The 144179-nt window shown below is 29.8% G+C and overlaps 11 protein-coding genes, 2 long non-coding RNA genes and 2 other non-coding genes across 35 annotated transcripts; 13 read left to right on the top strand and 2 right to left on the bottom strand.

The window, feature by feature from the left end:
* The first annotated feature begins 12150 nt into the window (after nt 1–12150).
* LOC108325563 (transcription factor bHLH111) lies at nt 12151–15429 on the top strand. 4 transcript variants are annotated; one of them, XR_008247848.1, is made up of 7 exons: nt 12151–12562; nt 13123–13861; nt 13956–14084; nt 14196–14261; nt 14396–14457; nt 15004–15042; nt 15134–15229. XR_008247848.1 is itself a non-coding variant. In XM_017558659.2 (7 exons), the coding sequence occupies exons 1-7, from the start codon at nt 12255–12257 to the stop codon at nt 15296–15298; spliced, it is 1512 nt and encodes a 503-aa protein (XP_017414148.1). In that variant the 5' UTR covers nt 12151–12254; the 3' UTR covers nt 15299–15429. The 4 variants fall into 4 exon arrangements, 2 of the variants coding, with proteins under 2 accessions (XP_017414148.1, XP_017414146.1); XR_008247847.1 differs by having other exon boundaries at nt 14190–14261; XM_017558659.2 differs by having other exon boundaries at nt 14392–14457; nt 15134–15429.
* A 12121-nt stretch (nt 15430–27550) lies between these two features.
* On the top strand, nt 27551–29029 carry LOC108325754 (transcription factor MYB1-like). The gene is made up of 3 exons (XM_052874980.1): nt 27551–27735; nt 27874–28003; nt 28129–29029. Exons 1-3 carry the CDS (start codon nt 27600–27602, stop codon nt 28646–28648), a joined length of 786 nt encoding a protein of 261 aa, XP_052730940.1. The 5' UTR covers nt 27551–27599; the 3' UTR covers nt 28649–29029.
* A 13967-nt stretch (nt 29030–42996) lies between these two features.
* On the top strand, nt 42997–44330 carry LOC108325687 (transcription factor MYB1). Its single transcript, XM_017558784.2, has 3 exons — nt 42997–43173; nt 43262–43391; nt 43489–44330. The coding sequence occupies exons 1-3, from the start codon at nt 43038–43040 to the stop codon at nt 44063–44065; spliced, it is 843 nt and encodes a 280-aa protein (XP_017414273.1). The 5' UTR covers nt 42997–43037; the 3' UTR covers nt 44066–44330.
* An 8012-nt stretch (nt 44331–52342) lies between these two features.
* LOC108326216 (protein indeterminate-domain 5, chloroplastic) lies at nt 52343–56778 on the top strand. 3 transcript variants are annotated; one of them, XM_017559577.2, is made up of 5 exons: nt 52343–52794; nt 52912–52947; nt 53095–53261; nt 53670–54066; nt 55504–56778. In XM_017559577.2, the coding sequence occupies exons 3-5, from the start codon at nt 53123–53125 to the stop codon at nt 56570–56572; spliced, it is 1605 nt and encodes a 534-aa protein (XP_017415066.2). In that variant the 5' UTR covers nt 52343–52794; nt 52912–52947; nt 53095–53122; the 3' UTR covers nt 56573–56778. The 3 variants fall into 3 exon arrangements, with proteins under 3 accessions (XP_017415066.2, XP_017415067.2, XP_052730939.1); XM_017559578.2 differs by having other exon boundaries at nt 52894–52947; XM_052874979.1 differs by having other exon boundaries at nt 52343–52947.
* A 14223-nt stretch (nt 56779–71001) lies between these two features.
* Nucleotides 71002–72067, top strand: LOC128195928 (uncharacterized). Its single transcript, XR_008247844.1, has 2 exons — nt 71002–71516; nt 71801–72067. It is a non-coding gene; the product is annotated as an uncharacterized LOC128195928 (long non-coding RNA).
* A 7326-nt stretch (nt 72068–79393) lies between these two features.
* On the top strand, nt 79394–80663 carry LOC108325371 (extensin-3). Its single transcript, XM_017558436.2, has 2 exons — nt 79394–80298; nt 80412–80663. Exon 1 carries the CDS (start codon nt 79577–79579, stop codon nt 80279–80281), a length of 705 nt encoding a protein of 234 aa, XP_017413925.1. The 5' UTR covers nt 79394–79576; the 3' UTR covers nt 80282–80298; nt 80412–80663.
* Nucleotides 80664–82005: 1342 nt separating this feature from the next.
* LOC108325138 (probable cysteine protease RD19D) lies at nt 82006–84125 on the top strand. Its single transcript, XM_017558152.2, has 4 exons — nt 82006–82606; nt 83045–83164; nt 83339–83582; nt 83667–84125. The coding sequence occupies exons 1-4, from the start codon at nt 82139–82141 to the stop codon at nt 83966–83968; spliced, it is 1134 nt and encodes a 377-aa protein (XP_017413641.1). The 5' UTR covers nt 82006–82138; the 3' UTR covers nt 83969–84125.
* Nucleotides 84126–84237: 112 nt separating this feature from the next.
* On the bottom strand, nt 84238–84310 carry TRNAE-CUC (transfer RNA glutamic acid (anticodon CUC)). Its single transcript has one exon. It is a non-coding gene; the product is annotated as a tRNA-Glu (tRNA).
* Nucleotides 84311–85111: 801 nt separating this feature from the next.
* On the top strand, nt 85112–86410 carry LOC128195927 (uncharacterized). Its single transcript, XR_008247843.1, has 2 exons — nt 85112–85748; nt 85876–86410. It is a non-coding gene; the product is annotated as an uncharacterized LOC128195927 (long non-coding RNA).
* On the top strand, nt 85140–85212 carry TRNAE-CUC (transfer RNA glutamic acid (anticodon CUC)). Its single transcript has one exon. It is a non-coding gene; the product is annotated as a tRNA-Glu (tRNA).
* Nucleotides 86411–88449: 2039 nt separating the features above from the next.
* On the top strand, nt 88450–95551 carry LOC108326437 (uncharacterized). 9 transcript variants are annotated; one of them, XM_052874978.1, is made up of 7 exons: nt 88450–88690; nt 88891–88976; nt 90106–90209; nt 90331–90423; nt 90917–91004; nt 94392–94458; nt 95265–95551. In XM_052874978.1, exons 3-7 carry the CDS (start codon nt 90149–90151, stop codon nt 95358–95360), a joined length of 405 nt encoding a protein of 134 aa, XP_052730938.1. In that variant the 5' UTR covers nt 88450–88690; nt 88891–88976; nt 90106–90148; the 3' UTR covers nt 95361–95551. The 9 variants fall into 9 exon arrangements, with proteins under 9 accessions (XP_052730938.1, XP_052730937.1, XP_052730936.1 ...); XM_052874977.1 differs by lacking the exon at nt 88891–88976 and having other exon boundaries at nt 88451–88690; nt 89344–90209; XM_052874976.1 differs by lacking the exon at nt 88891–88976 and having other exon boundaries at nt 88452–88690.
* A 3916-nt stretch (nt 95552–99467) lies between these two features.
* On the top strand, nt 99468–103280 carry LOC108326487 (serine carboxypeptidase-like). Its single transcript, XM_017560017.2, has 9 exons — nt 99468–99824; nt 100378–100546; nt 100646–100765; nt 101026–101169; nt 101266–101419; nt 102041–102129; nt 102397–102655; nt 102748–102881; nt 102953–103280. Exons 1-9 carry the CDS (start codon nt 99532–99534, stop codon nt 103079–103081), a joined length of 1491 nt encoding a protein of 496 aa, XP_017415506.1. The 5' UTR covers nt 99468–99531; the 3' UTR covers nt 103082–103280.
* A 511-nt stretch (nt 103281–103791) lies between these two features.
* On the top strand, nt 103792–106922 carry LOC108325370 (uncharacterized). The gene is made up of 8 exons (XM_017558435.2): nt 103792–103994; nt 104244–104317; nt 104627–104668; nt 105024–105065; nt 105700–105783; nt 106198–106285; nt 106412–106509; nt 106592–106922. Exons 1-8 carry the CDS (start codon nt 103838–103840, stop codon nt 106607–106609), a joined length of 603 nt encoding a protein of 200 aa, XP_017413924.1. The 5' UTR covers nt 103792–103837; the 3' UTR covers nt 106610–106922.
* Nucleotides 106923–107790: 868 nt separating this feature from the next.
* LOC108325907 (protein MOR1) lies at nt 107791–127253 on the bottom strand. Of its 5 annotated transcripts, none has more exons than XM_052874971.1 (54): nt 126850–127253; nt 126570–126675; nt 126334–126457; nt 124967–125046; nt 124702–124879; nt 124543–124607; nt 123756–123838; nt 123554–123639; nt 123324–123437; nt 122529–122648; nt 121968–122070; nt 121315–121451; nt 120952–121017; nt 120740–120857; nt 120524–120564; nt 120082–120153; nt 119873–119983; nt 119662–119767; nt 119042–119154; nt 118844–118931; nt 118658–118758; nt 117799–117906; nt 117606–117711; nt 117456–117535; nt 117227–117376; nt 117029–117104; nt 116809–116933; nt 116605–116715; nt 116383–116532; nt 116201–116275; nt 116033–116114; nt 115848–115957; nt 115674–115772; nt 115502–115576; nt 115320–115415; nt 115128–115229; nt 114920–115021; nt 114563–114745; nt 114378–114489; nt 114034–114110; nt 113878–113957; nt 112281–112340; nt 112037–112094; nt 111785–111907; nt 111625–111702; nt 111376–111534; nt 111113–111271; nt 110381–110478; nt 110138–110294; nt 109940–110056; nt 109116–109211; nt 108857–108928; nt 108467–108749; nt 107791–108363 (listed from the first exon to the last, which is right to left on the bottom strand). In XM_052874971.1, exons 1-54 carry the CDS (start codon nt 127007–127009, stop codon nt 108089–108091), a joined length of 6006 nt encoding a protein of 2001 aa, XP_052730931.1. In that variant the 5' UTR covers nt 127010–127253; the 3' UTR covers nt 107791–108088. The 5 variants fall into 5 exon arrangements, with proteins under 5 accessions (XP_052730931.1, XP_052730930.1, XP_052730929.1 ...); XM_052874970.1 differs by having other exon boundaries at nt 112037–112163; nt 115848–115927; XM_052874969.1 differs by having other exon boundaries at nt 112037–112163; nt 126850–127252.
* Nucleotides 127254–135640: 8387 nt separating this feature from the next.
* Nucleotides 135641–138858, top strand: LOC108324027 (uncharacterized). 4 transcript variants are annotated; one of them, XM_017556813.2, is made up of 3 exons: nt 135692–135831; nt 136073–136166; nt 137802–138858. In XM_017556813.2, the coding sequence occupies exon 3, from the start codon at nt 137802–137804 to the stop codon at nt 138579–138581; it is 780 nt and encodes a 259-aa protein (XP_017412302.1). In that variant the 5' UTR covers nt 135692–135831; nt 136073–136166; the 3' UTR covers nt 138582–138858. The 4 variants fall into 4 exon arrangements, with proteins under 4 accessions (XP_017412299.1, XP_017412303.1, XP_017412302.1 ...); XM_017556812.2 differs by having other exon boundaries at nt 137798–138858; XM_017556810.2 differs by lacking the exon at nt 136073–136166 and having other exon boundaries at nt 135641–135831; nt 137798–138858.
* The last annotated feature ends 5321 nt before the right edge of the window (nt 138859–144179 follow it).

The following is a 144179-nucleotide window of genomic DNA, read 5'->3' as shown; positions in this document are numbered from 1 at the left end:
CTAAATTCCATAACATCAAATCATGTAATCAAAACTCAATTTTACAAGCAATGACATAGAATGAAGAATAGTTTCCTTTAAGACGAAGACTATTGAGAATTTTTCTTACAGTATCATCATACCTTCTAAATTTCCTATAAACACAATGAACCTTAATAATGATCAAATTACAATTAAAAAACCACAGCTATATGTGAATTCACCTCATAAAAATCATGGTGACTTCTATGTATACATATTTTACTTACCTGGAAAAAACTAACAGAAGCAAATTGGAAAACTCTTTTTTTTGTTGCCTTAATTTAATTCTTCAAAAGATAGATGGATTGGATAAAGAAAATCTAGAAGGATGAAGAAAAAGAAAGATTCTAATGAAGAGTAGTTGGAATGTATTTACTTTTTATGTTTTTAGTTTGAAGCAAACTCTTAAATTTTGGTTATTAAAGCTTTCTATTTAGAAGACTTCTTTGCTCCTCTTTTTAAAACATTAAATTATATATATAACTTGGACCTCGCATGCACGTAGTGCATGTATTTTCATTAGTTATAATTATTATTATTATTATTATATCATCGTCATCATCGTCATGAATCACGAAATTAAAAAAAAAACATATTAAGAACATTACTATTGAGAGTTGTGTTTACTTTCATTCCTCTCAATTTTGTTATAATCAATTTTTTTCACATCTTTTACATCATCTCTCTTAAATTAGTGTAAATATCCTAAAATAAATAATTAGGTTATTCTTCATTTCATATGCATGACCAGTAAATATTTTGAAAATAACACACGGTTAATTATTATTTTTATGTTTTATATTTATATTTTTTATTTGGTTATTTTTGATTTTAACTAAATTGAGTTTTTAATTTTGGAAAGAAATTCAACGTGATCGTTCTGTTAACTACACGTTAAGTATCTCGTGGTAGAAAGAACATGGGTAAAACATATATCAAAATTTAAATCATCTTATATTTTGAAACTTCTTTAATTTTGACCCTAGAACTATAATCACATATTTTTCACTATTGTTGAATGTCAGAAAAAAAATTAACGTTGTGGAAAAAGTTATATATATATAAAAAAAACAATTTATCCAATTCAATTTAATTAAAACACTACAACTATAATCTCATTCCATATTTCATCTCTCAACAACCAATTTAGTCTATATTACCAATTCATCAACATAATTTTGAAATACCAAAGGTGGTTGAGGATTTTCCTCATACTATCATCAAGCTTCCTAAATTTCCTATAAACACAATAAACTTTAATAAAGATTAAATTACGATTAAAAAACCGTAGTTATATGCGAACCCAAAATCTGCATGTATTGAAAACCATGGTGGCTTCTATGTAAACAGATTTTACTTAGACAAAACTAACAAAAGCAAATTGGAAAGCTTCTTGCAAAGATGGTTTCTGCTGTCTTAATTCTTCAAAAGATAAATGGATTGGATAAAAAAATCTAAAAGGAAGGAGAAAAGAAGGATTATATATAGTGAGAAGGAATTATAAGATCACCACTTGATATAGAGATAATTAATTAAAACTATGGGAACGAATTATGCATTTCCAATGCTCAAATGCAACTTCTCACATCATAAATAAAAGGTTAATCAAGAAAAAAAAATTATATACATGTTTTCCTTATGACCCACTCAGCATAAAAAAGTTTGAGAACTTTAACTTGTCTCATGAATAATAAATGTGCATTATAGGTCGAAGCTTTTTCTTGAGAAAAACATCAACATCGGAACAACGTTAGGGTACATAAGGGGCAGGCAGTGAGATTTGAATTTGTTTTAAAATAAGAGTTGCTAAGATTTAGTATTATTAATAATAGTATTGTTTTTTTTATAGGCCACCCTCCACCAACACCAAACTCCTAGTGGAATTTGGACTTGGAACAAAAGTGTGAGGAATCCCACATGAAAGTAGAAAACACATCACAATAGAAAAAAAAAAAGCAAACTAAAAGCCCTATAACATTGCGAGATAACTCCTCCACAAAGAGAAAATAGGTCAACAAGCTTTTATTATACTTGTGATTATATAATGTAGACAAGCAAGCACCACTACACCACAAATTATATTTCTTTCTCCTTGGATTTTTCAATCTTCAAAAAGTCTTTCACATTTTTTTATAATTACTTACAAGGGTCGCGTGCAATTGCCACTCCCAACCTTGTCCCATTCAAAATCTTTTTTTAATTCAAAAGTAGAAGACGAAGCTCTTCTAATTCAAATTATAATTCATTTCTTAAAAGGAAGATTATAACGTATAAAGCATGTCAAGGTAGGACAAAGGGTTACACTATTACTCCTTTTCTTGGACACTCTTATCTAATTAATTTCGTTTTAGCCACTCATGTCAAAGGGTTTTCTTTATCTTCACCTAATTTGTTCTTTATATAGGAAGGTCATTCTTTATCAAATCTCTGCTACCTAAGATTCATTTACATCATTAACTATTTCAACACTTGGCTCACTACAACTGGATACACCCATCAACCAAAACATATTCAACCGTGTAATTATCTCTTCATTTTCTCAACTTAACCCTCTTCGGAGTTTTAAACCTAAATTATGCAGAGCAAATAATGCACGGTTCGTCGTACCTTAACATGTTCTTCGGGTTAGATTATAATACTTTAAAAACGATGATTTAAAATATATAACTGTCATCGAAAGAATTGAGTGTGAAAAAGGTTGCCGAGTTAGCATGAAGAAAGTTTTGAAGACGTATTTAATTACTCAAGCATTAAAATAGTAAAAGGATTTGGTGCATGTTTGGAAAGTTTGAGTAGTGCCGTGTTCATCAATGATCAAACACTGCTGCACTTGCTTTACATACAAACCCGTATAGTAATTTCAAGAACTTTAACTTTTCAAAACATGTCAAATACCAACTGTTTCGGTATAAATGTTGTCCGGTGTGTCTTTGTTGCTCCTGGCTGTCTGGGATGCTTGCTCTTCTCCAATTGTTGTTGTTCATACTCGCCAAAGGAGGGGGAGGTACCTGCAAAGATACTCCGACGCTCAAGTCAGATGTGAGTTATGGAGCCTCAGCTCTCAAGAGAGTGATTATGATACTGCTCTGAAATATTATTTAGGGTCTCTAGACATAGAGAGAACATACCTGAACTTTTGCTCTGTCATTGTATTTATAAGCAAAATAAAAATAACCACCTTACCTAAAAATGTGGTCAGTGGCTTATAAATATCTTAACCGTTTAAGATATTTTATGTAATAAATATAATAAATATCTTACTACATAACATGCCCTCCAAGTCCGAGTTAACGGTTCCGTTTTACGGACGTGGTAACTATAGGACTTATGAGTTTGAGAGAGGCTGTATTCGCTGTGGTCTGAACGTTTCAAACCAAGGATGACCGCGCGGTTGAGTTTGAAAGACCGAAAAGATGTGAAGCCGAACGGCAAAAAATCGGGAACGAGTGAGGCCGAACGTGAGGACCTGGATGACCGAGCGGTAGAGGCTGTATAGCCGAAGGACATAGGAGCTGAATGCTTGAGGCCACGGACGGTAGAGGTCGAGTGGCATGTGAGGCTGAATGATTGAAGCCAAGCGGACGAACGTCATTGAGGCCGAACGTGAGGACCTGGATGGCCGAATGTTTGAACGCTCGTACACATGAGTTGTCGAGCGGTTTAAACCAGAGGGCGAACACCTTTGAGGCCGAACGGCCGACTGCTTGAACGCTCGTACACATGGATGGTCGAGCGGTTGAAACCAAAGGGCGAACACCTTTGAGGCCGAACGGCCGACTGCTTGAACGCTCGTGGTTGTGCATTGTCGAGCGCTTGAAATCAAAGGGCGAACACCTTTGAGGCCGAACGGCCAACTGCTTGAACGCTCGTACACATGGATGGTCGAGCGGTTGAAACCAAAGGACGAACACCTTTGAAGCCGAACGGACGACTGTTTGAACGCTCGTACATGGATTGTCGAGCGGTTGATGTTCTGGGTGTTCTTGGGTGAACAACTACCAGAGTAAGTGTATCCCGTAAAACGTTCGGTTTTTGGTTGGCCGTCTAGTGTGACCTGCATAAGATATATAATATATAAAAATATATTAGAAAGTAAAAGCTTTCAAGTGTAAGGGTATTCGCATTATGGAAGGTGGTACATATTGAAGAATGGAAGATGTTCATTTTGAAAGAGAAATTGATCTGATATTGAAAGAATGAAAAAAAAAATGTCCTGGAGATTTGTTAGAAAAATCATTAAGCAATGATGAGGTAAGTCAATTGGATTATAAAAGGATTTTTGCGTCTAAAATTTTGATAGAACCAAGAACAAGTTTAAAGCCTCTGAAAATGATGAAGTAAACAACATTTTTGCGTCAATATATAACACTAGAGAATGGGACAAAGACATAATTGGATCATTTACAAATCCCCCTTACTAGCACTCGAGAGTCAATATAGTATTGTTTTAGAGAAGCAGACAAAAAAACAATTTGAAGTTGTGAAAAAAGTCGGAGATCAAAATGAATTTCTTTTGAAAATAAAAGTCATATCTACTTTTAGAAAATAAAATAAACTAATTTTTCCCATAAATTAGAGTTTCTTATGAATAAACTTATTTTTATTTTTTTATCAGGAATATACATATGAGAGTGTGAGTGTGTGTTTAAAAGTTAATTTATATTAAATGTTTTAATTTATATAATTTATATATAAAGTGCTTATGGAATTTGTTTTTCAAAGAAACCTTTTATACTTTAGAAAAAAAGGTTTTTAAGGACAATAAAAAACTTATTCTTTTAACTTTTTTTTTTTAAAAAGTCCACATTAATAAGGTTTGTCAAAGGTTGGAATATATAGTTGTTTTATTGATGTATAAGGTGTGTTTTTGAAGATATTGACAATTTAGTAGGATGGAAAGTTATCTGTTATTATCTGTGAAAATAAATTGCATTCATAAGAACAAACATTCTTGATGGGATAGTCATGACAATTAAGATTGTAATAGAAAACGGAATGCAAACGAGCTATTGTGTTTCAAGTTGACTTCGATAAAACCTACCATTCAGTAGTTATTCTATATCATGGAAAAAAAATGGGTTTTGGGGGTTGGTGGAGGAATAACGAAAGAATAATGTATTTCTATTATTAAAGTGTCAGTAATAATGGAAGTTCAAGAAAAAGTTTCTATTAAGAAATTATTGTGCACTTTTTTTTTTCAAGTGGTGGTATGTTCATATTTATAAAATATTAAACATCTACTTCACAATTTAAAATAATAGTATTTTATTTTTAATTTCAAATTCAAAATCTACATTATTATATTATATATTAAATTAAGTCGTAAAAAGAGTGTATTTTTCTTTTGGAGAATGCGAAAGTATTATATCTTATTTATTTTTTTCTATTGCTGCATAAATTCACATTCACTATTTTTTTTATCATTATTATATTATTAAATTAGATTATGAAGAAAATATATTTCTAATAGACTGTCAAAATATTTTTTTTCATTACTAGGTACGGTTTGGAAAAATATAAAACGTTCACTAAAAGAAATTCGAACACTTAACATCTATTTCAATAACATAATAATATATTAATATTTTAAGTTAAAATATTAATTAAAATATAAACATTTTAAATTGTAAAGTAATTATTTTTTGTTTTATGGGTGTCTAAGGTATCATCCCTCATAAGATTTTGTGTCATGCTCCACAATGGTATGAGTATTGTCCTTTTTAAAGTCTTTTTCTATAAGGAAACATGAGGGTAATTTGGTTTTTAAAATCGTTTCATGGCTTAGATAGGGTTTTAGCCTTAACCCTCCCCTATTAATCAGGTTAATTAGAGTAGGGAATTTCATGTGGATTACGTAGATTATTAATTTAATTTACAGTAAACTTTAGTTGTCTTTAATTTTCATTTTCCCTAATTTCAAAGTTGCGATCTTTAAAATGACTTTTTTAGCTATATGTTGAATGAAATTGAATGCATGGATGTATTTTAAGACCTGAATTATCCAATGTATATATGTACGTACATATATACATGCGATGTTAAGTTTCATTCCAATAGAGTAATTTATGTGAAACCCTTTCGTCCCATTCATGCAATTAGTGGCTCTCGTCCAGGTGGCCCAAGCAAATTAAATTTCTTAAATCACACGTAAAAAAAATCATGATACTAAACAATTAATTAAAGTGTCTCTTTCATGGTTAGGAATAGTTCTCATTGAAACAAAAGGACAGAACGTTAAAATAAAGCCACCTAACCTATCAACTTTGTGTGTATATGGTCTCCTATCCATCCTTTACACCTTTCAAATTAAAGATAGTACTATTAAATTATACGGATTATTTGGTTATTATGGCTCACTTTCGATCTTAGTTAATTAATTTGGTTGTAAAGTGAATGGATTATGTGGCTCAGGAACATCTGTTTGTAGTGGTTTGGCTAGTGCAGGAACTAAAAGGTTACTTTCTGTTTTAGCCAATGGTCTTTTAACTCACATAGAAGAAAGACATTTTAATTTATTTTCTTTAAGGAGAAATAAAATTGTAAGTTGCAGCAGTTTGCGATAGTTCTCTTATTCTTACGTACTTACATGGATGTGGGGTGGTAGGTTAACAAAAAATTAAATTTTGATGGATGAAGATACTAATATTTATTGTTTAACTTATGTCTAGCACACGCGCACGCCTCACCTATCTAACTTTAATTGGATCCCGATGGGCGATGGTGGTGCATGCAATTTTTTTTTGTCTCAAGGTCCAATAACGTTTAACTTAGCAAGGCCTTTTAATTTAAACCAATTTTAGGATTAAATTTTCTGGTTTTCTTTAAAATCCCAACAATTTCAAAGAGTTTTGGTCATAAATTCTTTTGAAGAAATGAACATTATGTTCTTCGTATAGTGGTAAGGTGGTTACTTTGCATCACTTTTTGATTCATTGCTTCATTACTGTTATGTTTTGGATGTAAATTTACCATTCAATTGTTGTCATTTTTTTTATGGCGTTTGAATTAGATGGGTCAATTTGATCCAATATAGAGTATTTGATCTAACCTTGCATGGGGTGTTGCTCCCTCCACCACCGCCCTATACTTCTTCCACCTTTCCACATTATTTTAAATATAATTATATCCTTAAGTTAAAAAGATTTTTACTTTTATCATATTTTAAATAATTTGAAACCCTAATTTTACTTTCCCAGCACCCATCCACGGAACTCTCTTCCCCTTTCCCCATTTTCGTTTCACCACCCCACCTCCTGCACTTCCATTCCTTTTTCTTCCCAGTTTTTTTTTTTGGTTTGAAAGCTTCCATTGCCGTCGTGGTGTGAAGGAGCATCGCCGCCGTGGTGTGGAGGAACATCGAGGAACGTCCAGAGCATCAACCAGAGGAAGTACACATCAATGGAGATGTCACCTAATAAAACAAACTCTAAAATAAAAAAATGTAACCTTTAAATGGGAGGTGACATCTTCAATGGATGTCAACATCCGTTGAAGGATGTTGACATCTGTTGAAGGATGTTGACATCCGTTTAAATGTTACGTTTTTTATTTTAAAGTTTTATTTCAAGGTTTATTCGAATACGAGGAAGCACTCCACGCACTGCACCACGAGAAGGAGACTGTTTGATAATTCTTTCCACCACCACCAACCTTTGCAACTTGTAGTATCTCACAACGACGAAAGAAAGAGAGGAAGAAATATAATGTTAAAATGAAAGAAAAGTATTTTACTCATGTACAAGACTAGAATATGTTATTAATGAAATAGGTTGTGAATGGGTAAAATTAAAAAAATAATAACCCTAAAAATAAAATTTTACTGAGGGACAAAATAGTAAAGGGGAGGTGGAGGGAGAAAGGTGTGGTGGTGGAGGGATTAACACCCCCTTGCATGGGTTGAGAAAAAAATCACTTGATAAAAAATGTTCACATAACAAATGTTAACGATAATGTTTTTTCTTTTGGGCTATGATTTTGTACCAGGTTTTTTCTATCTCTTTAATTAGAATGATGACTAACTTAATGTTAATGAGGCAAGTATATCGATTGCATGTAATAAGTGATAAATGCTATTATATTCGAAGAGACTTGTGCGACACTCCACAATTCGTGTATCCAATAACTCAATTAGACCACAAACTTCACAAAAACACGATGCAAATTCTTTTTCTATTTTTATCAAACAGTTGGTGTGCAACAAGAAATTTAACATAGATTATTTGCAATTGTCAATATTAGATTTCATCAACTTCCTTCACAAATATCTAAATTTCATATTCAAGTCAAAATCAACGCACCAATATACTTAAATTCTATTTCTAGAGCATTTGAGTCTATGGTTACTCATCAAGTTTCAATCCCTTAAATCCTCAACAAGTGAAATCATGCACTAAGTTCAAGAGTCTAAGAATACTAATGAACCAAGTTCTATTCCCATATACAAGCATTCTTTAAGCATTAAATTTCAAGTTTAGATTCTAAATATATTTTCCAATACCTCAAGAATCACAAATCAAGCATGAAAACAATTCACATCAAGCATTAAGCATGAAAATCAAATACTAATTTAAATTGGAATATATATATATATATATATATATATATATATATATATATATATATATATATATATATATATATATATATATATATATATATATATATACACACACAACGCAATTTTACATAAAAATTCATTGTTTTACATTTAGTCAATAACTCTCCATATATAGTAGAGAACCTATAGCTTCAAATTAAAGAGATAAAGAAGAAATTAAAACCATAAAAAAGATGAAGGTCATTTTCCAAGACACCTAGCAGCTACTTAAAGTTTTAATTGTGTCTCTCATTCGCATTTTCACCTCTAATCTACAACTCATCTTCCTCTTCAACCCCAAAAGAGGAATAACCACCATGGATGAAGGAGGAAACCCCAAAAGGAGAGGGAGAGTTTCCCATCACTCAATGTGAGATCCAATGGTGTTTTTTTGGTTGTTCGGGAGTGGTCCATTGTAATATAACCATACAAGTGAGTCTTCTTTTTATGTTTGTAGTGTTGGCTGCAATTCTAGTGTCCATGATTTGAGTATTTGCCTATAAATCATTTTTTCTTATCCAATAATGATTCCTTGAGTTTTATCTTATATATCTTCACCAAAATTGTTTTTTATTGACTTATTTCACACACTCAAAATAAATTTTAAAATTAAAAAAGCATAAAACAACTAAAATACAAGCAGAACCAATATAAACTTGAAGATTAAACAAAATAAAAATTATACGAAAATTAATTTTATTCACAAAACTTAACATCAATAGGTAAAAAATAACTTTATCAACTTTTTTTTATAAAGAGTTATGTTTTGTATTTTGCATTGGTTAAATTCTAAATTAATGTGTTTATAATTTTTATAATTTTTTTAATAGAATATTTGATCGATTGAAATATTAAATGCTAATATTGAAATTAGTAGGTAACGATTTAAAGTTTCTGGTGTAACTTCTTAATTAATGTGTGTGGGATTTATGGTGACACTAGAATATAGAAATTGATGATAAAACAATAGAAATTTCAATGAGAAAGTTTGTTTCTGCACCATGATTATTGAAATGAAAAAGCTATATGAAACTAAAAATGTCAAACACTAAAGTAGTAGGCAACTATTTAAGACGCCATGGCCCATGGGTAATCATTTTTTCCCCGTAGGACGCTCACACCAAGTGAATTTTCCTTCAACAAATGGAACAGGGGAATATGAAGTCATTAAAATAGCAATGAAATTTTTTATCATCAACGTTTAAGTACTAACTAACCCTTTAAAAGGAAATGGGTAAAGAGTTATTCCCTGCACTATTTTTCCTCAGACCCATTTTGATGTCCTTCAAGAGAGGGAAACAAGATTATTGGAATGTGTTTTTGTATGGGGATGTGTAGGGCAGAGAGACTACCTTTCTGACGTAGTCTTCCTGTCTTCTGATGCCTGAGTCACCTGCACTGCTCGGTTGCATTCTTGACTAGGGGAGTTACGTGTAAAAGACACTTCGACGCTCAAATTAGATGTGGTTTGGTGAATTGTTTATCGAACATACCTGACTTTTGACCTTGACTTTATATTTATAAGTCATCTCATGGATCATAAACTAGTACAGATTCAATAAAATAAAAACAAACTTACATTTAGATTCAGTTAGTTACTCATAAACAACTTATCAATATCTTTAATCAGATATCTTTGATTATTTTATCGTCGGTTAGACTATTGGCCCAATAATAACTTAAACGTTGATCCAATTATGGTTTAACATTGTTGATGTAGCGGATGGACCGAATGGTCCTGAATATTAGTCGTTCGATCTATACTATATAGCATACAGAATGGAATTGGCCAATAAAAAATTAAAGAAAAAATGTGGTTACCATATGTACAATAAATTATTTGCTTGTAAAAATGTTTTGGAAATTTTAATTTATAGTGTATTTTTATTTCAACCACTCATTTTTCCTCTCTTGAAAAATATCAAGTTGGGAAAATGGTTTAATAACTGATTTCTCTTGAACTTCAATATTGGTCATTAAAATGTCCCAATTTCTGTCTTTCTCAAATTGAAAATGTTCTTGCATTCATAAACCCTAAACAAATAACCATAGCGTAGAGACAAAGCCGAAATTTAATCACCATTTAATAAAATGATTGTACACCGTACCGAATTTTGTAACCATTGATGAACCTCATCCTTGATGACGGTACTGAAGGACTACTGCCTAAACCCTAAATAATCAACTCCCACTTTCTGGCTTTCTCAAATGAAAAATCTCCAAAGCATTTCAAAGAGTAGAGGAAAGACGAAAATAAACACTTACCACACTTTCAAATTATAACCACAACATTTCATCAAAACCTCTCCCACTCTAAATACATTGAGCCTGCTAACTCATTAAATATTAATATTTTTCACACATCAACCGTATCAAATGAGCAGCACCTACTCATCTATTGTTAGAGTATCATCTTCCATTTGTGACATAGTGGGTCCTACAACCTTAATTTAGTCAAACGCATATGGAAAATAAATTCAGCGCGCGATTCTAAAAATAGTGTGCGGGATTCTATCATTCTAAGTAATCAAAAAGCTAAAACCTCTTCCTCCCGCTCCAAACCCTATTAATTTACAAATTAAGTTCATGACATTATGTAAAAGTATGATTAAATAACAATTTTATTAAACTATTTTTGTATTAATTTATATTATTATAATGTTATATTTTTTTAATCGCTTGAACTAAATTTATTAATAATTAGTAAATACTTAAATTGAACCTGAACATAAAATAAACATTTAGTATAATTTAAATTATTAGATATTTTAGCTTTTGAAAAACTCGTCTGATTTTAACAGAACACTTGTGAACCAAATAAAGATGGCATAATTTCTTTCAAAAAGGTTCAAATGCAAGTTTCCTGAAATTGTAAAAATAGTACTAGGTCAAAATCATGTCAAAAGAGGCTCATCTCTATCCAATTTCTACCCCACATTAATAAATTACACTATTTTTAGGATACATGCAGTTCGTTTAGAACTGCTAGATCTCATCCTTTAAGGTATTTTATTACATGATAAAAAAAAATTGACGAGGAACAGTATAGTTACATAAACATATAATTAACTGCATGCGAAATTATTTTATGCTTTTCCGTAGGATTTATCACTAACAACATAATTTTCATTCAGCTTTTACTAGAGAAAATTATTTATCCCCATGGAATGAGTGGTTGACTATTACAAAATTGTTATTTTTTTTAAATCAATTATTATAAAAGAAAAAGGTAGCACAAGTGTGTGTGATGTAATTATATTTTTAATTATCTAAAATGAAAGTAGTATAAAACAATGAATGTGTAATAACCTAAGTGGTAATAAAACTAGCAACACCAAATACCATGCTCGGCAACATTAGCAACATTTAGCCAAACTCGTGCTGGCCCATCAGCTTTTATAATAATTGCCCACGAACGTTAGTGGAAAAACTCAGGTTGCATATTTTATTGTCTCCCCTATAATTGATATAACCTACAAATTTATACGTCACTGAAATTGGAGCAATCCCCTCCATAGAATCCCCACCACAACAGCAAAGAAACAAAGAGAGTTATATATCCAACCCTAGCTAGGTCCATTATTCAACCAATAAAAGGGAGAGTAAGAAGGCAAATTTTGAGAGATATTATAGAGAGATGACTGAAGAAAGTGCTGGAAACACAGTTGCAACCTCTATCACCCCATTAAACTGGTGGTATCTCCAGGCAAATTCTATTTCTTCCTGGAACGATACTAATAACACATGGAACAACCAACCAAACCCTAATTCTTCCTCTTCTTGTGAGGAGGATATATCTGTTTCTACATCTTTCACTAATGCTTCCAACCATTCAACCCTCACTGTTGAGTCCTCTCGCCGACTCATTGACCCTCCTGCTCCTTCCTCCAACGAGTTCATGGGAGAGCATGCTTCGGATAATCAACTTTGGACCCATGTTCTATCGTAAGTTTATATGCTTTTAGAATAAAGATTAATAAATATAGCTGTATGATTAAGATTATCTACAGTACTTTTATCATTAAGTATATTCGATGTTGATTACTCGTATTGATAGTAGGCAACGATAATCAGAGATAAGAGAATAATCTTCAAGGATGGTAAATGGGTGAAGTTTAAGGTGCATATATAGGTAGTAATTAATAATAGGGTTAAAGTACTATGAGTTTCATTTGTCGTACACGTTCTTCTAGGCTTTGCTTTCCACTATCTAACAGGTATGTGCGCTACTCCAGTCAACTAATTCGTTTCTGTGTTCATACTACAAAACTGTGATCTCTTATCCTCTCTCGGTTTCTTTTGTATCATCCAAAACCAATAAAGCCACTCTTAAACACTGTAAGGTATACAAGCTTTAATATATGCGTGTTGTGAATTATGTTTGAAATCTTTATACAGTTGAATTAATGGATATTTTCTTTGTTCATACATAGTAAGATTGGTTTGGTGTATTTTTCATTTAGTTTACCTACAATACAACTAACTTTTTGGTCAAATAATTTTAGAGGTGTTGGATCTAACGGCGAGTTACAGAGCGGCCAAGAAATTGGAGAGAAGTTTCTGGGTGCACTGTCATCAAAAAGCATGACAAGCACTATGTTTCAACCAGTCTGTGACTACTTGAAGAAACTTGATCATAGCAGTTGGGAATATAGTGGTTCAACTTCATTAAACAGTTTTGAGAAGCATTTAAATGGGTTCAATGAGGCGATGATTGAGAATAATGAAAGGTTGACCAAGTTATCTAATCTTGTAAGCACTTGCTCTATTGCCCCGCCAGACCCGGAAGTAAGTAGCCACTTTGATCCACAAACAAACAACATGACCTTGAATTCTTCCATGGATCATTTCCCACAATCTGATCACTTCAAGCAACCTTTTGGAGACTCCACATGCTCTCTTGGAGGAGTAGCAAACAGAAATTCTGGAGTGTTCCCATCCTATGATCATGACACCAAGATCAAGCAAGAGTTTCATGCAAGTGAAGTGCAAGGTTCTGTATATGGAAAATCATTAAATGCAAATGGGTATCAAAATGGATTTAATGGCTTTTCAGTGGGTGATAGTTGCAAACTCTACCATGGGATGCCCAATCTTCCTCCATGCACAAGAAATTTCTCAGATGTTATATCCTTTAATAGTCGATTTGGAAGGCCAGTTATTGGAATCCATGCTCAGAAGCCTAGCATGAAGTACCTGAACGTATCTGAACCAAAGAAACAGGGCCTTCAAGCACCATCACCGGTAAGGTTATTATAAACTGATTATTATATATGGTTTATCGTACTGATTTAGCAGAATTTTGTTTATGAAATATGCATAATATGATGTGATGCAGATAAGAACTAACATTAATGGAAAAGGGGAGGGTACAACACGTGAAGTAAAGAAGAAAAGATCAGAAGAATCTTCAGATGCAATGTTAAAAAAGCTTAAGCAAGATACATCAACAGCTTCTTCTTCAAAGGTAAGATATAAAATGCCAAGATGAACTTATGACTGTAAAGAAAAGCAGAAAGTGGGGAACCTCCTTTTGTGCACTGTTAAGAAACTTCTATTCATTGTTTAAAAGGTGCAGGCACCCAAAGTCAAGCTAGGGGACAAAATCACAGCCCTTCAGCAAATTGTGTCTCCATTTGGAAAGGTTACTACACATTTTGCACTAACAGTCTCCTTTTTTTCGTTTCCTCTTCTTTATGAATATATATAATCAACAGTGCTCTACTTTTCTCACTACCTACTTCATAATGATCATTTTTTTTGTTGAATTCCAGACAGATACTGCATCTGTGCTGTTTGAAGCAATAGGGTACATAAAGTTTCTTCAAGAACAAGTCCAGGTGGGTATCATTATGCAAAACTTTCTTTCCGTTGCATTATGCATCTATATAATACGCTATTATTGTTGTTGTTGCTTTCTTTCTTCTTCTTCTTATCATTTTTAATGCCGACGAAACTATACTTCTTGATCGCATCCCTTAATAAAATTAATAAAGGAATGTTACGTTGAAAGATTGCACATTTTGTCGATCCCAGATCAATCATGCACTATGATCAGACTTCAAGTAAATTAAAGATCACCCAAAAAAGAAATTATTTCTTTATGACTGGCCATCCCCTACATACGTAACGTGGAACAAAGATGCAATTTTTAACACCATTTTTTTTTCTTTTTACAATAACAGTAATAGTAAGATTTTAAACCAACAATTTTATGCAAACCATCCAAAATAATATTAAGCCGATTTCAGTAAGTTATAAGACAACAACTTTAACGAATTATACATTTATCTTTCTTGAATATTTAATGGTTAAATTTTTTGTGGTTCTATTTCTTTCGTGTTTCTTTAGCTTAATGTACAGTTTCATTCATGCATAACTTGCAGCTACTGAGCAACCCTTACTTGAAGGCTAACTGTCACAAGGTAAGAAAGTTCTCCATTTCTCTTAAGTCTTCCAAACTTTCGCTGGCAACAATAACTAACCCTATTGTCATTGGTTTTCATGGGACTGAAGGATCCATGGGGAAGCTTGGATAGAAAAGACAAGGACGATACAAAGCTAGATCTTCGGAGCAGAGGTCTTTGTTTAGTTCCTACTTCATGTACTCCTCTAGTTTACAGAGAGAGCAGTGGACCAGATTACTGGACACCAGCATACAGAGGATGTTTGTATAGGTGAAAAATGTGTCATATATAAGACATAGAATATATGAATGTAGTACGTACTTTGCTTGAGTCTTGGAAAATTATAAATTAAGGTCCAGTGAATAAAGTGTATATATATATATATACGGTTAAACTTAACTTTTTTTTTCTTTATTGCCGTAATGCATGAGTTATATGACTAAACAGATTTTGGTTAATCTTCAAAATATATGCATATATAGATCCGCAATTTAGTTCTTAAATGACAAAAATTAAATTGACAATAAATAATTCTGACATTAACATGTTTTATTCGTTAGTAAATTACTTTGTTTTATGTTATAACGTTTATGTAGTAGTAGTAAAATACGGTTAATTTAGTAAATGTTAACTTTACAGAATTTCGGATAAAAGAACGTTATTTTGAAGTTTGACACAAACTACAACTAGTTTTGATCCTTTTAGTATAACAAAACAGCATCATGGGAGCGGAAAGTTGTTTATTGGTTGATATTTAACTTTTTCAAAGATTAATTTGGATGTAGAGATATTTTGTTCACAAGATGAAAAGGGGGAAAAAGTGTTATTGGTGAATGGCATAAGGCACTTTAATGACATTCTTTTATATTTTACATGAAAAATACTAATATTTGCCTTAACGAAAGTCTTATTAACCCAGAAAGAAAACATACTAAAAAATATATCGTTATTTTCTCTCGTTTACTGCTAGTTTATATACTTATAATATTTATATCCAATGTTTGTTTACTTATAAAAAATTAAATTAGTTTATTTAAACTCTTTAAATTTGTAAAAAACATGTGATAATTAAAATGGATAATGGCACTATTTAAAGCTTTTAAACTCACTACTAAACCTAATGTTAAATATTTACAAAAATATAATGTAATGTAGCTTGCGTATGAATATAGTCATTAATGGAATTCTTATAGGTTATACAGAAATGCTATTTTTGAACTATAAATTATTTACTCCCTCTCATGATTTCTATAAGAGCTAAATTAAAAAATTTGTTTATTTATTTTATAAGAATTAATTAATTTAAAATATTGTATGCATTAATTTTTTTCATTAAACTACTATTAATCATGATTCATTCTTTTATAATATAAAAAAAATGTGAAAAATAGTGTAGGTAAAGGCAAAACTTGAGCATTACTATGCAGAGGAGAAGCATAGCTCAGACATATGATTTAGGATATATCAATGACAGGTGTTAAATCAGGTTTTGGATAGGATGATAAAATATATGTATGTGAAGTGGGTTATTATAAGTTAAAAACAACATAAAGGACTACATGATTGGGAATGATTGATTACTTATCTGGAACTAAAACAAAAATTATAGATATCATGTTGTTTGGAACAACATAAATACGAGAAGTGACATTGTTATAGAATTATATGTTGTCTGGAATATAATTAGTGCAAATATTCTTCAGATCCTGGATGACAAACAACCCTTTATTCCAATTCCTGGATGACATTTAGCAGAATCGATTATATAATTGTACATTTGTGTGTATGTAATTTTTATCAGTTTTGGATGGTAGATATGCTTTAGAACGAAAGCTTTGTAATTTCCAGAACAGAAGTACCTATTTTTGTTTTCTGAGAAAAACCAGGTGGATGATATGAAGTTTTGTATATGATTACGTGAGAATAAGACTTTAAATATTGTCTATATATAATCATTTCTTGTAAAGAATTTAAGTACTTTTGTATAGGGGATAGAGTATCACAAGTGCTACATTAATTTAGTACATTATAGGAAACATTTAATTTGATTCTAATAAAAAAATTACAAAAGCAATATTTTAATAATTCTATGTCAATATTTATGACCTCATATAATGACATTTTATATGATTAAAATTGAGATTTTTAACAATCATAAATTAGATCCAAGTAGACCTAGTGAAGAATTTAGATAGTATACCAAGAGTTATGAGTTTTAACATTGGTAATACTTTATTAACTTTAATCAGTTAAAATATCCCCTTTATGAAATTTTCTATATATTAAGTTTAACTTTTTGTTAGCAATTATTATGAACATTTCCTTCCCTTCCTTTATTTATGTTTTTATTTAAAGGTTGCACATATAAAGATATAAGATTTCAAATATAAGATTAGTTATAAAAGACTAAAACAAAAGGTTTACCTGATTAAATAAGGATTAAAGAATTGATTAAATATTATTTAAATGTGTAATTAAATAGTTATTTAATATTTTATTTCAAATAGACCATTTGCTATTAAAAATTAAAGAAAAATACGATCTTTTTTTGTAGTTTGGTCCTCGAATTTGATCTTTACGTTTTCTTCCAACCAAGAGGTATCTCTCTTCCCACTACCTCATCTATAGTTGTGACTTTATATTCAAGTTTCGAATTGATCTTACATTCTTAATCAATAAAATTAATTTTAATTTATCAAAAAAAGATCCTCGTTACTAATACCGTACTTCACTGACTTGTTTGTGTTAAATTTGTCGATAAAAAGTGTAATTTGTCATTTTCTATATATATTTAATTTTTATCTTTTACTATTTTCATATTTTTCAGGGAGGATAGTACATAGTAACTGGTTAGTAGTGTTCAAAATTTATGTAAGAGAAGATATCTTATTTCTGATTTTTTTTATATGCTTTTGCTCATATTGACCTTAAGAAAAAAAACACAACACCTTATTAACAGCAAGAGAGAGAATGCGAGTGTAACTAAAAAAATAAAAAAGTGAACACAATCTTAGTGCTCCTATCAGGATGGTTCCATTCATATGATTGAAACAGAAATCTTTTATCTACATCAAACCAAGTCAATTACACTCGCAACGATATACTTACATACAGTAAGCAAAAATGTGAGTGGAAAGTCATACACTAAATACAAATGGGTCAAACAAATAATATATTAATAAAAAATTCACACATCTATTATTTTTAAATTGTGATGAGAATATTTTAACCTTAAATCTTGAACGTGTTTTGATGTTACACGTTCTAGTTGAGCAACTTAGAAAATCATAGCTATATAAGAAATGGAACTTAATAATTTTTCATGAAAGATAGAAATTTCTTTATATGAATTAAGAGATTATTTTATCAATAGATGAAGACGTAGAATGTAATTTTTGGAGAATATTATAGAGCAGATAATAATGAATGATTGCAAAGACAGAGAGAGGAGAGAGTTGAAAATGGTGGGTATGATCTCCTCCGTGAAATGAAATGGTGGAGTTCCATTCACACCTTCATCGATCGGTTTAGGATCCTTCAACATCACAGAAGCTGTTCTAGAAGTAAACATGATGAATTTGTTCGTATGAATACTGGTCACTAAAGAGAAGAAAGAAAAAAAGATTATGGTCAAAAGAGAGATGAGCATAAACGTTGGTGGTGCACTGCCACAAATTCAGTCCCATTTCATATAATTAGACGCAAGACATAGATATACCTCCTGCACGTACATAAAGGACAATTTCACCACTGCTACTTATTCCCTACAACTATAATTATCATCAATTTTTTTCATACTATTATTACTCTTTTTATTGCCCCTAATCCAGATAATATTCTTTAATATTAAAATTCTTATTTTCGGGTTTTTAAAATATACTATCCGTGTGTCGGATAATAACATATTAGGTTTATCATAGATATTATGTTTTATTTCAAAAATATTAGACTTAGATTGTAAAGGTTTCTAATATTCAAAAGGCAGTTTCTTCTTGCACCTTCAAAGATTTCAATTGCAACTCCATGTAAAAAAACAATAATTCTTCTCTTTTCGGAAATTCAAAAGTCATTTACATAAATAAAAAAAAAACAACTTTTGGGATTTAGTAATTCAGAAGCCTTTTTTTATCAAGAAAATAATTATGGAAAATAAAAATGACTTTTAAATTGTACAATCCATAATTCAAATGACTTCCAGAAATTATTTTTTTCTTAACCTTTTTCAATTTTTGGAAGTATTTTTGTTTTCGCATTGCACAGTTTGGAAGTCCTTTTCTTTTCTTTGAGATTATACAATTTGAAAACTAGTTTTTTCAGAAATAAATTACTTATAAATTATATAATCCAAAAGTAAAAAATAAGTCCTCAATTATATAATCCGAAAAGGACAAAAGTGGAATTTTATTATGCGAGTGCAGGGGAGACTTATTGAGGTGTAGGAAATAACTGCCCAATCAAAATTATAGGACACTATGGGCTATTTGAATCTCAATTGTTGGCTTATTTTTAATTTCAAGTTTTAGACAATTCCTTTCTGAATTCTATCAGTTTCTTCATGCACCACACAAATATAAGGAAAATATTTACATACCCTTCGCCATTGCATCACAAACCACTTCCGTAGTCGTCCTTGTCATTATCACCCTCGTCGTTACCATGGACAACTACTGCAAAAGAAGAAGAGAAAAAAAATTCTAAATCCATTCAAAAAGGTTTTTATGAAAAATATTTCCTATATTCCATAAAGCTTTTTCCGGAACCTATGCTCCGAAAAATTCATTTCAGAAAAATTATATGCATTCTGGAAAGCATATTCCATAAATATGCGTTTTGGAATGTATATCACGCGTTTAAAAAAAATTATTCCAAAAATTTCGTTTAGAAAATTTCATTCTGGAAATTCTATTTTGAGAAATTTCATTCTAGAAATATTCTTTCGAAAATCTTGTTTCAGAAAGCCTGTTCCAGAATTCATGATTTGGAAGTCAATTATGTAATGATAAAATTGTAATTTAAAAACTCTATGGTGCAGTGAGAAATTGATGGGGTACAGGAAGCAATTACTGGACTTTTATATTGGTTTGTCGTTGAAATGTTTGGCAGATCTCGTTTAAGTGGGCTGGTTGGTTTTATTGGTATGACTTCTAATTTTGTAAGTTCCTTTTGGGCTAACTGACTCAATTTCTTGTGCCTATTATTAGTTTATCTCTCTTTTTATCCGTTTAGTTTAAAAGTGAAGAAAGATAAAATATTAATAACAAAGAGAAAGAGAAAAATAGAAGTGTAAAAGAAATTAAGTAAAAATGTATAATATCGGGATGTTAAAATTAAAAAATGAATCGAAATATTTTTCTCAACTTTTTATGTATTTATTCACTATTTATAAATCTTAATATATATATATATATATATATATATATATATATATATAGATAGATAGATATAGGTTTTTCTGGTATTTATTTTCCGTCAAAATAATAGTATAAATAATATTCCTCTAAAATATGTTTAGTGTGTTTAAATAAAATTTTATTTGAAAAAAAGTTTAACATTTTTTTTTCACAAAACAACTTCAATAAAATATTAAACACATGCAGGGAACAACACATTTTTACCTTTATAAAGACTTAATTTAGATTTGAAAAAAAGTTTAACAGATTTTCATAAACAACTTCAATAAAATGTTAAACCCATACAGAATAAGAATCGTCATCTCACAGGTACTTCTTTTTATTGATTTGTTTTAATATTTTTAAAGATACACGATTTTGAATATAAAATTTTTTCCTTATTTTAGAAAAACATTTGATGACATGAAGACCAAGTATCTTTTTATTTTTTGGTCAAATGTGGTCCAAGTTCATGTTTGTTCCTAACTACTTGCGTGGTAAATGAAAAAAAAAAAAAAAGCTTTTCCCCCAAAAATGAGTATAAAAAGAACATGAAAAAGGCATGACATTGATGGAATGTAGCACTTGCACAGTTCACAAACAGACATGAAAGATCCTATCTCAATGATCCGTACATCCCACTAACTTAACTTTCAACTGTTTATAATTTTCATTCTTCTTTCTCATTCTCATCTCTCTACCTATCATCTACCATTCTTCATCTTCAAGAACTCTACAACATTCTTCCATTACATTTTCCTTTATTATTATTATTATTCAAAATCATTTTATTCTCATTCCAGAACCAACCCAACTAATTAATCTGCTGTGTCAGTTCATCATCATTCTCAACTTTTTCATTTTTAAACATTTTTTCTTCTATTAAATATGAGAAAAATAATTCTACTTTATGTAATATTTGTCACCGTTTCTTTCCCTAGTTAGACTACATTCCCAGACCATGTGCCAAAAGTTATCAACAACATTATTAGGAACAAGTTATCACATTCTGCTAAGAGTATCAGCTCTTCCAAATATAAAAACTAAACCCAACTGAAAAAACACATTCCTCTTTTTTTATCTTTCCTATAACAATTTCCTTAACTTCTTTTTATATAATTTAACTCTTTCCAAAGTTTTGATAAGACTTTGAAATGCTATTCTATGAAACTTTCCTGACTTGGAATGCCGATCAAAGTTTGGGTGATTCACTTGATGATGAATTTTATATTAAAAAATAACAATAATAAAAACATCACTGAAAACAGAGAAAACAACAGAATAGTTGAAAGGGTATAACAAAAGTTCATATGGGATTAATTAACTATCGCTGCGACTTACATGTACAGCTCTCGATTTAATTCATGACTCAGAAATTAATTTCATTTAGAAAATATTTTTTTATATTGATTCATTGAATAAATGAATTGAAAAAGTCTTAACCTACAAAGTTTTCATGTAAATGGAGTAAGATTAAAATTAAAGTAAATTTGACTTATAATAAGATTTTAATTCATTTTTAAATATGTTTTAAAACTGTACGAACTTTAAAATGTTTTGAATAATAAATAAATTTGTAAATATTTTATAATAGTTTTAAATTAGTCTTTAATTATATTTTATTATTTTCAACTTAATTAAACAATTTAAACTTTTCATATATATATATATATATATATATATATATATATATATATATATATATATATATATATATATATATATATATATATATATATATATGATTGGACTTATCTAAGTCAATTTGAGTTTGGTGTAGTTTGACATTGTCATGAATCCAACAACTTTGGTTGACCTCATCTAAATTGATTTAATATGGTTTTATCTTAATTAGATCTAATATGAGTATGAATAGACTTGACTTGATGTTTATCTTGTTGGGACTAAGTTTAACTTTTAACTGATTATACTTAACTAAATTTTGAACACGACTTTACTAATGTGGTTATGACATGACTTGAATAATGTCGTTTTGACCCAATTTTGACTTGAATCAACATAACATGAACATGACTAAACTTATTTCGATCAAGATCTAACTTGACTTCACCAATGTGGGTCCAACTCGACTAGGTTAAAGGTGGGTTCGACTTTATTCAAACTAATATGGCTTGATTGAACTCAATTAGAGATTGGCTCAACTCGACGTGGTCTAATGTGGGCCCAACCAAATTTGGCTCAACATGGGTCTCACTTGACTCGATCTAACGTGGATCTTAACACTATTATGCCTAACATGGACACAACCTATACTCGGTCTTACGTGGGTCTAGCTTGACTTGACCCAACCAAGGTCTAACATGACACAGCCTCATATAGATCCAACTTAAATCAACCTAAGGTACTTTCGTCCAGATGGCCAATCTACTGTCCTCACGTCTTTAATCGACCGTCTCTCTGTTCAGTCTCTTGTCGGCGAAAGTATCAGTCGGCCTGGTAGGCACACTGAAGGGCATTAATGAGTAATTAATGTGAGTAATTATCGTATCATATGCATATATATTACGTTTATGAATGATTGGCAGGGTATATTCATACTGCATTAATGGACATTCAATGGATTGGACAATTGCAAAGCCTATAAATGCAAGGTGAATGATAAGGTAAAGACAGTTTGATCTATCATAATAAAATAGTGACCTCTCTTTATCAAACATATTTGACTTTGAGTGTCTTCTGCACGTCGACAACTCAGAGGGGATTGAACGATCAAAAAATAACAGAGCAAAGAGCAAAGAAGAAAGACCTACTCTCGGACCAATTTAACTAAAACATTTTGGTTTGACTAGTTTGATATATAATTTTTTTTTTTTAGATATCTAAGATACTTTTTATCTTGTCACGTACTTAATTATACATTTATTTTTCTTTATGTATTTTTGTTATATACCAAATTGTTTTTTAAACATTTCTTTTTGTATTTTTTTTTGTTATTTATTTTTATCATGTAAAATAATGTTTTGATGATTTTTTGTATGAATATTTTTATTTTTTAACTTATTATTATAAGTGTAATTTAATTACCATAATTATATAAAGATATTTTATATATTATAATATAATAACTTAATTTTATTGTCATAAATTTTGTTTTTCACCGTTCAACATAAATTGAAGTTCAAAATAAAATCTAAATTTTAATTATTATTTGTTTATTTTGTTCTTGTGTGATTATATTCAAATGGTATATTATAATTTGTATTATTGCAGGAAAAAGATTTTATTAGAATTTAGAAAATTTTATTCAAATGATCTATATACATATATATTTGTTATCAAAAGAATTACATAAACAGTTTGATATAAATATAAAGATGAAAATAAACTTTTTCTAATATAGGATAATAAAACTAGTGTCTACACTATTCCCTTGTCATCCTTATCACATCAAGTTCTTAATATGCCGAATTTTTAAAGATTTTGATACTCTAAAATTATTAAGGAAATTCATGATAATAGTTACAACTCAACTCATTCACTAAAATACCGGTGATAATAAACACCTTAATATCTTAATATGAATATTTAACCAAAATTAGTGAAAACATATATACTATATATGCATAATTATTTCATTATTAAAGTTTGTTCGATTATTTAATAACTAACTTATTTTATTAAATTACAAGTTTTTTTAATAGATATAAAAATGTTAATGTATTTTAAAATATCTTGTTTTAAGTTTTTTTTTACAATTTACAAACTACTAATTTATAATTTAACTTATATTTATAGGTTTTTTTTCTATTATCCTTTACATTTTAAGATTCATTTTATTTTTTTAGTTTTTTTATCTATTATTCTCTATTTCAATTTTATAGAAATAATTAATTATTACTTTACTTTTAGCATTTGTTAAGTTAGTTTTTAATATTTTATGTAATTCAAATAAAAAATATTTTACATTACCGTAACTATTGTTATTCTATGTATGAGAGTATACATGAAAATTATATACAATATGAAAACATGTAAGGAAATTCAATTTAAGAGTAATTTAAATTAAAAAGTCAAGAAATTGAAATTTGTGAAGATAAATGAAAGTTAATTTTGATTAATATTGATTTGATAAAATTATTTAAATAAAATGATTTGTCTAAGAAAATAAATGTATACCACTTTTAAAAAATAAATAGAAATAATACAAGTAATTTTTTTTAAAGAAATCTAGAATTATAATTTACATAATAATATATTTTTGTTTAAAAATCATAAACATCATTTATATAATAAAAAATATATACTTGTATGTTTTATATTCAAACATTATTTTATTTGTTTTTTTTACTAAACACTTATTATGGAATGAATTTGTTTATCAATTACCAACTATTTATAAACTGAAAGAATTTGTAAATAAAAATTCTTTAACAAACTTTTGAGATATTTAAATAACAAATAATCATTAATTCATATCCACGAAGCCTCAAAACTATGGATTCAACCATACTATTTGGACGGTTTTAAGAACAAAAACTTCAATCAAACCAATTAGTTGAAAAAGAAGAGTATTGACCTAGAGGTAACCTCATTCAAAAATATTAAAAAGATAATAAAGAAAGAGATGAATCAGAAAGAAAAATATCAAAATAATGAGAGCATGAACTTACTATAGGAGTGTTTTAAAAATAAAAAAGACAGCAAAAACCCATAAAAGTACAACCTGATTTAATTTTCAATATTTTCTATAAAATTATCAATTAATCTTATATTACAAGTTTATTTTTTTGCTATCGATTCAAAATGTAATTTATATATTTAAAAATATCATTCATTGTGAATTTTAATTATAATGTCATTAGATATTAAAAATGTTAATTATTATAAATTTTAAATTATACGAAAATAAATATGATATCTTATACAATGCAAAGTTAAAATACTATAGCTTAATCTAAATTATGGATAATAAACCAATATACTCTCAAAATTTCTAAAAAGAAAGTTGGGAATTCTTTTCAAGATATAATAAAAATAGCCTTTTACAATTTGAACTGGAAAATGAAATGTGAAAAATGAAAACAAACTCAACTGAATAAAAGAAAACATCAAACTAATAATTTATTTCTTTACCTTTTTTTACAGATGTAATAGTTTAGAAGACTTTGAAGGATAGGTCCTAGAAATACTATCCTACATAACTGGACCCCAATTGAATCGAATTGGAATGATGATTTTTATTCTCAAAGTTTGGGTCAGAACTCCCTTTTGCTCGGGAGACACCACCCTACAAACAAACAACAAACACCATCATCATCATCATCTTCCCTTCGTTTTTCTTTCTTCCTGTTTTCAATGACTGGCCGAAAAAATTATGATGTACAGATCAAACTACACAGGGAGATTCCCTTACAAGATCTTCCTTATAATATTTCCTCAAAGTTATCTCATAATACTGTAATGATAAAGATTATGAGTTTTTCTTGAGAAGAGACCCTGTAAAATCCGATTGGAGAGGGACCCTTTAGTTATAAAATTGTACTGGTAATGATAGCAGGATATGCAGGTTTTGAGCCATCAATGTTGTATGATTTGAGGTTCCATATCATCCAAATTTCTTTACTCCATTTCATTTCTGTTCGTCATTGTTTTCAGAGCACTGCTGTTCTTACAAAAGAGAGATTTCGCGAAATTCACACTACTAGGTTTGCATGTTATCAAATCGCTATTTAAAATCTATGCTTCTGACAGAAAACATGAATGCTTCGTTGATGTCTGTGACGTTTTTGGTACCGAACTGTCTCATCTTATTTTCAGAAGAATAATGTTTTCATACATTTCGAAAAATTACTCAGACAATCCACTTTAATAATGTAATAACATATATTAATATTTTTAGTTAAAAATAAAATAAATACGTCTAAAATATCTTATTTTAAATTGTTACATGGATTTTTTTATTTGGCGGTGTAACTATATCACCACTTCCATGTCTCTCCTGTATTTACACTCTTGCGAGATACGAGAAAAATAAGTTAGAAAATGCAATAAAAAATGAATAAAAATTAAAAATTTAAAATATGTAATTGAGAAAAATAGATAAATGATGAGAAAAATAAATAAAAATAATGTCCTTTGTTCATCACTTTTAAAATTATGTCTCATTTCCCTTCAAAATAATATATATTAATCATTTCTACATATATTTTTGTATATATTTTCTTTAAGTCCATACATCGCATGGCATGTACCAAAATAGATGGTGTGAAAAATGATACATGATATTTATAACTATGAACATGTTTTGATGTATCATTGACACGTGTTGTTAATTTGTCAATTTTGTAATAATAATATTAAGTAGCACTTAAAGCGAATAACATCTTATCACTACGACTATATTAACCAAATTCTCAAACACTTTTAATCATATCTTTTATAGAAGTTATGAAGTATAAAGTTTAATTTGACAATGAGACCAACTTGTTGAGTTATCATCAGTTTCGATCACGTAGAATAGAAGTGAAAACTATTAACTACATTGTATATCAGAGTTTTATATATTTTTTAATAAAAGAATATCAAACTATGAATCAATTGTTTAAAATTATTTCAATTTAATAATTTTGCATTCGAGTTTTAAACATATAAGTGTATTAAATACATGAAAGACAAATTTTATAGTCTATATGATTATGTTTTTCCGAGCAAATATTTTCACGTGAAATGTATTTGTATAAAAAGATAATAAAAGATTGTTGTCTGTGATAAACTTGCTTAAATAATCCATATATATATACTCGTCTGTATTTCTGCTTCACTTAATTATTTTTATTATGTTACCTTCGATATATTACGAAAATAATTGAATTTAATAGTTTCTGATAATCATACATTCTCATCAGTCAAAAAAATAAAATTTTTAGCTGAACTTTTGCATGCATCAAAATATGAACTTCATAATTTCAAATTACTGTTCTCTTTCGGGGGTAGAAAAGAAGGAGCGCACTACCGTCTACCAGTCTCATTTCAGAAGCCATACTGTTGTCGTGGTCGCCAACTACAAAGTCAAACTTATTTAGTTAATTTTTTTTTAAAAAAAGAACATTTATTTAAGGAAACAACTATATATAGTCTTTAGCCACAAACACGTGAGAAACCAATGAAAAGAACAGGAACACAACAACCATCTGCATAACCAAAGCGTAGAGAGAGCTAGATAAGATGAAAAGAAAGGGAGCTTACGAGAACCAAGAAGCTGTGAACAGAGGTCCTTGGTCTGCTGAGGAAGATCAAATTCTTATTAACTACGTTCACCTCCATGGAGAAGGAAAATGGGGGCAGATTTCCAGAAGAACTGGTATGTTTTCAAATTGATAACTTGATAGTTTGTTTAGTCTTTTCTTTTTTTTCTCTTCCAGTTTTCGTTGCATGAACTCGTTACTTGTGAATATGTATATGTATATCGATATTTATATATAGGTGTGTGTGTGTGTAGGTTTAAAACGAGGGGGAAAGAGTTGCAGACTTCGATGGTTGAATTATCTAAAGCCAGATATCAAGAGAGGAAACATTTCTTCTGATGAAGAAGATCTCATTATCAGACTACATAGCCTCCTAGGGAATAGGTACATTGGTTTATAACATTGGCAGAGAATTTTTCCATTTTTGAGACAGAAGAGAAAATATTGTTAAAATTGGTAATTATTACAGACAGTGACAACCTTTTTGATACATGGTATATCTGTTACAGATGGTCGCTTATTGCGGGAAGATTGCCTGGGCGAACAGACAATGAAATCAAGAACTATTGGAATACTTATTTGAGAAAGAAAGTAGAGGAGAAACACAATGATAACAACAACAACATTCCTGTGGAATTAAGAATGGAATCTTCAAACGCTTTTGGTATTGCTATTGATCCTGCGAAATCTTCTGAAGCAGTAATGTGTACAGAGGTTATGATGGCAACTGAAGCAGTGAATGATTCAGTGAACACAAAGAATTTAATGTCAACAAATTATATTGAAAACCCATTTGCGTCTGTCCCAGCAGATCATCCAGAAGGTTTGGGCAAACAGTTTGATTTAAGTGAGCTGTTAATGCCGCAGGAGGGTTGTGATTTCAATGGATATGCTTGTGTTGAAATACCCCCACATTTTGGAGAACACTCCTGCAGAGTTAATGATGCCATGTGTGAAACATGGTACGATGATTGGAAGAATGAAGACTATTTTCCACTAGATTATGATATGGATTTTCCTTTATTTTAATAGTTCATCACAAACCTCACATATAGTGTTTTCGGGTCCTTTTGGTATTGTTATTTAGTCAAAGTTTTAATTTTATCTCACTATTTCATATAACCAGTTATGGTTATTGAGGTAGCTTTTTAACTTTGATTAAAAAGTAGTACAAGAACTTTACCTAGAGTTATATCTAAGTTTTTTTTTTTTATTATTCATAAATATTCCACAGGAAAATGGAATTTGATGGCAGTGAGTTTTGGTGTGGGTCATTGTGATATATACTATGAGTTGTGTGTCAGTAGGCGGGGAGAATCATATGCTATGCTATGAGGGTTATATTGCAATTTTGAAGAATTGATGTACGAGTTCTGAAAACAACTATGAATGATGTTACCGTAAATAATGTTGTTATATAGATGCATTTTATATATACAAACAGGAGGATAGTGTTTAGTCTCACATCAAAATGCGCTCCTATATAGTCCTTTAAAATAACATTCAACCATTCACATCTCTGTCCTCCGTCACAATGTGATCATTTTTATTTGTCAGAAAAAGTTAACTATAGAATTTTGATTCCTCAATAAAATTTTCTATTGTTAAGGCAATTTCAAAATACTCTGATTTTAATATATTAAAAATTATTTTAATATATTTAAATCAATATATTTGTAAATTGCAAAAAGAAAATATAATATAAAAATAATTCAATAAAAAGTTCAAACTCGTTAATTTTACAAGTTTTGGATGAATTTCATTTTTTCTAAATTTTTTATTTTATAAATTTAATTTTATATAATGTATACGAATTGAAATAATTCAAGAATATTTTTATATATATTAGTGAAAATACATTATAATTAAAAATAATAAAATTATTATTATATTAGACAAGTTTGGGAGGAATTTCATTGTTCTTAAATTTTTCATTTTATAAATTTAGTTTATATATGTATACCAGTTGAAGTAATTCAGGAACCCCTTATAACTAATGAAAATACATGATAATAAAAATAATAATTGTATAATTTATTGTAAATATTTTTATTTACTTTGTAGGTAATTTTATAATTAAAAAATTATTAAGTTTAAAAAAAACAGTCAAATTAAAAAAATGATTAAATTTTTAAAAAGTGATTACTTAAAATATAAAACTGATAAAATAATTATTTTAATTTTAAAAAATATTTAAAAATTAAAATTAAAAAAATATGATATTAAAAAATATAATTCCATATATATATATATATATATATATATATTATTTCACTGGAAAAAAAATAAAAGAAAACTTTGCTTCTTGTTAAGGGTGTTACTAAACTTATGCCAAATCCTTATTAACTCATGGTCTTAAATATTTTTGTATTTTTGCAAAGTTTATATTTATACATTGCTAAAATATTTAATATTATTTCCAAATTTATATATGTATTTCTCATTCATCTGGTCGAAAAATAATATTAAATAAATATAATATTTTTATAATATATTATGTAATATATATATATATATATATATATATATATATATATATATATAAATTGTAAAAACTTAGATAATAAAGTACTAGAATCAGGTATTTTGAAAACAGAAATTAAATATTTTAATGTTAAAATAATTTAATAATATAAATATAATTTATGAAAATGTCTTATTATTAAAATATTTATTATATGTCTTTAAAACTTATTTTCTGAGTTCTTTTCATTCTTTTTAAGAATTTTAATTTTTGAGACATCTTTAACGATTAGAAGGTATTTAGGAAATTATGATAATGAATTGTCTAATTTTTATCAATCAGTTTTTTTCTATAAAATAAGTCAATTTGTATTCATTTTCTTCAATTTTCATTTTAAGACACATACAAAGAAAATCTCTCACATATATTATTCATTCTCTTTTGTAGAACTGTCAAAACGAGTTTTTTTCTATAAAGTAAGTCAATTTGTATTCATTTTCTTCAATTTTCATTTTAAAACACATACAAAGAAAATCTCTCACATATATTATTCATTCTCTTTTGTAGAGTTGTCAAAACAAGTAACCTGGTCCGACCCATCACGGGTTGGCCACTTAGTGAACCAACCCAACCCGGCTCATTTATTAGCGAGCCAAAAAAATTTGAACCCGATCCGAGATTGGCTCATTGGCTCACTTACCTTTTTTTTCACTTTCTTCTTCTGAGATTCTTATAATATGTTACTTTGATCGATCAAATTGAAACAGTAATAATTGGAACAATTGATATAAAATAAAATGAAACAAAAGAATTCTATTGTTATATATTTTATGCTATCAAGCATAAAATTTTACCAATTTAGTTTAATGAGACATACACAACCGTTTGACTAAGAAACTATATATAGCCGTTAACAAAAATATATAGCAATAAAAAAAATAAGTGGGTTGGTGAGCCAACCCGGCTCACCACGGGTTCAACCCAGATTCTTAGCGAGCCGGGTCAAAATTAGCTCGCATCAAAATTTCACATTTTTTTCCAACCCAACCCGTTTCAAACTCGTGGTGAACCGGGTTGACTCATGGGTTTTAATCCATTTTGACGGCACTACTCTTTTGTTAGTAACTTGTCAATGAATGATTTTAAAGACCTACTCTTATCATGATTCTATAAGAAAACTAATTAGATATAAATGTTAAATTAAATATATTTACTAAATTTTAAATTATGTTTTAAAGTCTAATAGCCTTTTCTTGATGTGGATGGAGGCTTCAGAATATTTGATAGGACAGGACTTGCATTGTTTGTTTTTCTTTCGGTTTCTGGTTTATTTACTTTGGATTAGATTTGTTAAGGGAAACTTCTCTGTTGCACCCCAATAATCATAATTCCAACCTGCACTCTCGTATTTTTTTATTTATTTCTAAATGTATAATTCAAAATAGAATTTTGTTATTTAAAATTGTATTATTTGGGTTTTAGATTATAAAACTCACAGTGTATAATATACAATATGAAATATATTTTTTGTTGTTCAAATTGTATATTTTAGAATATACAAATTTATATTTTAGATTGTACATTCTTAAATACAAAATAAAAACATTATTTCAAATTGTTTACATTAAAAAATATTATGAATTGTATTTCTATTTCAAAAAGTTAACTAAGATGTTTGCACAACCATAAATGCTCACTGAAAAGGACCAATTATAATCACATTTTACATTTACTTACCTTACATGTAACATGTATACATTAATTACTTCTTAAATCATAATTAAAGTAAAAAATAATATATATTACATGTATTACATTTGAGAGAAGAGCATCCCATTTTTCATATTAAATGATATCACGAGACCAATGAAAGGAGAAATTGTTAGGTGGTTCACCATCAAAACCTTATTTGTAGTCTCGGTAAATTTCTACATGACATTTAAATTCTTGAATTTAAGATTAATTAATTAATTTTAATTTAATTACATGTTAGATCAAAATTGGTAAGGAATAAATTAAATGATATTGGAGACGTTTTCAATAAGTATTTCTTATAAGATTTTTTAAATTACTTTTTAACTCCACTTAAATTCACATTTTTTTAATATTTTTTTACTTAATCGTGTTTCAAATGAATTATACTTAAAAAATGTATTTAATTCTATATGAACAATCGTAATTTTTATGGCAATAATCGTTTTTTATATAATAATCTTTTAATAAAAGTTGAAGAAATTAGATATCTCCTACATAGTAAGATTTCTCCAATAATAATATATTTAATATTTTTCTGATTAGAAAAACTCCACCAAATATTCTTATTAGTCAAAGATTACTAGTGAGTTCTTTAATAGAAGTTATTTATTAATATAGTCAATATATAATTTACACAAATAACAAGGTACTTTGTTATGTTTAATAAAATTAGTTGAAAAATTAAAAACTAGTAGGTGGTTTAAATTTGTTTTTATTAAATTATAAACATTTGTTAAAATATCTTATAAAAATATAATGATAAAAATAAGTATACTTAAATAATATTTTTTATGAGTTTTAAATTACTTATTACAGATATATTTTGAGAAATTTATAATTAATTTAAACTCGTGTAATTTACTTATAAACCAATTATTTCATCGTATTATTTAATTGTAATCATTATATCTTATATTATATGGTTCTATTCTAAACCTTATATAATACAACATCATAAAATATTTATAATCAAAGTCTTAAAAAAAGTCATGCTTTGATATATATTATAAACTATGATGACATATAACTATTTCAAAAGAATAAAACACACATTTAATGATTATTATAAGGATATGGTTGGGAATCCAAGTGTGAGTCTACACGTTGAATAGAAATGAGAAAGTAAATCACTATATAAAGATGAAAGACTCATTAATCCGTTGTCTTAAGGTTTTGGGTAAAGAATGATGTCAATCTCTTATATGATTGAACTCATATTTCATTGGTATTTGTATCTCCTCAATTAACCTCCTCTTCAATAGATCTAACAGTGGTATCAGAACCGCTGTTTGTTTTGGTGGCCGACTGATATGAGTATAATGATCTAATATCTCATTGGTGCTTGTATCTCCCCGATTAACCTCCTCCTCGATACCTCCTCTTCATAATACAAATATAAAAGTTGAGAGTTAGAATCTAACATTTTGAAAATACTAAGTAAAATAACATTTGAAAAGAAAAAAAGAAGCAAAAAAGCTATTAAAAAAGTTCCTTTATTCAGCATTGTCTTACAAAACAAATTCCTAAAAGAACAACTACAAAGTCTTACAACATCTATGTTCTACATGCTTAAACCATTTTATTTGAATAAGGTTATATCTTATTTCAAAGTCAGAATACATATTCAACTGGCCATTTTCTTAAAAAATAGAATGGCATGCAAAGTCTGTGATCTCAATCAAGTTTGCATTTCATCCATTATCAATCATATGAAGTCCACTACAATACCATTAAATATGACAAAAGATTTTAAATACTGGGACATGAATTCAATCAACTAATGGAAATTAAATAGTAAAAATAACAAAAAAAATCGATAAAACTGAAATGTAAGAAACATAAACTGGATCAAATTGTTAATTTAAATAATTAGTCAAATGAAAACAAACCCCTTACTCTTTTGTTAAAATGAAACGTTTACAAATGTTGTCCATTCATGGAAAGGTGAGAAGAGATATATACAACTAGGGCCAAAACCAAAAGTGACAAAACAAATGATGAACAGCACAATTTAATCTGCTGAAAAGACAAATTCCACATGTTCTTTTTACGTTCTTAGTTCATGGGGAAAGGGAATTTATAATGAGTGTTTTCTGCATTTATGACACAGCCTTCATGATTTCTATATAATATTTTCTCGTTTTCCATTCTATATTGTTTGGTGATCCTTCTGAGGGGACTTGAAACTACGTGAAAACAGTTGCAGACTCAGACTCCAATGGTTGAATTATTATCTCAGGCCAAATATCAAGAGAGAAAACATTAATTTTTTGTAATGATCTGATAATCTTACCCAGTTCAAGTTTCATAATCATGGCTAATTCTCTTTTGGTTTCAGTCATTTAGCACTCTCACGACAATGACAACAGCTTTCACAGCAAAGCACGTAAAATCACATTTCCATTATTCTGCATTATGAACTGTACACGCATACATAGGTACAGAGCTGTAATCATCGCTTACCGGACCTGAGTTTTTTTTCATTCTTTTATTACCATTACACTTAATTTTTCAGAACAAAATTCATAAACATGATTTGAAAAGAGGTAGTAAAATAAAAGGTATTAGTTATCGTTACATATTTATGCTTATTCTAAAGAAATCCCCCACCATCCTGGTTGGTTTATCTGCAAGGGCTTTGAAGCTTCGGTGTTAAGTACAAAGCTATTTATTGTTTAATAATTTCTTTTATGGTTGTGTATGATTCCGTTATGACCTTTTTTCTGGCACAGAATCACGTTTTAGGGCCAACTAATTGCTTTTGAATGGGAATAAGGATGACCTAACTAAAATGTGAATATCTTTTGTTTTTTGTTTTTGTCTTTGTCGAAAAGAATGTTGTGGTGCTATTGATTGAAGGTGGAATAAGAAAGGCGTTAAAAGATGAGCTTTGGTGAAGCTGATTGAAATTTGCTTTTGAAGCTTTGCTACACTTCTCGGGGACAAGATGTGAATGCAGCCATGCATAGTGTTGACGACTTCTGAACTGAGAGAGAACACGTTTTCTTACTTATACACTAACACATTTCGGAAGTATATAACATTTAAAGAATAACATTCTTAAACGATGAAAACAGAAAACAGATTATTAGACGTATTATCAGTTATTAATATTACACAGTAGTGAACAGTGGAAGAGAGATAAAAGTTTGAGTGTATATTGGTAAAGTGAATATGACTAAAGTGAGGTCCCTGAAGAAAGTTACATTTACACTATAAAACATAAGTGGGACCGAAATGGAAATGATGATACCTCGGAGTTTGAATCTAGGACCCTCCTCCGCGGAGGCACCACGAGGCTGGCTACCAAGATCTTGTCCCTTTTCTGTTACTCTTGCTTTTTCTGTCTTCTTCTTTTTACATTACCAAACAAATACTAGTTAAATTACCTGTGATTAAGTCACTCAACAAATTTTCCATATTTTTTTTCACAGAAGGAAGACCATCAAGCGTTCAAACGTGTCCTTAAAATTCTTAAAGTTAACTATTTACAAATAATGTACATTTACTAAATAAAAGTAAATTTATTTTATTAGTAGCCACAAAATTCACTTCATACAAAAACTACTGCATAATATCAGTCTCTCTAACCTTGTTGTGTTCTTTATGTTTGTCCTAAGTAGTATTTCACATACGAATTTAAACAAAATGGTGGGATAAATAAACTTTTATCTAATAATTAGTGTGTGATATATCCCATATACAGTACATAATTGAAAACAAAAAACGTGAAAAATTATGTCCCTTTCAGTGTGCGGGCGGCAGAAGGATATAAAGGGTACAAATATAGTTGCCAAGAGTTTTCAAACTGATGCGGACATGCGTCAAAAATAGGGTCTGCGCTATGTTATATGTGTAACTTTTCATTATTATATTAGACTAATACATGCTGGACTTTAAATGGGAAAGAGTTTGGAATGTGACGTGTGACCCTAGCAAGTGTCCATGGTAATATTGCTTTAGAATAAACCAAAATATTTTAGTTTGATTTTTACATGGACTGTATTTTGTTTTTATCCTAAGGTGAAACATATAGCAGAATTAGCTTCTAGAAAGTGAGAACAAAAGCAACTATATGAATTAGTGAGTTTTTTTTTTACTTATTTAGGTTAATCCTATTTCAAAATTTTGGATTTGAGTCGTGTTTTCAGAAAATTAAGTATAGGATTAAGTTGTACATATACATAATACAACTTTGTTGTGAAAAAATGTCATCACCTTGGTCCATTGCTCATGTCTTCTTTTTCTTCTTTTGTTTAAATATTGTTCATTGTACATCTTATTGTTCGAAACACATTTCTACTTTTACATTTAAAAAATTAATTTTTTTATAGCATATATAAACATTGGTTCTTTTAATTTTAATTATATGTTTCGGTTAAGAACCAAACTCTAAAACCTTCCTTTTTCATCTCACCTTATATATTTTGATTCTAAATCAAAATAGAACTCTGAAAATAATGAACAACAAATCTCTTTCCTATATTAGTGCAACATCCGTAATTTCGAAATGAAATTAACTAAAAATAATGGAATTGGTAACTAATAATTGATTTCCTGGAACCAAGAATCTCAATAATAAACATATAATTTCCTTCTTTTTATTTGGGAATATATTTATTATCGGAATATACTTTATAGTCACACGGGATGAGCTTCTCCTCTTATCACGATGGTGGGAACACGTAAAAAGCAGTTTGATATAAAGTCAATAAATATAAGCATGAATATAAAGTAAATTTGAAAATTATCTTACTAATTAAGAATCTTGACTTATTATAAGATAAATATCAGGTTTTATTTTTTGGAGGCAAAAGATTGAAAAGATAAATATATTTTCCTGTAAGCATAAATCACGTGTGAGTTCCCCTAACAGGTGCATGATTTATGAACCGGACAACTTAGTCACGAAAGTCACCATGTGCGAGAACCCAACTGAATGGAGACTCTTCCAAATTGTTTACAAAAGTTACTTAAAAACAAAAGTATTATTTTAATATAAGACTCGTGATTGTTCTTTAAATTTAAATTTTATGTGTAAATAGTTAGTTCAATACAAGGTTCTAATATGTTACAAGAATAGTATTAACATATTTTCTGTTTAGTGTAATAAGAAAAGAAAAAGAAAGAGAACTACATTCTAATGGCACAAGATTCTCTTCAAGATTAATTTATTAACACTACTTTTCTCTTTAATAAATACATGTGAAAATTATTAAAAGTTAAATACGTGTTTAATTACCTTAATCACTAAAAAAAATTAAACACAATTAAAGTTTTTATTTTAATAATATAATTTTTTATTATACTAAAAATAAAATATATTAATACTTATTACATTGAACCAACTATTCATCTTATTTTTATGAAAAAATTTATTCAATTTTATAAATAACAAATGACATGATGACCAAATAATCTTCATTATGATAAATATCATATACCATATTGAAAAATAGATTTAAGTTTTATTTTTCACTTATATATAATAAATTAACATTACTCTTAATCAACTAAGAATCTCTAATAACAAGCATGACTTGTTTAGTATTGAATTGGTTGAGGACATGGTTGGAGTCTTCATTATTGCAACCATGTTTTAGAAATTTCATAATTCTCCCAATGAAGTTCAACCAAGCTCGTCGCAAGGTTCATAGTGTTACATTTGTTGTTTTACATTGGTCAAACCATGGACAAAAGTAGAATATACTATTCTCTATGGTATAAACCATGAAGCATGTAGAAAGCTGGAATTTTCTAGGACTGAAGTAAATTCCAAAAAAAAAATGTCTAATATCTCTTAAATTCTAACAGTATATGTTAGTATATGTTATAAAAGATTATATGTTATATTATATCATTTTTATAATAGTAATTTTTCAAGAAAGTAGGGTAACTGATAGAAGTGGACTTTAAGTCTGACTCAACCCCACAAAACCGACTTGTAGGATATGGTTTGCACCCACTTAAAAAGTATGACTTGGCCTTATCTCTAGTCGATGTGGGGCTTCCAACACATCCCCTCACGCTGGGTGGTCCGATAGCGACCCGATAGCGGGTGGAACAATATGTCCAACAAACAACAAATATCTCTAGGATAGGCTCTAACCATGACTCTGATATCATGTTAGAAATGAACTTTAAGTCTAACTCAACCCCACAAAACCGGCTTGTAGGATGATGTTTGGGGTTGAATTAGGCTTCAAGTCCAATTCTAATAGTTATCACATGTTATATTTGATTTAGAATAGAGAATTATTTTCACTTGATTTAGAAATGTGTTTTGTATGATATATTTATTTATTTTCACCCTGTTCTATGCTCACTCCATATTTTTTTCTACTTTTATTTCAGTCTTTTGTATTTTTTTTTCTAATGTTCTTGTCCTATCTTTCAGATAAGGAAAGTTTATTTGTGCAAGTAATTAATTAAACTTAAATTGACTTAATTGGTCTTTACTTTCTTCAATATATATGTCGTTAGTAAATGAAAAAACATTAAAAAGCCTAAAGAATGGTAGAAAAGGAAGAAAGGTGTTACACGTCGAATTTACGTTCAGTTTAACCCTATAGAAACAATGATGGTATGAATTAGTTGGAATTTTAGAACATCATCGATAAAATCGATCACGCGCAAATACAAGGAATTCGTGCAAAAGAGTTGCTTTTGACCATGACCATCGTAAATTACATTTTTAAAGCCTTAATTTTTACACTAGACTGATAAAGGAATAAAAGAAGAAATAAAGAGAGAAAGAAAGAAGTAAAAAGTCTACATATTTGGAGGAAGGAGCAAACTGAATGATAAAAAAAAAGCAAAGCAGAAAATGTCCACAAAGTTAAGAATTCGAAAATTACCGACCAGAGTACAATCGATGTGCGTGCGATGGTTTTTTTCATTTGTAAGACAAAAACAGTAAAACAGTAGCGTAAAAGACTAAACATGGAATTAAGAGTGAGATTTTGAGAAGGAAGGGTAAACATTTTAACGTATAGTGCCGTTATATAGTTATATAAATACTTTTACTATGTTAATTAAACTCTTTTAAGGTTTAATTATTTTTTTATACAGTGTTTTCATTATTTAATCCTTCATCATTTGACCCTGAATTATTGTATTGATGATTTTAAAATAAAAATTTACCCTGGGTTCCGGTAAAGTAGCAATTTAACTTTTTCTTCCCATAAAAGAATCAACGTTTAACTTTTAGTTGAATCTGACATAAGTATGGGTGAAACATGTTGATTCAATCATTTGATAAGAGTTCAGGATGTACAAAAGAAAGATTTGATCCGATTCTCTATTGTTCCAATAAATTATGAATAAACTATCTCTTCTAAATAACAAATGAGAACTTCGTGCTCCAAACATTGATTTGATTTCTTTAATAAGAGAAAACATTGATTTGATTTATTTAGTAAGTAAGTATATCTCCAATTTAAGAATCAATTATGTGATTTATTTTATATAGGTCTCTTTATTTTATTTTATTTTTTGAGTTTCACTAAAACAATAATGTGAAATATATAAAGTTTAAATAACTTCTCAATTCTCTAATTTTTTTATTTTGAATTTAGTTTCTATTAACTTTTTTTTTATCTTTTGAATATTTAAAAGTTACATATTTATTATTTCTTTATGTGAGTTTTTATAATTAATATAAAATGACCACTGACTTCAATTATTCATAACAAAAGTGATCATACTAATAGGAGTGATGAAACACTTTTTTTATCTCTATAAGTCATGATAATTCTATAGGTCATGATGTGAAAATCATCACAATACTTAGTTATTATAAGTAATGATGTAGAAGTCATTAGAAATATAACAAGTTTGTTATCCAACACATTTTCAATAAAATATATAAAATATTAATCATAATATCATTTTATATTAACAACATAATTTCACATCTTTTAAAAATATTAATCATTATATTAAATTATATTAATGACATACTTTCATATCTTTAAACACGTGAAAATGAATAAATATGAAGATGCAAGATAGTAATCGTACCACCCAATTAATAAAGAAATTAAACTCAAGCATTTAATTGAAAAATATAAAAATTATGAGTACTTAATAAACAAAAGAAATTAATAAAGCTCAATTAAAAATATTCAAATTTATTAAAAATTTGATATTCATGTTTTAACTTTTTAAAACTTAAAAAAAATTGTTCTTATAAATAGGATTTTATTTAAGATCCAAAGTTTTTAATTTCACATGATATTAACCTGTTTTAATCAAATATATAATAAATATGATATCTTAAGCTTATAATTCTCATTATGACCCTTTGATTGGTTAGAGATGTATGATATTTGAACTCACATACGCATATAACATATAAATAAATAAAAACTTATCATTGTTATATTTTTCTTTTCTATATTAAGTATTTGTTTATTTGTTTAGATTTCCATATCATGTCACACAACATAAGTTCAAACTAAAAAATTGACCATCATATAAATCATAGAGTAAAAACATATGTATTATAATTAATAGCATACAAATATATAAATTAAGAATTAAAGTATAAAATAGAAAGTTGGTTGGGTACATATATCTATATCCTATATATATCACATTCAAAGAAAAAAAAATATTACAATCAAGATACCACCACAGTTACAAAGGTATGATTAGTGACACGCCATCTAGTTGTGATTATATATAAAATGAATCAGTCATTCATTCTAAGTCACACACAAAACACGTTAATATCACTTATAAATCATACAATTCATTGCTAAAAAATTTATTCATAATCTTTTTTTTTATATCATCATATTATTCACAATTTTAATTATTTTTTAAAAATTTATCATATATTAAATATGCTATTAATCCAATCAGCTATCACCTCATTCCCTAAATTTACCAGCTTTGTGATCATTGAATTAAAATATAAATCAACGTGCATGTCAACTCAATATTTTGCTCAGCGTAACAAGCCCTATTCTCAACATGCTATAAAAACTCAATCAAAATATAACTTGAAATGAAGCACAAAATAGAATAAAATTATATTATTTAAATTAAAATGTAAATTTAAAAAAATGTAAATCAGAGTAGAACACAAAATTTAAAGTAAAGAATTGAAATTAAGAATTAATATTTAATGAGAAACTTGTAAAGTGTTTAGCAAATTATAACCAAACTTGAAATTTTAAAAAAATTCTAGAGAAATACATTCAATTTAGTTTAGATAAAATAGGCGATATATAGAAAAATTAACGAGTAACTTTTTAGGATTTTTAAAACCTTTGTATTTTAAAAAAATGGAAATAAGTCATTAAAACAATTGTTCCATGAGGAATTTAACAGAAAGTAGTACAACCTTAACGAGTATTCTTTAACAGTTTGTCTTGTAGAAAATACTTTGTCATGTGTAGCCAACATGAAGTTATAATTAGAATACAGAAGAGTGTGGATTTTTTTTTTTTTTGAAATTTCATTATCTGAAATTGCATGTGTTGTATATATTGGTCTTTTAAATATCACGTGTCAGTATTGTAATATTTTTGCATCAAATTAATCCCCTCAAAGATTAGACGAGTGTTTGACTAAAACACGTTTCTTTCTTAAAAAAGAAAAAGACAGAGTTATAAGGATCTTATTTTTCTAAAAAAGGGGATTATTTTTTTTCCACAAAAGCTAACTACACAGCTTTTTAAAATATGTTACACATGTAAAACAAAAAAGAATGAAACTTTTAGTTTTAAATAAACTTTTAACCTAAAATGAACTACCAATTTGTACTTTATTTTTAACAGTTTTACTTTAAATTTTATTTTTACATTTTTAACGAATTCATTTTATAGTACAAGCCAGCTTCTTAGATTTACAAGAGATTAAGGGTTTTTCTAAAAGAAATAACAGTTTGACTTGGATTACGATATCAATGAGAAGTTAACAAAGTACAATTGTGTTAATATTATACGTAAAAAAAAATCTATATTTAAGATGTTCATCAGTTTTCGTAGCGCACAGGAACATTAGCTTTTATGTTATTTTTTATTCAGATGTGGAGAGAAAATGAAAATAAACAAGAGATAATAAATATATTTTTTTATTGTTTGGATGAAGGAAGAAAAAATATTATTTTTATTATTTATTAAAAGAAAGGTTGAAAAATTTGCATTTGTATATATAAGCAGATAAATGGTAAGTAAAAAGATATTTGAAAAAACAAAGTTTCCTTTCTACTTTTTTTATCATAAAAAGAGGGAATCTTTATTCTTTACACGGCTCTTTATCATTTCCTTTTTCTCTTCCTTATCATTCTACAGCACCGATCTAGTTCGCTCTTGTTTTTTTCTAGACTCCGTTGCTTTCTTTAAACAAACAACACAGACCCAAATGGTATAACAGTTTCAGAATTCAGATGCTACGTTGATTCTTTGCAGTAACAGTGAGAAGTGCAATGATCTTTGTTCTATTATTGATTTTTTAGTGTTGTAAAAATCAGATTGGAGGGACCCGTGTTATAATAACTCACCACCATGTTCTGATTTTTCAGCCACTTAGTTGCCCATCTTCGAGGCTTGATGCCCAATCCTTTTCTCCATATCTCCTTGTCATAACTTTATCCCACTCTTTTCCTTATCCATAATATTTTATATTATAGTCGTTCAACACTTCACTACAAATAAAATTAATTTTAAAAATATATATAAATTTAATTTCATATTTGAGATGATATTTCTATTTTGATAGTTTGTTAGAAGTTTCATATCGAATAAAATAAAATCATTTTATAACATACAAGTAGGTATAAATCTCAAATTTTAAATTCATTTTGAAGGTTTCACTTCTTAACAAACTAACAAATTCATTTTTTAGTTCATGTTTTAAATTCTTTTAAGTTAATTTGACCAAAAATTTGAAATTTTCATGTTGTTAAATTATACTATATGACCTTTCAGATTACTGGTCTCCCCTTTAAGGAAAACTCCACTATGAATGCTAGTCCACTCGGTCCCATTTGAAGGGAAAAAATAAGGTAATAGAAGTATTATAATCGTGATCCTGATTCGGTTGATTCATCTACCACACAGCACAGATATCTGAAATATATTTAAATAAATAAAAGAAAAGTGAGCGAGTATTTAAGGAGCATTTACAACAAGACCTTTCAGAATCCAAGGATAAAGAGAAAGAGAGTGAGTGAGAGAAATAGAGAAGATGGGAAGAAAGGCAAATTGTGAGAATCAATACGCTATGAACAGAGGTCCTTGGTCTGCTGAAGAAGACAAAATTCTTATGAACTACGTTCAAGTCCACGGAGAAGGTAAATGGAGAGAGCTTTCCAAAAGAGCAGGTATATAAATGCATAACTTTTTTTCGCCATAGCCATATATGTTTCAAAAGTATTATACTTTCAAAACTGATCGTTTCTATTTCTGTAGGGTTGAAAAGATGTGGCAAGAGTTGTAGACTTCGATGGCTGAATTATCTAAAGCCAGATATTAAGAGAGGAAACATTTCTTCTGATGAAGAAGATCTCATTATCAGATTACACAAACTCTTAGGGAATAGGTACATCTATTTATATTATACATGCATTTCTTCCATTTTTTTTGTCACGTAGAGAATATATTAGTTAATATTCTTTTCATATTCTTTTGGTGAACAGATGGTCTCTCATTGCGGGACGATTACCAGGGAGAACAGACAATGAAATTAAGAACTACTGGAATACTTATTTGAGAAAGAAGGTAGAGCACAAGCACAGTCAAAACGACGTTGTTGGCCATGACGGCAACATTCCTATCAACTTAACCTCCAAAACTTCCTTGGGTGATGTTCTTGATCCTACAAAATCAGCTCACCCAATGATGATTAAACCCAAATCAATGAGGTGTACCAAGGTTATGATGCCAGGCAATGATTCGGTGAACACGATGAATTTCATCGCAACGACCTGGGACCATAACCCTTCTGCTTCCATGCCACAGGATGATGAACATAACCACTGTTTCACCGGTGTTCTTCAAGACTTTGACCTCGGTGACTTTTTAATGTCGTACGAGGATGATTGTCGCTTCAATGGGTATGCTTGTGTTGAAATACCCCAACATATTTTTGAAGATCAGACTTGGAGGCTTGATGATTCCATGGTGGAAGAAACCTGGTACGAGAATTGGAAGCACGACACCTACTTTTCACAAGAGCAAGATATGGACATGGATATGGGCTTTTCTTCATTTTAAAACTGGACAAAATTTAGGTACATTACTTTAAGTGCTTTTGATATTGTTCTTTAATCAAAATTAGAATTTCTTTTCAGTATCATCTGCAATAAAGGTTGAATTTAAATGTTGGTACTAATTAGAAATTCTAATTTTGAATCAAAAACAGATCTAAAATCTCTTAAGTATTGTGATTTTTATGAAGATGTATAAGTTGTGTGTTACAAGGGAGAATTATGCTTCCGGCAATACATTGCAATTTTGGGTTATTCTATGAAAGTTTTGAAACTACCAACTGTTGCTCTTAGTGTAAAGAAGGATGGAGTTTCTTTTGATACTACCTTTTTTATCTACATTCATTTCATACATGCTTTTCAAAATAAAGTATTATATTAAAATAATAATTTATGAAGTTATAAATCGAATGTAAGAGAAAAGTTTAAGTATCAAATATCATGACACCACTCTATAATGAACCACGAAGGTGGTGTAATTCCTGAGTTTTTATACGGCCTTGTAATAAATTTCACGCATTTTGATTAATTATAGTTTATTAAATATTTTATTTTAAACAAAGCAATAGTTCTACAGTATTATGAGTATTTATTGTGAAAATTAATAAATTAAATTTTAACGAATTTTAGTAAATCTTAAAACACTTTCAAATACTGGTTGTTAATAGTGGACTAAAATAAATAACTTTACTAAATGTTACTCTTGGACTAAATATTTTTTATCTTATATAAGTACATTATGAAAACATTATTCTTTTATGTAAAAAAAAATATCAATTTTTTTAAGCTATATATTTAAATAATTTTATATATTGAAAGGTTAAAATATGTTCTGTAGCTATTGCAAAATATAAGTAATTATTTAAACTATGACTCGATTCATGAATAACTATTGAATTTTACTAAGCTTTGGTAACCTATTTAAAAACTAAAATTAAATATAAGAACAAGCTCTACTCTGATGCCTATCAAATGAATTTTGTGTTGGTTCTTCTTTTTGTGGCACAGACTTTTGAGTTGTATTTCTAATTCAATAAAAAAATATGAATTGTTGAATATCATTAGTATATACGAACTTATTATCCAGAATTAAATAAATACTAAATTTTATGAAAATATACAGGATTTTTTAAAATCGTAACAAAGTTGTAAGGATTTACTATATAATTTAACCATAGAAAAATGAATTAATTATTTATTAAATTTAATAACCAATTTAAAATAGCAAAATATTACAGAGAAAAGTAATTATGTTTGCTTGCAGTGAGTAGAATTAAATTTGTTAAAAAAGTGAAGGCAAATGAAAGATTTATATTATAATGAAAATTATATGTTATATTTTATCATAAAATTATTTTTCTAAGAGATATTTTAAATATAAATTATTTCGTTCTCGTCTTAATTTCAATAATATTAGGTTTGTAAAAGTAAATAAAAATAAAATCAAGTTTTTAAATGCTTTACTCAACGTATACTTAATTGGGCCCATATAGATGTCGGCCTAGTCTACCTTTCCGTCTCTAATGGGTTTGTTGCTTTTGTTAATTAATTGTGGCTATTGTTATTGGAAACCCCAAAATTGTTAACAAGCCACAACCATTTTAGATTTTTTTTTTAACGAAAGATTATTTGAAGATTGATACAACTCTGAACATAATAAAAATAAGTCTCGATAAGATTTTAAGTTTTAGTTATGCAATTTGACAACAATTTATTGAGATACACAGTAAAATTTAATTATGTATTTTAACAACTTTTTGTTTTGTATTTTATAATTTGTTTAAAGATAAACTTGATTGATGTGTATCTGAACAAAATATTGTTAATAGAACTATATAAGTGTCTCAACAAATCTTCTTGTCATACACTTTGCTTTGTGGGAGAGTTTTTGTAACAAAATAGGGGGCTTCACGAGAAGAATTGTACTTTTTATGGGCTTAGACAAGGGTAATATATCGTGGAATCGTTTTCTTTCTGCATATTCATTATTACTAGCTCCACCCCATTCTAACAATAAAAAGACTAAAATATCCTTACTTATTGCAATATGTTATTGTTGACCTTCGTCATCACCACTGCTTTGCTTTGTCATCACGGCTGCACCTTTCTTCTCCATTGTAGAGAAAGAAGAAGAAGAAAAAGAACTTTTTTCAGATAAAAGTTCGTTCCAAAATGTATCATATAAACTTATTTTAGAAAGTTTATTCTGAAATGAATTTTATGTGTTTTGAAAAACTTTTTCCAGGAAATTCATTCTGAAATGTTTATTGTGGAAGTCAGTTTTACGAAGGATAAATTTGTTATTTTAAAAATTTACGTGTGAGCAATTATGGAGCTGCAGGAAGAAAAGGGCTATGGCTGATTGGTCGAACTCCTATTCCAATTCATGCATTAAGAGTTTAAAAAGTAGAGTGGTTACGAAATATCTTGGCAGAAAACAAAATTAAAAATATGACTGGTTTTAAAGTGATATATCTGGAAATCAATTTATCTATGTGACCAAATTAAGGGATAAAATAAGTCTAAATATATTAGCCAATCTCATTCTTATCTTTAGTCAAAATAATTAAAGGCATATAAAACTTAGACTAAAATATACTTTTATTATTTATTTTCATTTTTAAAATTAAACCAGGTGTCAGACCATTAAAATCCACTCAAAATCTCATCTTAGTGAATTACACATGTCAAGAAAGGGGATCTGAAAATCAGATAATGGGAGACATGTGTAAGTAGCTGAGTGGCCGTTCGGCTTTGACGGTAGGAGTAAAACTCAAAATTTTTAAAATTTTACGCCACTTTCTGCATGCACCCTTCTTCCCCAGATTTCTGAAACTTTCATTCTTTCCTCCTTCTCTCTAAAAAGCTCTTACTTATCTCTAAGGATTCTCATCGTTTCTTCTTCCGATCATCACTCAGGCACCATTTCCACTCTTCCGGTGTCAAGGGCTTTCGATTGAACCGATCGGTTTGTGAAGCTGAGTTGGTAAGTTCTTCTCTTCACTCAGCCGTGCGGTTTCCTGGACGTGCAAACCAAGTTCTGGTTTCATGTGTTGATCACCCTTCTAAATTGAGTGGTTTTGATAGTGTTTTGGTTTTTACTTGGTTTAGTTTTGGAAATTGTTGAGCATTGAGGGTAGAAGGACTTATAGAGGTGAACCAATAACCATATCTGGAAGCGTTCAGTCACGTTAAGAGGTAAGGGAAGCTTATATAATTTGATTAAGATTCTTGTTTTGAATGGATGCATGTTCGTTGAATGTTGAATGAATATGAAATATGGTTGTTACTGTATTGTTGGCTGTATGAGTATATGAATCTAAAATATGAGAAACGAGAATGATATTGTGTTCGATGATTTGGTTGATGATGAAATATTGTATGCTATTTAAAAGTATTGATGATTAATGAAAGTCATGAAATGGGTAGGGATGTTGTCTGAGAGTCATTTTCTAATACTCTACTGTATTATGTAAACTGTGATCGAGAGTCAGTATTGACCATTCAGTTATACTTGAGTAATCGATCTTGGACCAAGTGTTCGTTTTCAGTAGTGATCGTTCTTAATAAGTGTTTGGTATTAGACCAGCGCTCGTTCGATATAGTGTTCGGTTTTCTTGTGGACTCGGTTGGAACTGGACTCTTTCATTTGGAGAGAATTTCAGTTGAGGACCTAGCATTTTCATTTTGGTTATATCTATAAATAAGCGTTCAACCAAGGATATTCGTTCCTTGGCGTTTGGTTGTAAACTTCAGTATATTTATATGTATTTGTATATTTCGTTCGTTCTTGAACTGTAGTTAAATGGTACCTGATATTTATCAAGCCTTTATTCTATAAGTTTAGTGGTGCTTGGTCTTACACCAAGTGCTCGTACTAAGTGGTGCTCGGTCTTAAACCAAACGCTTGACATTGATTCCTTAATCTAATTTTATAATAAGAGCATTCGGCCAATACCAATAGCGTTCGGTCTCTACAGTGCTCGGTCTTCGACTAGCACTCGTTCTCCTTGATGTTAAACTCATAAATAAGCTAAGTATTTATAGCGTTCGGTTTCTTCATATAATTATGTCCGTTATTATTATTTGATGTCATACAGTATCAGTTTCTAATGGTGTTCGGCCTAGAGTCTCAGTACTCGGCCTAGGCTTAGTTGCGTTCGGTTTAAACTCTAAGGGGTCAGTTCAATGAAACAACTCACCTTGTAAATAATGTTCAATTCTATCAGTCCCTGAGAAGTATCATTGTATTCGGTCTCTTTCACAACCTCGATAGTAACTCTCCCGGTTTGATCTGTTTTGAGCTGGGAAACATCTCGGTCTCACTTCAAGTGTTCGGTCTTGTTTTGGTTTGAAGATTAACGTTCGTTATTCAGTATCCTATGGGATCTTTAGTCAAATTGGTTCGGTTGGAGGTTTTGACAATGAAATATGATGGAATATGATGTAGAAGAAATGAGTATGAATATGAAAGAGTATTCCGGGGAGGAATATCTCATGAATTGATATTGGAATGGTAAAGTATGAATATGGTCAGACTAAACTGTCGTTCATCCTGACATTCTAATGGTCACCGAGTCTCAAGTAGAGAATGGTGGCGCATGTGGTGAGAATAGCAGGAGGCCTGGTTGCGTATAGCTTGGGGTTCCAACTATCGGACTAAACTCATATGTAGACTTTTGGTTTCCAGCTACAGTGAGGGATGAAGGGCTAACCCGTGTGGCGGCTTGGGTTTCCAGCTATGGTAATTCTGATGGTTTTCCAGATTACCTTTTCCACGGGTGCACGAACGTCATAGCTACACATAATTCATACAATCCGGACAGTCAAAGTCAAGTGGTCGTTATTTGCATGCCATGATGTATGAATTATGATTTGGTTATTGTTTGATTGAATGATGAAGATTGTATGTTTTATTGGATGAATTAAATTACATAAGCTTACCCTATTTCCTGTCTTGTCCATTTTGTCGTTTGTCCTGTTGCAATGACCATCCGTGTGGATGTGAGCAGAAGTAGAAGAGTTGCTGGAAGAAACACTGGAAGAGATGGAAGTGAAGACTGAACCTTAGGACGTTCGGCCAATTGTTGGCCTCTTCTTTTATGGGAACGTTCGGTATAAGTATTTTGTAAACCGTTCGTTCTAGTTATAGCCATTGTACAATTTTAACTTCCTGCTATTTAGTAAGGTCGTTCGGCCATAACCGTACGTCCTATCTTTTGTAAGAACTGGTCTGAAATATTATGAATATGATGTTCCTATTATATGGTTTTACACTATATTTTGAGATGTTACACTATGTTGAAAACGTTTATTTTGCATCTTAATATGCCTTAGTTATGATAATATTTGGTCATTTCACATACTGACTTCATTAATTTATTGACATGTAATAAACTATAAAAATTTTGTATTTCTATTTTTGAAATTCGTTAAGTTTGCCAAAATTATCATTATTAATAAAATCTGATAAATACATTAGTTTAGTGTGTGCGTGTTTCATTTTCTAATAAACTATACCTGTAAAAAATTCATAACATGTCTATTGAAGGGTTATTATCATTTTCTAGTGCATGTAGGATTAAGTTGTCAATTTTCTAGAGTTTGAGGCAAGGTTTGACGAGTGGAAACCGAAGGGAATATTTCCTTTTTGTTTCTTAGCTTTTTTTCTTACAAAAACTAAAATATATCACTTTTTTAATTCCTTTTAATAATATACAAATAAAATAAAATCCATTCATTTATTTCTGTCACATTCTATGTGCATGTTATAAAAGGACCCCTTAAATCAATGTCAACCCAAAAGCTGTAAAATGTAGTTATTTTAAGAGGGATAGTAATATTTTTTTAATACAGTGTAAAAGAGATGATTAATTAGTAACAATTTTATAAATAAATTTGGATTATAGTTTTTTTTCATATGCATTAGTTGTGATGATTAGTTATGGTAGAATGTGAGAAGAAGGAATATATAAATAATTTTTGTACTTATTTATGTGTTAAGTGTTCTTCTTTCTCGTTTCGATACTTATTTTTCATATATGAACGATTGTATGTTTGTAAAAAATGTTCTGATGTCTAAGTTAGTAAAATATATTAAATAGCAAAAAGTTTTATAAATATGAATATAAATTATTTATTTTAGAAAATATATTATTTATAAGATAACTATAGTTTGGTAAACTCTTATTTATGTAAATCTGAATTGATCATTGACCTATTTATCTTCTAAGTCATTTATTTGATTCAGAATTTATTAAGATAAAGAATACGACCAATTAAAGCCGAATAAGAATAGACCGACTTATAATTAGAAAAATAAATGCGAGCTTGTGACCAATATAGTTTTCAATACAGTTTTCAAATTGAATATTCTTTTTCAATTATAATTATATTACAAAAAAAATATTAAGAAATGAATTTTAAATTTAATTTAAAATAAAATAAATCGAATAAATAAAAAATCTTACTGATTCTAAAAAACTTTATCATAAAAAGTAGAGTAATTTAATTTGATAAAATGAACTTAAAAAAAATGAAATTTACAAGGAATGTGAACTTCCAACATAGAGAGGTTTGAATAGAAGGTAATGGAAACAAAAGCCTGCAGAGAACTTGAAATGTAGGTAAAGCCAAAATCCCTGAAGAGTTATAATTGTTGATCTATTTTCTGTGTTAAAAAGAGGGTCCTTATCTAGGTACTTACCCCCACACAGATCATGTGTCTCAGTTTTAAGCTTCTATCCAAATCTAAGCCACACACAACATGGTCCACACCTAATCCTTCTTCATCTTTCATTTTCATTCCAATGTCAATTCACCTATACCCATCATTATCATCATCATCATCTCTCATTTCTTTCCAATACCAATACATTGCCAATAGATAAATGTTCAGAATCTTACTCCGAATACAAATCACAAAATTAAACAAAAATATTATAAGTATAAGTTTTTTATGTTGAAAATAGTATTATAATGAATTATACCAACTAGCAATTCCACATCACAAGTGACGAATCTTTCAAATTCAAAACTTTTAAGTATTCGATCATTTTAAATATTTTTAATTAAATTTTTATTGAATGATCACATCATTCAAAAAAGAATTTATTTTTATAAAATTATTTTATCGATATTGGTACTTAAATAAAATAAAAAAATATTTTAAATACTTAATGAAGTATAAATTTTAATAAAAATTTAATTAAAAATACTGAAATTTATAAAATTTATAACTTAAAATTTAATTAATTTTCTTTTAAAGTATAAAAAACGCAACATTATATTTATAAAATTTAAATTAAAAAACCTAAATTACTAGATAGAAAAAAAAAAACTAACTGAATATAAAAACATACGAAAAAATGGAAGTATCCACTTGCATAAAAATATACTAAAATGAAATTGAAGTCGTCACGTACATCTTCACTTGAAAGGGAAAATTGAAATCGTCTTACAATTGCCTTCTTGAGAGCTTACTTTTTTTCTAATTAACTAATATACATCATAGACAATTATTTTTATTTGACATTTATATATAAAAATAAAATACTTAAATGTTATTTTTTATAAATTATCTATTAATTTTCTTTATATTTTGTGAAACTTTAGAAAATTTAAAAGGAATTGTAGATTTTTTGTGACCATCTTCGTAGCTTTCGCTTGGCTGTTACATACGAATTTGCATTGGCTTTTGTGACATAGCATTAGTTTTTGACCGACAAGCAACGAGTTTCTTGTATTGATCTCCAGAACCAAACTATCATACCAAATTCCCTTTTCAACTTCAAGCGAAGCAGCTGTTTTAACAGAGATTTGTACAACCAAGGAAAAGAATGTTTCAACCTAGCATTGTCAATGCAAACATCATCCTCATACACACTCAGTAAATCAAGATGGTCACAACACCGATAACACTTTTCCAACCAAATATCTTTCTTACAAAAGGAACAAGAAACTAATCATCACCACCAAAATATCTCTTCAACCAAACAGTTCAAAATACCATTACCATTATTATAGAATCAGAGAGCAACACAAATATTGTCAGTATCTACAAGAAAGCGCTGTCTCTACTTGGTTAACACGCTTAGGTTTTTAAGAGTTCCAAGTCCTTTTTGTCCCAGAATTACCACAAGATTTTGATTCACCAACCAAAAATCCAAGAACATTTTTTGTCAATTTTACAGTGACCGTATGATAACAGATGAAAGTTTTGTAAAAAGCATGGGTAAAGAAAGTATATTGTAAGACATGATGATAATAAGAATAGTTGTATATAAACGAATTAGTTGTTGGCTAAAAAATGACGAATGTTGTCTGGTTGTTGGTAAAAAGATAGGAAATAAGAGAAGGAGAGATAAGGTGAGGTTGAAGGCTAAGAGGGTCGGTGGCCCCAGACCATCATCTGCTAAGGACACAGTAGCCCGTGCAGGAGCAGTATAACAGTGACATAAATTACCTTCCTCACTTCGCTGGCAACTTTACCACCCTTAATTATTTCCCCTCACAAAATGCACAACCATGAGGAGAAGAGGGGAAAAGAAGAGACACATAGATCAAAAGAGATACATATCAGTTGATTTATACATGCCTTTTCGAGGACAACCTAGCATGTTATTAACTATTATTATTATTCTCCTGTCTAGATGACACCAAATGATTGAGAAATAACAAGAGGGAGTGTAGTAGCTAAATTTTATGATAAGAAAACAATAGCAAGGAGATAACTAGGTATTCAGAGTGAATTGTTTTCTTCTCTTCGTCTCCTGTTTGCTTCTGTCTCCTAAGATACTTTCCTCTCGGTATCTTTTGTGATTTAATCTCTCTCAGTTTCTTTTTTTCTGACAGACAAAGAAAGCAGGGAAAAAATCAAACATACTTCAGGTCTTTTTTTTTCATTCTGTTGTAGTTTCTTTTTCCCTTTCTTTTTGTTTATTCTTTCCAAGCAACAAGGAAACATACAATTGAGGTTTTCTTTTTCTTTCAGCAGAAGGATATTCGGATATCTGATATGTTTTACTTTTGATTCAGATATTAGTTCCAGATTTGCACAACAGTTATGTCGGCAGCTTCCTCATCCACTCCATTCTTGGGAATCAGAGAAGAAAGCCCTCAGATTACAGCACACCATCAACCCTCCACTGTGGCTCCAATCGCAGTGCCTCAAAAGAAACGGAGGAATCAACCTGGAACACCAAGCAAGTAGCTTAGTTGAATTTCATCACTTAAACCACACACATATACTTTGCAGTTTTATTTCCCTTGTTTTCATTTTCTCAATAACAAACACAACAAAACCCTAAATCATGAATATGAGTAAGGGCTATTGACTTGTTTAATTTACTCTGAAGACATTCAATTCATGGTTGGATTTTCTTTCTCCACGAGTCTCAGTAGCATGAAAGTTCAAGTGAAAAAATTTTAATGATTTTTTAAAATTTGTATTTCTTTTATGATTACTGTTAAAGTGCCTACGTGGTTCTAAAACATGGGTCAGAAAAGAAAGATTATTCTTCTGTTTCTTGTGCGTATTCAATTTGAGCAAGTGATTGAAGCAAAAGGGTTTTTTAATAATTTGTTGTTTGTCATTTTTATGGGGGTAAAAGATCCAGACGCAGAGGTGATAGAACTATCTCCCAAGACCCTAATGGCAACAAACAGGTTTATATGTGAGGTGTGCAATAAAGGATTCCAAAGGGAGCAAAACCTACAGCTTCACAGAAGAGGACACAACCTTCCTTGGAAGCTAAAGCAGAAGAGTACAAAAGAGCAAAAAAGAAAGGTTTATCTTTGTCCCGAGCCCACCTGTGTCCATCATGATCCTTCAAGGGCCTTGGGAGACCTCACTGGGATCAAGAAGCACTACTCTCGCAAGCATGGTGAGAAGAAGTGGAAGTGTGAAAAGTGCTCAAAGAAATATGCTGTTCAATCTGATTGGAAAGCACATTCTAAGACTTGTGGCACTAGAGAGTACAGATGTGACTGTGGCACTCTCTTTTCTAGGTAACAACCCATTTTTATCTTACTTTCTCCTTCACTTCATACATTCCTCATCTAATGTGTGTGTATATCATACACACACCATCAACTTTATGAAAAATTAGGGTTTTGAATTTTTCGCACTAGTAAAAGCTTTGAAGCTTGACGCATTTTTATTATAAGCATGTCTAAATGCAACCTAAGTATGTTTGCTAATTTCTAATTTAGCTTATTTGATAATAATGATTTTTTATTACCTCATTGAAAGAATTTTTTATTTGATAATAATCTCTCTGGAGAAAGTTACACAAAGAATGGACTAAGTCAATTATAACATGTAAGGATGTAGCTTGAGTAAACAGTCGAAAGAGAAGTTAAAAATGTGAACAAGAGCTTTCTCCATTGATTTCCCTGTTAGCTTGTGTCTGGGTGTTAGTGGAGTAATGGCAGAAGACTGGTCGCACGTGAGTACCCTGTTGAAATGGGGTACCAAAATTGACATGCTTTGAGAAGAAAAAACAAGCAAGTTCAACTTTGTTCCTCGGGAACAGTGCCCCCACCCTTATTCCCATTCACGTGTAGGTAAACAACTTTGCAAAGGCAACAGGCACAGTGATACTGGGTTTGTTCTCACATGAGTTGGAGATGCTGCCTTTTGTTCTCTTTCGGCTTGGCTCGGTTCAAATATAAATACACTTATCTTGTTGCAATGGGTCCGAGCTGCATAATTGTCACCACTGCCACCCCATTATTTATTTATGCAATCGCTAAACAAATTCTCTGCATTAATTCGCCCCTTCTATCGGCAATTTTTGTATTGTACGACTCTTTTGAAACGAATTCTCATCGTAGAAAATAGACAACTATTGAGGTTGTTTGCATTTATTGAACTGGCCCCATGTTTGCTCTTATGATAATTGACTATCATCAAAACCTGAAAATAATTCTCTTTTATTCAATGAGAGAGACCTTAAAGTGGCAGTTCGATTTGGATTTCTTGTGTGTATCATATTTTGGTATATATAATGCTCCCCTGGGCCCTCTGTTCCCATTGTAGTTTTCTTTTCAAATTTGCAGTTCCAATGACAAAGAAAATATGATTCCTATTATGCTTTTATTTTATTTATTTTTATATTTAACTATCTTTGGATTCAGCTGTTCCAAAATTCTTTAGGTTGGACGGTGTTAGGTTACCCATACACGTTCTTAAAGTAAATATATGGTTTTGTTTAAGAATTTTATGTGTTGATCGGTGGCATACTCGCTGTTATTGAGCTGATTAGGAACAGTTTGATTATTACATTCTATTCTCAGTTTAGCATACTTATAATTAATATATATAATTTGAGCCCAAACTTGATACTCGACGTAATAAATTCAGCTTTTCTATTCTCAATTTCTATCATCTAATGTGGTTAATTTACGTATAACTTGATTTGTTCCAATATGTTTTTAATGCAGGCGTGACAGTTTCATCACTCATAGGGCGTTCTGTGATGCGCTGGCCCAAGAGAGTGCAAGATTCCCCAGTAACTTGAACCCTTTGGGGACTCATCTGTTTGGCACAAACCACACTAGTTTAACCCTATCCCAAGTGGGTAATCAACTTTCCCAAGTTCAAAATCAGAACCAAACAACCTCTAACAACATCTTGCGCCTTGGAAATGTTGGTGCAGCTGTAAAGTTTGAGCACTTGATTCCACCTCTAAATCAGTCTTCATTTGGACACTCACCACAATCAATGCCTTCTTCAGCTTTCTTCATGAATGACAGCACCAATCAAACATTATTTGAAGAACACCAATCGCAACAAGGACCAATATTCTCAAACAAACAACTACATGGCCTAATGCAGCTCACTGATCTTCATGCCAACACCAACAACTCCGATTCTTCATCAGTTGCTGCTCCTGATTCCAATCTTTTCAACCTCAGCTTCTTCCCTAGCAGCAATAGCACTAGCACCATTATCTCTGATCAATTCAACAACATAAGCGGTAGTGACCACGGAACAACACCACCACCACTCTATCTTAATAACAACCCTGCAGTAATTGACCATCTTGGTTCGGGTTTTTCTTCGCTCTTTGGTGATTCATTAGAAAACGTATCGTCCCCTCATATGTCTGCCACTGTGTTGCTTCAAAAAGCGTCACAAATGGGTTCGACCACAACCTCCAACGGTTCTTCTTTACTTAGAGGAATGTGTAGCAATAATGGTTCCAAAGCTGAAAATGGTCACCACCACCACAGTCTTCAAGGGTTGATGAACTCTATCGCCAATGGAAACACGTCCTTGTTTAGGAACATGCAAGGGAACGAAAACAACCTTTGTGGGTTTCACAACCTGGACGAGTCCAACAATAAGTTGCCCCAGAATCTTAGCGTTAACTTTGGAGGTTCTGATAAGTTGACCTTAGACTTTTTGGGTGTTGGAGGAATGGTGAGAAATATGAATGGTGGATTTTCACAGAGAGAACAACTACAACAACAACAACGTGTCATGGGTTCTCAGTTCTTTGGACCTTGACCTGAAGTCAGCACAGCCAAATCATCATTTTGGAAAGTCAACGTTGTAATAAGGAAAAGATTAGGCAGAATGTATGGACTTATTTAAAACTGCTTTGAGGTTATTTTGTTATGAAAAGAAGTCTAATTGATATATTAACTATGATTTCGATTCTATAAATTGTAATTCTTATGTTTTTCTTGAGTACATCGATCCCTTTGTATTCAGTACTCTCTCTTTGACAGTGATAGACATCTGAATAAATTCACTGTTTCATTGAATTTCATGAAAAGTTTAATTTGAGACAGAAAAGAAAACACGGTAAAGCCAGCCAGGTTGTGCACAAAGCTCAACAGACGAGGATGCTGAGAATCTTCACGTATTCGATATATTCCAACGGAAACGACAAAGCCTGGTTTCCTTTCAATTTCATCATTGTTTTCTAGCTATAATTAACATATACCATACCCACTAAAGCTACACAAAACTTAAAAATAAAGCAGTAGGAATTTGTTATTACACATACCTAATTCCTTACTTTTCAAGAAAATGTTATTATAAGACCAAGATACCAAGAGTAGTATAAACGTGCATGGCAGCACGCAAATCATGAATTTTTACACATAAAATGTTATTTATCAGACGCCAAAACTACTTTCTCTTTCAAAAAAATAAAATATTTGAAAATATTGATTTAACAACAATCAATTAATTATAACATAATCTGCTAATCCCTCACACAGATTAAAATATAAATTAGAAAAATGGTTAGTACAAGTTGATAAACGGCGTTCACATTTTCATGTGCTTTTGTTGACATTCCTTTGCTTAAAGATGACCCTTTTTAGCCATGATTTTGAAATATTCCTGAGCATGTTGACCACTTTTGAAACTCACATTGGTATGAGTTGTTCTCTCTCTCTGAGGTGTTTGCATGTTAGCATGCACTGTAGGGCAATGCCGTGGTTGCTGACAATTAGGGTTAGGTCTCACGTCACTATTAATTTGGTGAAAGATATTTGTGGCGTTAAGTAAATGAATAAAGGTGTGGTGGCTGAACATATATACACAGTGGTCATCAGCATCATGCAACAGAGACAGTATAGTCTCTGCAAATGTTCGTTATCGTAATTATTAGTAAAGATATTGTGACACTTTTGTCGCACCTCATGTCATTTGCCTCCTCATATGGGAATCCCTCGTCCGTGACTATCAAACCCACTCATCTCATTTCGTCTTTATATATACTCTACCACTTTCCCCTCTCCATTTTTCCTTTTTTCGGATATTTCTTCAACACCAAACCAATTCCTTATTCCACTCCTTATTATCTTTAATAATGTTTCCTTTCCATCAATAACATCTGAACATCTCACTACACCTTCAAACTTTTCAAAATCTCATAAATATGTTTGGTATGAGAAATATGAGATTTTTCATACGGATTTAGTCTTTGGGTACAAGTTCTGGTTCTTGGATTTTGAAAAGATTACTACTTTTGTTAACATTTTAAGTGATAAAAATATTGGTTTTGAATAAGAAGAAAAAACGGAACATGCAATATATATTTATGTTATGATATGCAGTGAATCATACAAAGTAGATAGGAATAGTTTTCTGTGTCCCCATTGTGATTAACTCAATCATTCATGAACAAAAGACTCTGACTTGCATATCAAAGCTATCTATTTGTTTGTCCACTTGCACGTGAATTGATGTAAGCATGAATTGTTTTCCCTTTTTCAAAAACAAAAAGTAGCGGGCAATGCATTGGAGTTGCCCCAGGTATCAAATTTTGACAGTGGGGTTTTATAACATATATGCACCAATATACCTGTCAATATAATATTATATCAGTTATATATTTATTTGCAAAAGCTGGAGAATTTTATTTTTGAGAATCCATCTAATTAGAAATTATTTTTATTTTATTGATATTGTCAGTATTGTCCGAAAGACTACTATATTCACAATGGAGAGGATCATGAAATTTTACTAAAATTGGGAAACAAAATTTGAAATGTACACATTTGATTTTATCGAATAAATTACTAACGAATAAAACTTGTTGCTAATTAAGTTATTGATGAATAAAATTCGTTGATAGTTAAGTTAATTTTATTGATAATTAAGTCAATAACTTTAAATACAATTTTATTGATAATTATATCAATTAAACAAAAAATACTGATAGATAACTAAATTTTCTTTAATGAATATATTAATTGTTAAATCAAATAAAATTATTCATCAATAATTAATATTTATTGACAAATTCTATTTTGTCAGTAAAAAATAGTGATAATTTATGTTTTTGTGTAATGTTTATTTAGTTTGTATTCTAAATAAACTTATATCATACCAATCCATTTTAAAATAGAAAAGTAATACTTTATTACAACAAATACATATCGTAAAATTTATATGTCAAACTAAAAATTGAAATCAATCTTAATTATAATTTAAATTCTAAAAAGTAAGTAAATATATAATTTTTTCTAATTTGAAATTATTTTTTAATTTTTTGTTTTCAATTAGCCCGTTTAGATGTGGGAGGATCGAGTTTACATTTTTTATTTTACTTAACCTGATAAACCATAAACCAAGTCATTAGACTCAATTTTCCAAATCTAATTGGTAAAGGGTGAAGAGATAATACATTCTTCAAATAATATCTCTTATTAAATCAATCCAATCATACCATTTAAAAGAATTGTATCTTTATTCAACCAAAAGACTATTCTATTTTATTGCCAACTAATTCCTCTTTACTGAATTTATCTGTCCTTTTATTTTCATATTCTAACTTTACATTGACCTTACACTTTTCTACATCTCTTTCTTTTCTATAATCATTATCTATCACATAAAGACATCACTTTTATTTATAAAATGTCAGACAAAGATGTTTTGTGGCCATTTTTTTTACCTATTGGGGAATGAATGTGTTTCTTGTGTTGTCACATTGCCTGAAATAATGTGAGGAAAAAAACAAGGCTTTGGGAAAATATATATAATAAAAGGACGATGTGGGCATGAACTTATTTGTAAGGGTGTAGATGTTCACCTTATTTGAAGCAAACTCCATCCAAATGCAATGGATCATAACATACCTACAATTTTACATTCAATGCATTAGTATCCAATAACAAAACCCTAATTTTGGAAAGAGGGTGGAAGAGAGAGGAATTGAGAATGTGAAATTGGAGTGCAGGAAAAAAGTCAGACTAATTTTAAAGCCCATTAAGATAAATAGTTTATCAATATTTAGGTCCAAATAAAGTGAAGCTTTTGCTTTTTGAAATAAACAAAGAAACATACCTTTTTATCCTCGCAGTGAGGTAAACAAAATTCATAATATCTTTCTCATTACACCTAGGGGTGAGCAAGATCGGGTCACTTTAGGACTCAATTCAACAAATCCAATCAATTCAGTAGAATTCGAAACTATCATTTTACGTGTTATATTCGACTTCTCATGTATTATTCAAATTCAGATTATCGGGTGCATAACGGCTAGTTATATTCAATGAACAAACAAATGAGAGAAGAAAAAAAAATTAAAGATATGGTTTGCAATCTAACAATTGGGGTTGTTTTCACACATTTGATCACTCATTCATGTATAGAATTAAAGAAATTAATAGTCATATAGAAGATTTGGTGGACAAAATAATAGAGTTTATTATGTCATTGGTTACCAGATTGATCATTATTAGTAAATAATTTCATTTTTAAAATATATACGTCTTAATGTGAGAAAATGTGTCAAAAGTATTATATTAATCATATGTAAAATAAATTTAAATTCTATAAATAAATTCAAGTTTTATTTATAAATAGATTCGGTAAAGTTGAGTTAGATTTGAATTAATTTTTTAATATAAGTATTATTTTTAAAATTTTGTTTTAAAAATTTTATTATGGGAAACTTGTTTCAAAATGTATCTATCAGGAAAATGTATTCCGAAAATCAAATTTAAGAAAGCTCGGTTTGAAAAATATTATATATGTTTCAAAAAAACATGTTTTGAAATTCCAATTCCTGAAAGCATGTTCTGGAAGGTATTATATATGATTCAAAAAAATTCATCATTTCAAATGTTCTGGAAGTCAATTTAGGAAACTTGAAAGCTAATTCTAAAAGGTGCGGGGGTGCAGCTAAAAATTATCAGGGTGCAGAAAACAAATGCCCAAACATAGTTAAGAGAACTTGCAAAGAGTAATTGAGTGTTTTATCCTATACCTCCAACATCTCATTCTGCAGTTCCAAAAATTTCAATTCCAAAAATTTCAGTTTTAACCTTCTGAGTACTTCCAACTTTTCTAAAATTTTATTTTTCAATAAATATATTTTTATTTTCTTCTCTCTCTTATTATAGACACTTTAATAAATACCTTTTTATTTTTTTTCTCTTTCTTATTAAAGTCTTCTGCACCATCTTAATAATAATTTAATTTAATTTAAAATTTAAATAATATTTAATATAATTTTATATTTTAATAATTATTAAAATATGATTTATATCATAATAATAGTTATATTAAATAAATAAAAATCCAATAACTAAAATAAAAGTAATAATAATAAAAATAAAAAATAAAATAATAACAACAATAATATAAAATTTGATTTAATATATTCAAATATATTAAATTATATTAAAATATTACAATAAATTAAACAGTTATTAAATTTTAAATAAAAACAAAATTTTAAAAAACTTATTTATTGAATACCGTAAAATATGTTAATAGTTTTTTATTTAAAATTTAATAAATATTTAATTTAATTAAAAATAATAATATTATTTATTATATTTTTCTAATTTAATAATTATTAAAATATTATTTATATTTTATAATAATTTTATTAAAAGAGTAAAATAAAATAACTAAAATAAAAGTAATAATAATGAAAATAAAAATAGTATTCAAAATCACATTAAAATATTTAAATATATTATATTGTATTAAAATATTAATTTAATTAAATTATTATTAAAATTTAAATAAAAAATTAAATTTAAAATTTGTTAATCGAATATAGAAATCAGATAATATATATCCGATTAAGAATTTTTTTAAATTTTGTTTTTTATTTAATTTTAATAATTATTTAATTTAATTTAATAATTTAATATAATTTAACATATTTAAATATATTAAATGTGATTTTAAATATTTTTTTTATTATTATTATTATTATTTTTAGTAATTTTAATAAAACTATTATAAAAATATATATTATATAAAAATATAATAAATAATATTATAATTTTCAGTTAAATTAAATATTTATTAAATTTTAAATAAAAAAACTGTTAACATATTTAAAATTTTTGTTCTATTTAAAATTTAATAATTGTTTAATTTATTTTAATATTTTAATATACTTTAATATATATTAATATATCAAATCAAATTTTATATTATTATTATTATTATTTCAATTTTTATTTTTTATTTTTATTATTATTATTATTTTAATTATTTTATTTTTATTTTTTTAATATAAATATTATTATAATATAAATCATATTTTAATAATTATTAAAATATAAAAGAATATTAAAAAATATTTAAATTTTAAATTAAATTAGATTATTATTAAGGTGGTGTAGAGTGACTTTAATAAGAAAGAGAAAAAAATAAAAAGTTATTTATTAAAGTGTCTTTAATAAGAGAGAAGAAAATAAAAATATATTTATTAAAAAAAAAATTTTATAAAAGTTCAAAGTAGATATGTCAAAAGATTAAAAATGAAATTTTTGAAGGTGCATATGAGATGTTAGAGGTGTAGTATGAAACACTCAGAGTAATTTTGGTAGTTTTGACAGTGTTATATAAATTTAAACTCTTTTAAAACAATTAGTTGAATATTAAAATGGCTAAAGCAAGGGTTAAAAGACATTGACTATGTTAGAAAAATTTGACTGAGAATTATTTCTTTTGTAATATCAACTTTTGTTAATTTATTTGTTTTTAAAAACGTCCCAATGGGTTTAGAGAAAATAATTCATGTAAATAATTTTTGCTTTAAATTTTAAATTTTTTTGGTAAACACGGTAGAATAAAATAGAAGAATACATGATATAACAAAATAAAACTATGATGTGATGAAAATATAATAAGATAAAAATATACCAATAAATTAAATAATCATTAGATGTAAAATATATCATGTTAAATAAAAAAGATTGGCATATAATTTAGCTAAAATTTATTTTTTACTAATTTTTGTAATATTAAATTATATTTATATAACCAATTTTATATTATAAAAATGATATAATACTTTTAAAATATAATTAATATCTCAAAAATATTTGAATAATTATTATTTAATATTGTAACAAAAAATACAGTTAAAATTGTTGTGTCACGCTAATTATAAATATTAACAGATATAACATAATATGTTAAATAACAAATTATGGTCCGTAGTATCATATAAATTAATATAAATAAAATTATACAAATTTTTATTTATTTATATACTTACTTTATCTTAAAAGTGTAAATGAATTGTATAAATTTTACAAAATTAATATTAAGATATAAATACTGATTGAAATGTATTTTTGAATAGTAAATGTAGTTTTTATATTTAAATTACTATTATAATTTAAATTTATGTTCAATATTATACATGGAAAGGAAAACAATTTATCCTATTATATTAAACTTAAATCAAGTTTTTATTAGAGTAAAAGTTCATTCACACTTAGAGGATACATAATCCAAGAAACTAGGTAAGATAAGTGTTTATTTATTTACGTATAGAGTTTTAAAATATATGGGATTTTTTTATTGAATATTTTTGAGGAAATACATTCAAAGATTATCTTAATGAGGAAGCCTTATAATCTAAAATGTTTTTATAAATAAAAAATATAATTATTTTATCAAAATTCATATACCCTTCATTATAATACAAATAAATGTTTTCATATAGTCTAAAAAGTTTTATAAATAAAAAATTTAGTTTTTTTTATCAAAATTCATATATCTTTCGTTCTAATACAAATATTTTTTTATAGGTAAAATTATGTAACACCTTCTATATTTCACATAAATTCCTACTAACATTTATTTTAAAATTTCCACCTGAGACTTATTTTTCACTCGTTACCATGTTACTGATCCATATGATTTCAAGAAGATTAAGAACCTGAAACACGAGCCAAGCAAATTAAAATACATTATATATGTGAATAAAAATATAGAAAAATTGCATAAAAAAATAATAAAAATAAACTTAGTCCATGAAAATCATTTTGATTTAGATTTCGTATATTATTTTCAAATTGAACTCTTGTCTCAGTTTAAATATGTAAAAAATAACATTAAATGATATGTTTTTCATGAACCTTTTTATGCAAATCAGTTCACTTTCTTTATTTTTCCCGTATTTTTTCTAAATACAACCTTCGATTTTTTTATTTATTAAAAACATAATAAAAATTATAAAAAAAAAGTCAAAATTACATCAACTCCTAAAATTCTATCAACTCAGACTCATGACATTTTTTGAAGTGTAAATACCATTTACATTAATATACTTTTTCTCGAATGAGCAAAATTATATTTAATATTTAACATATTAAAAGATTTAGATTCTATTCACTCATGAAGATAAATATGAAAACTAGAATTTGAGTGAATTTAAAAATAAAGTGTGTATTATTTTTGTTGAGTGATTTGAAAATAAAAGTAAAGAAATTTGAAAATAAAGATTGTTAAAGATTTAATAAATGTAATAGAATAAAATAAATATTTTAATAGATGAAAATATAAAATTATTATTTTATTCTATAATTAAAATTAATATATTATTATTTGATTATTATTATTATTAGTTATAATAATTAGTAGATGCGAATGTATTATTTGTTAAAATTACAAGTGAATTTTAGTTTAATGAAATTCACACTCTCTCGTGTTCTTGATTAGATTGTTTTGTGATTCTTGATGTATTGTTTCTCGTACTTTGATAATGTGGAAAAGAATTCTAAAGGAGAAATTTCTTCTGGTTGATTACTAAGTGTTGAGTGTATAAATGTATGGAGCTAAATATTGAGGTTGACACTCTAATGGTCATTTATTTTCAAGTAGAAAGCGATAAGACATGTGGTGAGAGTAGCAGAAGGTCATAGTCTATGAGTTTTTCCTTGACCAAAGACAATTGTAAAAGGACTAACCTTGTGTGGTAGCTTGGGATGGACCAACAATATTACCACTACAAGTGCATAAACTATCATAGTTTGACATTCATATTATATCTTGTTTCAGTAGAATAGTTGAGGCCGAGATATGAGTGTGATGAATCACCTCTGCTCCTTCCAGTTGTGCAATTATTCTCGTGTCTTCTTCCTATGTAGGGCTCTTTGAGAGAAAATGGGTTGGGCACCTGCAAAGGCACTCTGACGCTCAAGTTAGAAAAAAGGGTTTGACAGAACCTTTTTCAGTTCCAAACCAAGAAGAAAATCAATATCCTCCTTCTTAATTTCTCTCAGGGAAAAACGTACCTTTTTTCCTTCTGCTTTTTCATATTTATCCTAACAATTAAAATAAACCGTTTACCTAAAAATCCGGTTGGTTAGAGAATCTGACTATCTGGAAAACACAACCGTTATGTCGTGCTTGATATTGGGTCAGTTGACTCCATGATTTGCAACGTTATAGCCGGATACTTCCAACCGCTTGTTCCTTAATTTCTTAGGATTAATATGTCAATTTTGACTAAAATTGATCGATCGTTCTTTAGTTCAATCAACAGACGATCGTTAGACAGCGATCGTTGAATGATGATTGATGCCAAGGGCGGCGATGACAAACATAGGATGTCTCTAAACGATCGTTCTACCTAATAGGTGGACGATCGTTTAGAGATGACCATAAGATAGCTTTCCACTGTTTATCTTTAGTGGTCGCCTAGGTTATCAGTCGATTAGCTCAGGTAACCTACTATACATATCTAAACGATTGTTCTACCTAATAGGTGGACGATCGTTTAGAGATGACCATAAGATAGTTTGCCACTGTTTATCTTTAGTGGTCGCCTGGGTTATCAGTCGATTGGCTCAGGTAACCTACTATACATATCTGGTTGAGTCAAGTATACTATGTATGATTATTTTGTTTGGAATTGTGATATGTGTTGATGTCTTAATCATTTCATGATATTTTGTTTACATTAGCTTACCTTACTTGTTTTCTTTGTGCTTGGATTGTATGTTTTGTTCGTGCATCGATTATAATCATCTGATGGATGTAAGTAGAGAACGATGAGATATTTGTGGAACAAACTTTGGATGAAAAAATATATAATGTTTAGCATATTTTAGACTAACTATCTGTATATAGTTTTGATCTAATATCTTGTATATAAAGTTTGTTTTTATAATTACGACTAAATGACTTTAAATTAACTTTATATTTCAATTGGTTAACTAATCTATTTTATTAATTATATGTTAATTTCTTTATAATTTAATGAAGGTTACATTTCACTTGACAAATATCTAATTCACTGTACATGTTAAAATAACGATAATTGCATCATGAGATTTTCATAAAAATACTAAGATATTTTCGTAAAAGTAGCATAGGTAAATAATGAATACTTTTAAATCTTCTTTCTATCTTGAAGATCCTCTCATTCTTCCTTCTTTCTTTTAAATCATTTCTCCTATTTCTTCACAAATCCAATAAAGGAAGATACACAGTTTCCACAATTTCATCTTCTTCAATAGTGTATCCGAAAAAAAAATATTACCTTTCTACTAAATGATAGAATGAATGCTTATAAATATGTTAAAGAATATAATAAATAGTAAATATAACTTAATCTAAATCACCACCACACGCAACAATTATTGTTGTAATGAACTTATTTTTTTCATAAAGAAGATTTACAAATGATTAAATTATTTTCCTACAAATAAAGATGTAAAGACAGTAATCAAGCTTTTAAGATGCGCGGCCTTAATTTGACCCACCATTTAAGTTTTCAAGAACTCGTGTCGGCACAGCATCACCAAATACAAGGACTATTACAATACTTTTATACAAACAATTACTTAGTTTTGCTAAATTAATCCAATTATCATTTTCAAAAACTTCTTTAGCCTTTCGTCTAGATGGGTTGGTTGAGTGATCCACACAGATGTAATCGGCTAAATATAACTATATTTAGCACTTTCACCTTCAAATTTTAAAATTAAATTGGTATAATTCTTTTAATTTAATTTTTAAAAAAATTTTAACGTGTGAAATGATATTTTAAATTAATACATTCAAACTAAAATATTAATCTAAATATTAATCTAAAACGTTATTTAATATATAAATAAATTAATATCGTTAAATTAAAATAATTACATATTTATTTATGTATTGTGTGGGTCGACTGGCTATGACATAGTCCTACAATTAAACACGTCCAGCCATAAAATCATCCTATAATTAAACACGCTCGTTCATGAAATCACCCTACAATAAACACAGGGTCACGTAAACACACTAGTGTCATGCAAACTAGACGTCTTCAGCAAACAAGAACATGCTAAGGTAATTGAACGCGGCAGAGAAAAAATTGTTTCAAGTTTAGCATCGGATAACCTTTAACAGATACACCGTAAAATGAATATGAAGACTTAGATGACATACCGGACGACTTCCATAGAAAAAATTGTGCAAAGTTTAGAAGTACTAAAATTTTAAGTCATGAATAAATTTTTATTTTGTATCTAAATTTAATTGATTATATATATATATTTTAAATTATCAATAGTTAAAATTATGCACTTTATATTAACTAAAAAAAATGGAATATTTCAGAGAAATTAGTGATCTCAAATCCATAATTTATTTGTTATTTGAGAAGGAGTCAAACAAAAAAAAAGAAAAAAAGAAAGAGAGAGATGGCATTAGATTAGTCACCACCTACTCTAGTATTTTATGAGAAAATTATTGATAACGGCTCGTGATGATGAAAGGGTGCCCTGCTTGTCTCACATGCAAATGACCAATTGCAGATTTGATTCTATAAATGATGCTTATTTTAATGTCAAAACCGACATCCTTTGAGAAATTTGTTAAAATCAACCGACATGCTTTTTTGAGGTGCCTTGAAAAACACCAATCTCTCTCTTATAAACTCATTTTCTACTTTAGATCCATCAGGATCTGCCATGCCACTTTCACTTATATTAATCTCGTTTTCAAAGAGGGGAACAAATCTTCAGCATTTCCCAATTTTTATTATACTAAAAATGAAATATGTTAATATTTATTATATTAAATCAACTATTTATACTTTTAATTATATAATATTAAATTAATATAAAAAATATTATAAGTTATATATTCAAATAAAACGGATAAATTTTGATTATCTGAAATTACGCTCCACCTTGACGCATGAAATTAAAATAAAAAGAGGATTTTTTTACCTTTTTTGCATTCAAATTAAAAAAGTGGATCCGAATTTAAACCATATAAGATGCTTTTAAATGACTTGTGTTAATATTTTATTTGTTTTGTGTAATTGTGAGATTGAGGGCAAGTTATATGCAGTCATGCATTATAAAGATACGACCGTCGTAGTTGACAACTAAGAACTCAAGTTGATGCCTACCTAGGTTTAGCCTTCGAATATGAGGACATAGATATGAAACCAAAGTGATATAATAATTTAAGAATAATCACATATTCAAATAATTAAGCATAGTATATAGCATACACAAACGTATAATAAGGACAATTCCATTTTCGCTATTTAATTGACTAACTTTTATCATTAAGTCAATGAGATATTTTTTCTGTAAATAAAAAACAATCATTCCATGTGATTGGTGAAATCACTTGATTACAAATAAATATTTTATGCCTTCTTACTATTTGAATTTGTTTTTATTTGAATATGATATGGATGATATAATTTTCATAGTTTTAAATTAAGAAATCCTTGTTTTATTTGATATTTTATTTAATTTTTTTGAATTATAATTTTTTATCCTTAATTGGCGCTAAAAAGGAAATATGTGTGTTCTTTTTATTTTATTTATTCTATAATTTTTATATGAAAGCACAAAAGCGATTAGGGTTCATGTTAAATGACATTCCCAATAACAATAATCATTAGTGAAAATAATAATAAAGATAAAGATTTAAAACTCACAATTTTTATGTTTACCAGAAACCATAAACAAGAAAGTGAGGACGACGTGCAAAGCGCAAGAGCAAGAACAATAGTCATTAGAACAAGTGAGAAGTGAAGTGCAACTGATACAAGGAGACGAAAAGAAAGATTACGAGAAGACGAGAAAGAGAGCAACAAGGAGAATGCAAAAACGAAAACAACTAATACGTAGAGGGTGAAGTGCAACGAGAAAGAGAAAATTAAAAATATTATGCTAATTATAAATATAGACTTACATAAATATATTTCTAAATTAAAAATAATATAACTTGTATTTTAATACAAAATTATCACCGCTCATACTTAGTATCACAATTACACTAATAATCTACATAAAATATATTTTATTTTATTTCAAATTGTCATTATTTTGTCTTTTTATGTCAATTATCACTGAAATTGACAATTTTTTTTATCATATTTACAATTTTATTATTATTTTACTTAGTATAATAAGTGAATTATAATAAATATAATAAATCATTATAAAATTCATTTTTTATACTAATGAATAACAGAATATAAATGCAATCAAACATAATTTTTATTCAAAAAAAAAAAACATCCCAAAAAAATGAAAAAAATAAATTATTTTAATGACCAATAGAATCTTCACCGCACTCATGATTATCTTCACTACTGATATAAATGAAACTCATTACATCAGACTAAAAAAAAGGATAAAATTACATCTAACAAAAAGAGTCAAATTACTTTTATTTTAAAATTATCACTATACTTTTTTAACGTATCATTCTTATGTTTTTTTAACTAACGATTTGTTGTAATAAAACATAAATCATATAACATAATTAACTCATTTTTTAATGATAAAACGTTAAGGTTGTGTTGAACAGTAAAAAATTGTTTCTTTATAAAAACATTCCATAACATATATACAAGAACAAAAAAACAGAATCAGAAATAAACCTGTAAAATTATTTGCATTACAAAACTTAAAAAGATTTTAACTTTTATTTCGATTAACTGTTTTCTGATACCGTGGTAGCAAGTATAGTAAGCTAATCCTTCCAGATATCTTAGAAAACGTTGTTTTCTATTTTTACGAGAAAAAGAAATTGTATGTTTTCAAACTTTGCAAAATGAAAACATCAAAAACTTAAAACGAAACTAACCTTGAAGGTTGAAGGCGGCTTTTATGCTGAAACAAAACGAAATAAACATCTAAAAGAACACATGTACATAAAATTAATCGATAAAAATGAAAGACAATGGTAAAAAAATTAATCAACGAAAAACGAAAGAAAAAATGAAAGAAATGGAAGATGATGGTCTGGAAAGCGTGGAGAGAGAGTAGCGGCGCAAAGGAGATTACAAATGTGCAAGATACTCTGTTTGCGACATTTAACCCTAAATACATGTTATTACCTCAATTGTAAAATTAACTGAGACGATAAGGCTCTATAGTCTCGGTTCTTTTAGGAATCGTTGTCTACAGTCTTTCAAAAAAATTAAAAAATATATATTTCAGTTATTTTATGTCTCTATTGCCTCGGTTCTCTAAACAACTAAGGTCATAGACCTTTTAGGCATTGATTATCTGTAATTTGAAACAATATGTTTACGATAATTGTAAAAATCTCACCGCGTCATTTTATGCTTCGATAGCAACAAAACCGATGCCAAATCTGCTTCATCCATATTTTTTACTAGTGATTTATGAAAGAGATAATCGGTTGAACACAAACAATAATACGTAAATGCTTCATCCTATGTAAAAAAAAATCTGATTATTTTGAAAATATCCACCAAATGTACTACAATAATAAAAAATGAGTTTAATTCACATGGGAATTATTTTAACTTTTAATTTAGACAACCAGACGTAAAAATTTTAAAATTAGGCGTGAAAAGAGGTAAAAGAAAATATAAAATAAATAAATTCGGGAATGAAATTTGTCAATGCTAGAAGCTTAGAATCAAGGATAATTAAATATACGATGCTATATATGTATTGGGAGGTAGAGAAAAATAAATGTGGTTTCGTTCTTAATTAAGACGCAGCCTATGAAATCCAAATCTAAATCCAACGTTCCAAAAACACTTAGGGTCACAACCGTTTCAAAAATCTTTGGGACAGTTGCTCCTAAAAAACCAATAACAAGAATGGCAATTCATGCATGCATGTACTATGTATGAAGGAAAAAAAATAAAAGGTAAATGGTATACAAAGACAGTATAAAATAGGGTTCTCAACATAACCATCTTAAAGGAAAATAATGTCTCTAATGGCCTCTGTTTCTCTCATTCTTGCAATGGCCATAATATTCTTCAGTCTCCCATTTCAAATTTCAGGAAACCAGCATGTCTCTCCCCCACCACCTCCTTACAAGAAGCCCTATCACCATCCCAATCCACCACCACCACCATCTCAAATACTGCACCACCACCCACCCCCTCCTCATCCACTCCGCCACTCTCCTCCACCGCCAAACAAACCACACAAGTTCACATCTCCCCCACCACCACTGCACAAGTACCCTCCACCTCACCCACACCACTCACCACCACCACCACCACCCAAAAAGAAACCCTACAAATACCCTTCTCCACCACCACCACCACCACCCAAAAAGAAGCCTTACCCAGTTCACCACTCTCCACCACCACCGCCACCACCACACAATAAGCCATACAAATATCCATCTCCGCCACCTCCTAAGCCATTCAAACACCCTTCCCCTCCTCCACCTTATCGCTACTAAATAGTGCTTTCCTATTACACCACACGATACGGTAATCATTCATAGCCCACGTTCAAATTCAACATTTCTGCCAAACATAACATGTTTGTTTTTATACTTTCCTTACCCCATTCTTATATTTTCTTCACATGATTCATCATTTGTCCTCCTTCTGTATAATATTTCTCTTCTCTCTCTATATATCTCTGCATGTTATAGATATCAAGCATTCTTTGATCTTTTCTGTGATTTTTTGTTAAGCTTTTCATTTAAAATCTTTACTTATTTGATTGTGTTTTAGACATTAACTGATAGAGCCCTACACGTCTTTTCCAGGATCTAAAAGCAGAGGAAACCATGAACTGGAGGAAGCACTTCCAAATTATAATAGAATAAAAGAGGAAACTTTTCATATGTTTTCATTGGTGTTTGATTATTGTTCAGAATGAATTTTCTTTTTCTATTTTTAGTGTGTTCTATCATATTATAAGGTATTGTTCCGTCTATGCATTTACTTCATTTCGCCTGCATCAGTGTAATTTTTGAAGGTTGTCTGTTCGCGTATGGCTGGCAATGCAATATAAAAAATAAATATTCTATGAACATTCTCTTTGAACACTGACAAAAAAAAGTATTAATATTATTAATGATATGACAAAAATGACAATTAAGTGTTTATGTTGCGTAGATGTATCCATAAATCATAATGGAGTATAACTGTAAGGGTCGTGATGGTGATATTAATTATGACAGTGAGGGCGTGTTGATAATGATAAATGGTTATTTTGCTAATCAATGTGATGATAGTTATGGCGATCATAAGTGAATATGCTTAGTTATTAATTATCAAATAACTCAAATAATTAAATTAATTAACTTTATTATTTCAGTATATAAGGTGATCACTTCTATATTTTTTTCTTTATATATAGTGTTATCTATTATAGAGAATGAATTTCTGAATTATTAAAAAATAATACAACTTCATAATATACTAATATTATTGTCTTAAGTTTGATGTGATTTTTAAACGTCATGTATATAAATATATAAATATATATTAAAAAATAATACAACTTCATAATATACGAATATTATTGTCTTAAGTTTGATGTGATTTTTAAACGTCATGTATATAAATATATATATATATATATATATATATATATATATATATATATATATATATATATTATCACTATTTAATTATCTTTAATTATAACTTGAATGTTTATTTTTATTTTAGACATAACATAATATATAGCCACGTTTACATGAATTTTTTCCTTAAGGAACATATGACAAAAAAAAAAAACATATCTTAATGATTTTAAAATCAATAAATTCAAATATTTGGATATAATACTTGTATTGTGTTGCTTTGGCTTACCTCTAACTCTAATTAAATTGAAGATATAGGTTAGTATTAATATAAATAAGTATATGATTTAAAAAAAAGTAACATTTACATTTATAACATTGATTTTATATGAGGTTAAATATTCTTATGAGGGAAAAAAATCGTATAATTATGCATTGTCTTGAAATGATGACTAATAGTTGTCCACAAATCATGAATAAAAAATATAGTTAGTCTAATAATTAACAGTACTTTATAAAATATTACATCCAGTAATATTTACTCATCAATATGAATGTAGGATACAAGATACATCTTTCTTTTTGACAGAGATATCTATGTTTACAAATTACTTATAGTCAAGTGTGTTTTTAGAAGATTGAATAATCTGAAATTCAATATATTTATATGAATAATAAGTTATTAGTTGATTGTTACAGGTTACCTAATAAACTGAAAATCGATTTCTTATAACTTATAACATCGAAAAACGCTCATAAAGAAAAAAAAATATATATTTTGCTGGATTTACTATAAAAATCTATATATTTCATTATATTCAAGTACTTTTTATATGATGAATTAGGCAAGATTTTTTAAATTTCATATTAATTCTAAAAAGGAACTCTTATTAATGTTGCATTTAAATTGATTATATGAATGGTTATTTCTTATGTTTAATTAAAAGATTAAAATTAAGAAGAAATTTCAAAATACTTTTAAGATCATACGAGGAAACTACTAGATAGACAAAAAAACTTCATTGTTATACATAAATAAAAAAGATACTTCAAATAATATAAATGTAATTATGCCATATTTATATCAAGACATGCTTACAAAGATTTTTTTTTTTCAACACTCATTGTAATACACTTGAGTTTGATAGTTTACTATGTTAAAGTCAAAAGCAAAATATGGATTAATAAATTATGAACATATTGATCTTGTTAAGCAGTATTAGACAATCACTGACTAAGCTTCATGTTTCTTGAGGGGGCTTTCACCCTAATTTTCTCTTACATACATAAAAATTAGTATAAAAAGTAAAATGTTTTTTTTAAAGTATTATATTTGGTCTTTATAAATAACATTTTAGCATCCCTTAATGTTTTTTGAAGACTCACTGCTATAAACAATGTCGATAAATATCAAGCAAGATCGAGAGGTTCCTCCTCTTGCCCATAAATACCAGTATTGTTAAGAAATATCATGTAAAGTCGAGAAGTGTCATTCTTTTTGAGAAATATCAGACAAAGTTAGAAGTATAATGCAGGATTTTATAAAAGTACTAATATTAACTATAAGTACTAGAAATAATCGAGAACACCTTAACAAAAGGTATATGTAACTAATCAAACAATAATAAACATTTAAAACCAGTCACGGTGACTAAATAACGACTTAAGCAAGATTAAGAATGGCATTAATGTGTTCCTAAGACTCATTCAAGTAGAGACTCATTAAAAGTAGTAAAATAAAAATAGTAAGATAGGTAACCAATTCCAATATATTATAAACATATATTATTTCTTATCCTATTTATTATCATACAAGTAAACTTAAGTGTCATAGTATCTTTACAAATATTCTGGAACTAAGATTGAGAAACCTAAAGCTTTGAATCTAAGATAAAAACTAAAAAATAAAAATAAATACTCATAAAATCGAAAAATGACCATAAGTAGAAAACTTTTAGATACAAAGATTATTTAGAAAAACAAATACATATTTAAATTGCTTACAATGAGGGCTATAAACTTATACATGAGTATACAATCTTTAAAATAAGGAGAGGGTTAATATCATATGGTTTTATGTTAATAAAAATGATACTCTGATACCACCATATACGTTTAATGGTTGAATTTTGTAATAATATCATTGTCTTTTCATCTAACGGTTGACTCAACTTTTACTAATAGTTTAACTTTGCATTGAACCTTTCCATAACATTTGCGAACCCATCTCATTGAACTGGTTTTGAAAATTCTTTTCATCCTGAAACATTTGAATGGAACGATTTATTAAAAAGATTTTACGTTTTTATCTTTTCAGACAATTTTATTTTTTTCCATAGAAGTTTGATTTAGAAATATTTCTAAATTTAAGAAATACGAATTCCATAATTCTAAACCATGGTAAGAATAATAAATAAATTCCATAAAAATCAAGTAAATTCAATATTAATAGAATAAAATTAAAAATGTGATCAAATTATTACATGTAAGCCAATCTGTAAAATAAACTTAAAGTTTATTTGTTATTAAGTTCACAAAGTTTTTAACTCAAGTTAAAAAATATAGCATGTACATCTTAAATTCTTCTGAAAGCAATCAATATTACTAATGTTGTTAGTGTCATTCTACTAAAATTTGTATTATAACTTATTTTTTTAATGTTGGTATGCATGTTTAACTTCTTTTATTAATGTGTCTTTTACTTCTTCTTGTGTTATCTAGTTCACACAATTCTAATAATAAAACCAGAAGTAGATAAAAACAAAGACCTAATTAACAACTCAGACACAACAAAATGTTTTATATGCCTCTTTTTGTTTAGGATGACCTTTTTTTGTTTATGAAGATGTATTTGAAGAAAAATAAGGAAAGCGAAACACAAAACAAAAAATTAAAAAATATTAAATATTAAACTTTTTTCAGATAATCAATTATATTTTTAATATAACCAATTTTTAGGTAAATATTAATAAAATATTTACAAAATAATTTATTAATATTTATATTATTAATAACATTATAACATAAATGATTACAACAATTTAAAATAAAGTAAATCAATTTAATATTTTATAAGTATACGCATATATTATAAAAAAATAATATTTAGAATAAATAATATTAAAATAATAAATCAAATAAAATAACTTAATGTTTTATTAATATATTTGTTTTCAATACCATAACAAAATAAATAAGTAACATAAAAAATACTGAAATAATAAATAAAATACAATTAATGTTTTTACTTTTTATATTTTAAAATAATTTATTTTACTTTATTGTTTGTAATATGAATTTTGATTCTATAACATTTTTATTCTAGTTTAAACTTTTATTTAACTCTAATTTATATTTTCAAATTACTTTTACATGAAGTTACTTTAAAACAAATAATTTCACATTTTTTAAAATCTATACACCAGAATTTGATTTTATTACATTAATGATATTGATTTTCACTTCTTTTAATAAAAATAATTTAATTTTTATTTATTTATTTCGTTTCACTCTTGATTCAAACAAATAAGAAATTATTAGTTTTAACTCAATAAGAATTTGGAAAAATAGAGTTAAAAAATTATTATATATACATAATATTTTAATAATTCAGAGGTGACTATATTATAATATTCCTCAATCAAACTTGGTTGTCAGTAAGATGTGACGTTTAGCTAGAACCTACCCTGATCGTCAGACTGAACAAATGCACATGCATTACCACTTTATAAATGGGAAAGTTCAGCAATTTCACGTGTCTATTATGCACAATAAATATTTACTTTTTGTTCTATAATAAGTAGAAACTATAACAGAAAATATTTTTCCTATATAAATGAATTTACAATTATAATTTGCATTGGAAAATAAAAAATATAGTAAGTAAACTTTATAATAAATAAATATTTTTAAATATATAAGATGTATTTTTATATTCACAGTAAGTAATTTTAACTGTAATATAAACTTACTTTAACTATTAATAATTTATTTTTTGGAATCATTAAAATTTAATTCATGGATGAAGATAAAAGAAAAAATTGTAAATATAGATTAAATATTTTATCAAGTTGGCTAGGTATATAGATAGGTAGATCTGACCAATGTTTTGTCATTGTACCATAATTTAATCTTATTAATATGTTAAGTATTTTCTCAAATGCGTGTGTACTTGGTAAACCTTTACACTCTTCTTAATTATATTATTATTATAAATAAAATAATCAAATATATTTTTGTTTTTAGTAAAAATTAAAATTAATTTTTCTTTAAAACTTTTAATTTCTTTTTCTTTTTTAATTTTAAAATATGTAGATTTAATTTTTTTTAGCGAAATTTGGCTGATGTAGTATTTAAATTGTTTATATTTTTAATATATATTTTATTGATATTAATTTAGAAACATATCTAAAATGAAATATCAAAATTAGTTTAAACTTTCAAAGGAGACTATAGTTTTGACCAAGAATTAAAGAAAAATATATTTTTTACCTAAATAAAAGCAAGAAATGATGAGATAATATCAAACGTTTTTCAATTAAATAAGCTTAAAATTAATTTAACTACATTTCGTAGAAACTTGTGAAGTTCCCTAATAATGAGAAAAATAGAAAACAGTGATTACATTGGATAACTCATGAGTCTTGGCCTACTCCAGTAAGCTATTATAGGTAGAAATGCATAACAATGGCACGTGAATCGGTGCTTTCGGGAATGGAGCATAAAATACCATTTCTATTGAATAATTCACAATGTCAAGAAATAAATAAATAAAAATACACATTTTAAGAACTTACACTTGGCATTTAATAGAAAATTTGGGTGAGATTGATTTAAAATTGTGGAATCTTATTCTAAGCTTTTATATTTATCCCTTTTGATATACATTTGGTGAATGTAGTCATGTATAATAAAGTTAATATGGACCTGCATTGAATTATTAGGCGAGGTTTTCACTCATTAACCTTATCTCTAATACATGTTCTAACATATTTTAAATTTAGCTTAGTTTTTATGTTTATTTTTTTACATAATTAACTTCTAGATTGAACTTTGGTCAAATTTTAAACAATTTAATTTTTGTTCTCCTCGTAATAAACACAAGTTTGTATATTTTTATATAAAAGATTGACTATTAAAGATACAAATTAGCATATGTTTATTTATTGTGCGTGTTTAAAACCAAGTGTTTAGGAATTATGTAGTGGCGTTTTATGGATTTATATCAACAAGTGTTACTATAATTTTAAATTATTTTAAAGTAAAAAGGATTGTTCATGTCAAATATAAAATTGTATAAATATCTTAAATATGACAAGTACTTGCTAATAGAAACTCTTAATAAAATTAATATCAAGTGACAATTCCCAGTAGCAGTAAGTGGCTTGTGTCGCAAACTTAAGTAATTTAGGTAAGTTTAGATATACAATAAATGATAATAGAAGAAATATCCATATTACCAAAGTCCACAACCGTTTTAAGGATTACGAATATTAAAATTAATATGAAAAACCTTATACCAAAATAATAATTAATTAATTTGCTGATATTAACAAACTGAAAATATTCATCCATATTTCAATTCATAAACGTATCGATTCTTTAAGCATGTTATTAGGAGTTAAATTGTGTGATAATATATAGTTGAAATTATATTATTCTTTTTTCTATTTCTCTTTTCGTTCTCATTGTGAAAAATTATATAAATGTAACGTACAAATTCGTTTCTGATATGTTTTTTTCTTGTCAAACCGTGAATTAACAATCTATGGATTAAAAAAAGTACTTAGGAATTGTTTAACAAATTTCTTACCATGTTCAGGGAAAAACTAAAACGAGTTCCTTAAAATTAGTTTGTACATTTTTAAAAACTTTTTTTTTGTATATATATATTTTTTTTTTGTAAAGTTGTCTAAAGAAGTTTAGCCTACAAAAATGTTTGGGTTTCTTATTTTACTTTTTCTAAAAATATTTATTAAATTATACAAAATTCTGAAATCATTAAAACATGTAAAGATTAAACTTATTATAGTTTTTTTAGCGGAAATAGTTTAAATAAATACTCAATCGATAACAGGGAGGGATGAAAAATACGTAGTTTTTGTGTGCCTCTATACCATGTAGTACCACTTTAGACAAGTACTAAGATTCTGAAATTATGCATGAAGATGGAAAGCAAGTTAAAAAAATAATTTTATAAAATATTTTAAAACTCCATATTTTTATTTAAGTTTCTCAAGTGACACAGCCCAATCAATCCATCTCACTGTTTCAATTAAAAACAATTTAAGAAATATATAAGAAATAAAAAGTTGGCGAAGACATATACCCAGAAATCGTGCATGTTGGACCGAGTGATGTTTGGGTGCTAGAAACAATAAATAATTAAATCAAATTGTTTGTCTTTTCTTCCCACACAAAATGAAAAATAAAGGTCGTGTCAGCATTTTCTGACTAATACAGACTACACAGACTGGCATCCCTGCACTCATTTACTTTTCTTTTTTACTTCTACAAGACTAAAATTAATTCAAAGCCATAATTTATCCAAATTTAACCACCGTCTTAATTAAACGAATCGGTTGGCGAATCTAGGACAACACATAGATGCTTTTGGTTAACTATTTGTTATTTCCATCATGATCACAATTGAAGTTTTACTTCAACAACGTACATAATAGAAAGAATATATTAAAAAGACAATATAGATTATGAAAAAGTTGATATTTTGACGAGAGATCAGTAAAAAAATTCATAAAAAAGGCACGTAAGTATGAAAAGTGAATCAATATTCCAAAACCGTGTTCGAAAGGATCTCGAAGTCAATGTCACGAAAGCAAGAGTTCAAAGACAGAGCATTGCAGATAATTGATCGTGTTTCCAAGAAGGTGAGTCTAAAAGTGAAAAAAGTTGAGAATTAACTAAGGTGAAGATTGGAGGTAATGGTAACGAAACAAGTATAAAAGGAGATGCAGAAGGTCCTTTTAGAGCAACCAAAACCCTTGGAGGAAAATGGGGTCCCTAATGGCTTCTGCCACTATCACTCTTGCATTTGCCATAATCCTTTTCAGCCTCCCATCTGAAATCTCAGCCAACCACTACTCCTACTCCTCTCCTCCACCTCCCAAGAAACCTTACCACTACCCTTCTCCACCTCCACCGTCTCCTTCACCACCGCCACCCTACCACTACCCATCTCCACCACCACCACCAAAGAAGCCATACAAGTACTCTTCACCACCCCCTCCAGCCCCCACATACCCTCATCCACACCCACACCCACACCCCCACCCTCACCCTCATCCTCACCCTAACCCACACCCTTACCCTCACCCACACCCAATCTACCACTCCCCACCACCTCCACCACCAAAGAAGCCATACAAGTACCCATCTCCACCACCACCAGTGCACAAGCCATACCCTCACCCACACCCAGTCTACCACTCTCCTCCACCTCCTCCTAAGAAGCCATACAAATACCTTTCCCCTCCTCCACCGGTGCACAAACACCCGTACCCTCACCCACACCCAGTCTACCACTCCCCTCCACCTCCCGTTCACACCTACCCTCCCCATGTCCCCTCCCCAGTTTACCACTCTCCTCCACCATCACCTCACAAGAAGCCTTACAAGTACAAGTCTCCTCCTCCAGTCTATTCTCCACCTCCACCCCACTACTACTACAAATCCCCTCCTCCTCCTTACCACTACTAGATACTTCACACTACATGGTACGTAATAACATCTTCCAACATTTTCTTTCTCTTTTCTATCATCAGTATGTGAAATCTTTTCTCAGTAAGCTGTGACGTGGACTCATACACTGTATACGTGTTTTCTGTAGGATCTTAAATCTGAAAGCCATGGACGGGAAGCTGCACTTCTTGCCTGCAGATTCACCGAGAATTATAAATGTTTATCAATTGTTTACAGAACCGTGTTTACTTCCATAGTCATTATGCTTTTCTTCTATTATTAGACAGTTGTAAGGCATGTGTTCTACATGTGTCTGCACTTGTATGAATCTTTTGTAATTTTCAAAGTCTGCTTTATCAACCTCACCAAATAAATTATTCCTTCCCATGGGATTCACTTTTCCCTGTTTCTCACCCTTTTTATACTCCTCGTAATATTAATAATTTACGTTTATAATTAATTATCGTTTACCAATATTGTATCTAATGCTATATTCGGAAGCATATTTGAATGGAAAATTTGAACTTTTAATAAACGTAAAATAATACCCATCGTACGTTAACGTTTTGGTGAGGAAAATATATATATCCGTGAACAAAATCTCCGTGATTAACGCTGGAATCCTCGCCTGAGTGTAATAATTTAATCTGTCTGCGTCTTCTGCGTCATATTTAATATAAGTTAAAATTAGTTTTAAGTTTAAGTTATGCATGAGTTAGTGAATAAAAATAAGATTTATAATATCTTATTAGTTTAATAAAGAGCTTTTGTACTACATAAAGCCAAAGTCTCACGTAAAACCAAAATCCCCTCACATACAGCACCAGCAAACTTCTTTGTTGCGTGCGTTCTGGCCCAATCTCTTTTAGTGGCCCTTCTGTGCCTTCAAGATCGAACCACATTGATTGAGCAAAGTTTTCATTCCAGTCTTTTATTCCCAGCCAATTTTCTCATGTCTCAGATCATTATTCAGCAAATTTAGCTATGTATGTGAATTCCTTGCCCTAAAGTACTACATCATGTGTACCAAATAAACATCTTTGAAGGCATCAGAACAATCTAGTACATTGTTGGGTTCCTTAACCATTATGATAGAAGTTCCTCAATAAACTTTATTGGGAGAGATAAAATCATAAACATAAATGCATACGTCAAACTTTATTGAAAGAGAATAAAAAATCTGTTTCAACTATTTTTCTGGAGAAAACTTTATTTTAAAACAAAGTCCGAAGACAAGGGTTCATTTATTAAAAATCAATATTTGAACAGTGTCGCTAATACACAAAGAAATTCACTTAATTTATATTTTAACTTACTTTTTTTTTATCATAAGTTGTTTGAATTATAGTATGTTATCTTGGCTTTATTCTAAGTTTTGAATAGCTCAAAAAATAATTTATATACATCGTCTCCAATTTTAAACCAATAAAAATTATATAGCATAATGAAACAATAGATTAAATATATTTTTATTCTTTAAACTTTATTATACTGAAGTTTTGAATAGAAAATCCGTTATCTTAATAATTACTGTTCAAAATGAAGGATATATTGAAAAAATGGAGGTGGAGATGAAAAGATTGAAGGTGCAAGTGAAACACGTTTAGAAAAAGATGATGTTTTGTCTTACTCACGGTTTAAGACTCTAAGCCCTATCCACGTGTCACGTTGCATGTTGAGCCTAACTACTGCATGCTGCCACCTTTCCATGCGTTTTCAATTCACACTTATACCCCTGTCCTACACCGCCGTGTACTCTCCAACAGCACCCTTCGAAGGCTATAAATGTAATTACATATTCACGGAGGACAACCCATAAAAACGCGAAGAAGAAGAGCCGTGGTAGCAGAGTAGGCAGAGGCAGCACGCGCAGACATGGTGGCAAAGCGAGGTCATGGCCTCACGTGCTTCGCACGTCTTTCACTCTTCCTCTTCGGTCTAACCCTATCTTCTGCTCACCAAACCACGGTTCAATGCATAGCCAGAAAGTTGAAGCTCGAGGACAACCAACTTCTGCGAACGGAGAAGAGGTTCAGAGTCTTCATGGGGAATTACGGGAGGAACTACTCCACACGGGAAGAGTATTTACAGCGTTTGGAGATTTTCGCAGGAAATATGCTGAGAGCGGCGGAGAACCAGGCGCTCGACCCCACTGCCATCCACGGCGTCACGCAGTTCTCCGATCTCACCGAGGACGAGTTTCAACGCCACTACACCGGTGTCAATGGCGGCTTCCCGTTGAATAATGGCGCCGGCGGTGTGGCACCGCCGTTGGAGATGGATGGACTTCCGGAGGATTTCGATTGGCGAGAGAAAGGGGCTGTCACCGAAGTTAAAATGCAGGTACGTATACATACATATATGACAAGTTTAGCTTTAATTTCTACGACTAACTACAATTCTTCATTGTTATGATTTTTTAAAGTGGTATATTTTTTTTTTCACTACTCACTAATTATTAGAAGTATTTAATATTTTATTTTATTTTTAGCTAACTGATTCCAGCTACGAACAATTAGTTAAAATGTCACTATTAAAAATTACATTAAAAATAAAAGTGTATGGGAAGAAAAATTGGTATGCCCATACATTTTTTCCAGGTCTAACCTTAAAACAAGTTTTGTAGGGCCTGAAGATTCTTAAGTTAACAATACTGTATGATTATTTGTGATCAGATTTGTATGACTATTTTCCGTTTCTAAGTGAAAGTCTTTTTTAAACTTAATTAATCTGTGTTACGAATATTCCATTTTTTAAGTGGTTCGCATAATTTGAAAACAGGGTAAATGTGGATCATGCTGGGCTTTCAGCACCACGGGATCTATAGAAGGAGCCAATTTTATTGCCACCGGAAAGCTCCTCAATCTTAGTGAACAACAGCTGGTAGACTGTGACAACCAGGTAAAGGACTGTTAGATGCTTATCTCTATGTAACTTGCTTTCTTCAACGCTTTTCAATGCATATAAATAAATGTCACAAATTTTATGCATCCCGATTCATTTGTGAACTGGGGTTTTACTTTACATGAATCCATCTTGCCCCTGATAACTTTTTGTTCAATTTCTGTTTCCAAGTGCGACATAACAGAAAGGACTACATGTGACAATGGCTGTAATGGAGGTCTTATGACAAATGCCTACAAGTATTTGCTGGAGTCTGGAGGGTTGGAGGAGGAGTCTTCATACCCCTACACAGGGGAAAAAGGTGAATGCAAGTTTGATCCGGGGAAAGTAGCTGTTAGGATCACAAATTTCACCAACATTCCTGTGGATGAGAACCAAATTGCTGCATATTTAGTCAAGCACGGTCCACTTGCTAGTAAGTCCCCCTAATAAAACAATCCTTAATGTTTAATGTTAGTAATATCTGTATGTCTTGACATTTATGAACTTTGATGTGTAGTTGGTCTGAACGCAATTTTCATGCAAACATACATTGGGGGTGTGTCATGCCCTCTCATATGCAGCAAGAGATGGCTCAACCATGGTGTGTTGCTTGTGGGATATAGAGCAAAAGGGTTCTCAATTCTGAGGCTTGGCAACAAACCATACTGGATCATCAAGAATTCCTGGGGGAAGAGATGGGGAGTAGATGGGTATTACATGCTCTGCCGAGGGCATGCCATCTGTGGAATGAACACAATGGTGTCTGCTGCAATGGTTGCCCAAACACAAACAACTACACAGAGTTATGCTTCCTATTAGCTGCCTACTTTCGCTACGTACTACTTATGCAAAAAAGTATTTATTTTTACTACTATAAAAGTTTTTTAAAAAAACTTTCATATGTACCGTAGTTTATAGACATGTGATGTATGATAATGTGTGTTCTATCTATGATAAGATCTTTGTAAGATGAAAATGGAGCATATCATGTCAAGAGTTATCTGTCTGCTATGTTACAAGAATTTTGGTTGGAGTTGATGAGAAAATTCTGCAATTTTAAAATGTGTGCGGGAAATTAGAAAATAAGATTCCGTTGCCGGGACTTGAACCCGGGTCTCTCGGGTGAGAGCCGAGTATCCTAACCAACTAGACTACAACGGATTGATGAATTGGCTTCCATATTGAAAATATATTAATTATTTATTTACATTTATTAACAGAAACAACACCATCTTACTCTTCACATCTGATCTTATTACTTTAGTTAATGTGTTCATGTGATTGAAGTACAAGCTGATAGAACAAACATGGTTGGAAAATTGACGTAATTAGATGAAAATTTGCTAATTTCATTAAATTAAATTGAATATTAATGAAAAAACTTTAATGACTTAGTTGTGTTTTAATGAGTATGAGACTAGGACTTATACATGGAATCTGCAATTACTAACGGTGATAAACTTCACACCAACACTGTTTTCATTTCATCTCCTGGACTGGCACTACTTAAATAAATAAACTTTTTCATCTACCTGCGCTTGCATTATTTTATTTTCATCATACCTCGAACCAAAATATTTATAAATTTAGGGACTTAAACTGGGCCATTTAATCTTCAATATAATAATTCATACCGCTTCAATAAATCAAAACAATCATTTGTATACTTGTCAGTTTCGTCTACATTGTGGATTTATTAGGTTGAGTTGAATTTCAGATTATATAATACATCAGAAAATTTAAAGTTGTCACTCAATATAATCTATAGAGGAGGTGAGTGTGTTTTAGAAACTAAGAAAATGAGTAATTTAACATGAGTTGGTGTATTTCCCTATAAATGAAAAAAAAAAAAAAAAAAAAAATATATATATATATATATATATATATATATATATATATATATATATGTATATCCCATTATTTGGTTTTAGAATCTTGTAGGATGCTATTAAATTATGTTTTAGTTATAACATTTCAAAGCATTTAACAATCCGTTGTAGTCTAGTTGGTCAGGATACTCGGCTCTCACCCGAGAGACCCGGGTTCAAGTCCCGGCAACGGAATTTTTATTTTTATTTTATAGGTTTCTATGTTATTTTTATATTTTGTTACAAATAGGTTTTCTTCTTTTTCGACGTCTCAATATACTGAGGGTGTTGTTTTAGATGACGTGTCAGTTTATACATAATTCTCACATGTATTTTGTAATTTTTAAATTGAAGGTAAATTGGGAAAAAGAAATTAAAGGATGCTCCTTTCTCTGATTTCAATTGCAGAGAACAATTTGATTTTGAGGTGTTCGCGTTTTTGTTCGTCGCGATTTGGGTTGTTCCGCTGATGGCTTGCGATTTCGATAACCTTTCCGGCGCGGTGGTATTTCACGATTAGGGTTTGTGCGGAGGAGTTTTGGGGCTCGCGATGGTGTTGTTTTTGTTTTGTGGTGGTGCGACTCTGGTGTAGAGATCTGGTTCGCGTTGTGATGGAGCCTTCATGCGTGGCTCACGAGGTGGTTCAATGAGGATGATGCGAGCGCACAATGGTTTTTCCAGTGTTGGTGGCTGTTGCGAGATGCATTGGAGGTGAACGGAGGACCGACGAGGTACTGATGGTGTTCCTGCTGTGGTTGAACAGCGTGGTGGCTGACTATAAATTTAGGTTTTGGTGGGTTGTTCTGAGGTAATTCAGATGGGAAGTCGAAGATGATGATGTGGTTCTATTTGATGCAGGTTTTTGATGCGATGATGGAGGAGATGATGTCGCTAACTGATGGTTGTAGCGAAGCTCGCAAGGAAGAAGAAAGGGATCTGGGATTTAGGATTACATGGCAATTGGGATTTTCTGATTTTTAGGTTTGCAGGTGATGAAGATGAATGTGCGGCGACCATGGAGGTTGGCGACAACGACTTGTGGTCCGATGAGGATGATGGTGGCGGAACAACGTGGCTGACGGCGGCATTGGCTAGGTTAGGGAATTAAGGTTTGGCGACAGCCTGTTATAGGATATTATTAGTAGTCAACTGATCGGCGGAATGTAGGAAGACGTCGAGTAGTGAGGGAGAAAAAGAAGGGAACCGAACGACTGAAGGTGGCGAGGCTACCGAGCGAGGCCGAGCAATGAAGAAGAAGGAGGACACCCAACGGCTGAAGCACGGGAGCCGATCGGTTGAAGATTTTCCAATTTAATTTGATTTTCCAATTCAACACTTAATTTAATTTGATTTTCCAATTTTGCCCTTACTTAAATTATATTTCCACTGTGTACACTTCATTTTTTAATTCAAAAATTTTAAAAATACAATTCAGTCACGTTTTTAATACTACGTAATAAGAAAATACAGTGTCAGCATGCCACGAAACACCCAACTTAACGATGTTTGAACAGTTTGACAGAAAACCTTTATTTGATCCAATTTTACAAAAATAAAGACCTAATTGAGATGTGGAAAAAGAAGAGGACCTATTTGACATTCTAGACCAAAAATAGAGACTTAAAGTAACATTAAACCTAAAATATAATATAACTTTTAGATAAGATATCATATTAATATATAAAATAAATGGAAATATTTAAAGGTCTAAATAAAAATTAATTTCTTTTACTATTAAAAAGTATTTGAATGCGTGCATTAGTTTATCATGTTTATGAATTTTATTTTTGAAACTAGCATTTGGTGTAGAAAAATAAAGTAAAATAATATATTTTGTTACGTAAAATTAATTAAAATATTGTTGGAAGACATTTTCCTAATATTTTGTCGATTCATTAATTCTTTAATAAAAAAGAGGTATTAATGTGTTTGATGGGTCATTGAAAAGGTTTGGTTTTATGACAAATGTATTTCATTTTCAACGTTATTTAATGTGTTATTCAAATTGGATCCTTTTCAAATCTCTATTTTATCGTTTATTGAGTTGTGCAAAAAGTTTTGTAGTTAATTACTATGTTCCTCTACCCTGATAATTAATGCAACTGAGTTTTAATTATTAAAAAGTCTTTTGAAATATATGTATTTGGCATTGCCAGTTTTGTTAAACGAGTGAATGTTGTCCTATATTTTAAAAACATTTTAAATACTATTACTCTATAAAATATCGCTATTTTATTTTAAAATATACCAATTGTAATTTTATTCTTAAGTCTTTAGTTATTTATCCAATAAATACTAACAGTTTTGGCCCATCTTTTATACTCATTATCTTGTTTTTTTTATATAAAACTTAGAAGTAATACGTTTTATATCTTTAATTTATTATCGCTCAAACCTATTATACGTTATTTTAAAATTACTTGCTCGCAATACATTCTTTTGGAATATTTATTCTTTTTTATCGCATGTTTATATTTATTAAATATATATTTTAATTGATATAAAAACTTAATTAATATATATATTATATTAATATAAAAAATTAAATATATTTTTAGTCTCTTAAATTTTAATACGAAATTAAAATTTATTTTCTCAAAAAAAACTTTGATATATTTTAATTTTTAAACTTATAAAATTAAATAAATATAATTGTTTTAAACTAATTATTTTAATTTTTTATAGGTCAAACTGTTCCCTGTTAGGAATTAATGATTAAGGCTTTTAAAAGTCAAAATATATCAAAATTCTCTTAAAAAATTATATTTTCCTGTAAAATTTTATAAACTAAAAAAAAATATCACTATAAAATAGTTATGATGGGTGATTGATATATCTACCAACAACATGGTTTAATTATTAACTATTATTATAATTCAACATAAAAACGACTATATCACAGGTAAAAGGAATAGTTTATAATTGTAGAAACCATAAATGTATTCAATAGACACAGAATTTAAAAAGATAAACTAATATAAATTATCCTTTTCCATATATTTATTTTACTTTAAAGACGTAACAAGAGGAAACGTGTGTGGTTCTTAGGAGCTGAACTTGTTGCCTCATTGTTATGACCTCAAATGACTAAAAGCCCCTCAAATGGTTTTTCAAATCTTGTCCACCTTCATGTCATCAATGGTTGGTGGAGGGGTATTGTAGTCATATTGTATTACACGTGTATAAATAAGAAACAGCAAAAATTTATCCAAACTCTACCATGTGAAAACAAAATTATTGTAAAGGGATAATTCTGATTATTTATAATAATCATTTTAATTTGGGAGAGAAATAAAAAAAAATAATACATGCAATAAAATTACTACTTTAAAAGAGAAAGGTTTTTCATTTTTAACATTGTGAGAAATTATCATAAATTCAGTGTTGAAAGAAATATTCTAAGAATTTATCATAATAAATAATTACAATGGTAAAAAGAAAAAAAAAAAAAAACTGGTGGCATGTCGCCACAGACACATGTCCGCAAGAAGAAATTGACAACGTAGAGAGTAGAGAAAATGCATGTTCTTCTGTTAATTGTTGTAGCTGAATGCTTGTAGAGTCTGAGACCCACGTTTCTAAATCGGACCTTGAAAATCTTAGCTTCTGATTCTTCTCCGATTAATTTCTTTGGTCGGCGACCACCACCTACCGTCACTCAACCACCATACGGGTATTTTTTGTTTTTGTTTTTGTTTTTTTAAATGTTTCATATGCTGGTTTTTTTATTCAGATCTGGTGCTGTTTTTCTTTTCCTCAATGCATTCCTCATTGAGGGACAATGTTGTATGGTTTTTGTCTCCTAATTAGAATTATAGGGAATCTCTTACTTTTTTTTGTTGTTGTTAGCTTTGTAATTTGTGTTCTTGGTAGGTTATGTTGCTTTCTTGATGAAGCTGTGTTGTATTAACTGTCCATTTAAAACCGACACAAGTTTTGAGCGGTATACAGTGATGAAGGTAAAATTGATTTGCGGGATGTTGTCCATATACGGTTTTTGGTTTGTCTAAATTTCTGTTTCCTTTTTGTTTATATAAAAGCAATGTGGGTATTTCAAGTCAGGAAGATTTGGGATCTAGAAGTAGCATATATGTGTTCTTTACCTAATGTATTTTATTTCAGATCTGGAAGGGAAGTGGAATGAATTAATGGACAAATATTTCGTTTCGTGATATTGTTTTTGATCGGAATTTGGGTATTATGCGCTAACTAATTCCCACATAGAGTAATATAGGATACCCGTTGAAGGATTTAGGTGCCTGGTTCTCCCCTTTTCATAGTTAGTTTCTAAAAGTGGGTTCTCTAAGTTTTTGGGTTACTTATCAGGATCCGAGTATCAAACTTGTATTCCAGTTGAAGTTGAAATATTAGGAAAAGCGTGCATCAGGTTTTGTATGGTATCAGGTTGGAGAGTGGGGGAATGCTTGGTTCACTGAATTTTCAGGTTGTTTTACTTTTGGATTTCGGGAATGATGCTCATGTATCTGGAATAACTTGAATTGAATGTTCAGGTTGTTTTACATTATATTTGAATTTTTGAGACTGTACTTTCTGTCATTTGTTCATTTCAATTACTGACTAAAATCGGAAAACAAAGCAGGTACAGGGTGAATTGGCTTGTTTAAAAATTGTTACACGCCATTGATGACTCAGAAAGGTTCACTTTATACATTATAGTAAAAGAGCATTACTATGTGTAGTGTTCAACTTTTACATATCACGCAGAGGTTTTGTCACCTATTGGTTCCTTGATAATACTCCAAATTATCATAATCTTCAGGCAATTGATGCCACATTAGAGATGAGATATAATGTGGAACCAATCAGAGAAAATGAGGTTTGGGGTAAGATAAGTTTTATGAATGTTGGTGCAAATTTAAAGCAATGGGTGAGGAAAACTACTGTTGAAGGAAGTTATTTATGAATGTTGTTGTAAAAAAATTGTGAAATTTACACTTCATTCAATTTTATCCATTTTTACATGTTGATTTCTTTTTTCCTTTTTCCTGTTTTATTAGTGTTGTACAACAAACACAAATTACACTTTGCCAATGATTTTCCTTTGAAAGTTGTTTCGTCATTATGCAGCAACAGTGACAGATGAGCACCAGTTCTTTTCAAAACCTGTGACATGAAAGTTGCAATAACTGTTAGGAAGCTTGGATGTACCTCTAATCTTTTGAAGGAAACAAGTATTAATATTTACCGTATAATTATTGCGTGGAATATCATTTAATTTGGATATGATGGAGTTCTGTGCTGAAAGTTCCCATTCAAATGGGAAACAAACTTTGAAGCATTCTAAACCTGCAGATGAAGTGAAAAGATCCAGTGAAAAGGCTCACAGAAATTCTCATTCCAATGGAAAGCAAAATTTTAAGCAAACTTCGATTTTTGTTAATCATGGTGAGCTTGTCATTGTAATGTTCATAGTCTAGTAAATAAATGGTCATTTTCCTTTAGCATTGTTTGTTCATCTATTCAGCTCTAGTTTACCACTTGAAAAGTATTAAACTATCCAGACATCCCATATAGCTTGTTGGTAGCTGTTTTATTCATGCTAGTTACCAGGATGGTATGTAATAATTTTGTTTATTAGCTGAAATAACATAACTTGAGGAATATGGAAGGAGATTGATCCATGAAATATCTTTCCGATCTATATCTATGAGGACTCCAAATATGTAATCAGAGAAAACAAGCTTCAAATACCTTTCTCGCCTAGTAAGAATTAAAGAAGCAAATAATGAAATAGTACTAGCTTTCTCATAATTTGTCAGGTTTTTTTTTTAATTTATTTAATTCTTCAAATCATTATTATATATACTTTTCTATTTTCTTTTTATATTTTAATTTTTTACTGTAACTTAAAACCTAATATGGATTGATATATCTGCAGCTGCAATTGCTTGGCATGAGGATAGAAGAAAATGGGTTGGTGATAGGTCTCAGCATCCACCAAGAATAGCTAAAGATCAAATTATTAGGTATAACTAAAGCCAACTTCCCTTTTTTCATTCACAGAATGATCAATCATTGTTATTAGAGTATAGTTATAATGAAAGTTTTCGAAGGTGTTTTATCTTATGTTTTTTATGAAAAAAAAAAACAGGAAATGAAATAATAATGCGTTAGGAGGGTTTTTTCACACACATTTTTCTAGTTTCTTATAGATAATTTGCAATTTTATTTAAAAACTAGAGTTTCTTCATTCATTCTTAAGAAACAGGAAATCACTATTCTCTTCCTTGTCATCTTTTATACCCGTTCCATGGTGAATCCTATTCCTCACCTGTCCTTTCCAATATGTCTTGTTTCTGGCATTAGAAGAACTCATATAAGCTGATCCCCTTTTTCTGATCTTACACTATTATAATTCATTTACATTTTACCTAATTCATAGATAAACAATAAATGACACGTGTAATTAAGTTTTACATATTTTTCTGGCACATGTAATAATAAGTTTTAAATTACTAAATTGGATGTAAACTTCAAAGTGGATTGAAGTTGACTTATATGAGCATCAACCATTATTAGAATGTCATAACTAGCTGTTACTAATTCTAAAACAAATATCCATGACTAGAGTTTCTTAAAAAAATAAAAAATTATGTTGTTTCTTTTGGGATAGGTTTTACTACAATAATCATTAAGACATTCCATTCACAATTTTACGTGATTTTTTACATTAGTTTACATAACTTAATCTGAAATGTACCTTTTGTTTTTACATGCCTGAAATGCAGTTCAGTGGTTAATAATTAAAAATCATCTGATGTACGAATAACTGACAGTATATAGGCAACTCATGAAAGAAATAAAAATACTTATTACTTGATTCATATTGAACTAAATTTAAGACTATTATGGAATTTTTTTTTTATATATCTCGCTCATAAAGATTGAATTGATGAAATATACAACCTTTTTATAAACTTTCAGAATCATGAAAATACAGTCTAATTATTCATTCATATAGATCACAATTGATTATATATTTATTAACAATTTCTATAATCTAATTATAGCAATTTACAAACCAATTGGTAATAAAACTTAGATTTATCTGTGGACATTTTCCCTAAAACTACAATCTCTCTCTAAAGGAAATCAAATAAAAAATACTAACAAAGTTGTACGGCATAATTTCATTTATACTCTTTGATAAAGTGAGGATTGAAGAAAAACAACATGATATTAAAACTTAAACACCAAAGGAGGGTTCAACTCCAAACACTATTAATTGGGAGAATCTCAAGACTTAAATATCAGTCCAAATAGTTTATTACACTCAAACCCAGTATTTGGCTAGGGCTATTAGTAATTCATTCATGTAGCACTTATACCATGCCATCTATAGCTAATACTGCAACGAGAAACATGCATGCATAAATCAATAGTCCGATTCCACCTGAGTTATACCAAGAATGTGGCTTGATTTTCCAAATTGCATCAGACCTAAATACCAGTGGTTAGATTGCTCCAAGGGGATCATTAAAAGAAATTAAAGTTGTAAACTGAGAATCCACATGGAATCTGAACTTATTGTGAGTGTATTGGAAAGAGAAGAATGAAGTATCATTCGTATATTCCAATCTTGTTACTGTCTACAAAGATTAGCTTGAATATACAGGCATATCCAAGCATTGTAAAAAAGAAACGAACAAACAACAGAAAAACAGAATTAACAGAATCTGTTTATACATGAGCAAAACTGAAGAAGAGATATACTATCTATATCAGCTCCCCCTCAAGCTGGGTGTAAGGATTTTGATGTCCAAGCTTGGAAACAACATCATGGAAAGGAGCAGGAGGGAGAGATTTTGTGAAAACATCAGCTAGCTGGCATGCTGAAGGAATATGAAAAGAGATGTATAAGGTCATCCAGAAGCTTCTGTCTGATAAGATAGCAATCAATTTCAACGTGTTTTGTTCTCATGAAAAGTGGGACTTCGCTATTTGAATAGCAGAGTTTCTATCACAAAATGTTGTATAAGGTGTGGTAATGGAGAGATGAAGATCTTGAAGGATATATTAAAGCCCTTGCAATTCACAAGTGAGGGAGGCCTAAGCACGGTATTCAACTTCTGATGAAGACCTTGAGACAGTTGTTTGTTTCTTGGATTTCCAAGAAATCAAGGATGTGCCAAGGAGAATGCAAAAGCTAGAGACAGAGCATTGAGTGGAGGCTTAGGAAGCCCAATCAGAATCATAATCCAGGTAGATTTTTTGGTCCAAATCATCGTGAAGAAATGCATTGTCAACATCTAGCTATTGTATAAACCAGTGTTTGGCAGCAGCTAGCGCGAGGACAAGTCTCACATAAGTCAACTTGACAATTGGAGAGAATGTTTCAAAGTAATCTATCCCTTTAGTTTGTGTAAATCCCTTTGCAATGAGCCGAGCCTTGTATCTATCTACCAAACCATCTGCTTTGCTTTGACTCTATAAACCCATCCACAACCAATGGCTTTCTTGTCAGGAGGAAGAGGAGCTAATGTCCAAGTATGGTTTTGATTGAGAACATCTATTCCATTGCCTCATTGCAGCAGTCACTTTGAGCAGCTTCCTTGAAAGAAAAAGGTTCAACTTGGGCAAAAATGTTGTGACAAAAAGAAGCATGATTAGAGGAACATTTATCATAAGAAACAAAATGATGTATAGGGTAGGGAGTAGAAGAATTAGAAAACGAATTTGAAGCAGAACCACAATAGTAATGTTCTAAGTAACTTGGCTTGTTTTTAACCTGAGTAGAGGTTTCTGATATTAGGAGCTGTAGTTTGAGAATTATCAGAAACAGTGTCAATAGGAGTAGTATTAGGGGAAGAAACTGTGGCACGATCGACTAGATGATCAAGCAAGAGGATGAGTCGCCATGAAAGGTCTAAGAGAAAGAATAGCGGAAGCTTGCTAAACTGATACCATGTGAGTGTATTGGAAAAGAGAGAAAAGAGAAGAATGAAGTAGTATTCGTATATTCCAATCTTGTTACTGTTTACAAAGATTAGCTTGAATATATAGGCATATTCAAGCATTGCAAAAGAAACGAACCAACAACAGAAAAACAAAATTAACAGAATTTGTTTATACATGAGAAAAACTGAAGAGATATACTATCTCTATCAATTATTGAATTTGAGTGCCTTCACTTTCTTTTCTTATGCTTTCTTTTGTGTACAAATATATTTTTTTCATATAAATTCTCTTCAATACATGTTAGGGATGTTTAGTCCTATAATAGGGACAAATGTACACAGAAAAAAAATGTGTTTTATTACCAATTGCTTTGTAAAACCCCTATAACGTGCGCTTCAATAGTTTTGACTTAGCTTCTTAAACAACTCTAATAGTTTTGAACATCTTTATGTCAGCTGGTCAACGTCTTATGAAGAGCTGCTTTCAACTAACGAACCTTTTGCAGAGCCAATTCCCTTACCTGTAAGATTCCATTACCTGAAAGAATCTAATCTAATGCATAAAAAATGTATGTGTTCAAATGGATGTCATAATGTAAAAGTCTATTTATAGCATGCAAATCTCGAAGCTTGAACTATAATGTCAACAATCAAGTTAACGCTCTCTTGCCACTGTTTTGATTGTTGAATCATAAAGAACTTCAATTTCTCAAAGTATCTCTCTTATGCACAGGTCTTAGCTAGAGTCTTAAATTTAAGATTTAGGCCTTCTTAGAAATTCTCATCCAAACATGCTGATATGATATCGCGAGGGGTATAAATTTAAGACTGGTAAAATGTAAGGTGTAAAAATTTGAAATTCAAAGAAACATTAAAGGGCATATCTTATAAGATTTTTTCGAAAATTGTAAGAGTGTTTTAAAAATGTAGTATGTAGAGACCCACTTAAGGTAAAATAAGATCTCATGAGAAGGTTTAATAAGACTGTTGCATTGGATATGCTCTCAATTTTTCTTAACCAATTTACACCTGCATCAGTAATTTTAACTCAATACTTGTTCATTCGTTTTGTAGCTTTACCAGCTATTCCATTTTATAGTAATTCATTTGAAGCTAAAAAGACTTGTTGCATAATATACCTTCCATGCACTGAAACAAAATTGGTGGATTGGTGGTGACTTACGCAGGAGATGGTAGATTTCTTAGTCGATATTTGGCATGATGATGAAGGCTTCTTTGACTAGATTGTTGGAAGTTTTGGTTAAATGTCCAATGAAACAAGAACTGTGTAAAGCCTCTAATATGCAATGACTTCCATTGCTCTTGTAGGTGTCCGCGTGCACTGATCATGATCGTAGAGGGAGACCATCTATGTTCTCCGCGTTAACCTCAGCATCTAATCCTTTTATATGTAGAAATGGTTAATGGTTATTATTTTGCATCATTTATCTAATGACAAATTTCATTATATATACACACACCCACCATAAAAAAATATATTATTTGTATCTCATGATCCATCAGCAAACAGACAAGTTCAAATCCATGCATTAAATAGATGGTTTGATCAATGCTACTTTTTCATTTCTAAATTCAATTGTGCCACAGTTGTGTTTTGTTGTGACTTCCGGTGACAGATATAGGATTTCTGATGGTGGAATCATTAATTTTTTGTGGAAGCAAAGAAGTAATATCTAAACTTTTGTAAAACACATAATATTATGATTAGAAAGATCTAACATATATATATGCAATTTGAAAATTGTTATTGTTTATTGTAGTAGCATCATAAAATTAATACTAAGTTATTCTTACATTTACATCTTATAACATTTTACAATTATTTTAGGGAAAAAATTATGTAAGCAATACTACATTCTTTATTGGAGAAAAATAATTGTTAAATATATACATTTTTTTGAGGATCATTGCTCGCAGTTAGAGATGATAACCGGGTGGGCTGAGTATGAGTTTATGTATTTCAACTTCATTCTCCAAATAAATATTTATTCTCGATGTCTTAATACTTTAATTTGGGTTACATAGTCCAAAATGTATCTGGGTCTATTATGATACTTTATTAATATTTATTACTGTAGTATTTAATCTATAAAACAATAATATTTTTATTATGATTATATTTATAATTTTTAAGTTAACATCTTTAATAAATATGATTTTAATTTAAATTAACATAATAATAATTTTATATTTGTTATATTTTTAAGAATTATTATATATTTTTTAATGTATATATCAAATTTTATTTTATTATTTTCAAAATAAACCTATCTTAGTAGATACGTGTTGTGTTCGAAACATATATTGTACATCATAGATTTTCACTCTTATATCTAAGTGGTGTGAAATTAAATTTTTATTTCATTTTCATCAAGAAAAAAGTAGAATTTTATTTTTCCTTGTATTTTAGAAAAAAAATATCGTCAAATATTTAATATTAAAACAACACATATTTTTCTAATATCCAATATTAATAAATAAATTATAATTATACAAATATATAATAAAAATATAAAACGATAATTAAATAAATGTTAAATAATTATAAAAAAAATCAAATAATTACTTTAAAAATAAGTTAAAAATAAAAATAAAAATTAATATAATTTTTTAGGCTATTCAATAAATTAAAAACATTTTAATAATTTAAGAAACAATACATTTATACTTTTGGTTACTTTATTAATCCGTTCCCATCGTTGTTTTCCAATACATTTATTTAAAAAGTATTAACAATATATTCCGAACACAATTTTTATTATCAAACACAAATCAATTCACTTTAAACATAGTTTTAGAAAAATAAATGATTTTATACAGTTAAGATCATTCAGATGAAGCTGACTACATAAATGCTAAAATCTTTATTAAAACACACAATAAAAGAGCCATGGATAAATTCCGGTATTTTATTTTCCCATCTAAACTTAAAAACCATTTTACTACTTTCACAACAGGGAGAATCTAATTAGAATAGCAGATTGTATCTACAGTACAACACGATGATTTGCACAGTATATCTAAAATGATTTTTTGTAGTTTTTAAAAAATCTTTATATACTGAAATTAAAGTCGTTGTTTCTTTTTCTATTTGTTTCAAAACTCCATTTGTGTCTGAGGTAAGGTAAAATAATAAACTGTTAGCAATTGTTATTTATTACAAATAGTAAAAACAATTAATTCTTATGTATTTTTACTATTTTAATCCTAACTATCTTTCATAATAATTATTTTTACTTATACTAACTGTTTTATTATTTTAGTAAAAATATGTCCACTGGTTTTAAGTATACTATAATTATTCCGTTAACTCTAAATAAATGTTGCACATTCCATTGCTGAAGAGAGAAAATTTCTCAAGTTGCAGTCCCCATGGACCGTGGCAAACATTTTTTGCAAAACATCACAAAAATTTTGTTACGCCATCAGCAGATAAAAAGTTACGTCAGTATCGTTATCACTATCTGATTGACGTAACTTAAACAGAGAAGATTAGTAAGGTAAAGCACGATTAGATATTAATCAAACAAAAATGCATTAAAACGAATGCTTTGAAGTTGCATACACGATAGAAAGAAGTTATATTAACCTTTCAAACCATCTGGAATAGCAGGTACGTTTTCAACTAAAACATAATAATATTTTACTGTTAATAAATTTACTTTGAAGTTATAAATAAAAGATAAATAATACGTTTTCATTTAAGACGTTTTCAATATGTTTTTATATTATTAATTTTAAGAACCTATTAGAGTTAATAGATGTTTTAAATAAGGAGACAACTTATTTTAATTTTAAAATTTTAATAATATAAAAAGAGTTTTATTTTTTTTTAAGATTTCTAATTCCTGAATCATTTTTTTTGACTATCCAAAAGTATCTAGATTATCATAAGAGTGATATCTACAATGTCATTCAATCCGTCTTCTATATAAAGTAAGTCAATTTCTACTTTTTTTTCTTTTATTTTTAGTTTAAGACACATGTAAATAGATTTATACACGTGTTATTTAATTTTTTTTTTAGTTCTTTGTCGATTAGTGATTTTAAAGACTTATCCTTATTATAATTTTATGGTCTGTAGATACAAATAAAGTCATCTGAATTGAGACAAGAGTATTTTGCTTTTTAGTGTTGTGTGAGTTTCCCAACTAAGTAAGGAAAGCTGATATTGTTTTAATCTTTTGTTAAGAAGTATGAATGTATGTTTGATAGTTTGTGAGATTTATGTTTTGTTTAATAAGTTCTTGATTGAAGATTTCTGAGTGATGTTGAGTATATTTGATGGGGAATTGGTAACTGTTTAAATTTTAATGTTGATTGTTTGAAGTTATAGAAGATATAATCTATTATAGAATTTATAGCAATGAAGAGGAGAGTGTTTTAGGGTTGTTTTACTCTGAATTGAGAGTTTGGTTTTAGAGGAGCCAAGTTGAAGTAATAACTGATGTTTGGGATCGATATTAGAGTCATTTAAAATTTGTATAAAACTTTAGTTAACAAAAAGGAATTATGTTAAATTGGGGAGTAACAAATTGATAAGAGTAGTAGGCTAGTTTAGTGCTAAATAGGAATATAAATTTTGATAGGTGAGATTAAGAGATAAAGAGTAAATGGAGAATCCTGATGTTTAAAGTCTATTCTTAGGCTATTTAGGACTTGTTTAGTGGTTAAATTTATCAAATTGTGATGAGGGATGAGTATGAATGAATTATTGACTTTAGAATGGTTTTTAGTTTCAGTGAGTTAGAAGTTCATGTGAAAATAAGACTAATAGAGTTTAAGTTGAGTCATGAACCCTTGAATGAGTTTAATTAAAGTTAGATGGGAATTGTAGATGCATGTGGAGTTGTGAGAGTGGTAGTGTATGAGGTTATGAATGTATGAAAGTATGGTTTAAGAAGAGTTTCTAAGGAGAAATTTTTGTTGGTTGTTTCAATGAGAGTAATGTATTATGTAGGGACTCAACATTTGAAGTTATCCTAACACTCTAATAATCACTTCATCTCAAACAGGGGAGGAGATTATGTAATGAGGAGTAGCAGAAGGTTTTAGTCTATAGTCTTATTTTCTTTGTCATAGATAAGTGACATATTAATTTTGTGTAATAGCTTGAGGACAATTATTTCACCATTACAAATATACAACTTGTCATAGTCTAACATTAATACATATACCTGGAATGATAAAATCTAAAGATTTTTTTTTATGTTTATATTTGATTTAAAAATGAATTATGTTATATGAAATTTTATAATTCCATTTAATATTACTTCTTTTATAACTTATCATATTTTTTTAATATTATTTCTGTATAATTATATATATATATATATATTGAATTATTGTTTTTATATATTTTAATTAATTACTCATAAAAGTAATAAAATTATACATACTTGAATGGAGTAGAAAGGTAAGATGCATGTGTAGTTTGGCACGTTTAAAGACGGGTGGTTGTAAAGTATGGTTGTATGATGCCACATGTCCTTGAAAGCGAAACTTTCATAGCACGCAAGCACATTTTATTACAATCCTGAATTTGGGTTTCGCAGAACAAAGTGTGGGAAAGAAAATGGGACACTGTAACCGCTGCTTCTTCACGCTGTGCCCTCTTCTCCTTCTTCTGCTGCTTCCTTCTCCCTCCGGCGCGGATCTCCAATCTGATTTTCCGGCGAAGATCAGAGACCTTAACCTTTTCCCTTCACAAGATGTCAACATCGTTCGCCACCCTAATTCTCACGCCAACAAACTCGTCGAGAAACCCCTCAGATTCCCAAACTTGTTGACTCTACAGTCTGGCGTTTCACTCGACAATTTGGCTCATTCCGCTGGTTACTATCCTATTGCCCATTCTAATGCAGCCAGGTTTGCTTCTTTTTTTTTTTTAAATAAAAAATTGATTGAATGTATATGTTTTCACTGTACCTTACGTGCATGTTGAGTTAAATGGTAAAACCCCAGTTTATCGTTGATAGTATCATTTGTTGTTTAACCTTATTTTTCTTTTCAGGAAAACAAAACAAGAAAAACATTAACCCTTTTAGTTATGGTTACGTTTGTCTAAACGACTTATTTAATACGCGAAAAACACGTTTATTATATAGGTTAGCTTTAGCCTGTGGAGAAAACTTAATTCATTTTACCTCGAGAACTTGTAGATAAGTTTTTAGTTGTTTCCATATAAGTTCTAATTAGTTTCATGAGCTATTCTGGAGAGCTTATTAAATTAATTTTGGAACATAATTCTAAACTATTTTTTAGAGCACTTTATATTAGGATGAAGAGGGGAAAAGAAAATGGTTGAATTAAATATTCTTAATTCTTTTATGTCGGTGAAATATGATTGTTCCGGGGAAAATGCTGCAAATCCTTGGTATGCATTTATTATTTATTTTTGGGTTTGGGTTGAATGGTGCAGGATGTTCTACTTTTTCTTTGAATCACGGAACAGCAAGAAGGATCCTGTTGTGATTTGGTTGACTGGGGGACCTGGTTGTAGCAGTGAATTGGCTTTGTTTTATGAAAATGGCCCTTTTAAGATTGCTGACAATATGTCCCTTGTGTGGAATGATTATGGTTGGGACAAGGTAATACTCATATCATTTGTTGCCTTTCAACTGCGCCTTTCCTACGTTCCTATGATTATCTTGTATGAGGTCTTGATAAATTGCCTGGTGACCTTTCAGGTGTCCAATCTTCTCTATGTTGACCAACCAACTGGAACTGGCTTTAGTTACAGTACGGACAACCGTGACATTCGTCATGATGAAGAAGGAGTGAGCAATGACTTGTATGACTTTTTACAGGTACTTGTGTTAGCTCAAAACACTCGTTATACAACATTAATGCAGTGTCTACTTATTTGGTTGCCTGACTTGTATTTATTGTTTCTTTTTTGGAACAGAAACTGTATCTCCTATCTTTTTATTCTCTAGCATTTCTTAATGGCTCTTCTTAGAAGACCAAAACTAAGCAATGTGTCGTTATCTTGAATTTTGATTCAAACACTTCGCTTAGCTTCATCAGCAATGTCTTGTCTTAGCAAAGTTTTCTGTTTATCCTACAGGCTTTCTTTGCTGAACATCCTGAGTATGCAGAGAATGACTTTTTCATTACCGGTGAATCATATGCTGGACATTATATTCCAGCTTTTGCAGCTCGAGTCCATAGGGGAAACAAAGTTAAAGAAGGGATTCATATAAACCTAAAGGTCTGTTACATTGATATGTGAGCTATTCTTCTTAAGTTTTAGATATACGATGAAAGGTGAGTAGACTTGCTTGGCTAACTGGAAGTGGTTAAACAGGGATTTGCCATTGGTAATGGGCTTACTGATCCGGCGATTCAGTATAAAGCATACACAGATTATGCACTGGACATGGGCATAATTCAGAAGACTGACTATGATCGCATCAACAAATTGATGGTCCCAGCCTGCGAATTGGCAATAAAATTATGTGGTAATTCACATGTGATTTTGTTGCATGCTCTGCTTCCACTGGATTTTGTGTTTCTTATATTTTGTAATTAGAAGCTAAGGCTATAATTGAACTAAACAGAGAGAAATGCCATAAATACTCATGTATTTATTTTAACGAATACTAAAGACTTTTGTAAATCAGTTATATAAAATTGTGCTTTAGAATTTTGTATTGTCCACAGCTTATCCTACAATAGTGTAAACTGGATAATCATATCATTTTCAGAAGTATGTAATAACTATCTTGAAAATAAATGCATTACTTTTTTCCAAAATCACCTAGTGGGATAAAGGCTTTGTTGTTGTTTGTTTAAGTGCATACTACTTTTTTATTATGAATTATTAGAAGGAAGTTCTCCAATCATATTTAGAGTTTCACGTTAATAATATGCAATGGATTTAATGGGAGACCAACAGCCACAGTACTTATGTCACTTTATGTGATTTTATCCTTGTATGAAATAATTTTAAAATTCAACATGTAATAATATTTTCGTGGATTTTAACTTTCGGCAATCATGTGGCATTTGAGCAAGTTTAATAATCCTGATCAATGAACCAAGAATTAACTGGTTCTCACTTGCTTAAAAAATCCTTTCAGGTACTGATGGAACAATTGCGTGCATGGCTTCATATTTTGTTTGTAATACGATATTCAATTCCATCGTGTCACATGCTGACAATATCAATGTGGGTAACAAAGTTGCTTCCTCTTCTGCGAGTTTTAGATGTTTTTAGTACCTTAGTTTACTTGTTTGCGGAATATAATTAACTTTACTGAATTATTTGGGAGGCCATTAAGCATGAAGCATGGTCAAAATACCGGCTTTTTTGTTGATAGATATTCTGATACCATGTTAAAATATCTCTCAATCTACAAAGTCTGTTGTCAAGTTCGAAGGGAAGATGGATTTTGATTTTCTTGAGCGAATTTCATAAGTTTTTCTTGTGTTGCAGTATTATGACATCAGGAAGAAGTGTGAGGGGAGCCTCTGTTATGATTTTTCGAACATGGAAAAATTCTTGAGCATAAAATCTGTTCGGGATGCACTAGGAGTTGGAGATATTTCTTTTGTGTCTTGTAGTTCCACAGTTTATCAGGCTATGCTGGTGGATTGGATGAGGAATCTTGAAGTTGGTATTCCTTGCCTTCTTGAGGAAGGAATCAATATGCTTGTGTACGCTGGGGAATATGATCTCATCTGCAACTGGCTTGGTAAGTGCTTGTGCCTTTAAAATTTCATGCATTAGAGTTTTCAATGCAATGTGTAATGTTCTTTTTCCTTGTGGGATGAATTCAATGATTAGGTAATTCAAAATGGGTTCATGCGATGGAATGGTCAGGGCAGAAAGAATTCGTGTCCTCACCCGAAGTTCCTTTCACAGTTGATGACTCTGAAGCTGGACTATTGAAGACCTATGGACCATTAAGTTTCCTAAAGGTATGTATCTCTCTTCCCCACCTCCAAACCCCCACACGCACAAAATGATTACTCACTTTGATATTTTACAGGTTCATGATGCTGGTCACATGGTGCCGATGGATCAGCCAAAGGCTGCTTTAGAAATGCTCAAGAGGTGGACTCAGGGAACACTTATAGAATCTGGAGATGATGTTGACAAATTGGTTGCAGAGATGTAATCACTACTTATGTTGTAATTAGTTCTACAAAAATACAAAAATATGATGCAATAATGAGAGTGAATCAAGGCCGTGCGATGTAAAATGTTGAGATCTAAATGGTTTACACTTCAAACTTCATATCCGTGGGATTTTCAGTGCTTACACATTGCCGAGTGGCACACGGATCCAATCCATTGCAAAACTTTCATTTCTTTTATATGATGAAATTATTATATATTTAAAGAAAAGACTAAGATTTCATCCAGTTTTGGGAAACTGAATCTAGTTCTCAAACATTCATCGGGAATTATAAAAAAATGAAATTCAATGCTTGAATAATATAATTTTACTTTCAATTTATAAAAGTTTTCGTGCTGTATATAATTTACACGAATTTTAGGTACTTGTTCAAATAAGTAAATATGGGAATATATTTAAATTGAATAATTGAGAGAAACTAGTATCAATTTGAATTATAAATCTATTTGGTTTAGCTGATTAAACAGGGAGTTATTCATTATAATAGATTAATTAAAAAGAAATCAAACATAAGAGGAAGAGTTATTCTTTTAATTATTCTTGGAATAATTTTATTATCTTTATAACTAATATATTAAATTAAATTTAATAAAAATTAAATTAAATTATTGCAATTAGAAATTAATTTAAATATATCAATAATTTCTTATTATTGTGAGTATATATATATTTGTTGTCATCAGCTCTGTGTGTAAGAGTCATAGTGGAAGAAATTGGAAAGTAGTGAGGAAAATCATGTCATCTGCTACTTCCATTGGATTATCAGCAAATTCGTGGTTGCGCTATCACGTATCAATGCCTCCTTCATGTTTTCCAGTTTCAGTGTCTTATTCTTCTTCTTCTTCAAACTCTTCTAAGTTCTGCCATTATATTCGGAGAGCATCCTATGAAGGTAAAATTGACAATCTTATCACTGTCTTCTCTAATACCCAATTGGGGCATTGTGCAGTTCAAATCAACACTCCTACCCACCAGTGATGTTAAATTTTTATTTTTTCTTTCTATATCGCGTAGTATAGATTTGGACTTCGAGCTTCCGAGCTTACTTATGTAACTTCTATATTGAGGGGAAAAAAATTCTTTTATTCAGAGGGCGTTACGAACTACAAAAGTCTTTATATAATGTTTTTCTATCGTGCAGGTCTTCCTAATGAGGTGGTTGAGGACTCCAAATTCGTTCCTTTGAATGCAGAGGATCCTATATATGGTCCACCTGTAAGTCATGGTTAGTTTTGAATAACATGTTTTCAATCACTTATTATAACTTTTCACGTCACTGCCACGATAAAATAATTTTCAACATACACACTCATAAAAAATTCCTATTAACGAACTTTTCATTGAAATCAAAAGTTATCTTCTAGTGTCTCTGATAGGCCTTGATTCCTATTTATTTGGCTTAGAAAATTTTAATCGAGTGAGTTTTGTGTATGTTCTTTTCACTCTATCTTGACTTGGGTCAGAACTTTGTAATCTGACTCTGACTTTATATTTAGTCAAACCCACGTTTCTTTTGTTCTGCAGGCCTTATTGTTGTTGGGCTTTGAAGCAGATGAAGCTTTGAAGGTAGATTCATGTCTTGAAATATATACGATGCCTTCTGTTTCTTTTACTTTCTATCTCTTTACTTAAGTGGCCATTCAGTGTACTTGAATTTCTAATCAACCTTTGCTCTGGTTATTGTTTGTGCTTTCAATTTGATGATCCAAAATATCATCGATGAGTAGCTTTTATTGATATTGTTGCCACTGTTGAAAATCCTGTATATACCTTGTAATGTATCATTAATTTATCAGCTGTCAGTAAATTACTATAGTAACATAGCCAATCAGCTTACGATGATTATACAGTCATATGTTACTTTAGATATATTTGCATTAATGTCATTTAATAGTATAATGTCCATCTTGATATTGAGCAGATCCAACAGCTTTTAAAAGAGTTAGATGGTGAATTCCTGAAGGTAACATCTCATTTCTTCTCTTTCATGGCCATTTTTTTTTTAAACCAAAATCAATGGGGTAAATATTCTGTAAGAAAATGAAGAGGGGAAGGGGGCGGGGTTGATTATTTTATTATTGTTTCCACCAGACTATCCTGCTGTAGACTAAAAGATCATTCTTTCTAATGAGTAATTTCTTGACACAACAAATCTACAAAATGGACGGATAATATAACTGGCTGCTCTTGTAAAAGTCAAATAGTTTTCAGCCTTTTGTTGTGGATCAATAATTAGAAAAAGATGAATTTTTGATAAACAAAGGACCATTTTGATCAGAAGGCAAAATTTTCATACATATGCAGAATAACTAGCTTGTGCTCGACCTGATACCGAATAGTTTTATAATTTTATTCTTTTGTTACATCCGAGTAAGCAACATGGGAATATGTCATTTGAGATTGAAAGTATTTTGTAATGGGTACAAACCTGGCCCCATGAGAGGTCTGATTAAAACACCTACTTAAATGGCCAAATATTGTTTCAAAGTCATAACTATATAATCCATGCTGTGCCTCTTTTACCTACAAGGTGCATTCGTAGCTATCTCAAGAAGAATTGAAAAAATAAATAGGGAGTATAATGTGTTGCATTGCAGGTCATCTATTGCACAGAAGACATGATTACAAGTTCACTTTGGGAGGCAATGCATACAACACAACAGAGTTTGGAAGAGGTCAAGGTATAAATATTTATGTATTACTTTCATCTAACATCTTTCTGTGCACTCGTCGAGAATTTGAACTCATAAAGTGATAATAAGTAACAGAAGAAAAAGTTTTTCCTTTGTTATCGCTGTCTACCATTTCATACATATTCATTATGTATTTGCAGTTTGTCATGTAGACTTTATTGTATCAAAACTGGAGAACTCACACCACCTCTAATTTTGTGAGCATAAGAATCTTGAACCTTGCAGCTCTATATATGTTAATAAACATGCTTCTAATTCACTACGGAACTTTCACCTGGACAAAATACTTCTTTTTACTGAAGGATTAAGGTGGCACATATTGATATTTCATTCGGTCATGGCAATCCTTAATTTATGAATTACATTGAAATCTCTTCATGTTCAGTATTTTGTACCCTGCAGATAGCCAAGTCACTTCCCCGGATATGTTTCTTGTCTGGTTTAAGCGGAGAGGAGATGATGATGTTCATAGATTCTTTTCCGGAAACTGGTAACAAAAATATGATCACACCCTCAGTTGTTCCTTAGCGTTTGTTGAAGATGAAATCTTTCTTTCTGAACATTCTCGGCAGATTTTTCACACGTTCACTATGGTTTTGAAATGTTTGTTATGCAGGACTAAAACCAGCTGCATTTGCTGCACTTGTTCCTAACAGTGCTAATAAACCCCTGCAGGAATTGATAGAAGAAGTAAAGGGGGACCATGAGACGTTGGTATGTATTTTTTTTTCGGAACAATTCTTTATCATTTTCAATGAGCTTATGATCAACAGGAAACAATATTTTATGACTGCAGACTGGAGAAGAGTTATGAAAATCTGAATTCCCATTTAATCCAAGGAAGCAATGGGAAAAGCAACCTGATCTGATAAATCTACACTAATAAATCTCAATCACGATAGGAATTTAAGTGTAGAAAATTTGTTATTGTTCCCAACTGTTTTACATAGTACTTAATTGGATATTCTGTCGTTAGTAGTAACTTCTGGAAAATATGGATGGAATCTTATTCTGTGGTAAATTGTATATTCTAAAACTCATAAATTTGTACTGAAAGTTGAGCCTTAAGGCAGAACAAAATTTTAAGCAATTTTTGGATGACGTTTGACCAATAAGAGTTGAAAAAGTATTTAGTCGTGTTAAGAGAATATTCTGAACTTGTAAAAATTAAATGTTTCTCATCCACAAAATTCAATCGGGAAACTTTGCTGAAGAAGACATCATTCAATATTTGAACCAACAATTTCTCGAATCTGAAATAAAGAGTTAACCTTCACAACACAACATGGCAACTTCTTCCTGCACCTTCATATTCCCCACCTACACCCTTCAGAAATTAGGCATTGGTGGGTGTTGTAGTGGTTTTATTGTGTTGTGACCAATCAGAGTCTGAGCTTGTAATGCTTAGTGATGGTTGCTAGTGATTTGTGGGTGCTGGTGGAAGGTGCTCTTGCATTGCATGTTCGGTGAATCTTTGTTTTTCATTTTCTGTTCCAGATTGAAATATTCAATCTAAAATGTATAATTAGAAATATAAATTAAACATTCCAGAATACATGTATAAGATGACCATGAAGATTTTGGCTTTATTTATTGGCAGCAATCATAGAAGAGGAGTTAAAATGAATTTTGAAGGTTCTCCAGTTCCCACATTGATAGTTCATTTTCTAGGTTTTGTAAAATATTTTAGCACTTTCTTTACTTGGGCCCAATTCAATGATAAATAATGTCTTCATCGCAACAAATAATAGAGTTGTTCACATTTCATTAAATTTACTGTAAAATAAAACTGGCAAACTAAATTTATTAAAAAATATGCATTCACATTTATTAAAAAATAGCACAGCAACTTTCGCAAGCACAAACTATTAATGAACAAATTCAAGGACATTGAACGTGATGTCCTACAATTCATTTTGCATAATTGAATTGAAACACCAGTGTCAAAATTTGCTGAAACAAGCTAATGCGAAACACCAAGCAAATCTCAGCATCAGTAAGGAATGATCTGTAAAATTGCATTAAATTGACGCAATCTACATTAACTCCTGTTAGAAAAACAAAGCTCCACTACAATATACAACGAGCAAGAGGGCAAAGCATGAGGTGAAATAATTGCAAGGGCGGTAAATGGACGGCAACTTAATCCTGCTATGCTCTGCAACGTCAATGTTCAATAGTTTGAAGGATTATACATATTCATCTATACCGTATTGAAAATTATATGACGACACGCTGTACGCCAGTGCATCAATGAAATCTGATAATAGTGAGGAATGTTTTCTCTTTACCATCAAAGAGGTTCAAGGGAACCACTTTTCAATCTTTCCATCCGCGCTTGAAGGCCAGACAGTGCCTTCTCATCCATAGGAAGTACCCCACCGTGCAAAGTATTCTCCGTACCAACATGCTCTGCCGTATGAGGAATCTGACTAGGAGGAACTCCATGATTCAAGTTGTCATTTGCACTCGTCAAGTGCCTACCACCAGATTCTGTACTCCCAGCAGCAGCTGCTAATTGCATACTCTTCATCCTCTCTCTGATTGCATCCAACGTACCACTGGTTACTGCAGTTCATATGTAACTTCTCTTAGTCAATATCATTTCTTCAATGTAAAAATTGGTGCAAAACAAGTAAAATTATGTTAAAGTAAAATTATGTTAAAATACCTCCTGTCATAAATCTATCATTTCTTTGGTCACCTAATGTATAGTCAGAATTTAATGCTCTAGACGTAATGGCATTCACAGGCCTATTCTCCTCACTGTATGATGGGGGTAAATTAAAATTTGTTGGGTCAGGTTTCACATTTAATTTAGCATCACCCAATGGATTTGCATTTACAGGTGAGAGAGGTGCAAAATCAGGGGAAGATATGTTTAAAGATGCTGGTGGAGGAGTAGGCATAGGTAAACTCGAGGGAGTTCTTCCAGCTGCAGCATTCTTTTCCATCTGCCAAAACGTTAAATTCAATTGCCAATCGTCAAATACTCCGAATTGCTCATAGAAATACAAAATGAAGCTCAATTAACATGTGAATACAAGTAAATAATCTCAACCTGAGCAAGACCATCTCTAATGTAAGTTCGAAAGGCCTCACTAGCATTTTGAAGCTGAGCAAATATGTCAACCTAAGATAAAGCACAAGAACCTTAATCAAATAAGCAAAAATCGTATAGGCTGAACATTTACTTAAATCCATCACATTACATCTTATCTGAAAATTATTATTATCATCCATTTTCACTCTAAACCAAAAAAAAATACATCGCTATTTCTGTTATCTTTACTCTTAATCAAAATACCCTTAACTCTTACCTTAGGGTACAATTGGGTAATCCGATATAGCTCATATAGACCAATTGTGCAAGTTTGCTTCTCCCCGATCTTCTTAAATATAGCAGCCAACTCTTGCTGCAATTTTATTTGACAAACAGAATCAACGTGAAATATAGGCTTTTAAGTTAAGTTGCAGGAAAATAGGATATTAGAACATGACAACACAAGAAAAAACAGAATAAATTAGAAAATTTTGAAGACAAACAGAGTCAACTGTGAAATATAGGCTTTTAAGTTAAGTTGCAGCAAAATAGGATATTAGAACATGACAACACAAGAAATAACAGAATAAATTAGAAAATTTTGAAGACAAACAGAGTCAACTGTGAAATATAGGCTTTTAAGTTAAGTTGCAGCAAAATAGGATATTAGAACATGACAACACAAGAAAAAACAGAATAAATTAGAAACACTTAGATATATCCGTTACTGCCAGGATTGCGAGTTAAATTTTAGGATAATAAGTACAAGTTGAGAATCATCTGTGCTGCCTCACCAACGGAATATATGGCAAGTGGGAGTTAAATAGAAGTAATGGTATTATCGATCCCTTGTGAGGCAAGCAGACAGATTCACACAGATCATTCTTGCCTTATCACCCAATTTTTAAAAAACACCTCACATTTCTCTTCTCCTTCAAGAACAATTACATCTGTTGCTCCATGTCCTACTTATTAATGTATTGTATTATAATGTATTTGGGTTTTATAACTTCAAATAACAATTCTAGGTAGAATTTCAAGTTTACAACATTGGATGAAGTTATAGTACCCAAGATACCGAGAAATAAAGCATAACTATACCTTTAACTGGGCATCAGCAGAATGGGTCCCAGAGGCTGAATTATTGGTTGCTGAATCTCCCCAATGGTTTTGTCCCCCAGGTCCAGATGCAGTCAACATTCTTGCCGCAGCCAAAGTCTAAAAGTAAAAGGTAGTAGAAATAGAGTATAAATGGGTCTACTTCAACAATAAATCAGATTAATTTGTTTCAGTTCATACCTCAAGATTAAGTTCAATGTATGCAAGGATGATGGGTTGAGGTTTTGCATCAATAGGAACCATTGAAAGATGACCCTTTATCGCAGCACCACGAAGCTTGACAAGTTCATGCAGAACAGTTTTGACCATTCGTAAAGGTTTGTCATCAGCACCAGCCCTGTACAAAAATAACATTAGCAAATAGAAATGATTCAAGAATTATTTTATAAGAAAAAAATAACAACTTTACCAATCAATCAATACCTTCTTCTAATTTCTTCCATTCCCAAGTCTTGCAGGTACAAATGGATACTTTGAAGAATGCGATCAAGGTCAACATCATATATAGTACTCTGAAGGACCTGCAGCACAAACAAAATACATGTTAATGCTGAACCAAAAAACTTAAATTAATAACTATACAAGACAAATTATATAAGTTCAAAGAGCGTAAATAAATATCAATAGAATCATATAGAAGAACAATAGATTGGTTAATGGATTTGTTAATAATTGAATATTCAATATATATTGACTACATATTTGGGCCCATTATATAATCATCCAAAAACTAATACTGTTAATTCATCAACCAAATAAAATATTATAACAATTATATGGGGAATGGTGAATGGTAAAATTTAGGGTCAAAATTTCTTCACAAGGTTATCATATTAAAAAGCATAGTAGCCAATCTTAGATATGCTATCACCACAAATTGCGTAGTAGTCTCTATTAGAAACATAAGTAAAAGTTAAAAGTCAAAAGTACTTTAAATTCAAGCTATTCATCACTGATTCATGCTACCTGTGGAAGTTTAAATAAAAAAGGAAATATAATAACCTTATATAGACCCTAGAGTAAATAACAAATTGCTCGGTCCAGAAACCTTGCCTAATAAGTTATATTACATTAGCCTAATTATCTTCATAAAACCAAAATAGTTTGTTTTATGTTCATATCCATTACCATTTTGCCGATGGCTGCACATGTTACCTTTGTAAGCTTGATAAGGCATTTTACAACTAGATCAGAAAACTTCTGATTTCTGGAAGCAAGTGACTCGTTTGATGCTGGTGAAGGCCATCTGGATGGATCTAACGGCCGTAAAAGATTGATTAAGACAACAAAGGAAGAAGTACGATCTGCATTATCCTGTTTTGACAATAACTAGTTACTAAAAAACCTGCACTATAATACATCAGCATAATATGCCTCCCATTGCAGATCAACAGATGGGGGGAGATAAAGTTCCTAACCAGAATCTTAAGCATCAACACATTCAATGCTTTCAACAATTGACTTCCATCTTCCATATGAGGAACCCTGTCATCCAAGAGCCACAGAAGCAGCTCAGTAATGAGACTGTCAAGAGTGCTCTCATTTACAGCATGTGCTAATCTTTTATTCTGAAAAGTCTGTATTTCCCAAAACAAATTAGCAATCACAAATAGCTATATTAAAAGACATCAGATGATACAAATTATAACGCCAAAATAAAAAAGTACCTGCATGAGAGTGTTAAGCACATATTTACAAGATCGTGACGAAGCCCCAGTCAAATTGAAGTCAAAGGTTCTTGCAACCTATTTAAAATAATAAGAAAATAATAAAAAAACATGAAAATCATTCCCTGAATGAGAAAAGTAGTCTGGAAAGTTATCTCACCTTATTTGCAAGGCATGAAACTAATCTATCTGCATCTTTCACAAGTTCATCCATAACAATACCTTCTGGGTCATTAGAGACCTGACCTAACTCATAACAAATAACTTTCATTCCATCAACAGACTGCAACAAGAAAATAAAAAATCAGAGTTCAACCTTCAATTTCAAAAGAATAGAAAGCGAATGGTGTATCTCAAAAGATGTGTGTATATATATGTATGTGTGTATAGCAAATTATTTAGTTTATTTCACCTGTTCAGGAGATCCAAAAGAAATTATATCAAGTGCTTCATTCCAATCTGGGGGTCCACTAGCAACAGCAGAAGAACGGGAAATCAATTGTCTCTCTATGTTACTATCAGGTTGACCATAATTTTTCCTGAAATCAACATGAGTGATATGGAATAATAAAAAATATGGATAATTTGGGGCAGGGTTAATTTCCCATTAATAAGGAGCAGAAAATGAATGAATCTCGGTAAAACTTTTACCATACCTCAATATAGGACCAGCAAGAGATCTAGACATCTCTCCACTTTGCTCTGCAACATCAGACCTGGTAATGGAAGCAATAACAGGAAATATTCACTGTCAAACATCTGTATTTAACTTTTTATGTTAATAATCCGGACAAAAGAAACTCTTCAGTCCAGGTCAGGAAATAGGTTAACTAATCCCACACTTGAGAATGAGAAAGGATACTTAAGACATAATTATCTCTTAGCTTATTCATGTGTGTGTATGCGTATACACATGTGAGTTCTTACATCAGAGATATGAAGGGAAGAAATAAAAAGTCTACACATAGGGCTCAAGGTGAAAAAGAAGTACAACAAGAAACCAGTTTAACACCCACCCATCATGTTTCTCATAAATCACAAATAAATTATACTTCCTCATAGCTCCTATAAATTGCCTTGTTTCAAATACCAACATGCCAACTTAGAACTCCCATCTACCAGAATTTTATTCGCTAATGGAAAGCCTTGAACCAACCAAACCATCCATGTATTCTCAAAAATCTTCTTTCGAAAGCACTTGTAATCCTACACATGGTGCAAAAGCACTATGGATATTGATAGCCACTTGCACAACCATCATTTTATGAGAAAATTCTATCCGGATGTACAGTGCTAACTTTATCAAATTGGTAGGTCAGTTGGCAGTTGACAAGCTCTAAGGTCACGAAAAGCATTATATATATTAAAATAATAAGCTAGGATAATAGGACTCAATTCAAGATTGTCCAACTTGAATTTACATAATTTGTGAAGCTTCCATAAGCTCATCGCATAGAGTTGACTCAAACTCTTAGGTAATACAAAAAATAATATTAAGAACCCTATTAATAACATATAGGCATAGCCAAATATTACTAACAAAATAATTCAACATTTCAAATTAATAAAGTGCAATACATTAGTACTAAATAAGCTCAAACTACTAAATGTACAAAATATATATATAGATTCATGAAAACTTATTAAAATGAAAACATTTTATAAAGGAGTTAACTTCATATTAAACGGATTGAGTCAAGGTATAAAACAGTCCTTGTGAGATGAATAGGAAAAAAATTTACAGTTAAGTTCAAACACCTTGACTTGAGAGTTTGTACAAAAGTTAAATTGTTTTGCTTAACTAGAACTGTAAAATCATGAAAGAGGTATCTCAAAAAACTGATAGGTCCGATGTGAAAGTCATTGCGTAGTTACTATGTTCATTTATACTTCCTTGAAAGGAACTGTATCAATCACATCCATCATAACATTTACAATATAAATAAGATATTTTTTCGATGTTTTTACCAAAACAAATCATCAAATCCTAAAATCTCAACAGCCGTAATCATAGTGCACCTTCCCCCAAAATATTTATGCTACACCAAATAGGATCCCAGCCTCATTTAGTAGGATAAAATTATCAAAAGATATCAACAATAAGCAAATGCCCACAAAAAGGAATTAAGTCATGTTTATATTTTCATTTCTAAACAATAATCAGGATCAAGACATCATAGAACAAATTAGAAGGAAAAAATGCATTGACTGAACAGCATAAAATACAGAACAGATTGGAAAGAATGGACACACCCGTTTTCCCTGACTGAGCGTCTTAAAATGGCCCTTGCTTCACCAGGCTTCCCTTCCTTCTTCTTTTCCATCTCCCGTACCTAGTAAAGTACACAACCAAAATCATCAAGAACTCAGTATATAACAGGGAGAGAAATGACTAAAGGATGTACGGACCTTCCACTTGAATCTATCATCTAACATGCTTCTTTGAGCATCTGAAAGGTTTCCAACAAAATCCCAGATGTCATTACCTGCATACCAAAATTGAAAAATAACTCAGCAAGTTATAGGAGGTGTGAAGAAAAGAATAAAAATTCAGCATCTAAGTTCAGCGATTGAAAAAGTGGATCACTTCACACATGGAGGACATGCCGCACATGCAATTTACACACTAGTGGAAAAACACAACCCAATCTAACAAAATACAACAGATGTGCTTTATATCACGAGGCAGAAGGCACAGCTATTTCCCAAGAACGTTGAGAAATAGAGAGATAGTTCTAAAGGGTGTGGCATACCTAGAATCTTATAACAAGTAGCTAGTGTATTTAATGCAGCTTTCCTAGTTTCACCATCCCGTTCTGCTGTCAAACTAGCAACAGCTTGCAATGATTTTAGCTGCCCACCAATCTGTCCACAGAATGTCAGTAGTATTTAAGGAAAACAGCGAGAGTAGAAAATAATTAAAAAATAGAAACAATACCTCAGCAACATGATGATCAATAATAAATCCAACCAAATCAACACATTCAATTCGAGTTCGATTATTCTTGGAACGCAAACCCTCTAATATATAGGGGAAACATTTAGAAGCTGAATATATGGCAACAAATTGTTTGGTCAGCTCGCGCATTTTTTCTCGTACTTTCTCAATGTTATGCCCTAACTGCAACATTAAAATAAGAAATTAACTTCTACTTTTCCATCTATAACACCAAAGTAAGCACACTAATATAACCTAGTACCTTAGTTTAAAACAAAAGTTAGATGAAATCAACTAAACCATTAGAAAGATTAGCAGGAATAATAACATTCTACAAATATAGTTGCTAATATTAACCTTCTCTACAAGGCATGGAAGAAACACTGCCACTTCAGATTCTGTCAGAGTGTAACCCTCCTCCTTCAAGGTGTCAAGCAGTTCTGGAAGAAATTCCAGCACCTGAGCAATTAAATTGAATAAAGTTACAACTGACACCATACATCTTCAAATTAAAAGGAAAAAAGAAGGAAACTGGCATCACAACAAAATTAAAAATAATAGAAACCTTCAATAGACATGTTGTGTTTGATTTGCAAAACTGTAACACAAACCACCTCAGAAGAATGTCCAAAACTTCTATTACTTCCTTAGCAATGGAAGGAAGGGCCTGAAAAGTGCAATTGCAGTTTGTAAGTTCCGGTAAATAAAAAACACTTCAAAAGCATGGAAGTTATTGAGAATGTTATAAGAACAACACCTTCTGTAGCATTTGAAGTCCATCAACTTGCTTCTTAAAATCTGCACTTAAGAGTCTCCTATGTAAATCCTCTCGGAAATACTTCATCATATCATTCTGCAAATTACAGTCACTTTTAATATAATTCAATAGTTATAGAAAGTTGGAGTTATGTATACGTATTCCTCAACAAACAGTCCCACCTCAAGATCTTGAATTTGCTCAGGACGTGGGTCCTCAAACTTACACCTTCGAACCACCATTCTCTCCCTATCTTCCTGCATGTAAGACAATCATGAAGATGACAGTCCAGCAGCACGTATAAATTTAAGATCTCAAGTAAAGTTTGGTAAACCCAACCTCAAACAACATTACCTTATTTGAATCCTTGATATTTAACAAAGCTTGAGACTGAACCACTATATCTTGAACAGATATTGGTTCAGATTTAGTGCCTTTTGTTGTCACAGCTCTCTGTTGAGATGTAGAAACAAATAGTTAGAAAATCCAAACAAATCTAAGAGTAATTAACAAAAAAGAAGAAACTACCGAAGATGCAGCTCTATTTCCATGTTTTGAAACACCATTAGCGGTTGATTTCCCCCCCTTCAATTTTGCTGGTGCACCCACTGAAACCGATTTGGACACCACAGATGACTCTAAAAAAATAACTGTGTAGGTAAGATAAAAATAAGAACAGACTCACCATGATTAACAGAAGAATGAGAACATACCTTGAAAAGCTCCATATGGTTTCAACTTCTCAAGAACCAGAGTCAGTGCTGGTCCATGAATGTCTTTAACTATTTTTTCAATCTGGAAAAACAAATTAAAGATGCTTGGGTACCACATTAATACTAAGGAAGCAAGGGAAGAAAAAAGCAGTCTTTTAAAACAAATACCATTTCATGTCCACTAACTCTCAGTATCTCATTAATGCAAGCTTCTGCTGCCTTGCGAACATCAGAAGATTTATCCTAAGAATAAGCCATCATAAATTTTGTTCAAAAGAATAGTATAAATTAGAACTAATTTGAGAAATATTATAGCCACAAAATCAGAAAGCTGAGTAACCAGACTGTACTGTCATTGCGGAAGAGGCAGGCTTCAGCAGTTGTGCAGCTTCAGCAAAACTACTTAACCCAGAAAGTTGCTTAGATAACCAATCAAAAAGATCCTTACGCCCATCCGCACCAATTTTAGAGTCCACCAAAGCAATTGCAATATATGGAACCTAAAACAAAAACCATACTCAGGACATTGATTCTATGGACACAGAACAACAGAACATAGGATAACGACAGACCATTTTATCAAGATGAACAGCAGCCAGCCAAGAATCTAATGTATTCAGTACACATTCTCTCATGTGCTTCTTGTTGTCACCAAGACATTTCAATATATCAGACAGAATACCCTGGACAAACCGTTGAAATTAAGTCACATAGCAAACAGCAAAAGAACAGTACCAATTATTTAAAAATATGAAGGCATAACAGAATCCTCATACCTTGCTGGCCTTCTCTACAACTTGCCCCATTGCAGATGCAACATTGCCAATTGTTGTCAAGGTAGCCATGACGATGTTTTTGTTGCTATCAAAGAGTCGTCCCCTGAGAGCTCCAAATAACTCACCTGGTAAAAAAGACAGTTAAAAACAAATAAAATGACAAACCAAGTCGAAAATATACCACACATCTTATTTAATGGGGTAAAGGTTGATGAAATACCAGTTCCAGTTGCTTGAATGCGCTTATTAGCCTCTTCCAATATTTTGTTTACAGCATCAACAGACTCCATACGAACCTATAGTATGCACAGCAAAATTAGAAGCAACAATGCAACAAAATACTTCCTTAATAACTGAAAACCCAAAACAACCATGAATACAAAATTAAAAGCAAACTGCATGCTCTTATCAAACAAACCTTCCAATCAGGGCTTTCCAAGCTCTTCAGAAGAGTTTGAGTGATCTTTCCACTGATATCTTCACGAGGCAAGCCATCAAGTCCACCAGCAACAACAGATGAAGAGGAATCCGAAGTCCTGACAGTTCTCTTGGTAACTACAGATGCTCCCTGAAGCAGTCGAAATTATATGACAACACTAGGAAAACCAAGACGTAACTTACAACTAACCTCACCAAACACAACATACCTCAAAAGGATTCTTCTCATACTCCGTATCAAGGGCACTAAGCAGTGCAGGCTTTACATCAGTAAGAAACCCTTTAATGTCTGCAAGAAGAGAAAGCTCCTTAGAGCCTTCAAAACATACTTGAGAAGAAAATATGAAACACAAATTTACCAGGACCAACAAATCTATGCAGAACACCCAAGAGCTTAATTGATGCATTTCTAGTAGCAGCAGTACTTGACTGCAGCCCAGTGTCTTTAAGAAAATCAATTAAATCCTGCATAATAAGATTTGCATTAAAAAGTTGGAAACTTTAAGCAAAACATTCCACAAAAAATACAAAAATAAAACATCTATAATGCACCTTAAGCTTAATATGAGAGACACCAAAATCCTCGACAGCAGAAACCATCCACAAAATTCCCTCACTGAGAACCTTAGGATTCTTATGCTCCTTCATGATCTTGTAAAGCTACAATTAAAAAAAAAACAAAGTTTTCAAAACGTTATGTTTTAATACGCAAGATAAACAAAATCAATAATATGCATCCAAAATCAATAATATGCAAGATAAACAAACTGAACTTCAATTGAATCCAGACTCAGGCACCATCTTAATAACGGGAATTAATTACAAAAATTAAACAGCTACACTAAAACTGTTCTACCGTAAGCTAATTACTGGTATTTGGCTGGTGTTACAGTCACAAACTTACAATATTTTAAAACTACGCACAACCATCATTTTTAACTCTAAAATTTTGTCTTGCTTCTCGAAAAAATTATATTATTTAAGATTACTAAGAAATTATGAGATTCAACTTTGAAATATATAACTTAACTTGATTAACCAAATAGTAAAGAATTTGGTATAAAAAAAAAAAATATACATGTGATATCATTATGCTAAGCGAACCATCTTTAACAAAAACAAGCATAATTGACTAAATTCACCTTGTATATATGTTTATACTGTTAACACTAGTCACAGACAACAGTGCAAACAACGACACTCAACAGTGAAAAAGCAGTTCAATTGTTTAAAACAGTGTAACACAAAAGGAGTTGCTAATAGAACATAATTTTATTTACCATATTCAAAACAAAAAAACAAAAGTACACTTATGCCCTAACAACTCGTATGTTTATAGGATTCACAGGCTAGGAGCACACTTGTGCCCTAACAACTAAAATATATGCTTATCAAGGGCAACCATGCTTACTCTTTCCAAAATGAATCCTGGACCAACAGCTTCACACAAAGTACTCAGGCATTTCATAGCATGTGCACGTGTCTTAATATCTGCCACACGTTCACTTAGTCCTAAAATTGAAAAACAAGTCGCAAATCAGAACAGTCATTCCTAAAGTAAACACAGTTTATTAATGGTAATAGCTAAACTACCCACCTGAAAGACAAAGTACTGCACACTTCTTTGGAAATTTCGCTGCAGTCGAACCTATATGATTGACCACTTCAATAACCTGCTGCTGAACCTGCACAAGGAAACACAAGCTAAGGGGCCCTCTTAAAATCTCCTTCCTATGTTTCACAACAAACCATAAAAAATAGAACATTTTAAATTCCAAAGAAACTATTTTAGAACCTGAACATTTTTCTCGCCCCATCCAGGTAAAGTGCAGAGTAAACGAATCAAAATTTCTGCTGATTGGTTGAGGTCCTGTAAGCTTTCTACCTGCTGTTTCAGTGAAGAAATGGCTGCAAAAATCTAACTTCAGGAGCCTTATTTTATCAAGCGCTTCATAAAGGCAAAAGCAGAAAATTACAAGGAAAACAGACAATATTTTGTTATCTTTCATTCCCATCTCTTCTGACCAGAGAGAATGGCAGGCCATATTTCAAATTACAAGGAAAGCAGGATAGATTTTATTCACGTGTGGATATGGCAGGCCCAATTTCACATTACCAAATGGACAATCTAAAAATAAAACAATTACACTTTATACAAAAATTTAAACTGAGACTCCATTTAAAATACAACAGATTAGTTACTAGCAATTTAGTTCTATGCTCAGAATAAAACTTATGTTACAGGATAAAACCAATCCATCAAAAGAGCAACTCGTCATAATAGACATTGTTATAATGATTCAGAGGTTAAATCATCGACCAGACAACCCACCCCCACCCTGTTTACCAACATGCTTCCTCCCAATATGAATAATTAAAAATAAACAAAGTCACTACAAGTAGGGGACTGCCAACCTTCTAGACGCTCTTTCCACACAGCACTTTTCAATAGAGCAATAGTATCTGACTGTATAAGAGAACCTATTCGACTTTCAATCTCTTCAAGACTCATCTCAGTAGGCTGCATAATGTTAGACACACAGATTTAATAAATATAATTAGTTATCAAAGAAACAGAAATAATATTCAGATCAAATAGAAAGAGAACAGACAGACATCAATTTACCTCAACATCCTCAGGTGGTTCAATTGATTTTGAAGCCTTCAGCTGTGCAACTCCATCAGTTTTTTTGTTTGTGCCAGACTTTACAGCCCCTCCTCCTTTCTTAGTGACAGGCTAGAATGTGCAAAATATTTAACAAATCAACTTGCATTCATCAGAAATACAATAATAATATCATCATATTTTAAATAAATAGCAAGATACAATCTTACAGCTGACTGAACAGGTCTCTTTCCACTAAGCATGCTGGCTGCTGACCTTTTGACAAATGCACTTTCAGAGGTCTGTAAGCAAATCAAGTGACATATAAATGTTGTCCTCCAATATATACATTCAACTTTGAAATTAAATCATTCACAAGTTTGTATTCTCTAATACTTAACATGGTTCTCAAATTCATGTCCAAAACCTATTCTAGCAATTTAGCATTCATATTACATGTGATATTTAAGGTAAAAATTGGAATCGCATTTTTTTTAATGATTGCTCAAAACCTATGGGAGGGAGATCGATTGATCCATGAAAGGGAAACTGGGCAGGGAAAACTTCCAAACTACAAATAATCCAACTAAATCTTGGAGCAACACATGAATGAAATGAAACTGAAGTCAGATTTCTTGAGCTAAAAACTAAATTGAAGAAAAGTAAACCCACCTCTGCAGAAGATGCACTTGCCCGGGTATTTTGCACAGAAGCTGGAACATCATTACCAAGTGTCACAGCATAAAACAAACATATTTACACATTAAACATCAATAAATCACAAATTAGAGAATGACTCAAAATAGGAAAGCCCTAGTCTTTCAAAAAAGCCCAAAACTTGCTTTTTCTCTTCACGTTTTTTTTTTATAATAAATAAAAAGTACAAACCTGCAGAAGAACCAACAGGCACAGCATCCTCAGAACCTGAAATCATTTCAGAAAGCTTCTTTCTTCTAACATCATCAAGTTTCTCCAATGACCTCTCAAGAGGTCTCATGCCAACCAACTATTTAACAGAGTGAAGGAAATAATGTTCAGAACCTCAACAGCAAAAGCATATTCTAAAGCAAAGAAAAAGATGTAGTTGAAACAAGTTTTACCTTAGCTATTGCAGCCAATGCTGAAAAGGCAGCGTCCCTGACTTCAGGAGTGCCATCGTTTAGGCACTGAAATATCCATATTTTAGCATTTAAAAAAAATAAGACATACATTTACAGTGTATTTTTTACAGAATTGAAATAAATCGTATTCTAGAATAAACAGCAGCGCAGAACTTGAGAACTAAACACAAGGCAAATAATCACAACTGTTGTCATGCAGTTTATTAAATCGTGTTTTGAGTGATATTTAATTAAAAATATCTAAAAACTGCTGAGCCAAAGACTCTAAAATCACTTTTAAAATCTACCAAAAAAACAAAAACAAGCCTGCTAAATAAAATTAAACAGTAAGAGCAAACTGACCTCCATACAGATTGGAACATAATCCTTGTGCACCTTTGTAACAACACTCTTGTTACTTGTTTCAATACAAAATGTCACCCAGGTCAAGGATAACGATCGGACAAGAGGGACTTTGTTTTTTGTGGCTGTCTTAACATCTGCAACAGATTACACATAATACATTAAAGAAGAAGCAAACATAAAACACTAATGACACGATTATTTAAGGTCAACATACAGAAATACAAACAATAACTTACAACAGACTACAAAAACAACATACCGATCTAAATCATGGGGTGTTTAATACAAGTAGTTGAAAAAGTGATGTGAATCTACAGCTAAATAAATAACCAGAAGAAAATATTGAATGAATTTTACATCATGTCTTGCAGAGGATACGGAATCTAAGGGAAAAATAACACCAAAAATCCTTTGTTCTGACATCTGTGGTTAGTGATGCAAGATAAATATCATAATAGTCAGTTTGGGACTAATAAACTTCACCAGGAAAAGCACTAAACAGTGCAGGGCAAGGCCACAGAAGTTGAGTATTTACAAAAAATAATGCTAGAGATGAGATTCTTTAAAACAAGTAACTAAATTATTTAACCTATAACCTTTCAAACAAAAGACTATCGAGTTGAATAAAAAATCAAGGATGTGAAACATGCCTTCAATGATATCTATGAGGCTGATGCATCCAGCTTTATGCATCGCTTGAAGAGTCTGTATCAATGCCTCAGCCAAAGCAGGTTTTTTTTCCTTCAACTTTTCCTGTTCATCACAAAGAAACATAATAAGCAAGCAATATTTGAAGAGTGAATTATTAATTTGTGTATAAATACAATTCACTATTTACTTTAACAGGAATTTCCTTGCAAACTAGGAGCACCGTTCTGATGTTAACACCTCTAACAGCATACAAAACAGAAGACAATCAACCTTCTCCTAAACAAAATCAATGACTTCCTCAAAAGACACAGCAGTAACAGAAATTTAAGGTGATGAGCAAGTCAAAATGAGAAAGATCACACTCTCAACCATTTCTGCAGATAAACCAATTTAAATAAAACAGATAATGACTTTATTGGAATTAAATGGAAGGAATACAGATTAACTACTGCTGCTACATGTAACAAATAACCAATGAAGAATATAAAGTAAATGGACCGAAAAGTAAAAAGCATTCATTTGTTAACCCCTCGTACATTTGGCTGTAGGATAGTACTTACAAGCAAAACAGGCAATAAAAAGCGAGAACTCGCGGAAAAATGAGTTCTTAATCCACGAGCAAGATTGCCAATAGCCTGAACAGCTTCAACTGCAACAGCAATATTCACATCTGTAATCAGCTGCAAGCAAAAACGACCAGTTAAACTTTTAGCAACAAAAAATACATCAGTAACAAAGAAAATACATAAATAAATAAATAAAATAAAATCAATATCAAGTCAACTATGTCCCTGGTCACAAAAATGACCATGATTCACATAAACAATTAAACTTCAGAGTAAGAAAAGAATAAAAAATGCACCACTACCAACTTCACAAATATAAAGCAACGTTTGCCCTTTACCATATAGTCATAGTCATATGATACAATACAAACAGGCAAATGCATCTTTGAGCACAAAGATGTTTAAAAAATATTGGACTTTACATTTACATAAGCAAATCCTAACCTCCACAAAACAGGGAGAAAGCCTGGAAGAAATTGCCCAGCAATAAACAGAAATAAATTTCAATGAAAGAGGGCACAAACTAATAGAAGTGGTAACTCTTCAGTAGACGAACTTTAACTGAAAATTATGCCCCAATACTTTTAAAGTCATGTCAGTGGCAAAAAACCAGACCCAGTCATTTTAACTTCTGAAAGTCAACTATGCATCAACACATGAGATATCCTAAAAGTCTCTAGGAAACAGACAAATATTTGAGTGAAAATGTAGATCCAAACAATGTCAAAGCTTTGTAAAGAAAAAGCCACGATGCATCATTTCTATAAAACACAAACATGTACAAGATACCTTCTTTAAGGTCCGACAAACTTCAGAGAAATCACCAGGAGAAATTCTTTTAGTTGATGCAAGCTTTGTTAGCTCAGCAACAGCTTCCTTCCTTTCAGACCATTTGGTGGCTTTCTGAACATTACCGAGACAAAAGTAAACAACAAGCTTAGGCAGATTCAAAGCATGTAACAAAAGTAAAGGTACAATAGTTACTGAGCACAATCTAAGAGAAAGGGCAGATAACTGACCACTCCATCCCAAAATCCTGACTTCTCCAAAGGAGTCAATATATCAACAGGATCAACAAGTTCATATTCATCAATTTCTTGAGGAGCTAATTATGAAAGCATTTACAACAAAAAAAAGGCATAAATCAGTAAGTATTACAGAGGAAAGACAACAATGTCTAAAAATAAGAAAAACATACTCCAGATACAAAATTTTGCATACCATCATTCCCAGAATCTTCAGTAGGGCCAGGACCCACAACCTCTGACACAGCTTCCTGTTCAGGTTCCTTGTCTTGCTCAGATCTAAAAACATGACAGAATATTTGATTAGGATGGCATTAATACAGTTAAGCCAATAAATGTTTCACATCAACATATTTAACTAAAAAAGATCAACACCAGTGGTATAAGCAAAAGGTTGTGTTTGATGAAAGTTGGTCACAGACCAGTGGCTAATGCCATCTGTTGTTGGTAAAACCTTATGAAGTAAAGTTAGAAAAGGAAGGAACTACAACCTAGACTTACATCAAATATTTGACTTCAAAATTTGATATGGATGCAACAAAAGCGCTTTGTAGAACTCAAAAAAGCTCCATACTTTTTTATGGTACTAAATTTATGTAAGATGCCCTCTTAATTTAAGTTTCGATTACTCACTCTTCAACACATCACTTATCACATTCAAATAGAAAAAATAACTAGTTCAGATATAGAAACTGTTTCAAGGTTCTGACGAAACAGCAGAAAAATAGGAACATGGAGGAATATAACACCTGAATAAAGCAATACCTAACTAGTCATAAAACTTCCAAAAGCAACTTAAAACAAAACATCCAAATGCAAAAGTCCATAACAACAAGTAAAAAAACAATTACAAAATAAAATGAAGTAAAAAGAATATGCACATAAGTCATGGGTGTCCCAGTAAGTACGGAAAAAACCTATCATTGTACTGAACACTCAGTAAGGAGAAATTCAAAGCAAAAGTATTAAAATCAAACATCCACCTTATTTTACGGGTTGGCTTTGCTGTTCCAGTAACATTTACAAGTTCTGCTTCTAGCTCTTTTTTCTACAAGAATGGGAAAAAGGGAGTGTATGATTTCTTTATGGAGGAGAAAATAATAAAATAAAACTAGAAAAAATAGACAACCATTCTAACTTACCATTGTATCTCTCATTTTCTCAAACAAAATTGACTTTACACTATCTTTACCAATCCAACGGCAAAGCTCGAGGGTCAACCCTTTAGAGGATGCACGAACATTTTGATCTTGATGATCAAAGAGTTCTGGAAGCATCTTCAAAAGTCTTTTGGGGGGCACAATTTTTGCTCCAAATTCACTAGCAGCATAAAAAATAATAATAATTCTATAAAATCTGTAAAAGAAAACACCTATAATAGATATTGTTGCAACAAAGATTCCAAACCTTAAAGCTTGAAACATAACATCTATTGCAGGTACCACCGCTTTAGCAACTTTGTTTTTTATTGCTTTCTCCATCGCATCCTAAAATTACCAAAAGCCTTCAAAAATTATTGGAAAGGAATAATATCATAAGTAGACCTGAATTATTAATGTATAAACCCCAAATAATTCCCCACATTGGAAACCAAATTTGAAATTAATTGTTTGAGGCACCAAACGTTGGAATTAAAACAAATGTTAAAATGTATATTTGGACCCATAGAACATAATTAAATTATAAAGGGTTTTCCTACTAACAATTTGCACTTTTTTAATGTACCATACCTTAATTTATTTTTATATAAATTAAAATTTCGATAGATCCTAATAATTGAAGGGGCATATGTAACGTAGTGTATGATAAAATTACCAACAGCTAAGAGAAAGAAACAGAAACAGGAAGAATATGACTAGTAAATGCACTGCTATTGACTAGTCAAATCCAAACAGAACTCACCATGTAAAACATTTCCAGAATTGGTGATAAAGAAATTGTAAAACAAAGCTAAGTGAAATAAAAAATAAAATAGTTTCAAGGATAAAACCATGAAAATATAAAAGAAAACGGACCCATAAATAATATATTTTTTTTAAAAAGGATTTTTCCTATTATTAGTTGATGACATTTTTTCCATACTTCAAACCCTTGATAAAAGCAATAAATAACACTAACCAGTAAAATTCAAAATATTATTTTAGTAGACATGATGACATTCAGAATACAGTATTTTGCAAAAAAGAAAAAAGAAAAAAAAAACAATGTAAATCATTCATTCAATCAAAACTAAAGGAAAACATCAAGAATACAATTTCAATATGAAAACTGTAACTAAATCCCTGGTGTCGGTTACTGTTAAAACAGCACCAGAAAACAACCAATTACTGAGAGATAGAGGGGGAAAGTTGTGTCACTGCCCAGCGGCTCCAAAGAAAGACAAAATTCGAAAGAATCAAATAGATGAACACATAAACTTCGGTCTCTTCATCACCAACAAACTGAGAGGCAATATAGTACCCATTAACTTCAAAAATTGTCCGCTCATGAATGCTATAACTGGCAGAAAGCAAGCAAGATAAAAATCGCATTCGAAAGAACTTGAAAAAGCATAAAAGAATAAGCACTGCGATTAGGACTTCGTGAATACTACTTTCATGTCCGCGATCATTGCCAACACAAGTTTAAATTAATGACATAAACAGAACACACATCACAACTGAAACAAAAATGCATAACCAATCTCAACTCGGCTAGACACAAAAGACAAACCCCTCCCTCACAAACAAAAAGGAGAAGGCCGTTTAATAGCAAAGAAGCTAAATAAATGGTACCAGAAACGCATCCACGGCCTCCAATTCCACCCATAACAAAAACACTGCCTGAGCCTTCTCCACTGTCTTTGGCCTTCCCGTCAGACATTTAGCCACAACCGCATCGCAGACCTCCTTCCCGTACCTACTCCGAAATTCAAATTCAAATTTAAATTTAAACACGAACGGTAACTTCTTTGAAACAAAAACATGCAAACAAATTAAAATCCAAAAACCAAAAGCAGCGAAATCCTCACCTCCCGGCGTCGGCATCCGCAGCTCGCAAGTAAGCAATCAAAGCATCCAGCGCCTTCTCCTGCACCGGCGCATTTGAATCCGCCACTGTCTTTTTGAAAAAATGTCCTGCCAAATTCAAAAAAAAAAAACAAGGAACAAAACCAAGCATCAAGATCCAAACGAAAATGCACCTTAGCAAATAACAACTCGGCAGAGAACCGCATCCAGATCCACCACAGGGAGATCGAAAAACGAATCGAAAACTTAAAAACCCTAACCGAAGAGGAAAAAAACACCTACCGAATTCGCGGATGCGAGAGTCCTTAGGATCGGTGATGGAGTCGCAGAGCGAGGCCAAATCGATGTTCGCCTCGTTGCGCACTTTCCAATTCTTGTGAAAGAGGCGATCCTCCCACGGCAATTTTTTGGCCTCCTTCAACAACTTCTCTTCCTCCGACATTGTTGTTTCTCTCCTATCAAACTACAATCCTCAGGTCTCAAACCTATCGATCTCCGCCGAATCCTATAGAGAGAAAGAAGAGTGTTCGTGATTGTTTCCGTGTGTGTTTGGTGATATTTTGGATTTGGGAGAGTGCCGGCGAGGGAATGGGGGTGGGGAATGTAGAAGAAACGGTGAATGAGCGTGCAAAGGCTTTTGTATATTTGCTTCAAAAACACAACAGAGAGAGAAAGAGGGGTTTTTTGTTTTGGATTTTTTTCTTATTTATATATATTTATTTAAATGGTTTTCCTTGGGCACTTGGGACGGGGATGGTGGTATATTGGTATTTACGTTTTTCCTTACCCACATTCCTTTCGTGCGCGTGTCGACACAACGCCAATTTTGAATTGAGATCTCCCTCACAAGTCACACATCAGCATCACACAAGGAGAGTTTGTATTTAGTTGTTCTCTATTAGTGAAATTTTGGCAGTTATATCTTACCGTCATCCTCTTTCATATTTTCATTCCGTTCTCTTTAATCATTAAAAAGGTTTTTTTTTTTTTTCAAATCAACAGTCAAATATATATATATATATATATATATATATAATATATAAATATATAAGATTAATGATTTATAACCTATTGATTTTTGTAACTGTTCCTCGTATACATTTCTTTCACCTTTGCTATAATAAAAGGTCAGCTAAGAACTTAAAAGTGTTTCAATTAATTAAAGGAGTATCAGTTTGATCATTTGATTACTCAAATTTAAGCTCTCTTAATCATGCAAAAACCAAGCTCAGACTAGGCAAACATTCAAGAATTAAATATTCAAATCATAAATATCAGAACATGAAAATTTCATATTATACAATATTCATCAACTCAACAATTTCATTTAAAAAAATCAGACAATGTTTTGACATTTCAACATATTACACTCATCAAATCACTCATTTAGTTAATTTACCATAGAGATTATACATTTAGAATTACAAAGTATTCATAACTTAAAAACAATATAATTAGTCTCTCTTACATGAAAGACAAATAAATTTGTTATATAAAGAATCTCAATTATCTTTTTAAGTTTAGAGATCCTAACTCGCGAAACTTCTCATAACTTGTAAGATGCTTTATCTATACATACAAACAACCCAATGACAATCAGAAAATACAACTATAATAATGAATTAACAAATATTCACATATATATATATATATATATATATATATATATATATATATATAGCTAAAAAGATGTAAGTAAGTGAAAAAAAACTCACTTACAACAAATAACATAAAAGACAAAAAAATGATTGAAATTTAACTTACAGAAAAACAAGTTCTTCAATCAAATAAAAAAATCTTAAAAAACAATCATGATATATTTTTAAATAATAAAACCTGTTTACAATAAAACTATTTATATTAAAACATTTTAATATTAAAATAATTGAGTTTTATTATTTTTAATTATACTTTTTAGTTATACTTTTTTACAAAAACTAAAACAAAATTTTTAGTTATACTTTTTTCTTTATTATCATAAAAAGACGTAGATAAATACATATGTAAACCAATTTGAAAGTTTTTTCATTAACAAAAAAAATACAATAACAACTACCCAACATTTTAAATGGCAAAATTATAAATCAACAATTATTTGTAATATACACCAAACTAAAATAGAATCATCCAACAATGCTACATAAATACAATCTCCCTACATGAAAATTATGGTGACAGAGACATATACGCATACCATCTATTATCAATTTTAACTATTTTTCCTTACTTCAAATATAATTACTCTGAGTTAAACCTTAAATAAATCCTAAATTAATATAAAAAATTCAAACATACACATAAAAAATCACAGATATATTTATTGCTTCTCATATACAAGTACAAATCCTTAGATATTAAAGTTCCTCACATGCCAACAACCTAATTTTGTGTTTGGATAAAAAATTTCATAATTTTCAAAATATCTAAATATATTAAATTTAAATTGATCTTAGTTCAAATTATTTCAGTTTAAATGTATTTTTAGATAAAAAAAAAACTAACTAATTTTTAATTTTCTTGTTTCGATGATATTTAAATTACCATCAAATTCAAAAAAATACTTACATATTAAATAATTATTAAAAAATTAAAAAATCAATATTAATTATCTTTTAATATTTGCTAGCAAACTCAACAAAAAACACTTTTTTATTGTCCATACAATATCTTCCAAAAAAGCTAAATAGTAATTTTCTCTAAACAAAATTTGATGAGGAGGATATTATTTTTCTGTTTGCTAGCACCATGAAGACGTTATCAAATTTTGCAAGAGATGAAAAATTAAATCACAACTTTATAAAAAAAATAGAAAATTGTGGTTTTTGTTAAATAAAAAGTATTTATTATTTTTAACTCAATTAATAAAGTATTTTTCTTGACCTATAACATAATATTTTTATTTTTGTTAAAAAAATACAGTCACACTGTTCATTTCACATAGGTTTTATTTTTATTTATTTGGACTGTGTTTGAAGAGCGATGAAAAAGAATTTCATGAAAGAAAAGAAAACCTCACATTTTGATTATTTTTATTAGTTTTTATTATCTGGCTGTCAAAAGTTACAAAGGGAAAGATAATTTTTAGTATATATATATGTATATTATAAAAGAATAAAAAAATTAAGTTTGTTTTTTAATGAAACTAAATTATTCTGGTAACTAATTATAGTTATAACATAGTCCGTTTTGTTATAGATAAAAATAAAAATGTAAAAAATATAAATATTTAAATTTAAATAAACCTTGAAAAAGTTCGTAAGAAAAAATGTGTCGAATTGAAAAAAAATAATCGCAAGTAACATATGAACAAATATGAGGACACACGAATAATAATTTGTGTAACATAATGTATTCATATTCGTGTCTATACTACAAACTATATACACACAATGTCTTCATAAGTTATACACACATAATACAGTCTTATTGTTGCTCCTCTTCTAGCATTGCATTATTTTATGCTATTGTAAAACATATGGTCATTGTATCACAATCACATATATACCATAAGTTAAATTAAATTTAAATTATACCTTTTATAAAATTAAGAATAATTCAAAATAGTTATTCTTTCTTTTATACTTTACATTCCATACTTAAATATTAAAATTTCCAAAGTGTATCCCACAAACAAATTATACACAACTAAACATTTGTCTTTATTTCAAAACAACAAGAGTATTGAGTAAAATATAAAAACTTGCAGTTTTCATCACTCACTCAGAATGATAGAGTAATTTTTTATATATAAAATTCGATCTCTACCAAATTTTCAAATAATAACCTTATTTATTTATTTATTTATGTGAATCCAATGAAAAAAAATCATTTAAACTTTATCGTTAATATACTTTACACACCATCATCACATAATAATATTCATATTATATAAATCACTACATTCTCATTTCCCATCATTTATATCAAATCCCATCAGAAAAAAAAAAAAAAAAGCCATATGCTAACAACACAGTTTTTATAAGTTAAATAAAAAATATACAAAACTATAAATATAAAAAGTAAGGAGAGAAGTTAATAGTAAAAAACCTTTTGTATAAAATTAGAAATGGTATTCTTATATAACAAATTCATTATTTTTAATATTTTAAACTTATTTATGTATTTTTTTTAAAAGTATAAAAAAATATGTCTATATTGATAGTTTTAATAAAAAATTACACTATTTCTGTAAAAAGTAAGATATCAATATAATTTTAAATTTGATCAGTTTATTAGAATAATTATTTTTTTTCAACATTTTGTTAAATTTAGAGGGTCAACACGACTGTAGATGTTTTTAATAAAAACACATGAAAAGAGATGACAATAACAAACTATGCCAATGAAAAAAAAAAAAGTATGCAAGGTAACTGACAGGAGAAAAAATAGAAGATATATTTAAAATAAAAATAGTATAAAAAGTAATTTGATTAGCAGTGGATAAAGTTTTGGAGGGAGTGTGGTGGATGACGTGAGTGTAATCGCAAAGAAGGAGCGTGGGAGGAGAAAGAGTATGAATGATTTTGGTGGTACTTTAAGTTGGGCCGGTTTTATGAAATTTACATTTGGATGGAGTTAGAGAGTGAGTGAAAGGGTCGCCAAGGGAGCTCCGAGAGAGACATCAAACTTGTTTTAAATCATTTTATTATTTTAATAATAATCATTATTTAACTTATTTGAAACAGAAATCGTGTAGAAATTTTATGACAATAGAAAAATTTTGAAAATTAAGAGACTCTACAAAAAATGTTAAATTATCATCATGCATTAAAAATATTGATGTTAAAATGTATACAGAAAATGATAATATTTTTATAATTATTTATAAAGAATGTGATGTGATAAGACTATGGTTATGTGTTTGTGTTTTGTAGTTTCCTTTTTGTAGCTGGAGTTTTCAGTTTGAAAACCTAGTGTTATCTTCTCACGAGAAAGCAACCCTTTTCCCCTGTTTCAAAAAGCTATCCCATACCTACTTCCAAAATTTAAACTTACGCACGTACTGTTCTAACTAATCTTTAATCATAATTCTTAAAAACTCCATTTAATGTGTTTTGTTTATACACGTGTGTTAATATTTTTATGATAATAAAAAATAATAAAATTATTATTATAATTATAATTATAAAATCAAAATACTTTTTTGTAATTTTATTGTAAATAGTGTTTTTAATAAAAAATAGTTATATTTAAAGAAACGTTCACTTAAAAATAAAATTGATAAAATATTTTTTTAAAATATTTATTTAAAGGGTAAAATTAGAAAATAATTATGATACCAAAATGAAAATTTTCAGTAAACATAGGTTTTATCGTATATGTGTGCATGCATATTTTAAATATCTATAAATGATTTATTTAAAATTTAAAAGTAGTAATTAAAAAGATAAAATTAGAAAAATGAAAGATGTGCATAATTATAAATACATAGTTATAGATATAGCTAAAAATAAAATAAATTTTATTTTTATTAAATTAAAAATATTAAAAGTAATATTGTGTAAATAACTTTTTTTTTGTTATGAGTAATTATTTAAATTTTAAAAAAAATTATTAAAATGATAAAAAAAATTATGATAAAAAAGTAAAAAATTATTTTATGATGAATAATTATTTAAATTGAAAAAATTAATTACTAAAATAATAAAACTGAAAAATAGTTTTTTTATTATGATAAATCATTCAAATTTAGAAAATAATAATTAAAAAGATAAAATTAAAAAATGACACCAAATATATAAATATTTCCATGATATTTTTTTATCAATCAAACATATTATAATTGTTACTAAAATTCCGTTTCTTGATATGGGATTAATTGATAGAATAAGAAATTGAATAGTTTAATAAAAATAATATATTACCCTTTACTTTATAGAAATATATATAAATGTTATTAACCATGTGTTTTAGCAATCAAATACACTCTAATCACTAAACTTTTGTCTTCTATCAAACATCCCTTTCAGTAACACACGCAATTTCTTTTACAAAAGTATCTGTTAGCTTAAAACGTTTTACACTATTAAAACTTAAATAAAATAACATGATACTTTTAATTTGTTAACTAAATGGTATATGAGAAGTACTTGTTACTTCTCACATTTATTATACCGCTGTCGCTAATACATAAGTTGAATAAATACATTGAATGTGGAAGAAAAAGTATATCAAAATAAATTATTGACACGAATAAAGAAAATAAAGGAAACACGATATCAAAAGTTCACTACCTATGTACAGAAATATTACTTAAATGTTTTTTTTTTTTTTAAAAATGGTTTACAACTTTAAGTGTATGCGAAATAAGTATTTTTTTTTTACTTTTTTTTCACCTGTTTTGAGAGTATGATAATTTCTTTTAAAATATCTCTTTCTCGTATTAATCAATGATAAAAGGATCTGCATTATGACATATTCTATTCTTTTGTATTTTAAAATATAAAGTGACACAAAATATAGAAGACAGAAATAAAGGAAGACTTTGAAAAGAAGAAAAGACGAGTAGATAAATAGACCAATTCAGGATTGAATGTAAAATAATCATGACAATAATTAGGAAAGTAAATAAGATATGCAACAAAAAGAATACAAATACATAAAAAGTATAGTTAAATATAATACAATTGGTCCACCTTGTTTTTACTCGGTAACACGTTCAATCTAGTTTGGTTTGTTCACTTTGGCTCACCAGTCCAATGATAAACTAATTCACCGATTTATTTAATTTTTTTATATTATGTATGTAAAATATTAACATTAATTTATTAAAATCAACTATAAAGATTCATTTTAAATAATTGCTAATTGATATTACAAAATTCTTATATGAATTAAGACACGCAAGTTGACAATGGAATGCACTATTAATTTATTAAATTTTGATTTCACTTAAAGCACAATTGATCATTTCTTGTTCGTACAAAACAATGATGTTTGTTTTACAACACTTTTAATCTATGTAGATAATATGGTAATCACTTATAGTAGACTTTGTATGATAAATTAAGCCAAACAGTATATTCATAATCAATTTCACATCATGGATCTTGGACATTTTTTTGTATTCAAATTGCCATATCTCAACGTGGTTTGGTTCTAAATCAACACAAATAATATCTTTGATTTTTTTTTTAATAAGACCTCACTGGTTGTAAACCTGTCAACACTCATTTTAATCCTTATGTTATACTCACTGACAATAAAAAAGATTTTATTACTGACTCTATTGACTTTCAGATATTAGATAGAGAATTTATATATTTAATAAATATGAGATGAGACATTAGTTTTGTTGTGTAACAAATAAGTTAATTTATAACCAAGCCGTATAATTCTCATTTGCAAGATGTTTTACACATTTTAAGTATTTCAAAAATTGTTAAAAATTTTACATTGACTAGAGATAAGATTAATTTATAATATATAAATAAGATGCAAACCTCATTTTACAATCCAATTTTGTGAGTTTGAGTTAGACTTTAACCCACCTTCTAATAAAAATGCACATAAGACATCTTTTGTTTAGTTTAAAATCCCAATAAAATTTAAGTTATTTATTTATTTATTGGGATTTCGCTAGTTCCAACATAATTAAAAAATCGATTACAATATATTGTATTTTTTATGACATTTGCTTGATTTCATAGAAATCTAAATAACAAAATATTTTTTCTCACAGATCTACAAAAGTATAATACAGGGACTTAACCATTTTTACTTGTAAATTGCAGTGACTCAAAAAAATTTCACATTTCATGGTCGAATGAAATATATCGAAGTAGATTGTCACTTCATTTGTGCTAAAATTCTTGAAAGTCTCGTCTTGTTTCATTTTTCTTCTATACATTAGGTTTATTATATGCGCACTAAATCCGTGCATCATACTCCCTTTGAAGATAATGTTTTCAAGTTGGGTTTGAAAGACATCCACAACCCACTTGAGAGGGGTATTAGAGATAAGATTATAAATGATAAAATTGTTGTTTTTATGTTACTTTTTTGTTTCTTATGTTTCTTCTATCAAGTTTTATTCCACTTAATTCTATATAACTAAACTTTCTATTATAAATAAATGAGTTGATCAATAAGTATACACTAAAACCCCATACACTCAAAACAAGTATGAGTTTAAAACTTATTTAGAAGAAGTTCAGTTTTTAGTTTTTAGAAGCATGTTTGGTTCAAACCAAACAATTGTATACTGATCCAAATATACAAAAGTTTTTCACTGATGGCACTAAGCACGTTGTCATTCTCCCTAACATTAATTAATTCTTGAAAAAGTTTCATAATGACTAATTAACACAACAAACATTTTGCATTAGTTAATGGGCCCTTTTTTGGGAAAGTTCCTTCACAACAAACTTGTCAAGGTTTGTAGAATTGAAAGAAAGTGATCCAAAGTACCTTAGAGACATTTCCTTGAGTTTTATCAATGCAGGAAACGATACAACATCAACTAACATTTTCTGCTTTCTTCATAAACTTTGCAAGCGCCCTCGTCTACGGGAGAAAATTGCACAATAAATTAGAAGGCAACAAATGTTGAAGTTTCGAAAAGATGCAGTACCTACATACCTCACTGAATCAAGAAATTTGCTTTTCAAAATACTCTTTTATTTGAAATTAGAACAAAGGATCAAATACTATATAATTGCTCTTATATATTTTTAATTAAAATTCATTTTATTTGAAAACTCTCTTTTAGTCCTATAACAATCCATGTTTAATATCATAAAAAAAAAATACTATTTAAGAATTAAATTTATAAATAATCACATAAATCTGGTGAATGTTATAGATTTCTAATGATATTATTCTAATTATCCAAAATTTCCGGTCTTTTTAAATTATTAGCAATTGAATTTTGTTATAATATTTTAAGAGATGGAAAAATTAACTTAAGTTAAAAATTACATTATCATTTTATAAAAAATAGCTTGAAGATAATTTTAAAGATATTTAGTATAAAAGATAATAAAATTATTATTATTATTATTATAGATATAGATATATAAATGATTGGTGATTGAATTTCTCTATAAAAAAACCACTGTTTTCCTATTTATGTGTTATTATCAGTGTTGCATCGCGTGTGGTGGTGGACTAAGCACACCAATACGTAGAAAAGAAAAGACAAGGACAACATCGTAAGAGTAACTTCTAAAGAACCAAAGGAAACGCCGGCACTGGCATGACTCTCTCTCCTCCTGCTGTTGCTAATGCTTCCTCACACCTTGGTTTGACTGCTCCCACTGTAGGGTAGGTTCTCTATCTCTTCTTCTCCTTACAGTTTCTTGACAATAATCACAATCCTCTTATAATTTTTCACTAACCCACCTAACTCCTATCACCATCATGGCTCCGTATGGGTGCAAATAAATCAAATCCACCTTTTTCCTCTCATTTCTTTTTCACCTTCTTCCTTTAATTAGAGCTGATTTTCCAGCTAGATTACCGATTTTGCAGCAACAAAGTCAACCTTTGTTTCAAATTCTTGTAGGACTTGACATCGATACTCACATCAAATGCCCTTTGGGGCGGTGGATCTCCTCTGACCATGGTTTTTGTATGAAATTCTGGATGTTATCCTAATAGTAAGCTGTTTTTCATTTTGTCCCTGGTCTTCCTTGTTGGTAATTGCAGTTTGGATACAAGTCTATTGGCTCTCACGCGCCGCAACTGTGCATCTGATTAATTTTGTGTTATATTATTTGATTGACCTGAAAAAAACGTATTGTAGAGAATTATGGGTATTGATTATTTTTGTGATTAAGGATTAAAAAAATCATTTTTTTGAGGTACAGTATACGTAATGGTTCTTTGATGTTGGTAATTGCATTGTGGTTACAAGTCTCCAGGCTTTCACGCATCACAAGTGTTCCTCTCATTAATTTTCTTATTGGTGTATTTGATTGGAGTGAAGTAAATGTGTGGAGAGTTACGGGAATTTGTCACTTTGTGATTAAGGATTAAAGTGGTCAAATTTTTTTTTGGTGGCGGGGATACGTTATACTTGTAACTTTGTTTAACAAATATGATGGAGGGAGGAACAATAGCATGTTAAGGGAGCTTGATTGTTTCCCCTGTTTCCACCTTTATGATTTTGATCTCTGCGTGAAGGTTTCATGTTAGGGTTCTAATGCTCCTCGAATGGTTTCATGTTAGGTTTATTACTGTTTAGTGCAAGTCAGGATAAATGGAGAAAAAAGTTCATTTATAGTTAATGCTACGAGAGTTTGAATATTTGATAAAGTAGTATTATAGTTTTGTTCCAGTCTCTTGAAGTTCATATCTCACGTATTCTCTTGTTTCTCTTATCTGTTTTCTTTGCAATTGAGATAGTCTTATTTTTTGAATATTTTAGATGTTTTTTTTATCATTTTTCTAAATTTTCTTTGATGTTTCTTTTTTCTCTTGTTCCATGTTTTATACTTCCTTTGAACTTTTCCAGTTCTGTTAGAACCATGTTGGTGTAGAGGCTTCTGATTTGGCATGTTTGTTTTGCCTTCTAGTCTCCTTTCATAAACAATTCCTTTTGTGTCGTGGCCAATAAATGTATAAAAATCCTCTCTATAATCTGTCAAGTCTGTATCCTCATTCTTGTTCTGTCACAACCACAACGTCCTCTTTTGATGCTATATACTTGTCTCTCCTCCATACAATTCCTTTTTTTGCAGCAATTTCTTGGTATGTTTCAACAGGTTTTAGCTTAATGTCGCAGGAGAGGGATAGAATTGCTATGGAACTCATTCGTATATGTTTGAGTTAAAAAAATTTGTAGCCAAACTTAAATGGAGCTTACTATCTTAAATCCTATGCCTGAATCACTCTGGTAAAAATATGGAATCCTTTCAATTCAAAATTTCATTCTCATCATAACTGAACAGTCAAAATAAAGGTTAGCGTAATATGCTTTAGAAAAGAATTACACACATTGTGTCTGATGCCCCCTGTAGCAATTGAACGTACCCTGTATTTTTCTTTTCAGAATGTGCATCTAATTGTGTGTATTATCTGTTTCATAGAAATTAATAGTATCTGTTGACACTCTTCAGGATTTGGATCACAGAATGAAATGTATCAATCTATCGGTTGTGTAAATTAAATTTTCCTCATCTACGGGCTAATATCTCTGTTCAATTTGTTACTCTCTTGTTTTTACCTAGTTATCTTGTTTTGTTTCATTTTTGGATAACAACAATCATGAAATATGTTTTTACCCCAGGAAGATGCGTGATTTCTCCATCATTGATGGTTTTGTGGAGATAAGTGAATGCATGGCAGAGATGACCAAATACGTGGCAAATGAACCATCTGTTGGGCTTTTCTTTATCCAACAGCATGCCCAAAATGCAGTACCTAATGTCATCGAAGTTAAGAAAAATGTTGTTGAGAAATCCCATGAAACAACTTTGCAAACCGAAGATTTGGAGGACTCTGTCACGGTGGTTCGATCAATGAAAGAGCATGGATTTCCCATAGCTGATAAGATGATTGGAGAGATTAAGAAATCTCTGAATATTATAGAAACAAAACAGCCGAAGAGAGGGTTGATTAGTCCACTGTCACGTTCTCGTTCAGAAAGAGCTAGTTTTGATACTCACGAGGGAAACAAAAACAGAAATAACTATTTTTCAAATGTTTTGATGTCAGCAAAACAGAAGGCTAGCAGCTTCAAGTGGCGACAACATGATGCTAGTGGATCAATAGATTCCATGGATGAAAAACCGCATATTTACCCTAATTTGCCATTGTCAGTCTCATCAGGAAGCATTTCTTCATCTTTTTGGGCTGCCAAAACTGAAGAGTTGCCTGTAGCAAGCCAGGGTGAAGATGAGTCTCAACATGAAGAGCATGATGCAAGTGATATCAGCATTAATTTATTATCAGTATCATCAGATATATATGAAGACTTCAAAGCTTGTAAAGAAGCTAAACTAGAGGAGTGGCTAGATGGAACTGGAACCCTTGATGATAATTGCGGTACAGGTGGTGAGAAAAGCTCTTAGCTCGGCTACACTCCAATAAAATGCTTCAGCTCTTAAAGGCTGTTGTGAAATTTCAACCATCTCTAAATATTGTCTATAAATAAAATGATTTTTGTTATGCTGTAGAGTTGTTCTTTAAAGTTTAAACAAGCATGATACACATGATTTGGTCAGGTATGAATTTTCATTTCCTCTACCTTGGGAATTTCAACATTTAATATGTCAACCGAGGTAAAAGAAGCTTCATGAATGGTAAATACTGCTAGATTTGTTCAGTGCATAATTCATTGAAGGTTGAGTTTTATAATGGCATGACAGATGCTTCTATAAAAATAATGGTTGATTATCAACCTAAAGAGAATGAATAATAGAATGGTGAAGAATATCAGAGGACTTTACCTCATTCCTGTATATGATAGGGAGGACTTCAAGAAAAGTTGGGAATGTAGGGTGATGTATTTGTAAGATGCATTTTGAAATCAACAAAGTAACATTTTCATGATTGCTGTTCTTGCACTTGGGGATACTAATGTTCAATTGCAAGGCTATCTTTTTGTTTTATTTTTGTTTCTCCCTGGTCAAAGTGCCACTGAGGACTACTGAATTAAAATGCATGTGTTTGACTATCACTGAGTGAAGTAAAGAAAGCTGTAAAATCAACACAGCACTACACATGGCCAGCAATGTCCTTTCTTAATAATATCACTGTGTGTTTAGTGCTTTTGGTTTGAAGGAATTAGCAACACATATAATTGAAATACATAGCATTGATATTTTTAATGAGTAGATAGAAGAAAAGGGAAGTCATAGAGGAATCATGCAAAAATGGAGTGGTTGCTTTTAAAATTCACTACTGGTAAGGTAGAAACAAGCATTACAATGAATCTCAGCCTGTGCTTTCGTACAGTAGCATAAATGAATGTCGAGAATCTTATAAAATTATGTTTTTTATTTTGAGTTCTTGGTGTCCCATGAAAAATGCAGAGGATAATTTATTTTTATAGAAAATTTATAATATTTTACAATAAATAATATGTTGTTTGGATATAAATTTCAAAGAACTTATATTTTTTAAACTTGTGATGATAATTTGATTATTTTAAACTAAAGAATTTTAAATTTTACTTTATTCTTTTTAATTCTCTTTTTTCTTTATATTTTCTGTTTGACTTAGATATAAATTTAGTGAAGATTGAAGTATTTTTTACACAGTACAATTTTTTATTGATATTGACAATTTTTTTATGTTAAAAGTGAATCGTAATTATTTTTTTAATTAATATTAATAATATTTGTTTTCAATATATATGATTACTATTTTTAGGTGTCGTTTGAATTTTTTTATTGATATTAAACACGTTTTTTTTAAGTCAGTGTGGGTTGTTTTTAGTTGACATCACTTAATTTTTTTTTCTACACATATTGTTTAACTTATGTTTTTATTCATCTTATTTGCTTATTGTTTTATTATGTAGATTCGATTAATTTCTAAGGGTAGGTAGTCGAATACTTCTTGCTTTGATTCATCTATTTTCTATTTCTCAATACTAATTTAATTGATGAATATTTGTGAAAGGTTCTTAGTTTTGTTTTAACGTTAGAATAATAAATATGTAATTAATGTATAACCTACTATTTTATCTTCAATTTCTATGTATAAAATTTGTAATAAGTTTGTATTATTGTTGATCTAATTACAATTTAAATTTCATTCATTTTAATTATGAGTTTAATCATTACAGTTTTATGTTTTAAATCGTTCTTTTAGAAATGCAAATTTGTCGCTTAATTAATATGATAAAATATCACATTTGATTAATCGATGAGTTGACCATTCAGTCGGTTATTGATCATAAGAGACATATCGTGCACAAACTCGAAAAGTTTGAGCATCATCGAAGATTTGTGAAAGGGGTTAATGCTTTGGTCGTTTGATGCTCTACGACAGTAGTCACCCACTTTTATAAATAGGGGAAGGGTTGGATGATCATTTTTACCTCTTTTTTTTTCTTTTGTTGCTTCTCTTTTATTGTTTGATTTCCGGTTTAAGGTAATAATGACAACCGTTCATCTTTCTTCGTTTGAAAAGTCTTCTAGTCAGGATGGTTGGGAGTATGTTGATGATGTGTTGTTGACGACGACGTCATCATTCAGGTATAAGCATGATAGCCAAGAATCAACAAGTTTAGATTCGGTCAACAGTGTAACCACATGTGTGCATATTGAGGAAACAAATAAGGGCAAAGCTTCTCACGATGTTATTGAAGAGCAATCGTCATTGATTGTATTGATGAAGGGGATGAATTGAATCTTCCAATCATCTTGAGTTACGAATATGTACCCCTTGAGATTTGTGATTATGCGAATCATTTATGTTGAGGTAAAGAATTGTATGAATGAGTCGAGTAATCTTATGTGCTTGACAATAATGTTGACGGTAAAGTTCTCAATTTATGAGTTTGTACGGAAAATGAGCATATGTGTCATGGTGAATACTTATCAAAAGTTTTTCGATGATAAAGTTAATTAGGTCTAAAGATCAAGATAATGATTGTGTAATTAATGCATATCCTACTATCTTATCTTAAATATTTGTTTATAGTTTTTGTGATAAATTTTTTATTATTATTGACTAATTGTGATCCAAATTTCACTAATCTTAATTAGGGTTTTTTAAGAAATGTCATATATCAGTCACTTAGTTAATACGATAAAATATCACTTTTAGCTTCCTGAAAGGTTTATCATTCAATCAATTCGGATGGGACATTCTGTACACATACCTTTATTGTAAAATTAAATTTGTAATTAAAATCTTAAGAGTCGGGAATAAAATAAATGAGATAATTTTGGAGTTAGTTGGCTTATTGATTATGACAAAAATGAACGTAATGCTTGCATGTATCAATATCACGGATTCAACACCCTTCAATTGAAGGGTACCCTGCCCAAGTAGACTTAGTACATTGTTGGTTGGTTGAGTACATAGGTCACGAGCCATAAAATCTTTTGCAGAATCTTCTCATTTTTTCTAAAATAATTATATCTTTGCAGTAATTCCTTTTATGCCCATTTTACATTTTACATTATAAATGTAGTATCAAAATTCTCACTCCAAATATTTAATACAATAAAAAATAATTATTAATAGTTTTAAATGTAGCACCTTTAATTTCATTTGAGATTAGGATGACAAAAAAATTCACGTCAGCGGATATCGGCAGTTAAAATTCGTGACGGATAGTTGATACCCGTGGAGATTTATTATTCGTTGGTTGCGATTTTTAATACTTGTTTATAAATGGGTCAGGTATGAGTATTATACTATCCGTAAAAAAATTTTATTTTTATTTTATTAAGTTAAATTTAATTAAAATCAACATTAATTTATATTTTATAAGGTTAAATATAATTAAAATTAAATTTTAATTTATATTTAATTTAATATATATTATATTTTATATATTTTTGTAATTTTATTTAAGTTTTATTATAATATTTTATAAAAATATATATTTTTAAATATTTGTGGGTATTCGCAGGAATCCATGGATATCCGCGGGTTGTAAAATATCCGTGGGTATTTTTTAAGCGGGTATCCATACAAGTAACGAGTGGATTTTTTTTGTCAAGTTGAGTTGCGGGTAGACATTATCCATATCCGACCCGACCCGTTGTCATTCCTAATTGGGATGTGTACGGATAATGTTATTATTATCTCACTAATGATTATTTTGATAGGTGACACAATAAAATAAATGAAAAGGAGATATTTTTGAGTTCAAATATATATGTTCTTAAATAATTGATTGCAACTGATAAGATAAAATATTAAAGAGTATTATTTGAATTGAGAGAGAAAAAATGATTTATTGATTTATAACACAACAAAAATAATTAAGTTAATTTCAAACATATTACTAAACGTTTGTTCATCATACACTCATCACTAGACACGTCTAATAATTCAGAAAATATTCTTTGAACTAACTATAAATTAGCACAACTTTTTTTTAATAAGTAAGGCTACTAAAGTCTGTATATTAGACCAGAACAAACTTTTAACATTCAACTTATTCAATGAATTTTTTTTCACATAATTTCACTTATAAAACCATCCATTTGTAAATCATTTCTTAACTAAACTCGATTTATTAATAAATCAAATATTTAATAGTAAAATGATCTATGAATGCATAATTTCTCACCAAAAGAAAACACACAGTAAATCATTACAACAACAAGCTCACTACAACCCGCATTCATCATACTATACCATCAATTTCAACAAGTTGCACAGTACATTATCATATAACTCAAACTCATATTCAACTATCATCCCACACAATTGCAACATACCAAAACAATTTAACAAGTTATTTCAAACTTTAAAAGAAAACAAGACATTTAGTTTCCTTTACCAGACAGATGATCAAATCACTCCAAAGAGCCTAAAACAACTCCAAACACACAAGAAGTCTTATTTGCTCCTACGAACCCGAATCACGATTAAAGTACACCGTTAGACTACTGATCAACTGACACTCAAATTAAAGACTCAAAAGACACAGGCAAGCTAATCAAGACCCATATGCAACACATATAAGAAAATACCAACGAAAAAGTTGAAAACTCAACTTACTCAAACAGAGAAACTAATCAGTTTAGATTGAAGATCTGCCTCAAAGATCAATCTTACGATCTCGATTTTTCAATCAGAAAAGCATGGAAGAAGAATTCTTAGAGAGAAGTCAGATAACTCTATAAAAGTGATTTTTATAGAAATGATTTCTTTTAAAATAATTAAACTAGTTTATAACCAAACTATTTATATTAAAATTATTTAATATTAAAATAATAAAATCTTACTATTTTTAAACTACTACCACTTCTATTTTCTATGTCTTTAAAAAAAATAAAAAGATAAATTCTCTTTATATATAATAGTATAAATATTATAATGAAATATTTATTTGCTCCTAGGCTTGTGTTCTATAATTTAAGGAATGGACCCATAACATATTTTTTTTAAATTTTATTTCAGGTAATTTTTTTTATTAAACATAATTATTTATTACTTTATTAATATTATATATTTTTTGTTATGATAAAAGAAAATTATTTTTTATTGAAATTAATAAAAATAAAATAAATAATTTATATATTTTTGTTATAAGTAATTAATTAAGTTTTAAAATATATTATAGATTTATAAAATAAAATAATAAAATAATTTATATTAATGAAAACAAAATCCATAATATATACATATAAAAATCATTATACAATGATTGTAAAAGATAATTATGTCATTCTTTTTATGCTAATAAAAATAATAAAAATATTATTATTATAATTATAAAAGTAAATATAAATTTTAATAATTTTTGTAATTTTATTATAGATAATTTTTATTTTTTGTAGTGAATTTTTTTATTATAAATAATTATTTTAATTTAAAAAAAGTTAAAAAAGAGTAGTGAAACCGAACAAATACTCATGCTTAAAAGAATAATTACTTAAAAATAATATTAATAAGAATTAATGTATATTAGAAGAGAGAATTCTTTTATTAATATTAGTATAAAGACATAAATAATATGTCATTTTTTTATTATT

Source organism: Vigna angularis, chromosome 3, assembly GCF_016808095.1.
Source record: "Vigna angularis cultivar LongXiaoDou No.4 chromosome 3, ASM1680809v1, whole genome shotgun sequence".
NCBI lineage: Eukaryota > Viridiplantae > Streptophyta > Magnoliopsida > Fabales > Fabaceae > Vigna > Vigna angularis.
Note: the sequence above shows the minus strand (reverse complement) of the source record. Positions and strands in the feature narration are given on the sequence as shown.

Bases quoted from the DNA above. Each gene is read 5' to 3' on its own strand.
- LOC108325907 (XM_052874969.1), bottom strand. From the start codon at position 127,009: ATGTCGGAGGAAGAGAAGTTGTTGAAGGAGGCCAAAAAATTGCCGTGG. The intron at 118,759-118,843 runs GTGGGTAGTTTA...TTTCAATTTTAG, and splicing joins TGCAGTACTTTGTCTTTCAG to GACTAAGTGAACGTGTGGCA. The intron at 115,416-115,501 runs GTGGGACTGTTT...TGTAATTTGCAG, and splicing joins AGCAAATTCAAGATCTTGAG to AATGATATGATGAAGTATTT.
- LOC108326216 (XM_017559577.2), top strand. From the start codon at position 53,123: ATGTCGGCAGCTTCCTCATCCACTCCATTCTTGGGAATCAGAGAAGAA. The intron at 53,262-53,669 runs GCAAGTAGCTTA...TGGGGGTAAAAG, and splicing joins GAATCAACCTGGAACACCAA to ATCCAGACGCAGAGGTGATA. The intron at 54,067-55,503 runs GTAACAACCCAT...TTTTTAATGCAG, and splicing joins TGTGGCACTCTCTTTTCTAG to GCGTGACAGTTTCATCACTC.
- LOC108325371 (XM_017558436.2), top strand. From the start codon at position 79,577: ATGGGGTCCCTAATGGCTTCTGCCACTATCACTCTTGCATTTGCCATA.
- LOC108325370 (XM_017558435.2), top strand. From the start codon at position 103,838: ATGTCATCTGCTACTTCCATTGGATTATCAGCAAATTCGTGGTTGCGC. The intron at 105,784-106,197 runs GTATAAATATTT...TGTACCCTGCAG, and splicing joins AGAGTTTGGAAGAGGTCAAG to ATAGCCAAGTCACTTCCCCG. The intron at 106,286-106,411 runs GTAACAAAAATA...TTTGTTATGCAG, and splicing joins AGATTCTTTTCCGGAAACTG to GACTAAAACCAGCTGCATTT.
- LOC108325138 (XM_017558152.2), top strand. From the start codon at position 82,139: ATGGTGGCAAAGCGAGGTCATGGCCTCACGTGCTTCGCACGTCTTTCA. The intron at 82,607-83,044 runs GTACGTATACAT...ATTTGAAAACAG, and splicing joins TCACCGAAGTTAAAATGCAG to GGTAAATGTGGATCATGCTG. The intron at 83,165-83,338 runs GTAAAGGACTGT...TCTGTTTCCAAG, and splicing joins TGGTAGACTGTGACAACCAG to TGCGACATAACAGAAAGGAC.
- LOC108326487 (XM_017560017.2), top strand. From the start codon at position 99,532: ATGGGACACTGTAACCGCTGCTTCTTCACGCTGTGCCCTCTTCTCCTT. The intron at 101,170-101,265 runs GTCTGTTACATT...GTGGTTAAACAG, and splicing joins GGATTCATATAAACCTAAAG to GGATTTGCCATTGGTAATGG. The intron at 102,130-102,396 runs GTGGGTAACAAA...CTTGTGTTGCAG, and splicing joins CACATGCTGACAATATCAAT to TATTATGACATCAGGAAGAA.
- LOC108325687 (XM_017558784.2), top strand. From the start codon at position 43,038: ATGGGAAGAAAGGCAAATTGTGAGAATCAATACGCTATGAACAGAGGT. The intron at 43,174-43,261 runs GTATATAAATGC...CTATTTCTGTAG, and splicing joins AGAGCTTTCCAAAAGAGCAG to GGTTGAAAAGATGTGGCAAG. The intron at 43,392-43,488 runs GTACATCTATTT...TTTGGTGAACAG, and splicing joins CACAAACTCTTAGGGAATAG to ATGGTCTCTCATTGCGGGAC.
- LOC108324027 (XM_017556810.2), top strand. From the start codon at position 135,764: ATGACTCTCTCTCCTCCTGCTGTTGCTAATGCTTCCTCACACCTTGGT. The intron at 135,832-137,797 runs GTAGGTTCTCTA...TTTTTACCCCAG, and splicing joins TTGACTGCTCCCACTGTAGG to GAAGATGCGTGATTTCTCCA.
- LOC108325754 (XM_052874980.1), top strand. From the start codon at position 27,600: ATGAAAAGAAAGGGAGCTTACGAGAACCAAGAAGCTGTGAACAGAGGT. The intron at 27,736-27,873 runs GTATGTTTTCAA...GTGTGTGTGTAG, and splicing joins GCAGATTTCCAGAAGAACTG to GTTTAAAACGAGGGGGAAAG. The intron at 28,004-28,128 runs GTACATTGGTTT...TATCTGTTACAG, and splicing joins CATAGCCTCCTAGGGAATAG to ATGGTCGCTTATTGCGGGAA.
- LOC108326437 (XM_017559945.2), top strand. From the start codon at position 90,261: ATGATGGAGTTCTGTGCTGAAAGTTCCCATTCAAATGGGAAACAAACT. The intron at 90,424-90,916 runs GTGAGCTTGTCA...ATATATCTGCAG, and splicing joins TTCGATTTTTGTTAATCATG to CTGCAATTGCTTGGCATGAG. The intron at 94,459-95,264 runs GTAAGATTCCAT...TTGCTCTTGTAG, and splicing joins CAGAGCCAATTCCCTTACCT to GTGTCCGCGTGCACTGATCA.
- LOC108325563 (XM_017558657.2), top strand. From the start codon at position 12,255: ATGACTGAAGAAAGTGCTGGAAACACAGTTGCAACCTCTATCACCCCA. The intron at 13,862-13,955 runs GTAAGGTTATTA...GATGTGATGCAG, and splicing joins GCCTTCAAGCACCATCACCG to ATAAGAACTAACATTAATGG. The intron at 15,043-15,133 runs GTAAGAAAGTTC...ATGGGACTGAAG, and splicing joins TGAAGGCTAACTGTCACAAG to GATCCATGGGGAAGCTTGGA.